Here is a 136,239-nt window from a genome sequence, read left to right as displayed (position 1 = left end):
TGACATTTGTGAGCCCTCAGCACCACCTCAGTAGCCATCTGACGGGAACAGTTTCCTCCTTTGTTCCAGACTCAGCCTATTAGCCCAGTTACCCGGGCAAAGGTTTCAGCAGCTTCTACGCTTGGCTTAAAGCCGTGACAGCAACCCACTGGTCACTGGTTCAAGCGCCCCGTTTACTTGTGGTCCATGCACCACAGCATGGGACAAACGCTGGTGGTAGGGGATGGCCACAAGGCCTGTGGCAATGTGTTTGCCCCGGCTCTAACAGCCAGTGCACCCTGCTCTGCGTTGGCCCCAGTGTGGAGGGGAAGGGACCAGCATTACAGCTGGTCATTAGTCCTAGTTCCCCTGCGGCTGGAATCCCATAATGCACGCCTCAGCATTTATCAAGGGAGTGGGCTGTAGCAGGGCTGACTCCTTCCCCCAGCACTGTCTGTCCTGTGGCAATTCTGGGCCTGTTCTGCCTGTGGTAAGGGGTCACTGGTAACAGTGTCCAATGCCCAGCACTGGCTGTAGGTTGCTGCCCCCTGGCCCTCCTGTGCCATCTCACAGTGGGGGATAATGGCAAACTCTTATGGGAGCTAGCCCTGGCTTCTGGTTATCCTGTTAAATCCTTTGATGAGCTGCCGGTTGGTCCAAGACTGGAGGTAGGGACCTGAGTGGAACTTGGAGCATTAAGACCACCCAGCTGGAGCCTGCTGGTGAAGTGCAGCTACCTCTGGGGTGGAACGTGGCAGTTGTTCGGCAGGTCACAGCAACAGAACGCAGCAGTTTGTGGCAAGGAGCGACAAAGAATGTGGTCTCCGGGTTCAAGGTAAGAAATTCCCCAGCACGGAGCGTAACTGGGATCTGGGGAGTTCCCCGCTGCTGGAGGTGGTGACGAACCTCTCCGGGCAACATGGGATCAGGGCTGCACTTTCACAGCTCACCTGGAAAACAGCAGGTGAGCAGCCTCGCTGTTCTCTGCCCATCCCTGAATCCCACTGCCCCTTTCTGCATCCCCACGGCCCTGCGGAGCTGCCCCAGCTCAGTCCCAGGTGGATGGAGACGTGTTTGCTTCATAACCCCTCGTCTTCAGCCTCCTCTAATGCAGGGGCTCACGTGCTTTTCGTACAGGCTCCCTCTTAGCAGTGACCCCGCCCCCCTGAGCCCCACATCCTGCCCCACTCCTCGCAGACTCATTACTGGCAGTGCCCCGCCCCCACTTCTGCTTTGCCCCTTGGCCTGGCTCCCCCCACCACCTCCGGCAGCACCGTGAAGTCCCTCACTGGTGGCTCCTGAGGGGGGCATTGCACTCACGGGGATTTCCTCAGTGGCAACAGCTCCCCTATGGGGCAGCCCCAGGCCAAGGTGCAGCTGGAGGACCAAGGGGTCATTTCATGGAGCAGCAGCCCCTGGTGGCAGCTCCTGCTCCGTGCAGTGAGATGCAGGGACGGGGAGCCCCTGAGCTCAGGGTGTGAGTGACTCGTGCAGGCCTGGGGCAGCTGGAGCTCTAGCATCAGCCTGTCCAGAGATGGGAAGGGCTGTCTGCCAGGAGGGGGAGCCTGCAGCTGGCAGAGCTGGGCTCCGGAGGGTGGATGGACTGAGCGCCCTGACAGTCAATGTACGAATGGGCAGGGCCCCCTGATGGTGCAAAACTCGAGCTGACATCGCTGCTCACCGGCCGCTGCTTCCCTGTCCACTCTCGACTCCCCCCCTGCGCCACGGCCCTGTGAGCGTGAGGCTGAGGCTGTATTTCTGTGCATTGCGTCAGCCCACAGGGCAGTGCTGGGGGTGGGACAGAGGGGCCCAACGAGTCAACGCCCCTGAAGCTGTCCAGCGTTAAACAGGATTGACTGAGGTTTTGTGTCCAGAGACCTGAGCCTGGTCAGTCCCACGGCAAACACCCCATGCACCGCCTTTTAAGAGCAGCCCATGTTCGCTTTTCTGTCAGCCAGCCAGAGCCTTGTGAACAAGGCCTGGTGTGACAGGCTTTTAGATACAATTAAAGATGGTGATAACGGTCCTTCTCGGGGGGGGGGGAAAGAAAAAGTGAGTTGAGATGGGCTAGAGCTGTTAGGGTCTAATCCCGTTTCGTGGAAGGTACGCACAAGAAAGGAAACACGGCTTCTGTCCTTGGTGGGGATTTATACTTGCAGCCTCACTGCTGGAAAAAGCATAAGCAGACAACGTGGCCTTAACAGCCACTCTGAGACCTGGCAAACTCATACCAGCATCAGGTTGTTTAGTGTATTATTGTCAGCTGCCTCTCTGCTCACAGGTTTATAGCCATCATGCAAAAGAAGTCCTCCTGGGCCACTGAGCCACACTCTTCTTAGACAGACGGAAATGGGGGGAGAAGAGAAGTAGGGAAGGACTTGGACACATTCAGTGAGGTGGGCATGACACAATCTCACATCCCAGGAGGTGATGGGGGTTTAGCCGGAGCCGGTTGAGGTGTAATTGGGTCCCTCTGATCCCGTCTGGGCAGGACACCTCTCAGGATTAAGGCGAAGAAGGCACAAGGGTGTCATGCTGGAAGCTGGTGTCCCAGGATGGCAGCCATGGGGGACGCTCACTCCTTTCCCTTCTTTGAGTCAGCTGGGGTTGCTCTAGACAGCTTTTCTGCCCAAAAACCCTTTCTGAGGACCCCAAAAGTGGAGTGGGGGGCAGAATCGCCCATCCCCACATTATTTTGTCCATCAATTAGGCCTAATTTCAATACATCAATTTTGGTCCATTGATTCGTGCTCCCACATGTCTTGTGTGTACCAGGCATGATGATTTTTTACACAGTCCTTGAATTATATCAAGAGGCCTCTTTCTTTTTTTAGACTAATTCAGTTTCTCTGTCTCCCTTTGGCACCTTTTCCCATTCACACTGGTTACTGCAGGTGATTGTGACACTTTATGCCCTTCCACTCACTTTGCACAGCTGAGCTCACAAGGAGGGCACACTCGGAGGCCCAATTAGCACAACCTTGTGTCTGCAGCAGGTTGGGGTCAGGCCCCGCCCCGGTGCTTAGCAAATGCAGCAGCGTCACAATCACCAGCAGCTGCATAGATCTGGCTCGAGCTGGGAGCGTGTTACCCGAATAGCCCAGAGCAGGCCCAGAGCTCGGAGAGACGGACCTTGTAGCTCTGGATTAGACTTGCAGCCGGGGACGATGGGCCCCGAGCTGCATCTCACAGGAAGAGCTGGAGAGGAAACGACACTGTAAAAAGCCAGATAGGTGCGTTTCCGGGAAGGACTGAGGCCTCTGGAGCCAAGCCACAGCCTGGCTCATCCTGGCGGGTGTGCCTGCATCATAGACTGCAGCAGGGCCAGCTCGGCCATTGCCCAGCCCTAAGCAGGAGCATCAGGCCCAGGGCTGCCTTGCACCCTCGCCTGGCGGCAATTTCAGATTTTGGTGGCTGGAAGGGGAGGGGAAGGGAGTTTAACCGGGATTCCAGGGGCTACTCAGGCACCTGAAAACGCTCATAGTTTTGCAGGTAATAGCTTAGAAATGAGCTGACAGGAGCACTGTATCTACTTCTATATAAAGAAAGAAAAAAATCTATGCAACCATCAATTAAAGCCACATTTTAACTGTATATGTAAATTTAGAACCATCAGGAGATATACAGCAAGGTGTTCCCAATCTCATATCTTGAGGGATCAGTTTTGGAGCCTTAACACAGACATCAGAAACAAGTCTGATACTTCCGTAGAGAGAAATAAACAAAATCTGCCAGCTACTGTGTTATTCCCATTATCTGCTCTACTTAGTCAATTGGTTTTCACTCCGCTAAAAACCTATTTATGTAATTTTAAACAGACGTGACAGGTTTTTTTCCTCTTTTCCCATTCTGACTAATTTATTTTTCTAATTATTTTGGCATTTGTGTTTACTGACAGGGCTAGATTTAGGCAAATGACTGCCTGGGGGGGCCAGGCTTGGGGGGCAGTTTTTGTTGTTAGTGACAAAAGGGAAAATACAAGGTTTGAGGTGAAATGTTTCAGGTATTCTGTCTGTGGATTCATTTGTCACTGACCTCCTAGAATGTTCTGGACCTTTGTAGAATCTCGTGGAATCTTCCAGACTTTCTGCGAACGACATTTTTCTCGAAGCTCCTAGAACGTTCCCAGCCAGGCCCACGCGGGTGTATCAGGGGTGGGGCGTCGCCAGTCAGTCTTATATGACCGGGATAAAATCATGCATGCACATGGTGTGTCCAAGTCCTGAATGGGCTACAGATGAAATAAAAAATAAGGTATTCAAAAGTTTAACAAACAGAGGGTGGGGGTGACAAAGACACTCCCCATCTGAGGTGCCATTTACTCTAGGCGGACCCTGTTCACCTATCACAATCGTGCATGACTCACTGCCATTTGACTCCATCCTTGGCACTAGTGTGAGACATGGAAGCGCATTTATTTCTGTACAAATATGAAGTTATTTTACAGCTATAATTAAAAATACAATTTGAAAATAAGCAACCTTCATCTGCACCGTGTCTAAAGTTCTGTGTTTAGCTCACGTGTTCGTTTGGTTTGTTAAACTGGCAATGCTACGGGGAGCACAAGCTAAATTTACAGTCTAGAAGGAGCCGGTTATTGACTGGACCGCTTGAAATAATGCATGACAAAGCACAATGTGGTCAGCAAAGTAATAATGAGAATTACTCCAGCCAGGCCAGGTGAGGCATTTTAGAACTCGCTACGCGAAGAATTAAATTAAAGCAGAAGAGAAATAAAATGATGAAATGCACAGCCCAGTCACAAAACTAAAATAACTGCTCTGTGCTCCTTAATGAGCTCTGGGAGGGGTGGCTACGGAGGGGCTAAGGCAATATTGGGGTGTCTATAGCCCCCAAAAGGCCCCCCTAGCACCACTCCCTTCATAAAATTATAATGTGGTAGGTAACGGGGAGATGGGGGGCAGGTGCTTCCCCTGCCCGCCCTAAATGGCGCCCTGCCTTAAGCCCCATGGAAGGGCTGGGCCTGGCTCATTTCACCCCCTCCAGTGTCCTGGGCAGGCAGGCGCTACAAGGAGTGGAACTGGCAGTGGAGTGCCCCGTATTCAACCTCAGTCAGCTCTGCCGTGGAGAGCCCTGTCCCTGTGGGGTGAAACTCACCCGTGCACATGGCGACCCCCAGTCACATGTTAAGGTACCAAAAAACCAGCCCATCTGGGATGATCCTGAGCCCACAACACTGGCCAGCCGGCAGGGTGTATTGTCCTTCCACTCCCAGATCCCAAGGCCAGAAGGGATCACCTCGTCTGACCCAGATAGCACAGGCCGGAGAACGGCCCCAAATAACTCCTAGAGCAGCAGAGCTTTTGGAACAATCCTGATTTTAAAATTGCCAGCCACAGATAATCCAACAAGCCCCTCGATAAATTGCTCCACTGGTTAGTTACCCTGTCTGTTAAAAATTTACACTTTGTTTCCACTCTGGATTGTCTAGCTTCAACTTCCCGCCATTGGATCGTGTCAGATCTTTCCCTGCTAGGTCACAGAGCCATTATTAAGTATTTGTTCCCCATGTTATCAAGTCACCCCTAGACCATCTCTTGGCCAAGCTACATAGATCGAGCTCTTTGAGTATCGCTGTACGGCAGTTTTCTAACCCTTTAATCATTCCCGTGGCTCTTCTCTGACTCTGCGCCGATTAATCAACATCCTTCTTGGAATGTGGACATCAGCTTCATTCGAAGTTACAGCAGCGACCAACTGGAGAGCCCATATTCTTGAGCCCTACACCCCGGCCCGCCCCACGGGGGACTGGACTCTTCCAGCCAGTCCCGCCCATACCCGTCCCCTGGCCCTTCCCCAGTCTTTTGTCTCCTTCCCAGGCAAGTTGGCCACTCCTCCTGGTCTCCACTTGCTACAACCTGTTGCAGCTGGTTGAGGACGGGCAGGGGGTCCTGGCCAGGTCTGGGACCTGTGGCTGGGGAGGCCCATCCGCCCTCTAGTGGCCTCTGGAATGACCACACACCCAGGTCCCATCACTGACATACATGAGTAACATGTGGGGGAAACTGAGGCACACCCACAGCACTTAGAGAAAATCCCAAGTATATCTCCACTTCGTCACAGCTCACTGCATTCGTGGCACCATTTTGTTCTTGCAAGGCCCCTTCCCTCCAAGATTTCAATGGGCTTTATGCGGAGGGGCAGGCGTTAGCCCCAGTTCCACAGAGGGAAACCACAGCCTGGGGAGAGGGACGAGACCACAGGTCTCCTGGGCCTGAGGCCTTTCCTTTAACCACTGGTCATGCCATTCATCTGTCGTGGCAGCACGGGGACGGCCTGGGACCCACACGACAGCCTGCGTCGGCAGCTGACCAGACCTCCTGGCTGAAAACACACTCGAGCGATGGCTCCTCTGCTCTTGAGGGCAGTTTGCAGCAGGAAATCCAGCACCTTCCACGAAAACCTACACAAAACAACACAATACAAGCCAGTTTCCTCCTGGCTTGGCAGCTCCGGAGACTGACGTGCCAGATGGACCCATGCAGCAGCAGGGCCTGGCAACCTTTCGGCCCATAGAGACACCAGCCTTTGGCTGGGAGAGGTCACAGGAGGAAGCAGTGGTGAGCAGTCGCTGACTCGGTCTTTCAGCCCCGCGGCATCCGGCTGACCCCAGGAAGGAGCAGAGAGCATCCCATTCCGGTCACATCCGGTAACAAACACACCGCGCTGGAGTGGCGCATGCAGAGGGACATGCTGCCTGCTTTGTGTTTTTGCCCAGCCTGTCAGACAGCTCCCAGCCCTGAGCCAGGCCTCATTCTTTCCATAGTGCGAGTATCCTGTGGTGTCTAACCCAGAGTTTCCAGCCGGGATCCATGGAGCCCCCTCCTGACTAGCCAGGACCTAGACGGGACCCGCCTGCCATTTATAATGGGGGAAGGGGTGGAGGGGAGAGGCTGACACGCTTGTGGCACCCTTGTCTCCACACTTCAAAGCACCCGCAGTGGTGCCCAGCCCTGCCCTGTGCTCTTGTAATAGCAAGTGCCCTGGGCAAGACTCAGGAGGGCTGGATCCTGCATCAGGTCACCCTGCATGTTGCAGGGCTGGTGTAGCCTGTGGAGGGGCCATTGCCCTGGCTCTCCTGCCCAGGCCCACAATGCACCTGACTTGGGCTCTGTGGAATAGGTTCCCACAATGCACCAGGGCTGCAATGACTGGAGGGAGCGCGGTGGCTGTCACAGTTTGTCCAAGCGACTGGAGTGGGGCCGTTTGCCAGCCCAGGGCAGAGGGGTGCGTCTGCATTGGGCCAGACCACACCGCTAGGGGTGCAGACACAGCTGGGGAGAGATGTAACAAAATGCCCGGGAGCTCCCTGCTGCGCCCTCTGTGGCCGTAGCTCCGCCAGGCAGGTTGGGGACGCAGCCTGCTGTTCCACTAGCGCCAGGGCAGCGTGGGAGCGAGTGCGGGCCGAGCATGGCCTGTAACCGCATCGACAGCGGTGCCGTGACGCCGGCAGCCTGTCTACACTAGCGTCCCCAGCTGGAGCTGCACTGGTGCTGGAGCGCATGCAGTGCGGTGGGGTTTTCCAGTGAAGCCGAGCGCAGACACAGCCTTCTCCCTGCTGGCTCAGCAGCCACGTCTCATCCAGCCCCAGGTAGCTGGGTATTTAGACAGCAACAGCTGTGGGGGCAGGACGCGGTACAAAAACCGAACCCAGACGTGGAATACAAGCGCCTGCCTTGCAGCACCACCTGCTGGGCATCACTGGCCTGCAGGTGCCCCCATTCTTGGGGGACACTAGACACAGCCTGTCTCTGAAGGAGGGCCCTCCTTCAGTTACACCCCTTCTCTTCCTGACCTTCCCCCAGGAAGCATCAGCCTGCTCTGGGGAGAGACGGAGCCGGGCGCCCCCACTGCCTTGGGCCTAGTGCAGCCCACACAGGCCCCTGGGCCTGCCGTTCTCATTGCAGTCCGGCTGCCCTCCACCCCTCCCCCCATTGTGTCACTCTAAGGGGGACCCAAGAGGTACACAATCTCTGCAGGGCCATTACACCTTATAGTGCCCACTCCCTCCGCCCATAGTCCTCTGCCCTGGGCAGCCGCTCCCTGCCCGGAGCTGTGTGTTTGGAAAATTTCCCAGTTTGGAGGGGCTTGCTTTTACATTTTCATTTTGTCTCCTGTGCAGCTAATGAATCCCTGACTAGATGGGACCCGTGCGTCATTGCCCCAGCTCCTGGCATTTCCTTTCACGTCTGAAAAGCAGCCCTGGCCGGCTCAGAGCTCGGCTATGTAAACATTCTCCCTCAACAGGATTCTTGCTCCAGCTGCTTCGCAGACGGAGAATCACGTCTGGTCTCAAATAATGGCAATTTCTGGAGCCTTTTCCCGTCCGTGCCCTTGAAAACTGCACCTTGCGCAAGGCAGTGTCAGCACCTCCCTGGGTCTCAGATGCTGTGGAGCTGCTGAGCAGACAAGAACGTGACGAAACGTTGGACACTCAGCAAAAATGTCTAAAAGCAGCCGAGCCTTTTCCTCTGCATCCAGCCCTGCCCATTCAGCCTCCGGTTCCAGATCCCCCTAGTAATCAGCGAGACAGAGCCGGTATGGGCAAGCAGGAGTTTTGTTTACTCCTGGAGTTACAATTCACCAAAGTCAGGGGCTTGGCACAGGACCCACTGGCTGGACGCCTCTGGCCTGTGTGGTGCAGGTGGCCAGACTACGGGGTCTAATGGTTCTGCCTGGCCAAGGAATCGACAAGAGCTGGGTGCCCCGGCCTTGCGGCACTCTGAATCAGGGCCCACTTTCAGCGATGTCGTCCGGCCTAAAACCTCTCCCCATCCCCCACTTCAATCTGGTGCATGAAAAATGGCTTTTCCTCCTGGTTTGTCCCATTCCCACGGTTCTGTTTCAATTCACTGCAGTGTCGCCAAGGTATACGATGGCCACAGGCCCTGTGGGGCGGCGTGCACGCAGCGCACGTGACATGGCATACCACCCCCTGCTCAGCTGCCGCCAGACTTCCCTTGGCATATCCAGAGTCCATCAACCAGAGTCAAGCACTGCGGGGCAGCTGGTGCATCTCGCGTCCCTGGCTGCTGCTCAGAGACTGGGTCACTCGTGCAGAGCTGGCGGCCATGGATGACTTTATCCAATATGAACCTGGGGCGAGGTAGAGTCAGGGAGAAATATTGCACCTTCCAGAGATGATAAACTCGAAGAGCCGAAGGGACTGCTATGGCCATCCAGCCCGTCCAGCTGCCATAGAGTTTCACCCAGTGGGTCCCGCACCGAGCCCATATCTTGTGGTTGAACTACAGCAGATCTTTGGAGAGACGTCCAGACTTGATGTAAAGAGTCCGAGTGATGGAGAACCCGTCTCATCCCCGGGGCTCTCTCCATGGAGAATTGCCCTGATAGAAATGGTCCCGATTGAACTTTTCTGACTTCTCCTGAACTGACCAGCTGAGTCTCGTCCAGTGCCCCAGAGCCCCGGCAGCACGGAGACCTGCCTGAGGCACGGTGCCAACGCCGTGCGCTGAGCGCCAGGGTTCCAGCCCAGCCAGTTCTGCTGAAGGAGTCCTGCAGCCTGGGCAGAGGGGCGGAGGGGGCGGCATTTGGGCAGACAACGTGCTGTGATTTCTGGCAGGGGCCGGCTGGGACATTGCTCAATGAGGGCAGAGCTCGAGTTGTGTCAGGGCTGGCCTGTAACTTCATCGGAACTGAGGGGCTGGAGCTGGGATTGTGGCAGATGAGGAGCAGGGGTTGTGGTGAATCAGCCAAAGACATGGGCAGCAGGCGCTGTCAGCAGACAGCCCTCAGCGAGGACGCCGGATCTGTCAGTCAGGGCCGGCCGGGCTGGGCCAGTGGGGTCACGAGCCATCCGTGTGCAGCTTTCCGAACCTGCATGGAGCAGCAAAGCCCGTTTCCATGACGATCTCGTCACACTTGCTGAATTCGCCCATCTCATCTACACCCTGCGCCTCACCCTTCACAGCAGGACCCTGGCGAGGGCTGGGGCTGCAGCCGCCCCTCAGGGCAAATCCCTTCACTGGGACAGACTCACTGGGGATACAAGAAGACACCTGTGTGTCCCTCACATGCACCTGGGCCCTGTGAGAGGGCATCAGTGAGCCCTGGGCGCCAGCTGCCCAGAGGAGGCAGATGTGTTGGTGGCGAAGGCCAAAAGGCAGGTCCAGGCGACCCGGCAGGATGCTGCGTTTGCACTGACACCACGAGCAAACAAGGCGTGTGAGCCCCTTGTCAGATTAGTGTCTGGGGCGGAGATGGAAGCGACTCCCAGGGACCTGAGTGCGGCTGCTGAGTCACCGGGGACTGGGACCCTCCTGAGCCAGCCGCTGGGGCTGCAAAGGGATGCGCGTTCTCTGGGGGTTGGGCCCAGGGGACACGTCACACATGGACCAGCAGGCTCTGTGGGGATGCTGTAGGCCTGGTGCCCTCCCGTGTGGGGCACGGGCTGGGGAGCATCTGTCAGTCACTGCCCTGGACCCTGGGGCCAGTTCCTCCGATGGCTCCTTGGCGTCTGAGTCTGGTTGTCAGGAGGTCACCATGTGCCCTAGGAAAGTGGGGCAAGGATGGCACAGCTGTCCCCGCAGCGTGGGGCTCGATGTGCAAGGGACAGGGCCCCTCCCCCCAGCGCTGCCCCATGTGCCAGGGCCAATGGCCCTGCCCATGTCCTGGGTGGAGTCTGGCTGTGGAGACTGGCCTGCCCCTCGCCCATGCGTGGGCCTCACTGGCACCACGTCTGAATCCCAGCTGGGGCCCCGCTGCTGCTGTCCTCGCATTCTCGCTCCTGCAGCTGGGCCTCTTCAGGGAAGCCCCTGGGCAAAGCCGGGCCAGGCTCCTTTGCCTTTCGAAACCTTGCCAGGGGCATCCGTGCATTGCCCTATCCCTGCTCAGTTCAGATCCAGCCTCCTGCGACTCCCTGGGATCCTCTTAAGGGCTCACCCCTCCCACCCCCCGCAGCCCGCTCCCTAAGACCCCCTAGCTCTTCCTCAGAGCACAGCCCCAGCTTTCTGTCCCGCTGAGCAGCTTTTCTACCTACCGGCACTGCCGGGGCCGGGAAGGCGCCAGCATCCCCCTGGGGCCTCGTCTTGTTCACTTACCGCCCTCGAGGGGCCACAGAAACCCTCCTGCCCAGCTTTGCAGGAGGTAAACGGAGCAAGCCACCCTTCAGCGGCTGGGGCCAGGACCCATGCCCCGTTCAGTGTCAGCACAGCACCCTGACCCAGCCACGCAGAGGTGGCCTTACCATCCTGTGTCTCTGTGCACTGACCCCTCTTAAACACACACACACGTGTGTTACCTCCCCGCCGCCATGTGTCCATCTCGCTAGACATGGCCTGGATCACCAGCACTAGGCACAAGACTTCCAGGGCTGGGCCAACAGGCAGGTTTTCCCAGACCCTGCTCTGCCCTTGCTCATTACACTGAAAAGCCCCGGCTACATCTCTCCCTCCTGCCACATTTGAGAACCTTTCTATGGGCATCTTTTCCCATCTACACCCCCCTCGGCAGGGCTGGAAAACCTTAGGGGGGCCTTTTCCTTTGGCCAGCCTCTGGCTCGAGGTCGCTCTCCTTTGAACTGGGGGGGTTCTCCTCGCCCCTGCCTGCCCTTGTGCGCTATGTCAGTTGCTCCCCATCCGTCAGGCATGGTCCTGTTCTCAGTGGCAGGCGTTGATGTGGCTGGGCTCTTTTCCATTCGTCCTGCTTAGAAACAGTTTGCTCTGCCGTTTCTCCGACCCAGGCTGAGAACGGCCCAGGCCGGCACGCCTACCAGCAGTGGTGCTGACAGTCCTGGGTAAAGCAGAGTGCGGAGGGGAGCTCTGCCCCTCTGCCTGTGCTCACACGGCGCCCCCAGCCTGTCTGCACATGGCCCCATCCCCATGTGCCACCCATTCACTGGCTTCTTGTTATTGCACGTGGCAGCACACCCACAAAAGCCTCCATCAGCACATGGCAGCAGCAGCACCACACCCAGACGACTCCTGCCCTGGAGTCAAAGGTTCTTGGCAAGGAGCCCCCCAGTGTGCCGGGATTCTAGTTATAATCCCTTGGGGAAGACACGAGAAGGGTGGCAGGACATCAACAGGAAACATGCGCTGGGGAAACGTGCCATTCCCATCAGCAAACTCTCGGTGTCCTGTCAGCCTGAGACATAGCTGCAGGGGAGGTATTTGCTCTGTTCAGAGACTGGTGACTCCTGAGCACAGACGCAGCAGGCCCTGGCACGCAGCAGGGAAGCGGGGCAGGGCTGGCGCCTGACTCCAGCAGATAACAAAGCCAGAGGAAACCCTGTTTCCGTCCTGGCTGAGTCAGGACAGCAGGGAGTTCGGGAGGGGAAGGATGAGCTGAGCAATGAGAGCAGCAAGGGCAGCGGTATTGCCAACCCCGAATGTTCAGAATCATGAGTCAGGCTCAGCAAAGATCACGAGATTGGCTTTAAAATCATGAGATTATGTAAAAACAATAGATCTGGTGTTCTTTTTACTTGCCTTCTGCTTTTTAAGCCTTTAGTTTAGGGTGCCCTGGGATCACATCTGGAAGCTTTCTCCACAGTCACGAGGGCTAGAAACTTTTTCTTTAAGAAAGAAGGCTGAACTCATCCCAAATCCACTTGACTCCAGGAGCTGGAGCTTTAAGGAAAATGATAATTATCATGAGACTCGTGACAAAATCATGAGAGCTGGCAACACTGAGTCACTAGGTATTAATGGGCCTGAATATCCCAGCGTTGCACTGGGGGTTGAGATCCACCAGTCTGAGCCCTCCCTCTGCTCCCACCCCCCTGCTCATCCCTCTCCCCAGGCCAAACTTTGGTGAAGACATCCCTATTAGCCTGGCGCCCACAGGCCCAGTCACTGCGCTAGGTGCTGTATGAACGCATGGGAAGACATGGGGCTAGATTCACAAAGGGATTTAGGCACTGTTAAAATCACGTGCCTCCTCCTGCTACCCCAGGGAATTCACACCCCGGGTTGGGTGCCCAGCCAGGCTCCCTGACAGTGCTCAAGAAAGAGATTCCCAGAAGCCAGCATGCTGAGCGGGGAGCTGCCTGAGCCAGCCACGGGAAATGCCGAGGAAAAGGGTGAGGCTTAGGGCCCAGATCCTCCAAGAGACCTAGGCACCAAACTCCCGGCTGATTACAGCCCTAGGAGCTGGCAGACAGACCCTCTGCTCACGAGCCTCAGCCACAAACCAGCTCCTTAGCCAGGCCAGCCCCTCGCACAAACAACAGAGCGTGCAAGTGCAGGCACCCGACGTGAGGGACCTGCTCCCGGATCATGCAGAGCTGCTTGACCCAGCCTGTTTGCTACTCTGGGGCGGCTCGCCCTCCGTCTCTCCTGCTGGCGCCGTTCCACTCTGTATGAATAATGAAACCTTGTCTGCTGGAGACCAGCTCTGCCCCCCGTGTGCTGGGGGCACTCACCTGGGAGGGGGGTTCAAGTCCCTGCTCCGGTACGGAACTTGTTTGAATCCAGCCCACAGTTCCTGGCCTGACAGCCTGAAGGCCCAACCCTGCACGGCTCATGCACGCTGCTTCGCTCACGTGAGGAGTCCCGGTCTCTGCAGCATCAGGCCCTGATTTAAGCCAGCAGAGGGGTGGGTAAGTAGGTCAGACAATCGGGTTAGGGTGTCCCACAGGCGCGGGATGTGCACAGCTTGATGGGGCTGAATCAGTTAAAAGTTTTATTCCCCCTATTTATATTTCTCATTCCTCTGCCCATCGAGCGTTGGGAGACTCAGAGCAGGAAGCACGTTCCAGAGTCCAGGGCACGTCCTGCCTCGTCCCATCCCAGCTAAACCAGGGCTAGTGCCATTGCTATGACGGCCCCAGGGCTGCGCTGTCACACACCACCCAGCCCAGGGTACTGCTTTGGCCTGTTTTCATTACTCGGTAATTGAATGGGGAGCTGGGCAGTGAGGGGGGGGGGGGGGCACCATTTGCACCAGGACTGACTTTGGCTCAGTGGTTTACTTCCAGGCTGACCCCATAGACCTGCTCTGGGGATGCCTGATCTATCACCAGCCCCACGGGCTCAGAAATCACGAGTCACGGCACCCAAAATCACCAACTTTTAAAGATAAATCATTTGGGGGAGGTCTTTTTATTTGTCTTCAGGTTTTTTGAGCGTTTGGGGCTCTGCGAAGGCCGGAGAGTCTTGGCTAATTGTGTGACTCCAGATGCTGGGGCTTGAGAAAATCACCAAAGATCAGGAGACTGTGATAAAATCAAAACAGGATATAGCACAGCTATTGGAAGGTGGTTTTCCAAGCACTACAGCCAGTTCATACCAACTGCTTCCTCCGCTGTCACAGGTGAAAGAACAATTCTGCGGCCAAAGGCAGCTGGTGGCCTCACCAGCAATTGGCACTGTTGGGACTGAAATGTCCAAGAAAAAGGAACGCTGGGCATTACATGGTGCCTGCTTAGATGCTGTTCTAAACACCGATCTGTTGGTTACACACACGATGTCCCATGTTCTATGTCCTCAGCCTCTGGAAGAACTCTGCACCTCTTCATGCAAAAGCACCTCACAGCAGGCCTGACGCAGGGAGTGAGAGAAGCCAATTCCGCTGGATTCTTTTGACTCGTGTGTTTAAACATCTTTGTTACTAAGGACATTTGTTGCTTGGTTCCAAGTTTATGTATAATTCCTATCCCAAGAACTGACAAGAAAACAACATAATTAAGGTGAGAAAAATACCACTTTCTCTCACTTTTCTATTCCTCCTTCATCTTTTTTCCAGGGGGAGGGGCAAGGGAGCATGGGGTTCATTTTTTCCCTTCATCAAAATGAAATGAATTTGAAAAAAAATCCATTTTGAAATGTGTCAGTAAACTGAAAATGAAAACAAAAGCAATAAATTACATTTTTTCTTTCTTTCACAGAACATCCTCCCACCCTTTAAAAAACTAAATTTATTCATGAGGAGATGAATTATTCCATATTCAGGGCAGGGTTTCGTTAGAGGAGTCACGCAATGAATAACGAGGACAAAAGCAACACGGAATAACTAGTCATTCAGTGAGCTCTGTCCATCTTGTGCACTGAAAGAGATAGCAGTCTGTGGGGAAAATAGTCTGTGGCTGTGTAATTAAAGACTATATTAAAATGCATATGCACAAGGGGACTGAATTAAGGTTACAGAGATAACTTTCAATGTTAGACTTTGCAACCTTAGCATTCGTCTAATGTCGTTTTTGCTTGTCTGTAACACACAGTGAGTTGTGTTGCCATTATACTGAATAACAATGGTTATCTGTTACTTACACCGTTAAAAATGTGTCCATTCTGTAGTACTGTTAATAGTATGTCATTCTTAAAAGAAATGGAATTACTTGGTAATTTAAAAAATAATGTAATCACCAATTAAAAATATACTTAAGTAATTTAGTTTACTTTTTATTTACTCTGAACTACTACAAATATCTCACCGAATTCACTCTTGTTTTGTTTCACCATTCCTAAGAAATTAAATTACTCATTATTTATAAGTCATTTTGGGGGGCCAACTCCCAGCCCAGTCGAGACAACAAGGTTAAGTTACCTGGTACAAGCTTCTACATTCTGAACTGGTACTTTGATAAATGGGCATGAGCAGGCACTGATACTTTTAAATAAATGCTTTATTATACTTTGCAGGAATGCCACAGGACAGTCTAAGTTACAGGTTCCCACTGAAAATGGCTTTGTTTGACAAAATGCAGAGATGCTGCCAGAGGAGTTGGCTTGTGTTATCTAATCATTAAGGTTAAGATTTTGTCACGGTTATTTTTAGGAACAGTCAGGGAGAGGTCACGGGCAATAAAAAAAAAATGCATAGAAGCCATGACCTCTCCCTGACTGTTCCTAAAAATAACTATCTATGACAAAATGGGGCTGACTGGGGATTAAGTGGGGATGGGATGAGAGTAGTGGGGCAGAGTGTTCCTCCCTCCCACCTGCAGAGGCAGGGAGCTGAGGGACAGGGCTGGGAGCTCTGGGTCTGTACAGGGCCCCCACGTGTGTGGGGGAAAGGGTACACTCTACTGGGGCCTGGAGCCATGGGAAGCCCGACCCAGGCTGCAACCCCCATTACCATGAGGAAAAAGTTGAGGCTAAATTGTAGATCATGCCTGAGGATAGAATACAGAATATAGTGAACGTGCTGATGCTGTCCTCCACTCACACAGCATCTTCCAGGTATTCTGCAAGCACTGGCATGTGCTATTGAATTAAACTTGACACATGAAGCTCAATCACAAGTAGAAGCACTGAAAAGGTACTTCAGCTCATTTTTATGCCTTTTGATGGTTAGCTTCTGGTAAAGTTCTTTCAAGTATGGAGGACAGAAACAAGATTTTACAAGCCAGAGGAATCTCTCTTGAATCCGAGGTAGCTCTCATTGCTGATATTATTGAAGAAATAAAACAACGTAGAGATCAGTGGCCCAGAATTCTACAGGAAGCATGTCTTGTAGCAGAAGGCATGGGAATTTTGGCACAATTGCCAAAGAAGAGAGGAATGAAATGGAAAAGATTTCATGATGAGACGTCTGAGCCTGAGGAATCATGTTCTACCATCTCTGAAAATGAACCAGTCTTTATTCAGAAGGAATGTTTTCGATGCAACTTTGGACAATGTCCTCTGCAAAGTAGAGCACAGATTCAGAGCAACCAATAACATTTGTTCAGTCCTAAAATATGTGACACTAGAGCCTGGGGAACTGGAAGAAGCCTCTAAATGTCTACTTCACAAGTATCCTACGGATCTTTCTGAGAATTTTCCTTGTGAAATGTTGCACCTGAAAAAATCTTCAAGTCTACTCTTGGAAAAGAATACGAACTACCCCCACTTATCTTATTGAATGAGATTTACAGAAAACAACTGCAACTCATTTTCAGTGAAGTGTGCATAGCTCTGTGGATTTTTTGCACATTGCCAGTGACTGTGGCAGAAGCTGAAAGAAGTTTCACGAGCTAGCACTCATCACAAACTGCAGGCGTTCTGCAATGGGGCAAGAATGGTTAAACCACCTAGTTATCTTGTCTATTGACTGTGAACTTGCAACAGAAATGGACTTTGGTGGGCTAATTCATGATTTTGCAATGAAAAAGGCCAGAAAAATAAAGCTTTAAAGTGAATTGGCCTAATTATAAAATGTTTGCAGTCACATTGGTCCATTAGAATAAAAAAATCAAGACATTGACAGGATATAATACCTTTATAATACTAAAAAGTTACAAAATAGTCAGCAAACTTGTAGGACTCTCAGGCTGGGTGTTGTGTTAAACAAAAATAACAAGGGGGGGCATTTTCCAGAAATGTAGAATATGTAACAGTCATTTCAGAATTCAAACTTTTTTCATGACTCATGAGATTGTATGTATGGGACGAGGGATTGTGCTTTGTGTGTGGGAGGGGGCCCGTGTTACAAGTTTGTACTGGGTTGGGCCAAGACCGCACTGTGGGGCCCATGGATTGGAGTTGTGGGGGCCCCCTGCCGCCCATGGTAGCACCTAGGAGCTCCATGTCCCCCACACCCTCCACGGTGGCTCAGAGCTCTGGGTCCTCAGGCCCCCCCATGGCGGTTCTGAGCTCAAAGGGCCGCCTGTGGCGACTTGGAGCTCTGGGGGCTCCCCACCACTCACAGCAGTGGATCAGAACTCCAGGGGGCCCCCGCCACCCACGGCAGCTGGGAGCTGCAGGAACTGCCAGCAGCAGCTGGGAGTGGCAGGGAGCTCTGGGTCCCCTTTTCTCCCCACCCCTGGGGGCAGGGAACCACCAGGCTCCCCCCCGCCCCCCCACAGCTCGCCCTCCCCCACCCAGCTGAAGCAGAAAATGTCAGAGGTCGCAGGAAGTTACAGATTCCATCATCTAATCTTATCCAACATCAACTGCTATTGCAGATGGTTCTCTCGGAAAGATAATCAGAGAATGGACAGGTTGATACTGAATGAATGATTAGCTTGAGAGCTCTTGAGAGCAAATGAAGTTTACTCAAAAAATGAAAAACCCACACAACAGGCAGAATTGTGTCTAACTCCTTAATCAGCCCTCAAAAATTCGGTGGTGCCAGAATTAGGGTGCCCGTGTTTTCATTCAACCCCATTGTGGGTAGGCGTTATGGACACAGCCTTTAATTACATGATCACATACTATTTTTTCCACAGGACCATACCTCACTCACTTCCTTAGACATGTTCCCCTGCTTCATTTCCACATGTGGTCTGCTGAAGGTTTTCAATTTTTTGGTAATTTATTTAAAAAAAACAACCTGTCACCAAGTATGTCTGTAACAACACAGCACATACACTAACATTGGAATGATACAGGATGATTGGCATGACCTATGTGCAAGGATGACATGCAAATCTGTGATGCATTCCAGAGAGGAGCCCTGAAGAGCCAGGGAGGAAGGGGAGAGGTTGGGACTTGCAACAGCAAAGTGCTCAGCCCCACCTTCTGGCAGAAAGGGAGCTGAGCAGAAGAGGTGTTGCTGAGGATGGACCTTGGGGCCTGGGAGACAAGCTGCCTCTGAAGCACCAGACGCCAGAGAGGGATGGATGGACTCAGAGGGAGACATGCACTAGCAGTCGGGCACAGGTGGATGATCTGAGACTTCCCGACAAATTAAATAGGCGTAACCACCAGCCTCACTGCACTGAGAGCTGAATGCAAAAGCTGCCTCTTTGTCCATGCCTTCCTGAAACGACACCCTTGAAATACAACTGGCTGCCTGTCTCCGGAAGGGAAATCCGAGATGGAGGGAGAGAGCGGTCCATTGCTGTCTTTTACTTAGAGGAGGGGCTCAGATACCATAGGGGCGTGTACCATGGTAAGACCCTGGATAGATCTGCAGTGAAATAAAACGGGGGCAGGGGAGGAGATGGACGGAGGGAGAGAACATGGGGGAGCTGGGTGGGGAGGAATCATAGATTAGGCTTGGAAGGGAGCTCAGGAAGTATCTAGTCCAGCCCCTGCTCAAAGCAGGACCAACCCCAACTCAGTCATCCCAGCCAGGGCTGTGTCAAGCCGGGCCTTAAAAAAAAAGACGGATGGATCTGAGTAATTGCTAGGTTTGGGGACATGATGTTTTGGGATGGTGGCGCATGTAGCAGGTGCCTGTGTTATATTACATTCAACTTTTATGTAGGCTCCAAGTAGATGTCATGGGTGTTTAGTTTAACCCATGCCAGCAGGTCTGCGTGTGTATTTTGCCTGGCTGCAGGCACGGGGCGGTCCAGGGGCCAGTGGCTTTCACCAGCACCGAGCTACCACACCGTGCAGGCATGACTCTCGGCAAACCTCTAGTGCTGCCTGTCAGCCCTGCACGCACACAGCCTTGTCGCCTCTCACCCCTTTAACACCAGGCAGGCAGCACCGGTGCTTCTCTGAAAGCCCCAGCTCCTGGAGTCACGGGGGGATGTGAGACGGAGACCCACAGCTCTCAGCGGAGACGAGCGCACCTCTGGGGCAGGGGGAGAGGGCTGCACGTGCGCCTCCAGGGCATGGCACCGCCCCCCCCCCCGGCACAGTGTGACCCCCCCACCGCTCCACCACGGAGGGTCTGACCCACCCCAGGCACAGCACCGCAGCAGGGGCCCCTCAGTCACCGGGTAACCCCCCCGCACAGTGCGACCCCCCCACGTGCTACTCCCAGTCCCCCCCCCGCACAGTGCGACCCCCCCACGTGCTACTCCCAGTCCCCCCCCCCCCCACAGTGCAACCCCCCCACGTGCTACTCCCAGTCCCCCCCCCCGCACAGTGCAACCCCCCCACGTGCTACTCCCAGTCCCCCCCCCCGCACAGTGCAACCCCCCCACGTGCTACTCCCAGTCCCCCCCCCCCCCGCACAGTGCAACCCCCCCACGTGCTACTCCCAGTCCCCCCCCCCGCACAGTGCAACCCCCCCACGTGCTACTCCCAGTCCCCCCCCCGCACAGTGCAACCCCCCCACGTGCTACTCCCAGTCCCCCCCCCGCACAGTGCGACCCCCCCCCCCCACGTGCTACTCCCAGTCCCCCCCCCCACAGTGCAACCCCCCCACGTGCTACTCCCAGCCCCCCCCGGTACGGTGGGACCCCGCCCAGTGCCGCCGCCGGCGAGAGCGGGCCCGGGGACGCCGGAGACCAGCGCAGCGCAGCGCCGCCCCCGGCTCGGCCTGGTCTCGACTCTCGGTCTCGCGCCCCGCCCGCGCCCCCCCCCCGTGAGTGACGTCAGCGGCCCCGCTCCGCACTTTTACTCTCAGCGCGGCCACGCGAGGGCGCTGCCATCAGGATCACCACAAGCCCAGCCCCGCCCCTCTCCTCGCGCCCGCCCCCCTGCCCCAACGGCTGCCCCGCCCCTTCCCAGCGTGCTCCGGGGCACGCGCGGGGCGGCCTCTCCTCACACAAAGGGGTTGCGCGGAGGAAATGGCGGCGGTGGGGAGTGAGGGCGGCGGCAAAATGGAGGAGACGGCGGCGGCCGCCGCGGCGGCCAACGGGGCGGGCAGCGCCGGGGACGGGCCCCCCAAGAGGTGAGACGCCGGCCCGTCCCGTCCCGTCGGTGGGATCCGCCGTCCCCACGGGCCCTGGCCTTTCGCGGGCGGCCTCCTGGCCGGGGGAGCAGGAGGCCTAGTCCCCGCATGTGTGGGCCGGGGCCTGGCGCCGGCTCGGCTCGGCTCGACTGCGGGTGGGGGAGTTCCTGGGGCGGAGAGGTTCGGTGGACGGACGGAGCCGGGCGCAGCGGCCTGGCTGAGTGACGACGTCGGGCCGGGCGGGAGGCCGGGAGGCTGGGGCGCTGGGTGGACGGGGAGCTGGGTGGGGGGGCTGGGACGCTGGCTGGACGGGGGGGCTGCGGGTCTGGCTGGACGGGGGGTGGGGTGGGGGGCAGAGGCTGAGGGTCTGCGGGTCTGGCTGAGAGATGGCTGGCGAGAGTCTCTGGCCTGGCTTGTTCTTTCACGTGACAATCTCCATGTGGCACTGGCTCTGTCTCCCTTCTGGGCTCCCGGTCCCTCCTCCCCCGGGGATCAGGGGAGATGCTCTCGCCCAACCCTGCTCACGGCTATAGCTATAAAAGGTGGGTGTGGGCCTCCTGCCTTGAATTCCTTTTGACTGCAAGGGGGTACGATGAAATCAGTGTCCTGGAGGTTTCCGTTGTTGACGTCTGCCTTCTTTCTGCCCTTTTGTGTCCGTGTCTCTCTCCTCCTCTCCCCCTACCCCTCCCCCGAAAGTTAGCATGCTGTGTTTTTATTTAAAAAGAAAAGTGGTGTTGGGCATTGATTGCAGCTCTGTCCTCTTGAGCGTATTCCCTTTTTTCTGATACTGGTCCTGCTAGAGTACTTAGCGCAGAACAGCAGTACAATCAAGTGGCATGGTTAGGGAAGTTAAATTGAGACCTGTTTTTCATGCATTGCAGTAATGTCATTAGATTCCCATGTGTTTGGGCTCTAAAATCAGGTTGGAGCCTAACAAATCCTTGCTTTTCTTTACTGAGCCCACTAAGCAGGTTTGGGACTCCAAAACACCTTCTTGCCTTCTGTACACTTCTCTGGCTGGAAGGTGAAGCAGAAGGGTCACAATGCTGACAGATTCTCTTGCTCCCATCTTGATGTAAAAAAGGGTGCAGGTCTTGGTGTCCACTGCTGGTGTTTTTTCTGTGCTGAGAGATTGGTGCAGGAGATACCACTGGGTCAGCTCTCTCTACACTTGCTATCTTGGTATCAGGGACTGTGGAAGCTTTGCTAAATAACCTGATACTTCCTCCACTAGGAAGACTGAGGAATGCATACTAATGTTCCCTCACTGATATCAGCAAGACTAGTTTTGTGATCTCCAGTCAGGCCTACCTGTTACCAGTTATTTTGCAGGTTTCAGCATCATGAAAGAGAGATGTTGGTTCCCGATGGCTAGCCTTATTGCCATTAGAGATGCGGCTTGTGCAATGGTTTTCCAATGCCTTGAATCAGTGCTTCTTATCCTAGCTCAATGGTCCCCAGACATTTTACCTTGTGCCTCCCTGTATCCCTGTCCAACTCGCAGGTGCGGCCGGGGAGTGGGTGCCATAGCAGGGCCTGAAGCAGAACAGGGTTGGGTGGCACTCCCTCCATGCCCTCCAGAATGTTTCTCCATGCCCCCCTAGGGGTGCCCACCCCATAATTTGAAAACCTCTGTCCTAATTTTGACTTGGACTGGAGAAAGGCTCATTACTCTAAACCAGTATCTGCTTTGCCTCTGTATTTATCTTGGGTTTAATTTGTACAGATTTTTACACCAAACTCATCACCATACTATCAGAGCTCCTTCCATAGTGCATTAAGCAACATGACTAACATCTGTCATGTTATGTTCTCACATCCTCTCGTGTGCAGTGGTGTCTTGAAATTCTTTCAATATGCATATATGCACAATTGCTGTTTTTATTACATAAGGGAAGGTTAAAGAAATGTGGCTTGCACTTAGAGTGGAAGGTAGGAAGGTATGTGATGGTCCTTAGTTCCCGTGGGAGTTCATTCTAGTCTTGGGTCAGCCACTGAGTTCTGTCTCCTGCATAGATCACCGTCCCTTATTGTAGAAGGTTCCATTGCTCCAGAGGAGTAAAGTGGTTGACAGTAGTCTTCATCTTAGAACTTTAGGGCAACTTCTTAAATGTACTGGGCCCAGGTCATTAAATTCCTTGAACAGACCTTGAAGTTGATTTGATGTTCTGTGAGAAGCTAGGGAGCAGAGGACAGGGTAGCCAGTGTTGCTGAGGAGACGTGCCACAGCATTCTGTATCAGCTGGAGTTTTCCAAGCATGGAATACTGCATGCCCAGGCATGTTGCATTGCTGTAGTCCAGCTGAGAAGTCACAGGTATGAATAATGGAGGGCAGGTCATGATTTGCCAGGGTGGGATGCAGTCTCCTACCCAACTGGAGAGAGTTACATCCATGAGTGATGCTTTCTGCTATACCCAGGTGTGCGCCTAAGCTACAGACTGAAGTGACCAGTTGTGGGTATGTACTTTCAACCAAAGCACACTGCCGTGTGACTGCAAACTGGCGCTCTGTATACCAGCATCAGCTGCGCCTTGCTCAGGTCCTTCAGTTAGCTGTTGATCCATGAGCTGTTCTCATCCAAGCAGTGGTGTGTGGTACTATGTAGTGAAGAGCAGGTAGAGCTGTTTCATTTGCATATTGCTTGTGTGAATCCATGTTATCTGAAGATTGAGTTTGATAAGTTTATGGGAAGGGGTGGTATGATGAGACTGCCTACAGTGGCATGTAGCTGATCTATGACAGCTGGTAGCAAATATCCCCAATGGCAAGTGATGGAATGCTAGATGGGGAGGGCTCTGAGTTACTACAAAGAATTTTCCCACGTGTCTGGCTGGTGGGTCTTGCTGAAATGTTCAGGGTCCAACTGACTGCCATTTTTGGAGTTGGGAAGGAATTTTCTCCTAGGGCTGATTGGTAGAGACCCTGGGATAACTTGAAGTTCTTCTATGAGTGCTTGCTCATGTCAATTCCATAGCAGGTGTGTGCATGCCCCCGTGCATGGTTACCGGATTTTTTTCCCCTTAGCAGTTCCCGTAGGACCAGCTTCAGTGCTCTCTGGAGTCCCGCTCACATGATGCACTATATTAGGCCCTGCTGGCCCTACGCCCCCTCAGTTCCTTCTTTCCACCACTGGCGGTTACTGGAACTGTCTGTCTTGCTACTGCAGGTGCCTCTTAGCAATTTAGTGTTGTGTTCCTTTAAGTAGTTTGTTGAGTAGTTAGTTTTCATTAATTGATAGTGTAAATAGTTTAGTACAGAAGGTGGTCCCCTTACGGACCTCCACCTGACAGTGGGGCATGCCCTGATCTCCTGTTTTCAAAGCGTGTAAGTTTTAGGGCAAGCCCTTCCCGCTTAGCGACCCCCATGACAGTTGTCCTTCCTGTGAAACTCCCCCAGGCACTTCAGACAAGTGATGAATCTGTAAGGCATTCAAAGACCACGAACTCAAAAGAGCGGGAAATTCATCTGAAGGCCTTATTGATGGAGGCTGCTCTGAGACCGGCTTCAGAGCTGTCCCTCTCCCTCTCAGGGCTGAGCACTGTGTCAGTCAGAGCGCCCTTCCAGTACAGGAACCACCACGACACCAAGCTTCTTCACCATTGGAATGCCAGCGGATTCGGCGGGGGGCAGATACTGCTCCTGTTCTTCATGGCACCGCCTGGCAGGAAAAGGGTCAAGCACAGGTCGTCGTTCACCAGGGAACGAGTCCTGCTACTCTGGGGAAGACAGCAGCCCACTCTGGTCAGCCCCATTGACCTGGGAGTCGGGAGCAGGGCCCCTGTCCAACCGCCCCAGATTGGCCTCAGGGCCAGTGGCTTGTTCAATGGCCGTACTGGAATCCTTGGGGATTCTCTTTGGCCATGGGGCCCTATTCACTTATGTCGTCAGGGAAACAATCCACAGCCCTTTCACCCCTGCCCACTTTGGAGGCAGAATCGGACCCATTGGAAGGAACAGCTGCAGCAATTCCCCCGGCAACCAGGGGAAGTGCCACCACCCCCAGCACCGAGACAGTCATTTTCCTCCTCCCCAGACGAGGCAATTGCAGCAGGACCATCAGCTCCCTTAGACAACTTCCAAGCCCACCAAGAGCTCCTTAAGAGGGTGTCCTCGAACTTGGCGTTGGAAGCGGAGAAGCTGAAGGAACCTTCAGACAACCTCTTCAACGTGCTGGCAGCGGTGGCGCCGGCTCGGGTCACCTTGCTGGTCCATGAAGGGGTCCTTAGGTTGGTTAAGGCCCTGTGGCAAATGCCATTCTCTCTGCCTCCAACCTCTGAGAGCGGAGAAGAAGTATTATGTCCCTGCAAAGGGGTTCAAATATTTATTTACACACCCTGTTACTAGCTTTCTGGTAGTGGCGGCTACCAAAGAATGGGACAGGCAGGGGCAGCCCAGCACAACTCCCAAAAATAAACACAATAAAAAAACGGATCTGTTTTGGGAGGAAAATTTATTCTACTGCCAGCCTGCAGTTCCATATTGCTAACCAACAAATGCTGATAGGGAGGTATAACTATAAACTCTGGGACTCCCTCAGGCATTTCGGAGAGGCTCTGCCCCAGGAGCAGGCACCGGACTTCTCCATCTTGAAGGAAGGCATGATGGTGGCCAGGGCCGCCTTACAGGCAGCCTCAGATGCGGCTGACTCGGCTGCAAGGTCCATGGCCTCCGTGATCTCCATGTGCCAGTGCTCGTGATTGCAGGCATATGGTCTTTCTGAGAATGTGCAACAATCCATCCAGGACCTGCTGTTTGATGGAAGTGCACTCTTTTCGGAGCAGACCGACACTAAGCTCCACGGGCTGAAAGACTCAAGAGCCACTTTGTGCTCGTTGAGCCATTACGCACCCCAGGCCACGAGAAGGCAGTTCTGCCCACAGCAGCAACAGCCTGGGTTCCAGTCTCAGTGCTTTGGGACCTACAGAAGGAGGGATATAGACAGAAGCTTTAGGTGGTGCCAGCGGCCCCGCCGCCTTCCTTGGCTAACCAGCTGGCCCCCTCCCGACACTCGGTCGGACAGCGCCAATCGTTTTGATGGTGCACCCGAAGGCGGCCTTCCAATTTTGCATCAGGATCCTACGTCCCCGTTATTCCTAAACTGACTTGCCCCCTTCCTCCTGGCATGGATCCGCATAACATTGGATCATTGGGTCCTGGGTACCATTGCAGCGGATTATACCACGCAATTCACTTCCCCGTCCCTCTTCAGGGACCCCTCTCACAACCAACTCCTCATGCAGGAGGTGAAGAACCTCATTACACTGGGAGCTATGGAGGAGATTCCACCAGACACGAGAGGATGAGGTTTCTAGTCCCCTTTTGCCTTGGGAATGAGGAAATAACCGGGATTCAGATCCATCTTGGACCTGTGGGGCCTAAACAAATACATCAAAAGGCTGAAGTTCCCTATGGTTTCCCTAGCCTCCATCATTCCCTTCATTGGATCAGGGAGACTGGTATACCGCCCTCATCTAAAGAATGCATATTTTCATATCTCGATAGTCCCAGGACACAGGTGCTTCCTCCAGTTTGTGATGGGAGGCTCCCATTACCAGTTTACAGCCCTCCCTTTTGGCCTGTCGTCTGCCCCAAGGGTATTTATAAAATGCATGGTGGTGGTGACCGTGTATCTCCGGCACTGAGGGGTGCAGATTTACTAGTATCTTGATGACTGGCTAATCAGACCAAAGTCGTGGGCCCAGTTCAAACCAGTCTGGCCTTAGTTTGGGACACCTGCCACCGTCTGTGCCTGCTGGCGAACGAACAATAATTCACTTTGACGCCAGTGCAGAGAATAGAATTTATCAGGGCTGTTCTCGACTCGACAAGTGCCAGGGCTTTTCTGCCACAGACATGATTCGAGGCCATGTTCAACCATGATCGGGGGCATAAGGGTCTCTCCCCTTATGACAGCACAGACTTGTCTGCATTGCTGGGCCACATGGTAGCGTGCACCTACGTACTGCGTCATGCACGTCTGAAACTCAGGCCGCTCCAGTTATGGATGGCCTCTGTGTACACCCGAGGAGGCACCTCTTGGACAGGGTAGTTAGTGTCCCCGCAAGTCCTAGCCTCCCTGGGTTGGTGGTCGGACCCCTGGTCGGTAATGGAGGGGATGCCCTTTGCAGATCTAGCCTTCTTGATGACTCTGGTTTCAGACGCTTCGGACTTGGGGTGGGGGGTGCATATCAGCTCAGGACTGGGGCTGCACATAAACGTCAGGAAGCTCAGGGCAATCCATTTGGCATGTGGGTGTTCCTTCCCTTCCTGAGAAGCAAGGCGGTTGAGGTCCTCGTGGGCAACACCGCTGCAATGTATTATATCAACAAGTAGAGCAGGGCCCGCTCCCCAGACCTGTCAGGAGGCGGTGAGTCTGTGGAATCTAGCAATAGATCACGATATTCACCTGGTGGCATCGCACCTCCCTGGTATCAAGAATGCCACAGCGGATGGACTCAGCAGCACCTTCTTACTTTGCCACAAGTGGTGTCTCCACCCATTGGTAGCTGACATGATTTTCCAGAGGTGGGGGTTTCCCCAAGTGGATCTCTTTGCCTCTAAGGTCAACAGGAAGTGCAGTCAGTTCTGTCCCCTTCGTGGGCTTGACAAAGGGGCTCTGTTGGGCACCTTCCAACTTTCCTGGTCGGGGAGACTTCTGTATGCCTTTCCTCCTATTCCATTGATTCCCAGGGTCCTGTTGAAAGTCAGAGACAAGGTCAATGTTATTCTTATGGCACCTGCGTGGCCCAGGCAGCCCTGGTTCACGATGCTCTTGGAACTGTCTGTTGCTTCTCCCCTGGACCTGTCACGCTGGCACAGCCTGCTTTTCCAGGATCAGGACCGACTTCTGCACCCAGACCTGGAGTCCCTGCACTTGATGGCATGGAGGCTGAGATTTGAGGACCTCAGCAATTCAGCCAGAGGTTGAGTGGGTTGGTGAGGTTCTGTGCCCTGCAATGTGTAGGTCAGACTGGATGATCATGATGGTTCCTTCTTGTCTTAAAGTCTGAGATCAGTTTGCCTAGTGGCTGCATGTAAATGTTCAATAGTATCCTTGTGTTTGTTGCCGTTGACTCTTGAGTTTCCATCCCTCTTTTCATGTGACCCAGGGTGTCAGAAAAATTAAGGAGATCTGTGTGGGTGAGAGAGAGGAAGGGCTGTTTGGAGGCCAGAATACAATGATGGCTGAGTCTAGCATATGATTTGCCAGATAATTTAATCCTTTTCCTATGAGTGGAGTTCAGCTGTCTTTGGGCATGCTTTGGAATTTGGACTCCATGAGGACTGCCTGGTTGCTTTGGAGCTGGAGGAACCATGACCGTTGACTCCATCCTGAGTGGTGAGGACCTTTTGGCCTACCATATATTTATGGCAACTGAAATTTGGCTTATAAACAGTTCTCTCCGTCTTAGGGCCTCAGTAAAATAAGAGGATGAGTATGTGGTGGCTGAGCCAGAGACACTTCTTCCATCTTTGTCTCCAGCAGAAAAGCAACCAGTGCTTTGCTTTCCCTTCAGGGGGAATGAAGGCCTTGCTGAGGCCTTAAAATTAGATTCCTGATTCAGAGGGGGGGAAACAAACTCATAGATTTCTTATGTTCATCAGAACAAGCAATTGGGGATGTGACCACTTTGTAAACAAGGGTATTCTGTGGCTTACTAGCCCCAGTGTCTTTCCTTCTTTTTTTTAGAACCAAGCACTCCATATTTGGTTCTTGAGAGAGGCTTGAATATTTTCATTTGTGTGACCTTTGGGCTCTTATAGTGACTGGAGCCTCTTGGGGAGTAAGCTTAGTTTTTGACCACTTGCAGATGGGACTCGGCAACTATTGAGCGGTGATGGCAACATGATTGCCTTCAGTAAGACAAGCTGCTTTATAAATTTGGCTCCCAGAGGAACAAAATGAAGACATCCACTCGTTTCTGGTTAGAGAGTCAGAGTTTTTCCTGATTTCATGTGAGACAACTTTTTTCCAGAGGGAGGTCCTCTGTCTCTAGGGGCAGGTCATCTGTTGTATGAAGTTCCATATAGCAAAGCTGAGTCAAGATACAAAAGTCACCATCTGTAATTGAATATACCTCCAACTTTTTCCAGGAGAAGACCTCTACCAATACAGCTTTTTAGACTTTGGTGTCTTCACTATGTTTTTCATGAAATATCTGCCTGTGGCAATTGGCTTTCTTGGATGTCTGGATATTTGTATCTGTACCTAGCACGCTGCCTACAAGATGTACCTCAGGCCAAGTCTAAACTCAAAAGTTAAGTCAGTCCAGCTACATTGCTCAGGGGCGTGGAAAAATCCACATGCCTGAGTGAGTTAGTTAAGCCAGACTAACTCCTGTAGTAGGTCAATGCAAGAATTCTTCCATTGCCTAGCCGTCTCCTCCTGGGGAGGTGGATTAGTTACGTTGATTGGAAAAAATCCCTCTCATGAGTGTAGTAAGTATCTACACTGAAGTACCATAATGGCACAGCTCCAATGCTGCAGCTGTGCCACTGTAGCATTTCAAGTGTAGACAAGCCCTCAGAAAAGTGTTAAAGCATCCCGAGTTTAGTGTTAGCCTAAACAAGTCCACACTCATTCCACCACAAAAGGCTGAATTTACTGGAGGCTTAAGAAGCCCCATAACTGAAAAGCTTGTTTAAGAGGATTTTTCATTTTATTAAGGAGACAATGTCCTTTTAGAGGTCCCATCCTAAACCTATAGCTTTTCTTACAAGTGGTAAGCCTTTTGTCATGTAACACCATTTACCAGGCTACATCTCGGGAGTCTGCATGGTGTACTGCCTTAACCACGTGGATACCTGGGCCACAGTACCTCAGAATATTAAAGATTCCCTTCTATTGGGGATGAAGGAGGAACATTGCTATTGGGAGTTCCATCTTACCTACCTCACTGGCTTTTTTGCAGTATTGGTCCTGTCTCGAGGCGCTTGGAGGTACTCAAACTCCCCTCCTGGAGGGTCACTATGGCTTGTTCTTCCAAGAATTGTGGATTCATGGGGACAGTTCTTAAAGGAAAATAACTCTTAAATACCATAGGTATTGACACTCTGACTGTCAAAATGGATCCCTGCTCATCTTCCCTACTTCAGAGCATTAGATTAAAGATTCCTAAATCAACTGAAAGAAAGAGTAGTTGAGGTCACTTCCCTTATATCCTTGGGGTTGATGATCCGAACAGACACTGGTTTCTAGGAGAGCTGAGCACACACGCAGGATTGCACTCCCCTCCCCTGAAAAGTTGATCCATGTGGTCAGTCATCCTGGAGAATTACAATAAGGGTTTGTCTACACCTTGAGTTTGAGGTATAAATTCCAGTCTGAGGAGACATGCTGATGTTAGTTCTGATGGAGTTGTCACACTAAAAAAGCAGTGTAGCCATGGTGGCTGTGAGGACTAGCTACTCCTGCTGCTGCCATGCTGCTATTTTTAGTGAGCTAGCTCCATCAGCTAACAAGAATGTCTCCTCGAGTTGCTGATTATATCTGACTCAGAGTGTAGCTGTACCCTTAGTGTGAGGGGAAGAGGACTGCAGACACAGGTATGTCAGGGATTTGTCTTGGCAAATAAAGCCTTGCAGCTGTAAAACTGAAGCAGTTGAGATTTTAGATGTATAAACTGGACTTGTGTGCAATGAGGGGAAATGAAAGGTGCCTTGGTAGTATTTGGAGAGTCGCTGGGGAGCTGATGAGATGGCATAGCTACTGTTGCTTCAAATTGAGCACTCATATGCAAAAAACTGCAACTGATGCTCTGGCATGTGGCTAACACTCCAAGCTTTTCATGCAAAGTAGGAATGTGGTGTCCAAAAAAAGCTTTGAGCCCTAACCAAGGTTTAAAGGAGAATGCTACTCTGAGACTAAATTGGGATCCTTCTAGTCCTCACCTCCCCCCTAAAGTTGCTTGTAAAAATATTCTAGAGAAACATGTCTCAAACTACACATTTTTAGTCCAGCACAAATACTAAATAGAAAATAAAAAGGCAATTCTATCATAACTCACTTTAATAAATCTCTTCCAGCCCCTCATTTCTACAGTACTCGTTACTCATTAGGTACAGAGGCTAGATGGTGTGCGGTGAATGAAAGGAGTCTTGTAGCTCTATTCCTTACTTGGAGTTAAAACTGTAAATGGAGAAAATGTATTGAAATTATTTTATGTCTAATATACACCAGTGCAGCTGAGCAGAACCGAGATACTGTCTGAAACTTTGGTCAGGTTACTTTAAGCTCCAAGTTTATGTTGAAACAAAATTGTAGGTATAAAGGGCTCCTTTCTGCCCACCTCTCCAGTAGTATGCATTTTAACAAGTGATTGTGAAATTATCTTGTAGACTTTCAGTATTTCATATTTGAAGCAGAAAAATGGGAAAATTTAAAGCAAGTAGAACCCTTCAGGATAAGAATGCCGTGTTACTGTTTCCACAGGTTTAGTGTCTTAGGCCTTGTCTACACTACAAAGATAGGTTGGTGGAAGTGCTCCTCACTTGACTTAAGAGGGGTAGTGTGGGGGAACTGAGAGCCTGGTCTCTCAGCTCCGCTGGCAGCTCCCAGGCAGGACTGGGGTCCAGCTGCCTGGGACTTCTCGTCGTGCTGCCAGCCAGGAGTGGGGGGCAGCGGGGCTCTGGTTGCCTGACTTTCTTGTCAATCTCATGGCTCTAGCTGAGCTGTAAAATTGACAGGAATGGCAGCCAACAGCTGATGTAAAGAACGCAGTTTCTACACTGACACTGTGTTGCCCTAACTACACCGACATAAGCCCTACACATCTTGAGGTGGTTTTATTATGTTGGCATAGCAGGGCAGTTACATCAGTGGGAGGAGCATTTCAGTGTGTACACCTTCACTGTTTTGTTGACAAAAGCTAAATTTTGTCCATAAAACTCTATAATATAGACCAGCCTGGAGCTAAAAGTGATGTGCAGAGGAAAAGGTTGGTGCTATACCCTCCTCATCTTTTCTTGAAGGCTTTCAGTCTTTATCATAGAAATATTGGCAAAAATATAATTTAAACCAGCAATGTTACATTCTGTTAGTTACTTTCATGGGCTGATTTGTATGCTGATTGAAGATTCTTGATCCAAGGTGAAGGAGTGAATGTGTTGAATCCAATGGAGCTCTTCTCCCAAATGTTTTGGTTAGATACATTTTAAAAATAGCTTTAAAGCTTGAATAAAAATCACTTGCTTCATATCTGACTCCAGATGGCTATGGACTCTTCCAAGGAAGATCAAAATTAAACTTTTAATTTTAAAAAAATATTACTCTTGGGGAAAACTTTCCTTTCCGGGCTACTATAAACTAGAGCTGAACAAGTAATAGACTTTTCAGTTCGGCAGCGGAATCAAAAACTTAAAAATCCAGTTTAATTCAAACCAAAATAGTTTTTTCAATCTTTGATCAAATTGAAGTCAAATTCATTTTGAATCTACAAAAAATACCTTGTTTAGATTTGGCCATTTTCTGGTGTTTTTTTCACCCTTTTGTTTTTAAAAATTAGTCAAATTTGAAAATGAAAAGCTCATTTGAAAGAAAGTCAAAACGTTTCTATGAGACTTTTTTTTGGCTGAAACTATGAGTTCTGCCTGTATTTGCCAAATAGTTTAAAAGTCCTGAAAAATTTTTTTGCAAAAATTTCTGTTCAGTGAGAAATCTGCCTAGGTGTACTAAAAACATTATAAAAGGGGTGCAGTTCTACTTGGTGTATGTGTGGAATTTTTTTGGGGGGATGGGTGGGTCACCTTTAACTATGTTCTTCTTAGGGGCAGGAAAGCCATTAGGTTAGCAGGTTAGGTATATGTGGCAGACAGTTCACAGTCTAGGGCAGGGGTGGCCAACCAGTCAGAGACGAAGAGTCAAAAAATAGATGTAGATATTGCAAAGAGCCACAGGCCGAAAATTCAGGCTGATGCTCAATTTGAGGCAGCTGGTCAATTTCACTTAATCTCAAAGAGCCGCATGCGGCTCATGAGCCGTGGGTTGGCCACCCCAGGTTTAGGTGGCCTAGTGAGCTGAGCTGCAGGTATTTAATAATTAAAGTTAATAAGGAGACTACCTGCACATCAGACTTTTATCATCAAACCAAAACTTTGTGAACTAAAGTTAATGTTAATTACAAATTTCTATGGTCACACTGCTACATTGCTTGAATGTGCAAAAACTATTTCATTATGTATTTAAAGGTGTGATATATTGACAAGTAATGCTGTACTTGCTAATATGATGTCTGAATACTTGTATTTTTGCTTTCAGTGAAGGTGAACGACCAAGCCAGAATGAAAAAAGGAAAGAGAAAAGTGTCAAAAGAGGGGGAAATCGTTTCGAGCCATATGCCAACCCTGCTAAAAGATATCGAGCTTTTATTACAAATATTCCATTTGATGTGAAGTGGCAGTCTCTCAAAGACCTGGTCAAAGAGAAAGGTAATGGATGCTCTGGGTGGCTGAGTGGTGTCTGTCATCTTATCTGTGGCTGACTTTGTCCCGAAATTTTAAATTTATTAGTTGATTTTGTTCTGGATAGAATTAGTGACATGAGTTTTGTAAGGGGTCTAGATTAAAGCCGTTTTGGTGTTGCATGATATCTGTTCTTAGGCAGCTTTCCACACAGGATAGTTCCTGTGTAGGCATGTTGGCATGTGGTTAATAGTGCTTCATCAAAGCTTGAAAGGTGCCTTTGTCTCATGGAAAACGTCAGACTTTCTACATCAGGACTTGAGTTTTGAGGTACTATAATGCGCTCTGAAGTATGTAATGTTTTTGGGTAATGTAGGTTGTCCATCTACTGCTGATTTTGATTCTAGGACACAGCTATATATACTAAATTTAATAGTCTGACTTGTGTTTAGATAATATCCATATTGCTGTACAACATTCAGGAGAACTTAAATGTATTTAAGGGTGACCTGCAAAGGAGAAAAAATGGTTTGTGCCTCAGCATTTGCTGCATTACATGTAAAGGAGACCTTGAAGTGTTCATGTTACTCTGACCTTTTTCCACCCCTTCCCAAAATATTGTCATTGATAGATTCAGTATCCTTATCCCCTCAAAGTTGGACAAAAATCTGAATTACTTTGAACTTTTGCCAATATTCTAAAATGCTCCCACTCAAATAAGTTTTACTTGTTTGCTTTTATTGATATTGGGCCTACTAGTTTTCCTGTCTTTCTGGAAAAGCAGAGTAGTCAAGACCTGAATTTCTGAAGTAGTACATCAGGGGAACTCCACTTATGATTTAGAGGTCTCCAATTTTTTAAAGATACATAAAAGCATACAACTCACTTTTCTTTTGTAGGTCACTTCTTCAATACATAGAAAGAGAATGATCCATAAATTGATGTCTTGCAAATTAGTGACCAATGTTAATTGTGGCATAAACTAGGTAAGGAATGTTAGGTAATGTACTCACAAGCTGTGGCGTAAATGAAAGGAACACAAATTTCCAAAAGGTTCTTAAATATTTTTTCTTTGGAGGCAAACTGGAATTGAATGCATTTAACTAAATCTTAAGGACTGTAGGCCATGGGGAACATTCATAATTAAACGTCTTGACTCAAAACAATAAAGTGGTACCTGAATTTAACAACTGAACTACTATCAGTAATCTTAAAGTTCTCTCCTTTCAGTTGTCTTTGCTTGATTGTAGCATTGTTACATTAATTATGAATGATCCTATGTTTTAGAACTCTACTATAATTTCACTTGGAGATGCAAGAAACATTGGGAACAGGAGTATCTCTATGTGTAGATGTCTTTAAATATTATGTTGAATTCCGTTCCAAGTGTCTTGTGGTTTCTCTCCAGTTCACGTGGATGGAAAAGTCCGATGTGAGATTGTTTCCTGCCTTGCTGTTCAGCTACTCATTCCTGCAAATGCTCCTAGGGGAACAGTGAAACCTCTTCATTCTGTCTGCAGGGCTTGTCATTTTAAATATCCAGATGCATTGTTCTTGGTTTTTGGGACTGCTCATAACATATTTAACAGTTTAGATTTGCTGTGTAGTTGGGATCTATTCTAACTAGTCATTGATTTTACCCAAATTGGTGTTCTTGTGCTGTGCTTGAACTTGCTGAATCGGTATTTCTTGATACAAGGCGTAGTAGTTCCAAGAACCAGGAATGTGGCTTTGAAAAATCTGTTAGAACTCTTGGTTTGTATGTGTAAGAATTACAGGCCCAAAATTCAATGTTTTGGGAGCATGTGAAACAGCTTTGAACGTAAAGGATAAATGTAGGTGAAGTTTTTACTGCTCCATCACTCAGCAATCATGTAGAAGATTTTAAAGCTATTCTCTACAATGGCATAACAGATTGCTGAACGTAGAAGCAATTCACCTCAATCAGCTGTTTTGTGCCAGTAAGTATGGTTTAGGAGACACCAGCTTGGAGGTCTGCTCATCTCTCCAAATTGGTTTTCAGATGTGCACATCTGAAATCTTTAAAAGGTGGCATATTGCTCTGAAGAGTGATGCCTTGGTTCAGTCATTTCAGTGTATTGTTTGTTGGTGAAACTTAGAATTACAGGTGTGCAGTATCACTTTTTATTAAAACTTCCAGTTTCTTGTTTGAAACTCCCTTGTATTGGTTAACAAACCCTGTTGAGCTAAATTGATGTTCGTAGCATTGTACATTGGTTAAAAAGGTTCTGCAGAAATGAGGCTACATATAGCTTTTAGTGAAATGCCATTTTAGTGTGTACGAGGAGTCTAAATGTGAAAAAGGTTGAACGCCAAATAGTTTTTTATCCTGTCCACCGAACAAATGTTTTTTGCAGTCTTGGGGTTGGGAGAAGTGTAGGGGATTGGGGGGAAGGGTTTCCCTTTTCGTCTGATATTTCAGAGCTGTTTGCAGTTCAGATTACCAACTTTATCATCTGGGATGTGATGATATGCAACATGTTAAACTCACTGTTACATGAAGTATTTGATCTGATTCTACTAAAATACTAAATTTTCTAATACAGTTTTCTAACTCTGGGAGGGAGTAGTTGGCTAGAACCCTCAATAGTGAGATGGAACCACAATGTGTTAATAAGAACTTAAGAGAAAATAACTAGCTTTTGAAAAAGCAAACTGCTAAGAGCTGCAATCAGAGCTACCCTCAAGTCATATTTAAGACTGCGGTAGATAATGGTTATGAATCATTTACTACATCTGCAGTAACCATGGCTGCATCCTTTTTCCTAATTGCAAGAAATAACACAAATATGGAAATATCACAATCTGGATTTGTATTCAGGAATCCAAAGGTAGGAAGAGAAGCAATATGTAAAACTGTTTCTTGATAAGATATGCTCAATGTATCTATGTAGGTGAGCAGACCTGCATACATTTTGAAAACTGAACGTACACTGAAACTTCATTGTTGGCTGCCTCTCACCCCTACCAAACAAACCTGTGAATATTCTTGTTGACTTTTCTCTTCCTGACTCAGTTAATGCTGTAGCTTGTGCCCCAGGTTTTTTTTATTACAGCTTGAATTGAGTACTCTGGTCTCAATTTTGTGTGCTCTAGGTTTGTCACTTCCCTACTAAACATTTATATTACAGGAGTGCACAAAAGCCCTAATCACTATTGGAGGCTTCTCCATAGAGTTCTTACCACAAACACAAAGTCTAGTCAGTAGGTACATGTCTTGTTCTCTCTTTTATTTAAAACAATTTATTAGTTTTAAACTCTCGCCTGTTTAACTCCTGCCTATCACTTTTGATTAAATAAATCAGTATTCTAAAATGTTTTTTTATTTGTTAATCTTGGCTTTAACATCATACCTTTATACCCACTCTGTACCCCTATTGACATACTGTGGTCAGTGTAAACTAGGGAACTTTTAATGTGCAGTGTCAGGATCCGGATACAGTAAATGTATGGCATACTGGAGCATTGTAGATTTACAGCCCAGCTTGCCACGCAGTAAGAGTTCATGTAGACACACCCCATAATAACTCATTACACTATTAAATATTTAAAATTCTGGAATATCTAGCTCCAGGAACTTAAAGCAGTTCAAAAGAATGAAATGCCCTCACAACTTAATTTAGAACTGAGATTGCATAAATGTTTCATCAAACCCTGAAAACCAAGGAAGTCACAAGTTAAGAAAACAGTTTCATTCAACACAATACCAGTTTTAGAGGACTGCCACCCTGAATGTATTGTGCCTGCTTTCAGTTTTTGTCTTTATTTGTGGAAAAATGTTTGGGCAATATTGATTCTTCTCAGTCAATGAATCTGTTTATGATAACACATTTCACCTTTCCTCTATCTGATGCTCCAAGTTTTTCATATGAAACTGAGGGAACCTGAAAAGCTTTGATCACCATCTAGCAACAGCTTGAGCACTACTTGGACTTCTCTGTTGGAACTCTGTAAACAATCTTAGATATGGTCAAACTGATTTCTGGATTGTAGCAAAAACTATGGTATAGATTACGTGAACCATTTTATTAAATGGGACTCTGATTTAACTGGTGGTCATAACATTATGATTACAGTTGACAAATTTTCTGGTACGAATACTTGTCATCAAAGGAATTCTCCATGATCTAGGCTTTCACGTCAAGTTTTCTAAACCTTTATAATCTTCATGGCTGAAAAATGAACCAAGTATAACCAAGGTTCCTGTTTTCAGGTTCGCTAAACAACCATTAGGGGTTAGATGGATTAGACATAAACCTTTTATAAAAGCAGTGCCTCTGGAAAATATAATTATAACTTCTCATGTCTGCCTGCTTCAGATCATGAAATTTGGTTATAACCAATTTTAGAAATAACACATTTCAGCTCTTACTATATTGCATATATCTGGGATAGTCTAAAAATTAATTTAATGGGTGAGATCTAGGAAAATTTATTAGGAAGACCCTGCAAAAGTTCAATGTATCTTAAAAGAACACTTTTTAAAGGCTTTCTCTGCAAAAGTGACACTTTTAAACTTCAGAAATCAAAGAAAAAAATTCAGTGCCAAGCTTGTAGACTGCATTCAATTAGGAAGAAAAATATAGGATTTTTAGTCCTGTTTTAATTGGAAATCATAATGCAAACTTAACTATTGAGTTAATCACTGTTTTTAGTGTGAATGCCTATCTGTTTATGGCATCTCTGTTTAAAAAGAAGTTCAGTGAAATATCTCAATGAATCAAGCTATAGGGAGATGAGGGCTGTTCTTATTATGGGACTGAGTCAAATGTAACAGGAAATCTTTAAATTTTCTCAAATTTTGGATTTATATAGAATAGTGAACAGACTTTAAAAAAGGAAAAGGGAGGATGAAGTGTCTTTTAATTTAAAAAAAAAAAAAAAAAAAAAAGAGAACTGCACCCATTTTGCTCAGAGCAGGCTTTGTGTTTAATGGTTACTTCTGAGCCATCATCTTGTGGGAGGGGCCAAATTCTGTGGAAACTTAAATTGGGATGATTGTCTTCTATGGCAAATTTCAAATGAACGAACACGCTTAATAAAATCTTTTTATTGACTTTAAAATAAAAATGCCTATGTATTATCTTTCTTCTCCCCCAGACTTTCTTTCCACACAAAATGCATATGTACAATAGGTAATCTTTTATTGGCAGGGAGATGGAACAGACCTATTGGGTCTCTGGTTATTCTATGTTTAAGATTTTCCCCGTTCCTTTCCAAACTCCTATGTTGAAAACTTAAAACAAACCAACAAAAAATATTTGAGTGCCCCTAACTTGAATCCTTTATATCTTTAAACTTCCTATTTATTACATGTCCTTTCAGATGAATCCAAGATGATTCAGTCCATGCCTCTCCGAGCTTGTCTCTCTGTAGACTAGGGTTGTAATTTCCTACGTGGAAGAATCTTTGCAACTTGGAAATTAACTTTAAAGAAAGTTAAATTCTGCCAAAACTGAAAATAGCAAATACCCTCATACTCACTAAGCTTGTTACGATGCAGGATTCGTGGGGCATGTATTTTCAGTTGCTGTAATAACAAGTGTGGCTTTTCAAACTTTGGTATTTTGTATTTTCATAACACTTTAGTGCCTTCCATTGAGCTGGTCAGCTTCTTTTCAAAATATGGTATTCAAACAGATCCTGTTACTCCAAGTGAAGTCTTACAAGTACCACATAGAGGGGTAGTAGAAATCTATCTAGATTGGGCAACGCTTGTTAGATCACTGAGCTTATTCTTTTTGCAAATGTAGGTTATAATCCCCCTGTATTGGTCAATACATTTTAGTAACTCTTGCATACCCTTACCTGGTACCTGGATGATATTACTTATCTCAGTAGTTGTGCATGCAGAGCTCCTTTTCCATGCAAAAACAACTTTATTTTAATCTTTGTTAGAACCTTTTAAAAAAACCTTCTGCCAGGTCCCATAGCACACTGGTCTGCTGGTCAGGCAGGAAAACGCTGATCAGATAGCTGCTGTACAGAGGCAATGCTGAAAGGATGGGGCTTCCCATCAGGTTCATAAACAATTCTGTGTTGGTGGCCCAGTGCATTCTGACTGACTTTCTGGCTACTGGCAAAGGGGAGCATTGTGATCCTTCCCATATAGTGGTATTTTTGCCTTGCCTTTTTCTCCTTAGCCACTCCCAACAAGGGAAAGGGAAATATATTATTGGAGCAGGGAATGGTGTGCCGATATATGGTAAGAGTGCCTCCAAGACTGACTTCTCCCTCTGTGTATTTTGTAGGCTGTACTTGCCTGCTGCTTGCTAGCCAGTTTTTTATCCCTGATGCCCGTCTTCTTCTAATAAACTGACTTCATGTTAACAAAAATATTGCATAGTTCTGGATCTAGAATGGGTCCGAAGAGGTCCCGTCTTTATCTTTCAGATTCTAGGAACTGGATTTTTTATGCCATCTCATATCAACTATAGTTTCCCCTGTAAAAATGTCACCTGGAACCATACCACATCATATACTAACTTCAGAATGCATCTTTCACATTTCTTCTGTGATCTAGACTTGCTACCTTGGATGTTGGGCTAACATGTCACTTGTCACATGGTGTTCCTATTCTGAAATTTGGCTGCTCCTAGAAGGAGGCTCAAATAGTTTTTTTGGGTTTTTTAAGTGTAACTAATGTTACAGATGACTTTTTAAATGTGAATGTATAAAACTTGAACACTGAGAGCTCAGAGCAAAATTGGTATAAACTTTAAGGTTCTCCATAAGAGATGTGAAATAACTACTAGAGAAGACTTCAGTAAATCTTGTGGTTCAAAGGTCAGAATGTCCTTAAAAGACCATTAGGCTGATTACAGGGACAAACGTTAAATCATCTGACTGTGGCTTTGTTACAATTGAGCCTATGACCAAGGAAAAAAGCTTGTTTTGGAGGGGTTTGTGTAGATTTTTATGTATCAGTTTCAGCTGATTTGATTAGTAGTTTGGAGTGCAGAGCAATATCTTTCCAATGGACCAATAGTGCTACTGGGAGCATAAGGTCACTGCTGCTTTCTAACCTTGTGACTTTCACTTTTGGCCTTTGTGAAATGGATTGTCTGTAGCAGGTCATCTGAGAATTTTTCCTACTTCATAAATTGTCAAATTAAATTTACATTCTTGTTAAAACACAGTGTGGTTGACTCTGGCTGCTGCTGTTTAAACTAATGGCTTTCAGAATTTCCTGGACATGCGGAATATTTATGCCCAAAGCAGTTGGAAACTATTTTATGGTTATAATGGCAGGAGCACTCAAGGACTGTGCTTAGCATGTATGCAAAGCAAGTGGATGCTGCCCTCCCAATACAGAGATGTAGACCATGGGGACTTCAGCTCTAGGTTTACAGTGCTCTTGATCTAAGTGACCTGGCTGTTTGAATCCAGATGTTGGTAACTACAGTCTTGAGATTAGACCAGATACTGAAGATGAGAATGGTAATATAATGTAGCTTAGAACCTTGGCTATAAACAGACACTTGTTTATAAGCTTCTACTAGGTAAATAATATAATTCTGAAGTGCATGAACAGATTTGTAAGACATTAGGTAATTGTTCTGCTCTGCTTGGTACAGGTGAAGCCACAGTACTCCATCTGAGTCCAGTTCTGGGCATCACACTTTAAAGAAGATGTGGACAAACTGTAGAGCCAGAGGGGAGAGAGCAACAAAAGTGATTTAGGTTTAGAAAACCTGACACCTGAGGAAAGGTTAAAAACAAACTGGGAATGGTTTATCTTGAGAAAAGAAGACTAAGAGGGAGGCCTGATACTTTAAAAATTTATCTTAAGGGCAGTTATAAAGAGGGATGGTGATCAGTTGTTCTCCATGTCCACTGAAGTTTGGACACACAATTTCCCTTGCTGCAGATTAGGTTAGATGTTAGGAAATCTTTTCTAATGATAAGGATAGTTAAGAAGTGGAATAGGCTTTCAAGGGAGGTTGTGAAATCCTCCTCATTGGAGGCTTTTAAGAACGATTGGAAAAAACCTGTAAGGGATGGTCTAGGCTGGGACCCTTTGAAAATATTTCAGGCTGTGATGACCTCCCCCCCATCCCAAGCCATTCCTTGGCCATCCTTACTGTCATGTTCAGGGACTGACAGCTCGTGACCCCTCCCTCCCATAATAACTTTGCAACTCTCTGGGGGGTCACAACCCCCCCAGTTTGAGAACCCCTAGTCTTGGTTTACTTGGTTCCCCCTGGGGGAGGAGAAGGAGAGGGGAGAGGACCTCTTGAGATCACTTCCAGCCCTACACTTCTGACACTATATCCTAGAATCAATAATGGATCAATATTCATTTAAAATCTTATTTAGTTCCCTTTCACTTTTGGCTACTGATCCTGTTGGATTCTGATGAATCCAAATGAAGGAGAGTTGTAGATCTTGCTAAGGTCTCCTTTCTGTTTGTTTCTGGAAAGGAATCTCAAAACATTCCGTTTGGATATTTGAGTAAATGCTTCAACATATACCCTATAAAAAAGACAGACATTCAAGTGGGAGATGAAGTTGAACATTCTTTCCCTATTGCATCCCCTGCCAAGAGGGAAAACGTTAGAACTTGAGAATGCAATTCTTTGTTCAGTGTTAAGCAAATCATCTTCCTCTACTAAATAGCAATTTTTAGAACAGCCTACAGGACTTCTAGCTTCCAAAGTAGATTATTCTCCACATAAACAAATACAGTTGAAAATCAACCTGGAAGTCCTCTCATTTTAATGTTAATCTGAGTAGGCTTGCTAGGAATTTAAAGTCTCTTTGGATACATTCATTTTTATATAAATAAGGCAGAAAAGCAAGCCTTAATAGGTTTCTTCAGCTATATGTCTCTATGCCATTTGCTTTAAACTCAGCAGCCATTTTGGTAGTTGTATTTTGGAGGTATACAGTCTGGTTACAGTGATCATAAATTGGCAATCCTAATCTTGTGTGGAAAAATGCAGATTTAGTTTTCCTACAAATGTTACTCTTTGCTACGGGTTCTAAACATTCACTTAATTACTTGTTGCAATTTTCATTCCCAAAACAACTCTCATAATGAAGCCCCTCTTGAAGTTAGTCAGATTTAAACACCTAATAGATCTAAAAATGAAGTCGACCTTCCCCTTCAATTTAATTGGGTCATTGTTAATCTAGCTTGAATAAACACCTGGATGAGTCACTGACACTTAAGCAGTTTGGTCCAATTTTGTTTTTGGAGACCCCTCTAGCTGTCTGTCCTAGAATTCAGAGTGAAGCATGAATTTGTAGCTGGTTAACTTCTGGAATATCTAGACAGAAGGCTACATACTATGTCAGTCTCCAATAGAAATCTGATTCTTTCTGTGGAGAAAGGAAAACTATCCTTGCAGACAGTTTTCCATGGATTTGGATTGTCACAAGTGATTTGAGTATTAAAGGCTGAGGAAACTGATATTGTGGAAATAGCTTGTTTTGAGTGGAGGAAAATCAAGGACTTGTTTAATTACATTTTAAAGACTTTACTGCACACCTGTAATGTCCAGCTTGGTGGTTTAGAGAATATGGAGTGTTTCTGGGCTTTCTTATAAGGCAGAGGCTCCATACAAGGTTGTTGACTGTTCTAAATTCCCATTGTTTTCTTGGCTTTTCTCCCTTGGTATATGTGTCGTCTGGAATCTGATTTGTAGTTGGTGAGGTAACATACGTGGAGCTCTTAATGGACGCTGAAGGAAAGTCAAGGGTAAGTGTTTGAGAGAATTTCTTCTGTGGATTTTACTACATGACAAATGTAACTGTATGGTGGCGTGGAACCGAATGAAATCAGAAGGTAGTGTGTATGTATAGTGGCTATATATGTAGGCAGTGCCCAAAGCCCCTTGTGGGATGGGGAGGAGGCGGGATGGGATTTGTAGACAGGATCAGCATTGTGCTCAGTTGGTGTTGGCTGTGTATGGTTTATGCATGGACCCTAGCAGTATCTACAGTGGTATATTAACGTAAAAGTCTTTGAAAATGTCATTTGTTGTTGGTGAATTTGTAAGTTCAGTGTGCAGAAGCAGGTTCTGTAAACTATGCCAGTTAATATAAGGCAAATGTCTAAACTTAAGACATGCGTAACTTTAGTAGGTGTCAAGCTACTTTACCTTAAGTGAAGGAATGTTTTAGAAAAATCATAGCATGAGCTCACTTACGTGTACTGAAGGGATATGGATTTAGGATGAAGGAATATGGTGAGGATTTTGACAGGCTACAGAGAACAGGAAATGTAAGGTGTGTGGTGGTTTCTTGGAGAACATGGACTTAGTTTTGCTTATTACAACTTCAGAAACTACAGTATAACCCTGATAATGCAATGCATAGGAATTAGTATCTTATGGAATTCGGGTAACGAAGGTTATATTGGGTAGGCTTGTATTTGTTATCTTTTTTAGGGTTAAATTATAAACCAAGTAGCTTTTAATGAATTTTAAATCTTTTTAAAGTTAACTTTTTGGGCATTTTGTTCTTTACTTACCTTCTTCTCTCTCTTTCCCTCCTCCCCTCCTTGCTACTCGTCCATGAAATCACCACGTCAAGGGATGCGCGTAAGTTTATTCATCAGTTGTTATGGGGTGGGAAATTTCAAACGCAAGCAACATTCTTAGTTGTCTGATCTTGTCTCCTCACAGTGTTGTTGAATTTAAGATGGAAGAAAGCATGAAGAAGGCTGCTGAGGTTCTGAACAAGCATAGTCTCAGTGGAAGACCTCTGAAAGTGAAAGAAGTAAGACTTAGTTGTTCTCAGTGTCTTGGTTTTTAAAGTGAAGAGAATGTTTTTAATCTAATAACCTTTATGCTTGCCTAATTTGGATATGAAATCACCAAAAGAGGTATGCACATAAAATAATAAACTAAAACCTCTATTTGAAATCAGTTCACCAGCGAAGATCTGTGTTGTCCCAACTTTTAGTTGTAGGCATATGCTTTACTTAACCTGACACATTCTTCTGAAATTAAGGTAAAATGAACTTGTGCGCAATAGGCCAAATTTAAAGGTGATTGGCCACTTTTGCTTGGTATCTTTTTGTCTGTTTCTGGTACACTTCCAATTTTTGACATGTAAAACATACACATACTTTAAGCCCTCTGAATCTTTCCATAACTCCGCTCCAAAGAATGTTATGGAAGTGTTTGTAAAATGTGGAAACCTGAACATTGAGTAAGCCTGTCCCTGTAGGTCTCTGGAGACTTATTTCCATTTTAAATATTTCAGGGTTTATAAATAATACTACAGATATTCAGAGCTTTGATACAGTAACTAATATTCAGTTGAGGTATTTGCAGGTAGTATAGTTCTAGCATTGCAGAACCTGAATCTGCCTTTGAGACTAATTTCATAAGATCTGGGAATGTAGCCTCAACATTAGTACTAACTCTTGGGATAGAAAATCAAGCTGTCCTTGGGATAGCTATATGTGGAAATGCTATCTCGCCCCCTTAGGCAGATTATAACCACCTCTTTTCCTAACTTTCATTTCAACTCTATTTCAACTTTGCTATTTTGCTATTTTCTTGCTAGTATAGAATTCTGTGGATAAATGGGTGAGACTCAGTTTGAATTTGGTCCCGGAGTTAATAAAATTACTGCCATCTCACTGTTGTCTGGTCTCACTTCAGTTACCAATGATCAGTTATCAGCATAGAAAAATCCACCATCCCAGTTGGTATTAATTAGAGCCCCTTGCTGGCAGTATTGTAGGCTGAATGAATATGGAAATGGAACTAACTTTTAACTAGAGGGGTTTTTGCAGAAGCTGTGAGAATCTGCTTGCTTGCTCTCTGGCTAAAGGGAGGACTTCAGTTTGCATGGGTACTCTGTCACCCCTTTTCTGTCAAACTACTATAAGTGGTCCATAGGATTAAGCAATGGAATAAGAAACTTAAATTCAGGCACTCTACTTCCATGGCAGGCTTAGTATATTCTCCAGTCGATTTGACCATTCCAATTTAAATCAAGCAGGAGGGCCTTAGCCACTTCCCTTAGGAAACCATTCAGAACAGGCTAACTGATACCCTGGCTTGGAAACAGCTTCCTAACACTTGCATAAACTTATTAAAGGAATCATGCCAGATAATCATAGCTTGTTAACATATATTTGTAACATTGAGGTAAAATGTTCTTATTAAAACTGAGTTCTGTATTTGTTGGAACACTCCCGCTTGTCAATTTCACTCTTTCTCATGCACCAGTGTAATGCTGCTGTGTTTAGAGTACCAGTTGCTACAAGGAAATATCTATTGGGAGTTTTTAAAAAAAAATCACTCCATAATTAAAACATTGTAATTAGTGTTAGCTTTTTAAAACCTACACTGTACCCATGTAGACAGGGCCTCTATTCTAGACTGAGTCTTAATTTTCTGCATCTCTGGGTCACTGTTATCTGTCTACGCTGGTGTTCACTCCATCTAAGTTTAGTATCCTTTGCACAGTAGCTTGCTGTTAACCTGTCTTCCAGGGTCTTTATTAAGCATTTATAATTTGGATCCCAAGTTCCTGAGTAAGTAGGTTCCACCCATGCTATCTGGAATGTGCTGTCACTTATTGCCCTTCATGCTCCTTCAGACAGCTTTCAGTGAAACCCATATTCCATTCAGTTGGAACTTTTCAAGTGTGATACTTGATTCGCTATCAGATTGTTTCTCTTACCTATTAACGTCTCTCAAAAACAGGCAGTGAAGCGTTGCTTGAGGCAGGTTTATAATTTTTTTCCTGATGACTCTATTAGTGAATCATGGGAGTTGTGCCATTAAATCTCCATGTGTTACTGGGAATAAAGTGTTGGCTCTGTAGTGTCATACTGGGCTTACCATCTTGTTGTACATGTTACTCTTTCTGATTGAAGGATCCTGATGGGGAGCATGCCAGAAGAGCAATGCAGAAGGCCATGGCAGTAGCTGGTGGGATGGGTATTGGCCCAGGACCAGGTGGCCCTGGAATGATCAATATACCACCCAGCATCCTCAATAATCCCAACATACCCAATGAGATTATCCATGCCTTACAGGCTGGAAGACTTGGAAGCACAGTCTTTGTTGCAAACGTAAGTACAATGTGGTGTCTGACCAGAAGATTTGGGATTTAATTGGATTAGGCACTGCTCTCCAAATTAAGAGAGATTTGCCAGGAATCAGGCTCTACTGTGGCAAATTTACTTGTACTGAGTAATCCGACTAGATGATCATGATGGTCCCTTCTGACCTTGAAGTCTGAATAGTGTCGTAGGTCTTCTGTACACTAGAAAGTCTGTCAATGCAAGTTACAGTGGTAGTCAAAAAGCGTTGTAATTACGCTTGTGCCTGTCCACACAGCACTCACTGTCGCTGAAGCACATCCACAGTTGGTGCTCTAGCATCGACAGTGAGAGCAGGGCACTGTGGGCAGCTATTCCACTGTGCAACTCGCTACCTTATGCCACTAGAAGTTGTGGGAAGGTGGAGAGGATCACAGTCCATCATGCGGGCGGGCTCAACGTCCCCATGATGCAGTGATTTCAGTAACGTCATTTCATGGGTTTGTCTGCATTTCGTGGCATTTTTCAACGCCCCAATTTCCTGAGTGCCAGGCATCTCTATTTGAAAAGATAGATTGTGCACAGCTCTCTTGTTGTCAGTGTTCTGAATACATCACAGATGGTCATGTAGTATGTCATGAGGTTCCAGTCGGAACTCGAATCTGAGGCACTTGACTTGCTGTGTGCAATGCAAACAACACCGGATTACTGTTTGCATTCATGGAGCATCTGCACATGGTACACCGCTGCCTTTCGGCACGTGAAACAAGCACTGAGTGGTGGTATCACATCGTTATGCAGGTCTGGGATGATGAGCAGTGGCTGCAGAACTTTCGAATGTGCAAAGCCACCTTCATGGAACTCTTTGTAGAGCTCACTTCTGCCCTGCAGCACAAGCACACCAGAATGAGAGCTGCCATCTCAGTGGAGGAACATGTGGTGATCACCATGTGGCAACTTCAGACTGCTATTGGTCAGTTGTTAATCAATTTGGAGTCAGGAAGTCCACCACTGGAACTGTTATCGCAAGTGTGCAGGACCATTAATCGCATTCTGCTACGAAGAACTGAGAGTCTTGAAAATGTGCATGAAATAGTGGATGGCTTTGCAGTAATGGGGTTCCCTAAGTGTGGTGGGGTGATAGATGGCATGTATATCCCAATTTTGGCCCTGGACCATCTTGCAGCTGAGTACATCTATAGAAAAGGGTACTTCTCTATGGTACTGCAGATGCTTGTGGCTCACTGTGGGCATTTCACTGACCTTAATGCGGGTTGGTCAGGGAAGGTGCATGATTCATGCATTTTTCAGGACCACTGGCCTGTACAGAAAGCTGCGAGCAGGGACTTTTGTTTCCAGACCAAAAGATTCCAATGGGGGATGTAGAAATGCCCATAGTGATCCTGGGAGACCCAGCCTACCCCTTATTGTCATGGCTCATGATGCCTTATAAGGACAACCTGGATAGCAGCAAGGAGCACTTCATTCGGCACCTGCTCAATCAGTTGTTGACCGTTGAATGTGCATTTGGCAGATCAAAAGCTTGCTGCCGATAAGACCTAAATGAGGAAAATAATCCCATGGTTATAGCTCCCTGCTGTGTGCTTCATAATATTTGTGAAGCTAATGGTGAAAAGTTTCCCCCGGGTGGAGCACAGAGGTGGATCGCTTTGCGGCTGAATATGAACAACCGGATGTCAGGGCTATTAGAGGGGCAAAATGGGGGGCCATTGGAATCAGGGAGGCCTTGAGGAAATATTTTGACAATGAGCATCAATAAGGTGTCTTTTTGTACATAGCACTGTGCCATGCTGTAACTGCTATCCAGCTTGCACAGTGTATCAATGTGAGTTGTGACCACCGTGTGCAAGAGACAAAGATTGCTTATTCTTCACAGAGGATGTCTTTATTAAATAACTCTCCCCCCTTTTGAGACTGAACTGAGTGGGGTCACCTCAGCCAGTGACTTGAGGAAGTTCAGGCCCCTCTCTCCATGACAAAGCATCAGCTATAACATCAGTACCCCCCCGATCTGGTCCTGTCCCCCTTTTGACTCAGTCCATGTCCTAACCGACTGTCCATGAACTCATCAGCCAGTTCGCTTGCACTCCACAGATCCTTAGGCTTCTTATCCACCAACCACAGCTTCAGGTCAGGGGGACAGATATACAGTTGTTCCAAACCCATCAGTTCAAATACATCCTCCCTGCTCACAGCCCCAGCTCCAATGCCCCGTTTGCAGATATAATCTCTCATCAGGGTGGTGGTTTCCAGGTAGATCACCCCCAGGGTCTCTTCCGGTACGCCTTGCGGGTCAGCTCAAACTTGAGCAGTAGAGCCTCCTTGAACCGCTCATAGTCCCCGGTCTCCACCCCATCTGTCTGGTTGAATGCTTCTATGGCTTCTCACCCCAGGAAGGATGTCAAGTACCGCGGCAGATCTGCAGGGTCCACCTGGTGCAAGTTACAAGTCTTCTCGAAATCAGTGAGGTGTAGGCATCTATATTCCCTCCCTCCTTGAATGGGACAAGCAGCTTAGCATCTAGGTGCCCTGTGGAGCAGAGTACCCTGGGGTCCGCCCCCACTCCTTATGGGGGAGGGTCCCTCCGTCAGCCAACTCCAGTTCATGCCTCCTCTGTTTTACTTTCTCCTCTCTTTTTTCCTCTCACATATTGTCTTTGCTTCTCATTCTCTTCTCTGTCAAGCTGTCTTTACTTTTCTTACTGCTCTAGCTCTCTCAGATGCAGTTCCAATCTCCAACCGTCTCACATCCAGGGGGGAGCTTGGCCATGAGGCTCCCCTGCTGGCTGTGGAAGTGCCTCTGGAGGACACCTGGCTGCCACTCCAGCGACTCCGAGCCCCCCCTGGACTTCCCATTTGGGTGAGGGTCCAGTTCTTGGGACCAGTCGCTCTCCTCCAGCCGTGTAATCAGCTGCACCCTTGTGTGCCTTCCAATGCGCAAACCTCTCTGCTCAGTTCTACAATGTCCTTCCTAAGGAGAGGCTGGTACTCCATCTCCCACTGTTCCCTCTAACGCTCCCGTTAGACCCACTGCTCCTGAATCACTTACTGCCAGACGCTCTCGTCCGCGGGGTGCCACCACATGTGATGAAGTCCCCCAGGGATCGTGCTCTGGATGCCTTTCGACACAGCCAGACAGGACTCTGCTGCTTCGGAGTCTGCCACCCTGGGTCTCCACACACCAGTGCAATTGTCTTCTACATCTGGCCTTGGAGGGTTCAGCACCCCAGCTCTATCCAAACTGCCCCAATGAGTCCCCTTTGCCAGGACTCTGGGGAGCCCTGCACCCCCAAGGAGCCATGCACCCGCATCTGCAGTCAGAAGCGATTCACAGCCAGTGTGAAAGTCAGAAGAGTTTATTATTTCTCAGGATTACAGCATAGAACAGGGGTGGCCAACCCACGGCTCGCAAGCCGCATGCGGCTCTTTGCTCATGCAAATGTGGCTCTTTGTTCTATCAAATGCGGCTCCGTGCATTGTATGGGGTGCCAACATTTTTTTACTTTCAAATGTGAAATTGACAAGCTGTTGCCGAAACTGATGGATCAGCGGGAATTTTCGGGGGAGTGTAAGGTAAATGTGGCTCTTTGCTGTATCTATAGGTATTTTAGGGCTCTTCGTCTCTGACTGGTTGGCCACCCCTGGCATAGAAGAACTTCACTAGTAGCTTAATTATAAGTTACAGCAGTGACCACCTGGAGAGCCCCTTTCTCGGGGCTTCCCACTGGCCCCTCACGGGGACTGGCCTCATTCCCCCAGCCATCCCCAGACCTGTCCCCATGTCCCTCTGCAGTTCTGTGTCTCCTTCCTGCGCAAGGTGGACAAAATACCAAAAATACCTCCACTTCATCACGCTAAGTATAAATTAAAACTCAACTACATCTAGCTGTATAAAGAAACATTGCTTTATTATGCATTACTTTTTCCTGTGCAAATACACAGTAGCATAACTCAGTTGAAGGGTCCTGTCACCAATACTGATCAGGTGGGGTTCTTCTGGAGTTCAGGTACTCACTATACGTGAACGGCTTGTATTCACTTTGTTCTGGTTTGAAACTTTCATAGTTGACTATATCTGAATTAACACTTTATGCCATTTTTTGCAAAGATGATTGGATTCTCAAATCTATAGTATCCTAGTTCAAGAAGCTTTCAGTAAGCAATATTTGATGCTACTATTGGGTGAAACTTTCTGTAATGTTGCTAAGCAATATGTTTTCCTCCAGTTGGATTACAAGGTTGGCTGGAAGAAACTGAAGGAAGTGTTCAGCATGGCTGGCGTGGTGGTTCGAGCTGACATACTAGAAGACAAAGATGGCAAAAGTCGTGGGATTGGCACTGTTACTTTTGAGCAATCTATTGAAGCTGTTCAGGCTATATGTATCCTTTCTGAGGAAATTCTGCAATAGCGAAGCAAATACACTTAAAATGAGGCTTTTCTAGGTACCAGACAAAACTTCCAGTCCATGTCCCATCTGATTTCTCATGTGAAAGCAAATGGCAGACTAGTAGAATTGGCATTAGTTAAACTCAGTGCTTTTGTCTCTAATACTGAATTTAAGCATCATCCTTTTGCTTCGTGGTAGTACGTTGGCACCCTTTCATAGATGCTAAGGAAATCTGGAACAACCGGGGTGGAAAGGAAACCTGATTTCTGCCTAGCTTAAGTAAATAGTTGACTGAGGAAACAACAATGTATTGGAAAGGGGCTCCGTTTTGCAATATACTGCATATGTTTGGCTGGAAATATACACAGCTGCCTCTTGGGTGTACTTAATAATTAAATACAATATATATGTCTGAGTTTAAGAATTTCAAGACTAAGCAAAGCTGCTAAAGTTTTCCGGAGGACAGAGTTAATGTTTAGAGAAATTTAAACTGTCTGACTTTCAGCTGTATAGTTTTTAATGATATATAATGTCTTAATGACTTTTGGTTAGGATTAAGTATATTTATAATCTTAATATTCGCCAACCAAAAAACACTAAAATTAAGATACCTTTGAAACTTCAACCAGTGAATTTTACGTTCCAGGGAGGGAGACAAAGGAAGCTGAGCTGGTTGTGCTACAACCTCAATCTCTCCCTGAGAATGTAAGAACATAAGAATGGCCATCCTGGGTCAGACCAGTGGTCCATCTAGCCCAGCATCCTGTCTTCCGTTGGTGACCAGTGCTAGATGCTCCAGAAGGAATCAATGGAATAGGGCAACTATTGAATAATTCATCCCCTGTCACCAAGCCACAATGTCTGGCAATCAGAGCTTTAGGGACACCCAGAGTGTGGTGGTGTACTCCTTAACATCTTGGCTTTTCATTGATGGACCTATCCTCCATGAATTTATCTAATTCTTTTTGTACCCAGTTATACCTATAGCCTTCACAACATCCCCTGGCAATGAGTTTCACAGACTGACTGTCCATTGTGTGAAGGACTTCCTTTATGTTTTAAACCTGCTGCCTATTAATTTCATTGGGTTAGCCCCTGGTTCTTGTGTTATGTGAAAGGGTAAATAATATTTCCTTAACTTTCTCCACAACATTCGTGGTTTTATAGACTTCTATCATCTTCCCTGTTAGTTGGCTCTTTCCTAAGATGAACAGTCCCCATTTTTTAATCTCTCTTCATAGAATAGCTGTTCTATACCCCAATCACTTTTGTTGCTCTTCTCTGTACTTTTTCCAATTCTAATATATTTTTTGAGTTGGGACGATCAGAACTGCACACAGTATTCATTTTGTATGTGTAGCTGGGATTGTTTTCCAAAGTGTATTACTTTGCACTTATGAACATTGAATTAATCTGCCATTTGATGCCCAGTCACACAGTTTAGTGAGATCTCTTTGTAACTCTTCAGTCAGTCTTGGACTTAACTTTCATGAGTAATTTTGTATTTGTCTACAAACTTTGCCACCTCACTGTTTACCCCTTTTTCCAGATCACTTATGAATGTGTTGAACAGCACTGGTCCCAGTACAGATCTCTGGAGGGACCCTGGTATTCGTGTCTCTTCACTGTGAAAACTGTCCATTTATTCCTACTTTTTGTGTCCTAGCTCTTAACCAGTTACTGATCCATTAGAGGACCTTCCTCTTATTTCATGGCTGTCTACTTTGCTTAAGAGCTTCCCTACGGTGGGGTGGGGCTGATACACTGCCAGAAATTTGAAGCTGCACCGCTGTTAATTTTGTTGTCCTTTTTTGCAGTAAGATTTTTGGACTAACATTTTGAAAGATCATCCTTAACTTAAGTATTAGCAATGTTCAATGGGCAGCTGCTTTTTGACAGACCAATGCATGTAAAAATGGTAAGTGTATTCAAAGACCTCTTACTATATATTGAGATCAGTACTTGTGTTGGCAATCTCATGGCTGTGGCATTCAAATTGTGGTCCATTGGACACTCTCAAGTTGAGAACCAAGCAATTCGTTAATGTGGTGTGGCAGGGGAAGGCAAGGGGAGAAATGGAGATGCAAATGTGAGGATTCTTGCAATGCATTTAGTTTATAGGATGAAATGTGAGGTCATGAGACTGGTTAAGCACCCAGAACTCTTCACCACCATGCTGTTGCTTCAAACCCCAGCCCAGGTATATATAGAAGGCAAAAGCAACCACCATATAATGGTGGTGTGGCAGCGTAACAGAGGCAAAGGATCAAATGAATCTGAATTTTGAATTGGTTTCATTGCTCAGAGCTGGAGTAACGTTTTGTTCACGGATACATATCTGCCCTATGGATGGGATCTCTTTAGAGCACTCTTGAGGACAGCTACAGTTGCTTTTACAAAACCTTTTTTTTTGCAGGTTAAAATTTTATTTACACCACCAGCAAGCACTTAAACGATTTAAATACATTTGATCTCGTTAGTGTAACTAAACTCAGATTTCCAAGTTTCCCCTACTGCTGTTTCTCAGGCTGCACTGAGGAGGCCCAAGTAACAGCCTTTGAAACTGCAAAGTTACAGTGCCAGTGTCTCTTCCATGGAGGATTCTCTTCTACAGTAATCCCCCAAAATGTAACTTCAGGAAATGGCCATGTTTATGAACCACCTACTTGTCAGTAAGTCCACAATACAGCTATGGATGTTTGGCAGGAATTGCCATAGCTTTCAGGGTGCTGCATCTTCCATTTAAAAGATGCTCCCAGAAATCTCGTGTGTGGTCTAATATTATTATTTAACTGTTTTCAGGATGAGCGAGCCTTTCCAAAGGGAGACTTCTTCCCTCCAGAACGACCCCAACAGCTTCCTCGTAAGTTTTCTTCAGAATTAACACCTTAAATTTTTAGCTTGCGAGAGTTTGCTGTACTGCAGGAATGGTGCAGGAAAGCGTCCTTGGCAGAGTACCATACAGCTGATGTTACTAGGCAAGGTGGAAAAGGGCTTTTATTCCAGGTATTCCCTGATATCCAAGGCACCGGAGAAGGGTCAGCCTCTGTGTTTCAGGACCATCAGTCAATTATGGGTGAAGAGAGAGTCATGATGGTGTCTGGAAACATCATGCCTCTTGAAGAAAGGAGTCTGGCTTTATGCTTTGGACTCTAAAGCATTTAAGTATTCATAGAGAAGCATCTACAATCCCTAGTAAGTACATCTCTATGTAGGAAGGAAGTTGGCTATTGAATGATCAAGGACAATTCTCTGAAAAGGATGAGGTGTTCTCCACTGATCTCAAATTGAGGGGTGTTCATTTTTATATTCACTTACTGCTTATCCTCTAACTTCCAAAAGTCATTCTTTTTTCCATCTTGCTGTTTAGAAGACTTTCAGCTCTTGCATCAGAGTTGACCTTGGAAAGTAACTAGATGGGGTGGGGGATGCTTGAGGAAGTGGGGGGTGGGGGGTTCACACCACCTTCTCTACTTCAGAGTCAACTTCAGAGCTTTGAGAATTCCCACTTGCTCAAGTGCTAGAAATAGTCTCAAGAGTGGGAATCCACTGAGATCTTCAGAACAAAATAGTAATTTTCTCCCATTAAGAACAAAGTTTGCTATTATCTGTGCTAGAAAATAAAGAATTTACTGTTTTCTTTAGATGGGCTTGGTGGTATTGGCATGGGATTAGGACCAGGAGGTCAGCCTATTGATGCAAATCACTTAAACAAAGGCATGGGAATGCCCAACATGGGACCTGGAGGTAAGAAAATTACACCTCTACTGTGTGCATGTGTCATGAAGTCCTTTTCATATCACCTAGGATTGCTATTTTTCCAGTAAAGAGAACCCAAAACATGTGCTTTAATAATCCAAACTGCTAAAATAAGTCTTTCTCCTCCTTAATTGGTCTGTCTAGTATAGGGACACCCAGATTTTATTGGGAATAGATGGAACATCAAGTTCACATCACCAGTGGTACATATACCACAGCTTGGGAACCCCATGCTAATACATCTCTCATTTTCTAGTTCTTGGGCACTAGGAGCAAATGCTACAAGGGGTTGTTAAACTTTTAAAGCAGTTTTCCATTGAAAATTTGTTAATGAGTTTGGAAAAAGTCTTGATTTCAGAAATCTACATTTAGAGCTCTAACTACTTGATACAGTGTTCCTGCTTATCAGCATCCCTCTGTGGTAATATCCACCTGAGGTGGGATTTTGAGGCAGGCTTTCTTTTTATACCCAATAGGGAAGTAGCAATTAACTTGAGGCTGTAATGACCTATAGTTTGCTTCTTGTCAAAATAGAACAGAGAAGTTCCAAGTCAGATACCTAAAGGTGTTGTGTTTCAAAGTATTGTAATAATTCGTAACTGATTTGTGACTTTCTGCTAGATACCAAACAGTAGTAACTGATAACTTGCACTCCTTTTAGAATCCATAATTCTAAATTGCCTAGAAAATGAATACCGGATTCCTTACGTGCTGCTGTTAAAGAACCAATTGAGAAGTTGCTTTTCTAACAACTTTCAGTTTGTGTAAGCTCATGATTTTTCTGCTGCTTAGCCCTTTTTAGAAAGGGTTTCTTGTCATCTTCTCCCCAAAGAGCTCTTATTAATAGGCGATTCACTCGTTCACTAAGTTCCCATTACTGCAAAGTGACTTCAGAAGCTTAATCAGGCTAATTCAATCTGTAAATAAAGCTTTCTTTTTTATTTTGAGGAATGGGAATGGAAGGCATGGGCTTTGGAATGAATAAAATGGGAGGTAAGCTACTGTATACACAGTTCTGAAGTGCAAATAGCTTTTGGGATATCTGTCTTTGGAATTAAATAAAATTTATGTTGTCTGACATTTTTCTGGAAATATCTTAATTTAGAGAGAATAATTCCAGTAAGCATTTTGTTAATTTGGAAACAGTCACTGAGTCAGTAGTGACTCTTGTTTTTAAAGAAATAATACATTTTGCCAGGTGGTGTGCTAATGGGGGGTGAGCTCCTGGAAGGGTGAGATCTTCAGATGAAATATAAACCAAGGTGTTAACCACTTGTGACTCTTAAAGACTGCTGCTGAATATTTACAAGCCCAGGGCATGGGCTTATGGCCATATTCCATTTTGAGACTAAACTGAACAGTTGGTTATAAGGAATTGCTTATTTAATGCTAGTTTTAATGTTGTGAACATTCCCTTATGCCTCCAAGGTGTACTATTTTAAGATGGCATTTGGCATGTGGCCATTTTCCCTAGAATATTCCTAGTAGTATTACCAAAGAGTAAACGGGTGGAATAACGCATTCTGATCCAGTCTGGTGGTTTATTTGAAATGCAGTTTGTAATGTTTATAGTATCTCTTTAAGATAAAGATATTTATTTCAGCGATGGAGGGTCCTTTTGGTGGCATGGACAACCTGGGTCGCTTTCCGTCTGGAATGAATATGGGCAGAATGAGTGGTGAGACACTAATTGTTACATTATAGATCCTCAATCTTAGTAAATGTCTTGTCATGGAACTCATTTAAAATCTGGACTGTGATTGAATTAGTAATTGTTGGCAGTCCTGTTGGAGCATTGCATGCTTTAAGGCTACCTACAAAAAAAGGAAAAGAACACATTTCCTTTATGATGTATAAAGAGAATCTGAAAGCTTTAACTTTATTTTTTGCTTGTTTTTACCACCACCTATAAAAGCAGTATCAAGTTTAACTTTTGCTGTAGGTCTCCCTGGAGAAAACGCATTTTCTCAGTCTTTTCTTGCAGGAATGGGAGTGATGCATCTTTAACAAAGATCTCATTTTCCACTTGTTGAACACTTGAGTTAATGATGCCAACAAACAGTTCCAAGCAGCTTGACTAAAAACTCCTTTCCCCTCTCAATTGCTCAGGTTTCACTTGGGATAGTCTTCTTTTACTCAATTCCCTAGTCTTCTGGGATGGCTCAGACCTTACCTTCACATGTAAATAAAAGTAGGAAACTTCTTGCATTTTGAAAACTCATTCAGCCTTTCTTTATTCATCATGAAGAAGCAAAAATGAGCACAAACAATCTTTCCCTTGCATATTCACATTTAAAAGCAAACACTTGTTTCCTCTTATGGGATATAAAACAACTTAAAACTTCTCTAGCTTTTCCTGACCACTTTCTTACACTGAAATATTAAATCCTAACTTTGAGGAAATCTTGGTTAGCTCTTGGGAAGACCTGGATAGAGTGATATTACAGTTGTAGCTGACAAGTTTTAGCTCCTTCACTCTCATGAGTAGGTTGAGAGGCGAGTGTTGCTGCTCTGTTAAGGGACAGAGCAGGAGCTTGGGTTAGTCCTATGACCCATAGATACAGGTCTTCTAAACACCTCGCCAAGAACCGCTATGAAAAGGAAATGTGGGGAATTGAAATTTCCACATGTGTGAAAAACAAACAAACAAACAAAAAACTACACACACCCCCCACACACCTGGAGAAGGTCTTTATCTCTAAGAAGCAGTACCTGGCAAAAACACTTGTTTTAGCAAGTGAACTGTGAAACATTACAGAAGACACCTTCTTTTCAGGATGTCTAAGTTGTCCTGGAAATGTACTAAATTAAATTAATACTTTATCCAGAGATGGATCGTGCGATGGGTGGAGGATTTGACAGAGACTTTGGAAGAAATGAGATGGGAATGTCTCGTAGTTTTGGAGACACCCTGGACAGGGGAATAGGTAAGCAAATGAAGGCTGTATTTGTGCTATGCACTATTCATCTGAATTGTGCATACAATAATTACAATTAATGTTTGGAATCTCTTCTGCTGTGGTATGAGAATCTAGTTACAACTTTGACTAAAATTTACTGTATTCCCTAAAATGTATTTGAAACCTGCAATACTGGCTGCTCTACACTCTTCGACTGCACCGGTCTCTGGCACTGCCCGGCGCAGACCGCCTGTTTGGGAAAAGAGGATTCATCCTCGTCTGAATTGGAGACTGGGTCCTGCATTTTCCAGCCTTGAACCAGTCCTGCTACTCTCCACCAAGGCATTGCCTCTGGCCACCTTGGGTTGCCTCTGGATCCCCTGGCTGGAATAGGATCAAGCACATGGCCAGGGAGTCACTGGGGTCTGCCATCGGTCCAGTGGCCCTCTCCTGGTTTCTAGGTCCCAATTGAGGCCTTTCTTCTCTGTCCTCAGAGAGGCATGGGGAATCTACTCACCAGGCACTACCTGTTTCTGGGCCTGGGCCTGGGCCTGGTGCTGAGCAGCAAGAGACAGCTCAGGAGCACCTGCTGGATAGCTAGTGAAGGAGGAGCAGCCTCCGCCTAAGATGGCTTTTTCATCCTCCTGTCCTGATGAGGCAGGCTTCTCAGGGGCCATCTCAAAGCCCCACCCACAAGGATAAAGCTCACCAAGAGCTATTGAAGAGTTTGACCTCAAGTTAGGGGATCCAGGTGGAGGAGCTTTCCACTGCTGCATGTGACCTGACCAACTAATAAAGCAGATATGGACCCCAGTAAGTCTCTGGCAGACCCCTTCATCCCTTCCTCCCACCTCAAAAAGGGTTGAATGTAAATATGCATATACTGTTCTCTTCCAGGGGTTTAAATATCTGTACTCTCATACCCCTGCCCCCCAGTCTCTGGTGATATCAGCGGCCAATGAACTGGAACCACAGGGCCAACAGGCAGCAAGCTCCAAATCAAAGGATGTAAAAAAACTAGCTTTATTTGGAAAAGCGTATTCTACTGGGGATTGCAACTCAGAATTGCCAACCAACGAGCTCTTTTGAGACACTGATTTTAATGTTTGGGACTCATGTTAAAGTTTAGGGACATGTTGCAGGAGGATGCTAGCCAGGGCTTCTTTTCAGTTAATGGAGGGGGAGGAATCTATAGAGAGCGTTGCTGCAGGCTGCACTGGATACAGCATATTTGGCTGCTAGTTCCATGGCTTCTGTGATGTCTGTGCACAGCTCTTTGCTGCAGTCCTTGGAACTGTGCCCATCTCCACTGGTCAGTGCCCTCCGGTCTTCCTTCTGTGTACTAACACCTCCGGTACCGCCATGACCACCGAAGCCCCACTGTGTGCATCAGAAGCACAGATATGGGCACAAGGGTGGCTCCCCAACAAGGAACACCTCCAAATGCAGCGTTGCCTCCCTGAGCTGCGTCAGGTCGGGTGAGAAGTGGCATGTCGAGCCAGCTGCTCTGGATCCCAAGAAGCCCTGGATGGAGCATAAGGCAAAGCATCACTGTGAGCTGCAGGCAGTGCCTGCAGCCACAGTCACCGGCCACCATCTTCACCACTGACACAGTCGATGCCACCAGGCCCCTCTGGACTGCCACAGCCGGTTCCCCGCATGCTGGGTTGCCTGACCCTGCTGATTGTCATAGCTGAGCTGAAACTCTGCTATGCTGAGTCCCCTCAGCACTCTGGTCCCTGAATGCCTTACTGCATCCCTCTCTGGTGGATGAACCTCTCCTCCTCCTGGAGCGGCAGACTGCTTCCACCTGCCTCACACCAATGGTGCTGCCTCTGCCAGACCCATCCTTGGAGTGTGTGGTTTTCCAAACCTGAACCTTTGTGTGCTCCTGCAGTCTGGATCCTTGGCACCAGCTGCCTTACATTCCCACGTACAGCCCCTCCTCTGAACAGTAGTTCCGCTACCACTGGGGCCTGCTGATGCCTGGCAACTTTTATGTTTGGCTTATTGGCCTCCCTGGAACCCCTACTGGGACTGTAGGGTTCCACTGCTGCTCCCTTATCCATCATCACCTGCCAGCACCACACCTCCCTCTGTTTATGACAAACCAGAGGAAGTTGCTGCACTACTGGCACTGCCTGTCTGCACTGGAGCGTCGTCATCCCCGGACGTAGCACTCATTCCACCTTCCATCCCCCAACTGGGCAACCACAGCCAGTATCACAATCCACTTTGGCACTTGGCTGTGGTTCTTAATCTCACAGTTGAAGTCCAGGACCTGCAAAACCAGCTCTTGGCTATTCTGCAACTGCCTAGGCCTTCCCAGACTGTCCCTCCCTATCCACCAGGCCATCCTTCAATTGGCTGTCAGTCTGACAGACGCTGCCCTACTGCGCCTCTACTCCGAAGGGTGTGGAGTTATGATACTTCGTTACATCTAAGGGTACGGGCTTCCTGTTTACCCAACTCACTCCTGGTTTGTGTGGTGACCTGGGGTGCTGTTGGAGGAGGCTCGTAGTTCTTGATGGGAGAGTCAAAATGGTTGTTTGGGCAGACATGGGAGAGCCGAGGGGGCTGTAGAGGTAGAGGAACAGGGTCCTTGTCAGTGTGGATGAACCCCTTTGAGCCCCTCATGACCTTCTTTCTTGCCCACCTCTCCATGGAGGTGGTGATCTTGGTGGCCATCACCTCAGTGAGACTCATTTAGTGAGCTGGTGGCCATGATGGCTGAACTCCCCAAAGACAAACTTAGGGTAGAGGCATAGGGAGACTATCATAAAGGTGGCCTCCCTGTTCCACCTCCACCAAAGCATCCATCTTCCAATCTTCTATCCCAAAACGCACACCTCCACCAGGGCACAAACATTGCGTTCTCTGTCTACTGGGTGCTGGCTTTTTACCTCCACCACATCCATGTCTTCCGTTCTTCACCCGTGTTCTTCCTTGCCATTACAGAACATTGTTGGGGCCAAGTCCTCTCCTTGAAAGGCATCCCTGAATGGATCTCCTGTTGCATTGAGGAATGCTACACTCTCACAAGCCTCTGCCTTCTCTGGAGTCACAGCTCACTTGACGTGGGCACACGCTGCCATATCGGCCTACTTTGTGGATGTACTGTGGCAGGACACTTGTAAGGCAGCCACTTGGTCCTCTGTCTACACCTTGACCACTCACTATGCCCGTGGCAGCAATCAGTCGTGCCGTCTCTCAGACTGACTTCTCGCAAGTCCTCACACCTACCTCTATGCTGAGCACAGCTTGCTACTCTCACATGTCTGGAATCCGTATAGGGATCACCACTCGAGGAACAAGAGGTTATTTACTGTATTTACTTGGAGGTTCTCCAAGATATGTGGTCGCTATTTACATTCTAATACCTGCGCTCCATCCCCTCTGTTCTGACTACTTTGCTTACTGGCAAGAGGGACACTGGAATGGCATTGACCTGCACTGCCTCTTATAGCCTCAGATGCAACATGCACATGATGCACCTGCGGGTCAACTGAGACTACTACAAACAGTTCCAGATCTGGTGCATGGCATGCAGGCACACCCACATCTGGAGTCCAGATAAGGACCACACAAAGAACCTCCAGTTACAATAAGTAATCTCCTCTTACAAGATCTGGCCTTTGAAAGGTCTTCGCTTTTTTCAGAGTGAACAGACTCTAAGCTTCATGGCTTGAAGGACTCTGGGGAGACTTCAGAGGCTTTGGTGCTGTATATGGCTGCCTTGTTTAGGAAATGTTTTTGCCCGCAGCAGACCCACTGTTAGTCTGCCCCTGTGCCTCATCAGGACCTGCAGGATTACAGATGCAGATGACCTCCTCCTTCTGCCTCTATCAATGTCTGTTCTATCCCGACACCCAATGGGGTGCTAAACAGGCATTTTGATGGTTCATTCAAGGACACCATGCTAGTTTTCAGAATTCTGGGCTCCATTACCCCTATATTTTCAAACAGCCACCTCTTCAGTACTTAGTCCTGGATTGCTTTGGGCTGAGGGGTCTTAAGAATTGTGGAAGTGGGATGTACCCTCCAATTTGTTTCTGTCCCTCCCTCTGCATCCTTCGGGGACAACTCTCATGAGGAACTCCTCCAGAGGTTCATTCTTGCCTTAGGGTAGGAGCCATAGAGGAGATTCCACAGTGTCTCAGAAGTAAGGGGTTCTATTCCTATTATTTCTTAATCCTGAAAGCAAAGGGAGGTCTTTGACCAATTTGAGACCTTCACTATCTTAACTGATCTCAAGAGTTTTTTGCATGGTCACCCTGGCATTTTTATTCCCTCCCTGGATTCCGGTATGCCACCTTCAACTTAATACACCTACTTTCATGTGGCAATTTTTGTCAGGGTCACAGAAAGTATCTCAGATTTGTAGTGAAGCACTCGCATTACTTGTTCGCCATGCTACTGTTGGTCTGTCAGCAGTTCATTGGGTTTTCACAAAAGGTATGACAGTGGTAGTTACTTTCCTGAGGAGGCTACGAGTACAGTCTACCCGTATATGGCTGACTGGCTAGTCAAAGCTGTTCCAGGGCTCAGGTATTGTCCAGTCGATCTGTCATTCAGTCAACTTGTGAAACCCTCGGCTACTGATTAACTTGGAAAAATCCACTTTGTCCAGATCAGAGGATAAAGTTGATAGCAGCAGTACTGGAAGCCAGAGCTTTTCTTTCAGACATGAGGTTCCAAATGATTCGGTCCATTGTTGCAGATCTCAATGCTCACCCAGTCACAACAACTCAAAACTGTCTCAGTCTCTGTGGCATATGGCCTTATACACATACATAGTCCAGCATGCCGGACTGCATCTCAAGACTATTTAGAGCCGCCTGACCTCTGTTTATTCACCAAGTCATCACCATCTGAACTCTGTGCTGAATGTGCCCTTTTGAGTATTGACTTCTCTAGACTGGGGACAGACCCAGTCAGTGTTGGTGCAGGTGTTGCCCCTTTGTCCCCTCTCAACCATCACTGATGTTGGTGATGGACATGTCTGCCCTGGAGAGGGGACTCAGATGAGCCCGTCACCATAACTGGTATTTATGGCCCTTAAAGAGACCTCTCCCTATATATCAGCCTCAGGAAACTCCAGATTGTCTGCCTAGCCTGTCAGGCTTTCCTGTCTCAGGTCAGGGGAAACCTCAGCTCTCAGACAACAGTGGCAATGTTTTACCTCAAAAGGCAAGGGGGGAGCTTGCTGTTCCTCACTGGGCCAAGGCAGTTCACCTATGGAACTTTTGGATTGCCAATTCAATCTTTGTCAAAGCCTCTTTCCTTCTGGGGCACAGAATGAGCGAGCAGACTGGCGAAATGAATAGTTTGAGTCACCACGAGTGGGGTGTCTGCCCAGATGTAGCTAGATTAATCTTTCAGCAGTGGGGGAATCCCCATATAGGTTTACTTGCAACCAAAACCAACAGAAAATGCTATCAACGAAGTTGCAGTCCCAGTTCTATCAGACACTTTCCTGATACCCTGGTTGAACAAGCTCTGCTACCTCTGAGTGTTGCCAAACATCAAACAGGATCATGCATGGGCTATATTAGTAGTCCCAGTGCTGCCAGGGCCACTCAGGTTCTCCACACACCTGAATCTGTCACTGGAAGCTGTGATTTTGCTTCCATTGGACTTCGACTTAATCTTGTAAGATCACAGTGAGCTTCTGCACCAAAGCTTATGGGTGCTTCATTTAACAGCCTGGAGACTCTGGCTAAATCCTAGAGGACTCCGTGAACTTGCTCCAAGCAAATGACTTGTTAAACAGTAGAAAGCCCTGCACCAGGTCTACTTGTATGTCAAAGTGGAAGTGTTTTTTTCCATTTGGTCTCTTGTCAATGCATTCCTCAATCCAGCATCTCCTGGATTACTCACTGCACCTAGAACTAATTGCCAAACTTTTATGTTTTATCACTTGACAGCTATATCAGCTTTCCGTCCTCTCATGATATGACAATCAGATCTTTGCGGAGTTTTCATAGGTTGTACCATCAGATAAGGGAACTTGTGTTCTCCCATCCCACCCTGGGACTTGAATTTTGTTTTGTCAGGGTTTAGGGGGCCTCTGAGTCTTTAGCAATATGCTGATTGCTGCATCTATCACTGGAGGCTTTTTTAGTAGCTATCATTTCAGCCAGGAGGATGGCTGGAACTGCCTTATACACTCTTTTTAAAGGATAACGTACCTTCATCCAAGATTTCTCTTTAAAGTGGCATCTGATTTTCATATTAATCAATCTACTTACATATGTTTTACCCAAAACCACAAACTAGTGGAGAAGAGTAATGCCTGCAATACACTAGATGTTAGAAGAACTTGAGATAGTGAAAGGTACATCGTTGTACTTCATGAAAGAATGCAAATGACTACTTGGAAGCTTTAGTGTGTCTTTTTACTGACTGGTTTTCAATTTCACTTCCACTGATCAACACACATTCGCAGTTGCCATCAGACAGGGTAGCCTGCCCTCTTTTTCCTTGGTTTGCTCTCTGAGGTCTGCTATCTTTGTTGAAAACCCAGGATAATTATAAATTCATCATTTAAAGAGCTGAATGAAATGTTTAAGTTGCATAAAACAAAACATGGATCATGCAAGTCATAAGTCCTGCTGCTGAAAAATTCAACTTTATAATGTGAAGAGTTAATCTCACTTGTCATATGCCAGACAGTTTTAAATTAAAAATCTAAAATTGCCAAGTGACAGCAATGTACTTGCCTGTCACATCACTTACAAAACCTCCAAGCACATAAAACAATTCAATGAACAGTGAATGACATTATAAATCTTATTTTTCCCCACATAAAACTTTAGAAAGTAATGTATTTTATCACAACACAACCTTAACTGTGCCCCAAAATTAACTTCCTTTTAACACGAATCTAAAAATATAAAGACCAAACCCTTACAAAGGAAGTTATGTTCAAACTAACATACAGTAACTTTCACTCTTTAAAAATAGTACTGGCTGTTTGGAAGTTGACTAGACAATGTTTTAACTCTTTTTCTCCATCAGCTTCATGACAGAATTGTCTGGTTTTGAAATGGCAGTCTTTTACTGTTCCTGCAAGGAGAATTAGGAACTATATGCATTGTTAGTGGACTACCCCCTTATACCACTTTTATAAGAACAAAGTGGTTATTTGACCACACCCTAAATTTCTTCATAAAGCTGTTTTTCATGTAAATTAAACCATTAATCTACCAGCATTCTTTCCAAAACCTCATTTATTTAAAGGGGAGGCCAGGTTACATTCTTCAGATGCCAAGGGAGTACTATCATACTCCTTAGATAGAAAAAGTGTTGTAGATCTTCAAGTTTTCATATGCTGCTAACTCCAAAGGAAAAGTCATTCATCTCAGTCCCTGTCTAGGTAGGTGACACAGTTCATTGAAGACTGTCGTAGAGGAACTTCTCTCCCAGTCCACTTAGATCTCATTCTACTAGAGCAGTAACAATCTACATCTTTTAATAAACACGTTCTCCTTATTGAGATATGCAAAGCTGGTACATGGAAATGATTTCAGTGTCACAAAGCATTATGCATTGGCTATGGCTTCCAATCCCAGTTTGGTAGAGCGATACTCCAATCCTTGTGCAAGTAGAACTCCACATCCCTCCATCAATTTACTATATTGCTTGCCAAACTATCCCAAGAATGGGAATATGCAGAGGACACTCGAAGAAATGAAGGTAAGTTATCTGTAGCCAGAGTTCTTCCAGGTGGACTCTGCATATTCACACCACCCACCCACCTTCCCTGTTCCTGCAGAGTCCAAATTAAAATACCTTCGTTTATCTGCTCTCAAAGAAGTCTGGTTAAAGTAACCAAACTTCTTTTTGAATGAGTCAGTGTTTAAAATCTACCTGCTAACCACAGCAGTAAAAGGATGTGTATCACGAGCTCTCTCAAATTCACTAAGGTGTAGTGCCTTCACCTTAGTTTGTTAGCTAAACTTTATAGTTAGTTTTTAGAATAAGTTTTAGGTTAGATTTAGATCAGATTGTAAATTTAAGGGAAACTTTTTATTATTCAGTATGCATGATCCTCAGTGTGAAGAAACACTCGTTCAAGCAGCGTGCATCTTGCCCAGCAGTCTTCCTGCCATCTTTCACACGTCAGATGTTTCAAATGATTCGGGGAGAACCATTCCCTGGCATATTGTGCTATCTGGGCCCAGAAAGAAAGACAAAATAAACTTCAGGCTCTTTTATTACTGTTCAAATTTTGTGGTGTACTGTGGTGTCAGTAGGCAAGTAGAGGGATGCAAATGAAGTGTTTGCAAAAATATCAGAATACCTCAGTGTAGTAATCACTCTTCAGAAATACTGGAAAGCTAGGAATGAGACTGAGCCCAAACATGCCTTTTTTCCTTTGAGTCACAGGTGGGATTCAGATTTTGCCTTAAGATACAAATGAGGATGCAATATTTAAATAGCAAGAGCTTATCCCTTCATAATAAACACACCTACTAGCTGAGACTACTGGCTACGCATGAGCTGAAGATGCTAGCTGTCAGCAGTACAAAGACCATATGTTTTGTTAAGCTAAAGTTGCTCAGTAGAAGGTAGCATGCTCTCACATACGCATCTAGTGCCTAACTCTTCTCAGACAGTTGCCAAAAGTCAAACACTTAAGTTGTTTTCTATCCAGTGCACATCTTTTCAAGGAGACGAGGGAAAGTTTTGGAGTATCATAGCTGTCTTGGGGCTAGATGTGCTCAAAGAAACTTGAGACATGGCTGGTAGCTGAAATTACTCCTCTAGTTCACAGAAAACTTGTCACCAGTGTTGCCTTAAGAATAAATCTGACACTTTTCAGGTCAAACAGATTTTCCAAGTATAAATTATAGGTGGCAAAAATAGGACTTGGTTGCAATCCTAATATACCTTAGGCAGATATACAGAACTCTAAAAAGTAATGAAATTACCTATAAACTCCGCTAATGAGACCCTGTATTCCACTGCAGCTGGCAGCTAAATTGTATTGAAAAGCTGTTTGGTTTCCGCAACAGATAAAAATTCCATAGCAGATCTAGGAGTGCTCAGAAATGGAGGAATAATGATACAATCAGTACACTAAAATCAAAGATAGATTCAAAAAATTTTAACTCCACATTAAAAAGCTAAATATACTGTAGACTTTGGCAGATAATACTTGCACTGTTGAAGTTACTGCAGGGAATCTGGTGACTTTGGCAACAGGAGAAAGCTAAAACTCTTAGCTTACATCTCTTTACCACCTCTGGCTGGCAGGAGAGAGTCTGTTTCAGTCTTTGGGAGAAAGGTCTTGAACACATTCCACTTCCCAGCTACTAGCTATCTCACTGGCCAAGCCCAATATCTGCCAGTGCATGAGCAGGCTAATGTTCTGACAGCTGGAATGACACTTAAATTATTGCTGTGAGCTGTGAACACAACTATTTTCTTGAATTTGCAGATGGCTTAAAACACTGCACCCCTTTACACCCGGTTCACATTTGAAGGGTTTCTTTACATACAGGGGCTAGAAACTTGACTTCTAATTAAGAACCTAGGTTCTCAAGCACAGTTCTGCTTCAGATTCTGCAACTACAGAATTCAGAGGTCCCTAAAAATTGTTCAAGTGAACAGATTGTTCCATTTCAAACATCAAGAATATCCAAGTGCGTCAAACGTAATATCCTGTTCACATGATCACAAATAATGAAATCTTGATGTATTGTGTTCTAGGTGGAAGTGCCAGCATTCCTGGAATTGAGAGGATGGCACCCGGCATTGATCGTATGGGTGCAGGAATAGAAAGAATTCCTTCTGGGATGGGGCATGGGATGGAAAGAGTAGGGTCTGAAATAGATAGAATGGGTCTTGTTTTGGATCGCATGAGTTCTAATGTAGATCGAATGGGTTCAGGAATTGATCGAATGGCCCCTCTGAGCATAGACCACATAGCTTCCAGCATTGATAGAATGGGCCCAACCATTGAGCGAATGGGTTCTGGTATAGAAAGAATGGGTTCTGGAATAGGTTTTGGTATTGATAGAATGGGTACTGCTATGGATCGTGTTAGTACGACTATGGACAGAATGGGATCAGGAGTAGATCGCATGGGTTCTGGTATGGATAGGATGGGTCTCAGTATGGATCGTATGGTGCCTGCTGGAATGGGAGCTGGAATGGGTCAAGTTATAGATAGAATGCCAACTGGACTAGATCGTATGGGGGCAACTAGTATGGAGAGAATAGGATTAGATCGCATTGGTGCAACTAGTATGGACAGAATGGGATTGGATCGCATGGGTGCCACTAATATGGAAAGAATGGGGCCTACCATGGGGCAGGGAATGGGGGCAGGTATAGATCGGATGGGACTTGCAATGGGAAGCAGTTTTGAAAGAACAATGGACATGGATCGTGGAAACTTCGCAGGCAGTTTTTCAGGCTCTCTTGGAGGAACCGGAGGACCTGCAGCTGGGGTGGCCAGAAAAGCCTGCCAGATATTTGTGAGAAATGTGAGTAACACTTTTATAATTTAGTTCAACTGCACAGAACTCTTTTGTGTTGGTGCTTACAGAATGAAGAAATACTAGAGCTTAGTTGTTTCTATTGCACATTTTGGTGGCTTCAGTTAGACTAAAGTATTTGTGTAGTGTCCATCAAATGTATTAATGCTGCATAGGTAACAGTTTATATAGGCTCCAAGTAGAAAAATCTTTCATTTTAATTGATAGTAACTAGAAGACAAACCTTCTGCATCTGCAAGCACGGAGAGTGCTATGCTGTATGTTCCATGTGTTTTACGCTTCAATGCTAGCAACTCTTAGGGAACATTATTATTTTGATAAACCATGGAACAGATTCTTAGTGGCTGACTGCTTTTTTTCCCCCCTCCAGCTTCCTTTTGATTTCACATGGAAAATGCTGAAGGACAAATTTAATGAGTGTGGTAAGTTACTTTATACTACTAAAGAACCTCCAAAACAACTTATTTGTAGGAAAAAATCATTATGTAACATCAATAATTCTTTCTGAATTATAAGGTCAACTACTCCCTGTAACTACTTAACCAAAACTTCATTCAAAGCTAGGAAAATACTAGATATTAGCAAAAACTAGTATTTTGAATAATTGCTTTTTACAGTCGTCAACTGTCAGTTTTTATCCTCTGTCAATGCTCTCCATCAAAAATAACATGCAATAATTGTACATATTTCTTGCAATAGTTAGAGACAGCCTGAGTACATCAGGCTCATTTATAATCCCATTCCCCCCTGTAACTTTAGATAATTGTTTCTTATAGGCGTTTAATAGATCAGACCATTTTAAGTACCACTCTGATGGAAAACTTTAGTGTAAATATGCCACAGACCTGCTCAGTACTAAATTAGAGACCCCTGTTTTCTGTAACATTGATCCATGATCCTAGAATTCCACTTTCTGGCTACAGGTTAATACCAACATTCCGTGGCTTTTCTGCATTTTAAAACTCTAGTCCTGTGTTTTACCAAATTCATCCAATAAAAGATGAAAGGAATCTGAATAGATTTAAACTTAATCTTTAAATCTTCTCCAGTAACGTAACACTAAAGTGAAGAGAGGAAATGGTTTCATTTACAAGAGTGCATTACAGACATCATGGGTTCTCAACATGGAGAGAGTGGCAGATTTCCAGTAGGTCCAGAAGGACTTGTCTTCTGGACTAGATGGGAGGTGGATTCAGAAACTCTTATTATGTAGGGTCATGGTATGAGAACTGCTGGCATAGATGTATGCCTTCCATGTAGAAATAATTCAGAGGACACAAATTGTGTTTAGAGCCATTTAGCTAATTGACATGTATTTTCCTTGCTGTGCTGGAAGGATTTCTGGATACTGATAGGTAGATCCAACAGACTAAACTAACAATGATGTGGCTAATGTATTTGCTGGAATGGCTTTGTAGGGATATCGTGGAAGGGGGATGCCACATATGAAGTTGACGAGTTTGAGTTTTACTTATCTACAGTTAGTCCCATATGCTTGATTCCTTGTTCATTCCACCAGTGAATAACAATACTGCACTGTGGCTTTTATTACAAAATAGAGAGAGGAGCATCTATGGCCGCTTCCTGTGAACTCCTTAACAAGGGGAGCAGGTCATGGGTGGCTCTCTGAAAACTGAGAGCCAAGCTGCTGCTGCTTAAAACTGGGAAATGCTTGAATGGGGTAGATCACTAGAAAGAGAAACCAATTCCAATCAAATATCTTCAGTGAGGTAAATGTTTAATTTTGAGAACAATCATTTATCTAAAACAGTGTAGTCAATCACACCTGAAATGTTTCTGCTACATTAGACTCCAAAAAATGTTCTAAATGTACATGTTTTTATCACTTTTTGGAATGCTTCACTGGAGAACATTCAGTGTCTTTTAATCACAAGGTCATTTCATGTAGGAACCTGGTTGGATATTGAGCCTAAAGCAGTGATTTTTATTATACTAAACGCAACCCCTTTTTTTTGCAGGTCATGTGCTGTACGCAGACATCAAGATGGAGAATGGGAAGTCCAAAGGATGTGGAGTTGTTAGATTTGAGTCTCCAGAAGTGGCTGAGAGAGCTTGTCGAATGATGAATGGGATACAGCTTCGTGGCAGGGAAATTGATGTGCGAATTGATAGAAATGCTTAAATTAGTTGCCTTTTTAAACACTGATACCAGATATTTTGAATTTGTATTTTTCTTGTTAACCATTTTAATTTGACTGGATGTAAAGACATTACAACAATTCAGTTGCTTTCTGGAGTAATTTTAATTACTTTTTTTAACAAATGGATTTCCATTTTACTGTTTTGCATTGAAACTGCAATGTGCACAATCTTCTTTGTAGTTGTGGCATCTTGTTGACATTACGGATGTATACGGTATGACTTTGATAATAAATGCCAGTTACTGAAAGCTTTCAAACGTTGATGCATCCATTACCGGCAGCAAATCTTATGCTTAGAAAAGTCTTGGTATAAATAGAGCAAGTAGTTTAGGCACCTAGAGTGCCTGTGCTCCTGTGAAATAGATCTCATGTCTGCAAGCACGTAGGTATGTCTTAAACCAGCTTTTAAAATTTTCAAAGCTGTTTGAATACAATGTGAGAAACTTAAAATAATCCTGTCTCTTGCACACTAGCCACAATGTCTGTGGAGAATGGTTGGCCCCACCTAAGTGGATTTCTCCCTCTTCGTCTCATGCTGAATGCAGGGACCCAACTGGAAATTACCATATTTTCAAGATAGATCTTGTAACAGGGTGATCTGTCCAAGATCTGCTTTGTAGAGAACAGGGTTTCTTACCATTCTCTAGGCTTATTTAAGGGAGTAGACCTTGTTGCAGCATGCTATCATCCCAACCATATCCAGAGTAAAAAGGAAACCATTCTTGATTTTCATCTAAGATACTAAGTAATGAAGTATGACTGTGGCACAGCTAAAGCTAGGATGAGGGTCTTCCAATGAAACAATTTAGCAATCTAAATTTAGCATCTTTTCATGAAGATGAAAATTTGTCTGAGATGGGGTGGGGAGAAATAGTGAGACTGATTCCCACTTGAACAACTATCTGGTACTTTGGCCTAGATCCACAAAGGGATTTAGGTGCCAAGTCCCAGTTTTAGGCACATTGTGATCCACAAAACCCCTGTTCAGCAGTTGCCTAACCCTGCAGGTACCTAAATCTGGGCCTATTGATTGATCACAGGATGACTAAGCCACCAATGTGATGTGGCCATGAAAAAAGCTAATGCGGTCCTAGGATGCATCAGGTGAGGTATTTCCAGTAGAGATAGGGAGGTGTCAGTACAGTTATACAGTAGCACCTCAGAGTTACGAATAACAGTTACGAACTGACTAGTCAACTACACACCTCATTTGGAACCAGAAGTAGACAATCAGGCAGCTGCAGAGGAAAAAAAGCAAATACAATCTGTGCTAAACTACTAAAAAAAGCAGCATTTTTCTTCTGCATAGTAAGGTTTTGAAGCTGTATTAAGTTAATGTTCAGTTGTGAACTTTTGAAAACCATAAAGTTTTGTTCAGAGTTACAAACAACCTCCATTCCCGAGGTGCTCATAACTCTGAGGTTCTACTGTACAAAGGTGCCAGTGAGACCTCCTCTGGAATAGGGTGTGCAATTCTGATCTTCCATGTTTAAGAAAGATGAATTCAAACTGGAACAGGTGCAGAGAAGGGCTACAAGGATGATTGGAGGAATGGAAAAACCTGCCTTATGAGAGGAGACTGAGAGCTTGGCTTATTTAGCCTACCCAAAAGAAGGCTGAGGGGAGATACAATTGCTCTCTCTAAATACATCAGAGGGATAAATACCAGGGAGGGCACTATGGTTAGGGCACTCTCCTGAAAGGTAGGATTTGAATAGGGCTCTCCCTTCTCCTTGTCAGGCAGAGGGGGAAACTGAACCTGGGTCCCTACAGCCTGGATGAATGATTTAGCCACTGGGATAAAAGTTGAGGCAGTACCACCACCACTGGTGTAAACTCCTTAGACGTCTAAGCCACCTGACCCCAAGCAAGGTTTTCAGCTATGGATTACAAGCAGAGAAGTTCCGCCTGTAGTGCAGACTTGGCACCTGTTAGAGGTGTGAGGCCTCTCAAGCATCTCATACTGAACCTTAAGTGGCTCCCCACCTAGCATGCAGGCTTTTTTAGGGATCCCTTTAAGTGCCTCTCACCCCATTCATTGTACAGGGAACCTAGCTGCCTAATTCAGGCTTTGAGGATCCCATTGTTCCAGTGATTCTACCCCCTTCTCCCCCCAGCATCTAATAGTAAGGCATTGCAGTGCTCCAGTCCCTTTCTGGATCCAGGTCTTTCCTGAGCATTGAGCTGAAAAAGTCAAAGCTATATAGAGAACACTGGGTGCTTTTTATACTTGGAAATACAGCTAGGTGTATAAAACAAAACACTTGCAACTGCTTACAAAATTACCAACATTAAAAAAAAATACACAGTGGCCTTGGATCCTAGTTGCTGTCTTCCTAAATAGCCTAAGTTTTCATGGCCACAGGGAAGAGATGGGCTTAACTAGGTAACTTAGTGTGGCAAGTGCAACACGTACCTATTCTCTCTCTTGAGCATGATTAACTGCTGCTTCATCTGGAGTTGGATCAAGTTCCTTAGGCACCTTATTTTGGAAGAGTTGAAGGCAGAAAGCACACTAACTCCACCCCATCTTTTGCAAAGGTGATATAGTACATCTTCCTAAGGCTGCTAGTTGCTATGGTGAGGATTGAGTGGCCACCTACCAGGCACACTAAGGAGCTGTTAGGGCTTTTTAAAAAAAGATTTGCCTTCTGCAATGCTAAAAGCTCCCTTTACAATCAGCTTAAACTACAGAAAAGAACCTGCACCTTTGTGGACTCTCTCCCTCCCCAGGCACAATACTATTTTAAATGCTTGTTTGGCTATCTCCACACTGACTCTTCTGATGCTGGCAACAAGGAAGAATTGTATCAAACTAGCACAGTGCCCCAACACTTCAGAGAGGAGATCAAAAAGAAGGATGCTAGACAAAAGTGAGGAAATAAGCAAGTACTACCATGCTGCTAAAGGATTTTTAAATTGCTATGACTACTCATCGAAAAGTAAAAAGATGAGGAAAAACAGCAAGGTACAAGAGGTTTTTCAAGCTAAACACTTTCCATTAAGGAAAAGGAAGTCCAACTCTAGCAAAGTTAATAGGAAGGATTGTAAACTATGGTAAGCAGAATATAAAAATTTAGAAGCTCCAAGAAGGAATCTGAAGAGCAATTAGACAAAACCCCACAAAAATAATTCCGGGCAAAATATATCAGAATAAGCAGCAGGCAACATACTTTGGGTTTGCTGTACTTGTTACACAGGGTTTTCAGAACCCAGAGCAGTGGTAACTTTCTCTCCAGTGCTGGGAATCAAAAGGCACACAGCTCCTCCATCTAATAAATGATTGATACTTACATGAATGCTTTTCCTTTAAACTACTTTTTTAATTAAGTTTCAAGCACACACGTTATAGGTTGAGAGTACCCCAAACCCAGTTACCCAACGTCTGAGATGGTTTCTAGTGATCACTAGCTGGGCTTCCAGGGACCTTCCTTCTGTCCAGCTGATGGGGAGTTTTAGGTGTCAGCTCATTGCCTGAAGAAAAGTTCCCTGGATTGCTCAGAGGTGCCTACTTTTATTTTTTTGTAGCTAACTCGTACAAAACAACTCATAGTAATCCCGACTGGGTCATCAATTCTAACTTCAAAAAATTTGCTCATCTCTTATCAGCAAAACATTTCTAATATTTCTAGTCATAATAAAACATGTCAGAGACACTTAAAAGTTAACCAAGGTTGCTCTCCACTTCTATTCTCATTGTGTTAACCCTTTTGTCCTATCTTCCCATTCTGATTAGCAAAACTGCAATCATGCAGCTAGTTGATCTGGTTTATGAGAGCACTGACAATTATTCCTAGGTATGTGGTATTTGGTTTTCAGCTAATATTGGCTGGATGCAAAAAATGGCTGCAGTTTAGTTTGATCAAGTTCTGGGGTAGCAGACTGCTGGGGCATAAAGGGAGAAATTAAGATAGAGAAGGACATAGCAAGGAGTCAGTTCTTTGCATCAGTCTTTCCACACAGGATGACAGGAAAAATACCTAGCTTAGATCACCTTTAGGTTGTTAAGACCAGAGAAGTGGGGAGGAACTTCAGAGGAGTAGCATGAATGTCTAGCATGATGGCAATGAAATTCATTGCTGATAAATGCATAGTAATGCACATTGGAAATAACACTGGGAACTACTGAGATATATTACTGGGTTCAAAATTTAAGTCCTGAAGAAAAAGACTTGGCTATCATTGTTCAAAGTGAAACAGCCTCAATCAGTAAACTACAATAGACTGCATGTGGAATGCAATGGAAAAATATGACACTGATAAAGTTACATACATCAAACACGACCCGACAAAGGCAAAGGGTGGGATGGAGAGATGAGGAAGGAAATGATTAGCAGTCTGGAAAGACTTTCGTGAGCGGAGGAAATGAAAAAGGTGGGAGCGTGCAGTGAGGAGACGCATGGCAGAACAGCCGTAACAGAGAGAGGAGACACACGGGCTGAGCTGGGAGGGGGCACACGGCTGACACGGCTGAGTTGGGGCTGGCTAGGTGAGGCGCGGGGACGAGCCAGGCTGGAGACTTCTCAGGGCTGGTCACTAACTGTGTCTGCCGCGTTCTCTGGGCGCTAGGCTCCGGGTGCGTCTTCACGGACGGTGGCCAATGCGCGGCCGTCAGAGGGATGGATCCGGCTGGACTGAGCGGTGGGTGAAGGCGAGGTGTTAAAACCGCCCCTCACGTGGCGCTGCGGGGAAGGCGCCCCCGCGGGGAAGAGGAGTTGCGAAGTCACTCTGCATCGCCTGTGTAACTCCCCACGGCCGCCCCGAATTCGGAGTGAGCGGAGCCCAGGCCTGCGTTGAGCCTGCGGACAGCGGTAACGCGGCTGACGTCCAGGGCAGCTCCGCTCCGGGGCCCCGCCTCCCAAAGTGAACGGCCACAGCCGGCGTGACGGGACCGTCACCGGCCCGCCTCACTTCCCCGCTGTCACTGGCAGAGCCCGCCCCGGCAGGCGGGGGCCGCAAACCCGGCTGCGCAGCCTGAGCTACCCCCGGCCCGGCCCCGGCTGAGGCGCTGCCACCGGCTGCCGCGCGGCCCGGAACTCGCTGCCGCCAGCTTCCCGCCGAACAGCCGCCGCCGCACTGCGGGCGCTGCCGGCCTGGGCCGCCTCGTCCTGCGCTCGCCTCCCGCCGGAGCGGTGCCGCTCCCTGGGCGGGGGGCGGGGCGCCTTGCGGGCTGAGGGAGGGGCGGCCTCGCCGCGCGAACGAGTGACGCCATCACGTGGCACGCGGGCAGGGCGGGCGGCTGAGGTCACGCGCATCACGCTTCGCTCCCAAGATGGCGGCGGCTTGGGGTTGCCGGGTGAGTGAGGGGAGCGGGCCGGGCCGGCGCTGCGGGACTGGGGGTCTCCTTGCAGGGCTGCCCGGCTCTTGCCCGCCTCCCGGCGGTGGGTGGGGGCCGCGGGCTGCTCTCCTGGCTGGGGCCGGGCCCCGCGGGGGCGGCGGGGGCTGGGGGCGGGCTGTAAGGCCGCACTTGTCAGCAGCGGCCCGGGCAGGTTCCGCCCCCACGGTCAGGCTCGGGGACTGTCTGCGGTGGCGGGAGCCGCGCCGGCCCGTGGAGCGCGGAGAGGGGCCGGCGGGCGGCGGCGGCGATGGAGGCGGGACTCGCGCTGGCCCGTTGGTGACAGTCCGGGTCCCAGGGGGTGCCGGGGGTCGAGCTCCGCCAATGCGAAGGTCAGGTCAGGGGGTCCCACCTCTTCGGCTCCAGGGCCACCAATCTCCTTTTTACAGCCCCGAAGGGCCCGTCTATCCGCTCGCAGACACGGTGCTGACCATTGCATGCTCCCCATCGCTAGGTATTGAAAGCGAGCCTTTTGGTGCTGCTGTGCTCCTTTGTACAGCCACTGTTTTACACCGACAGATGACTCAGGATGTCCCAGACAACGCGCTAGTGTAGGTGAGTGACGGTCACTCTGCACGTGGCCCGGCAGCTAAGTCAGGGCAGGTGACACACCGGAAGGCCCTGGTTTTTCAAGTTCTGCTCCTCCTCAAGCATGGTGGACCCTGGCTGCTCCACCAGCAGTCGTGCCCCCTCCCCGCAATGCAGCCGGAGGGAAGGAGCTCAGTGAGGAGGTTGCCTCCTTGTGGATCTCCTGTCCATGCCACTGGCTGCAGTAGGGAAAGGGCAGGTATCCTTTAGTCCTGTGCACTCCATGTGGGTCCCTAGGCAGTGGTTCCCTTCTGCAGCCAGGGGGACGGGAGATTAGTGCTCCCCTCTCTCTGACTCCAGCAGGGACCCCACCACTTGTGGACCGAGGTGCAGCGCTTTGCCGTGCTCCCTGCTATAGCCAGGGGGAGGGGAGCAACAATCTCCTGCCCCCTTGGCTACAGCAAGCAGCCTGCACTGGTCTTGTAGCCCCACGGCAATGTGCTCCGCCTGGGACCTTAGGCAGCAGCTCCCTACTGCAACCAGTAGGAGTGGAGCAACCGGCCACTTTGAAAGACTCCGTGGGCCACAGGTTGGGAACCACTGGATCTGAGCATGTTGCAGGTGGTGGCTCAGCATTGTGGTCTGCATGGCACTGATTCACCTTCGTCCACGTTTTTGGCTATCACCCAAAAATATAATGTGCTGCCTCAGTTTACCTTTAATTTCTCTAAAAGAATTGCTGCATACACAATGTGTCCCCTCGTGGAAGAAATTAATATAACTTTTCGAGGTGTTAGACTGCTTTTTTTCATGACCTTTGTTAAAAATATTACATTTCAAATGTGAGGCTTTTTCTGTGCTTGGGTAGTGAATGAATGGAACAAACATCAAGTTTCTGGTATCAAAGGGCTCTAGACAGTTTGAAATTGCAGCCAAGAGAGTGGTGACCTTTTGGTGACTGCAGACATAAAGATCTGATTGGGCTTTTCACCCTCTGTACTTAATGGCTGCAGAATAAAGAAAATGTGTTTCAGATCAACCCAGTGGGTCACCTAGTGCAGTAGCCAGCTTGTCTACACTTGAAATGCCATAGTGGCACAGCTACATTGTTGCAGCAGTGCCACTTCTGTGTACACACTATCTACACCTACTGGAGGGTGCATAGGTGGATTACCTACCTCGTAGTGAGGTGGTAACTAGGTCAAATGAAGAATTCTTCTGTCAGTCTAGCGCTGTCTACTCTAGGGATTAGGCTGGTTTAATTACTCTGTTAAGAGATGTGGATTTTTCACACCCTCGAGCAATATGGTTAAGCCGATTTTAATTTTGTGTAGACCAAACCTCAGACAGTTTCCAGTACCATCTGCTTCAGAGGAAGGTTCAAGAAACCTTGTTAAGGACAGTTATGGGATAACTTGCCCATAGAGGGAAAGGTTTTTCTCAACTCCAAGCAGTTAGTGGTTCGCTTAGACCCTGAAGAATGAAATTTTATGTCTCCTGTTTAATGTAACTGTGGATGTTTTCATTATCTATATAAATATCTAATGCTCTTTAAACCCTGCTGAGCTCTTCAGTGATCTCTTCTGGCAGTGAGTTTCACAGGCAGAAAGGGCATAAAAATATTTCTTTTTTTCTGGTTTAAATGTATTAGTTCTCAGTTTCTGCAGCTGTCCCTTTGAGCTTGGCTAGAGAAGATAAATAGCAGGGCACTGAGTTTAAAGATGGCATCTCGTTGCAAATATGGAAACTAATTGTCAGTCACCCTGTTACAAGGATCTTCTTTATATCAGATAATTTTGGGGTGTTATGGATCGAACATTCCCTATCCATAAAGTCTAATAGAGTTGTGTTAACTGAAAGACTGGCTTAGCATGGGCATATTGATTTTGGTGGAGCTGTTCTAGAAGCAGTATTGGCTGTGAGAACTGAGTTGGCCGGGGCTCCTCAAGATGCAGCTGGGCTAGGGAGAAGCTGCAGCCTTGTGCTCTGAGGGTGAAGTGACATGCCTTGGTGTGTGGGGAAGAGAACTGGCTCAGGGATGGGAGCCAAGACAGCACCGAGAGAGCTTTGCATCATGCTTATCTTAGCTGTTCCCAGTGTACTGCTTAAGTGGGATGATGGGAATAAAGAGTTAATTATGTGGGATATAGGATTGTGCTGTTTTAGAGTCCATACCAGGTGTGACAAACCTGTAATTTTTAAAAATAGTCACCCTCTATTTATACTTCAAGTGTTTCTCTTCCATTCCCAAATGACTCAGGAAGCAAGAGGTGTTTGTTCCTGGCCTCCACCAGCAAAGACCTCACAGAGGTGGGATGTTGTTTCTAGCCTCCTTACTTATCTTTTGGGGGCCTCATCCTTTCTTTTGGGTCGGAGAGAATGCTTGACCCTGCCTTCTTCCAGGCTGGCTGTATTGAGGCTCTGGTGCTGGGAGTCAGGAGACCTGGGTTCCATTCTTGGCTCTGACAGACTCACTGTGTGACTATTCTGTACTTGAGTGAATAGAGGTAATGTGGCTTGTTTATCTGCTGTGAAATCTCCATATAGAAATCATGTTGTTTCCTCCACCCTGAGTTCATAGCTGCTCAAGAACTTTTGTATACTGCGATCCAACTGCCTTGTCTCCCTGCCACTAGCATCCAAGCTCCTTCTCACATGTTGTCAGCAGAGGGTGAGGCCAGTTTCTGAAATCAGGAATAGGGGGAAGGGGATTACTCCTGAGGCTGGGGAAGTTCTGTGCCAAAAAAATTTAAAATTATGTGCACGATATTTTAAAATTCTGCATATTTTATTTGTTAAAATAACACTCTTTAATTTTGCCAGTGTCAATTATTTTGGTAATTTATTTCAAAATACCTGTAAACAAGTATGTCTGTAACAATATAGACATCAAAAAAGATTCAGGAAATGTTTTTTGACAAATAGATTCCTTACTATGCTAAAGTGTAACTGCAGCATGACCCGCTCATGGCTTTCCTTCATCTCTCTGTTAGAGTCAATTCTGCTTGGGGAGAAAATCTGCGGGGGACATGAATTCTGCGCTTGTGCAGTGGCGCAGAGTTCCCCCACAAGTAGGAGGTGTAGAACTGAAGATGCAAGCCAGTGATAGGCTGTTCCACTGCATTTCAGCAGAAAGTTTTTCTTTAAAAAAAATTGTTTCTAGCCATTTAAATTGCAAATAAATTCTCCAAATATAACTCAATGCAGTAGTGTCTGAGTTTGCAAATAGAAACAGTTATTCTGCGTTGTGAACTTCCCAGTTCATCCCTTTTGGATGTTATCTCTGAAGATTACCAATAGCAAATTGAATTGCACCATGAACTTTTAACTGCTAATAGTAGCAGAAACATCTAGCTAGGCTGGGATGGTGGGTGGCACGTGGCTAGAGCAGTACCATGTCCACCTGATCTGACTTCTAGGGAGCCCATAATTCCCCAAAATAATGAATTGGCAAATAGGCTCATCCATATGAGGGGATAGCATGCAGTCTGACCCTCGTGTGTTGTGCACAAGTGAGTGTTAGGGATTCAGCAGTGCTTTAATTCATAATAAAGTTGCGTTGCACTGGTTAGTTCTGTGTATTCAAATTCTGGTGAACAGGTATTTTCAGGATAGCTCTCAGCTTCTGTTCCCCCAAAGATGAGCTAGAAGTGCCCCTTTCTGCTGTGTTCTTTACTGCCTTTTTTCCACTGGCTCTTTGAGCAGTGAGTGTGGCTCAAGCAGATTTAATTATTTATTTATTCTTTCATAACTAAGTTTTATGTTTCTCTTTGCAGAAATGCCTTGCCAGTGGCACGAGGCTTATATCTGGAAGATACCCAGCTCTGGTACTCCATAGTGGCACTGTTTATAGAATGGGCAGACCTGTTTTAGAGCTACATCAGGTATGTTAATGGGCAGGGTTTTATACTTACTAAAATATTTTCAGTCTAAAGCAATGACAGACAATTGGGTCTACTAGAAATTGATATGCTTCTGACAAGTAGTCACCCTAGGTTATAGACTTCAGTGTGGCTTTCAAAGATTTGACAACGTTTTTTTTTGGATTTGTCAGATACCCACTTTCCCTCCGTATATTTGATTACCAAAAATGAATCCAAGTGATAAAATCCAGTAGTGTGTACAGCCACCAAAAGCAGAAATTCGTTGGTTATCAAAAGCTATCAGCTCAGTCAGAGCAGTGTGAATCCTTTACCTCTTGAGGGGAGTGATGTTTTTCTTGGTTGTACATTTATCTTTATTGTTCTGTGCAATGTGCATGAGATTCAATTGCTATTCTGAAGGCATAGTGCCCCTTTGCTATGGTATTTTGGCCATCCTCAAGATGTCTGATTTCCATATCCTTTTGCATGACAGACAAGAAGTGTAAAACCTCCTGGCTATGATACTTAATGTCTCTTTACAGTGTACAGACTATAATAATTATTTTATTTTTAGTCTAGATATTATTCTTCTGGAGGCAGAAAAGGCTTTATATCAGGGTTTGTGGATAACATCAAACAGGAATTAGCAAAAAATAAAGAAATGAGAGAAAATATTAAAAAATTCCGAGATGAAGCTAAAAAACTAGAAGAATCTGATGCGCTCCAGGAAGCAAGGAGGAAATATGTAAGTCTTCCCCGTGAATTCTTTCATTGTCTAACACCTTCATTGGCCCATCAGTAGTCTATTACAATTCTGAGTATTGTACCAGAGTGATTAAACTTAAGCTTCTGTGCAAATGAGCTGTTGGGTTTAGTGTGTTCAGGAAAGATCTGGGCTGACTGATGGAAACATCAGGAGGTGCAATGAACTAGTGTAAATAGTGTAAAGAGTTTAAGTATTTGTACAGTTTTTGATGGAATTTGTTTCCAAAATAATGTTAATAGAATTCACAAATAATAAGCAGGTAAAAAGTCACTTATCTATAGACATAGGGATAAAACTGAGGCTTCTTCACTACCATTGCATTGATTAGACATCATCACATTCTTAATGGGTTATAAAACAGCTTTACTAGTGAGAACGTGCTTTCATTTCACTAACGAAGGACTGATGTCCGTTACCACAGCACTGCACGTTCTTTCAGAATACCTTTTAATGGCTAGACTCAGTACAGTGAAGGTACTAGGGAAGTATGAAAGTGGGAGTTAGTAATCTTGAATTGCTTCACATTTATATTTATTGCCTCTTTCTTAACATTTGTTTGTTCTTCGAGTGATGGCCCCTATATGTATTCCAAATGTGGGTGCATGTGCGCACCATGCGTCAGAGCCAGTTTTTCTTACCAGTGTCCATTGATCCGCACATGTTGTGTGGTCCCTCGTGCTCTCAGCCGAGGTTACAATAGGTCATGCGGGTCAATGCCTCTCCAGTTCTCTCTCTACCGCCAAATGGCCTGAGTCAGAACCCCTGTTCCTTTGCGCTCTTAGTCTTTGTTTTTTCTTGTAGATAGCTAGTTGTATAGTGTTAGTCTACCCTGATTGGGTACTCTCTCCTGCCCCCTCCCTGGGGACCATGCCCCATATTCTGGGGTTTAAAAACTGTGTTTTTGCCCACACTCATTCTCTGCGAGCAACAAGCACAAGTGGTGTCTTTACTGCTACTCATGTGATTTGTAAGTCTTTCGTGCCCTGGACTCCGGAAGTACGGGAGCTCTGCCTCCGAAAATACCTGATCAAAGAAGCCATGAGGCCACAAGCCCACTCACATCCAGAACCATGGGTGCAGCGTCCATCATCAGCTATGAGCGCTGTTCCTTGCACTTCTCAGGCCCTGGATCCGGCAGTACCGAGTGGTCAAGGACAAGCCCAGACATGAGGATAGGAAGCTCTCTCACGGACATAGTAGCAACTACCCATTGAAGGATGCTTCTAAGTATAAAGTTTCCTCCCCAGGCTGGGCCAGGTCTGGTGAGACGTCGTGCACCAATACTGCAGCACTGGTGCCCAAGCTTCCCTGCATCAAGGGTAAATCAAAGCACAAGAAGGATCCGGCAGTACCACCAGTCGCCCCAGTAACCACCCGACTGGAGCAATCCCTGTCATATGCACCACCCATCCCGTTGCCATCTTCACACCCTTTGGTTCAGCCAGTCCCATGGACACCGCCTCAGTCTTCCAGCATCTCCAAGGGCACTTCCCGGACTCCTGGCCATTTGCAGCCCCTTCTCTTGCTGGAGGGACTGGAGCTATTCTACCCGCCCTCTCCATTTCTCTCCGGTCCCCCACGCACCTGTGAGGTTCCCACTCTGGCGGACATACCGCTACTGCTCCTTCCGGACCGACCCCTGCTGATTCCGTAATGTGGCCCACCGTTTCTGACACTACCGGAGCCATCTTCAGACTCTGAAGACTTATCTGAGCTGTAGCCCTCCTTCTTTCCCATGTCTAGACACAGCTCAGACTCGTGTCCTCGGCTGCCTCATCCTCTGACTTACAACCCAGCAGCAACAGTTTGGTACTGGTATCCTGTGGCCTACTGCACCGCCAGACCCCAACCCCTGGGCTGCACTGGGTGCTCTGGTAGAACTCTTCCTTCCCCCCAGCTCTGGTTGTGGCAGGGGAGCGGGCACACCAACACACACACAAGTCCTCCCCTGCAGACTGGGTGGCCAAGCACTTAGACTTTTTGAGGAGAAAGGTTTATTCCTCAGCGGCGCTGCAGTTTCAGCTCACAAATTACCAGGCTCTGCTAGCCAAATACAATTTTAATAACTTTGTCAGGCTAGCAGAGCTCAAGTACAAGCTGCCACCTGACCAGCAGCAGCAATTTGAGGCACTGGTGACTGAAGAGCACCTGGTCACCATAGTGGACCTTCAAGCAGTGGTTGACACAGCCTTGCGCTCCCTCTCAGTGAGCATTGTCATGCGCCATGACTCATGGTTCCAGTCCTCCGGCTTTCCTCAGGAGGTCTAGACCACTGTAGAGGACCTTCCCTTTGATAAGGACAAGTTGTTTTACTCCAAGACAAATGAGTCCCTTCACTCCTTGAAGGACTCTTGAGCCACACTATGATCCCTGAGGATCTGTACCTCAGCCCCATGTCACAAGCAGCAGCACCAGCAGTTCTGCCCCCAGCTGTGTGCCTACCGGACCTACTACCAGCGGCACCAGAAACCTGCATGCAAGTGCCACCTGTCACAGCAACAGCGTCCCACGGCTTCTGCCACAGCTGCCACTTTTCCCTTGCCCACCAACAACCTACACAGTTTTGACATGTCGCTCGAGAACTGCAAACCCTCCTCATTGCCACCTGTGGTGCCCCATTTCATCTTTGGGGGTCATTTTGATCTGTTCACCCACAATTGGGGCAAGATCACTGTAGACTGTTGCTGCCTGGTAGAGTCACAGCACATTCTACGTGAGTGCAGGCAGCCACGGATGCCTTCTGGCAAGACATCTGTCATGTGGCAGCATGGCACTCCATTCACAGGCTACTATGCCATCTCTCAAGGAGCGGCTGTGGACACTTCAGTGGGCCGCACCGTACTACACACTGCACTTCCTCGTATCCTCACACCCACCTCCACGCTAATCACTACTCACCCATGTTTAGAATACATAAAAAGAATATCGCTCGAAGAAGAAGAAGAAAAAGAAGAGGAGGTTATTTACCTGTAACTGGAAGTTCTTTGAGATGTGTGATCCTTATTTGTATTCCAAAATCCACCCTCCACGCCTCTGCTGCGGAGTCGATTACTCAGTGGTAAGAGGGTCACTGGACAGGTGTTGACCTGCAAGGCCTATTATAACTTAAGCTGGGAGCACGAGGAGGGGACGCACAACACACGTGCGGGTCAATGGATACTGCTAAGAAAACCTTCCGGCTCTGGCGCATCGTGTGCATGTAAACCCAAATTTGGAATACAAACAGGGACCACACATCTTGAAGAACCTGCAGTTACAGGTAAGTAACCGCCTCTTATTCTGCATTTTGTCACATCTGGAAAGGGCTAAATAAGAAGTTGATTTGATTATTTGTTTGAAATTTTGTTGACGCCTAAGCTATTTTTTTCTGTAATAAACTGAAGTGAGTACAGTCATAGACAATAGAGCTCCTGGCCAGCTAGTCCCTCTTGTCCTCTACAGAAGACCTTTGTGAATTGGGTCTGATCTCCTTCTGAATCTAGTTGTGATGGGACTATAGGGGCTCTCAAGTTACTTGTGACTGACTGATTTGCTGCTAGAACTTTTCTCCTATTCAGTTTGAAGCCATTACACCACTTACCCCATTTGCCTGCATTATCTTTCTTACATATTTAAGCCATGATACTCTGTTTTTCCATGTGACTGATCCCCATTTCTGTTTCTATCACTTCATATAGTTAGAAGAATCCATGGATCCTATTGAGGATGTGGTTTAACTGGGGCTGTTCTTTAGTCCTATAATAATATGTCAACCTGGAGAGTGCTATATGCTGGACTGTACTGATACAATGCTGTAAAATCCCCATGTAGTTAAAATTCTGATTGGTGCATTGGTTTCTGTTAACATACAATCTTTGTGCTGCAGAAAACCATTGAATCTGAAACGGCTAAGACCTCTGAAGTGCTTAAAAAGAAGCTTGAAGAAATAACAGGATCTGTCAAAGAGGTACAGTATAACCTTGCAAAAATTCCAAGTCAGTTTACTTGTGATTTGCACTTTGTCTGCATCAAATTAATGTTCGTTATCTTTTTCTTCTAGTTGAAGGAGGGCTACTATTGCCATCCTTACAGGCCAGGGCCACTTGAGACTTGCAGTGATAACTGCTGGAGAATTTTGTGGTGTGACTAGTGCAAAGGCAGATGTGCAGGCAGCATCAGCACCTGGTGTTTCCTTCTAGTTGCAGGATAGATGAATGTGTATGTGGAATTCTGTCTGATAACTGGAGGAGAGAAAATGCCTTCAGGCTTTTCCTTCATTGGGGCATAGGCAGGTCAGACACCAGCACCAAGGAGGAAGAGCTCACTTGGGAACCTGGCTAGGAGCAATGTTTTGCTTAAGCTGTGCACCTGCATGGCTGCACAGTAGTCTGGGGCCAGCTGCATGTCTCGCGTGGTTGGCGCTGAAGCCCTCCACCTACCAGAACCCATGGCAGCTGCTCTTAGTACCAGAGATTGGCAGAAAGCTTTGAGCCAGCAGGGAGAAGGGATACAGAGTGGGGTGGGGGAAGCAGGGGCTCTGGTAGGGTGTGCCTGGCACCTGGGTCCTGTTCTACCTGTTGGGCTTTTCTGCTGGAACCTGTGGCAGTCCTCTTGGTGGGGTGGGAAGCCTGAAGGCAGGGGACAGAGGCTGAGGGTGCCATTTAGGTAGGAATTGGGGAGGTGCTGTTCATGGTCAAGTCCCTAGGTGCATGGAGCTAACTGTGGTGAAGCTGGTCCCTGCTGCCCGCCCTTGTGTCCAAGGGCTGGCAGAGCAGAAATGAGCCTCCGGCAGCCCAGCCCAGAAAGTATGTGGGGAGATGGGCAGGTGCTGGGAAGGGATGTTTGGTCTGTGTACTCCTACCCACTCCGGGCTGTGATGGCAACTCCCTCCTGGCAACGGGGGCAGAGTGGGAGGGGAGGAGTGCTGACTTGAGGGGCAGAGGGGCGGGGCTGGCTGAGGGGCAGAGTGGGAGGAGGGAGGAGTGCTGGCAGAGGGGCGGGGCTGGCTGAGGGGCAGAGTGGGAGGAGGGAGGAGTGTGGGCAGAGGGGCAGGGCTGGCTGAGGGGCAAAGGGAGAAAGACCCGAACAGCCCCCCAAGGAGGCCTTGAGCCAGCAGGGAGGGGTGAGGAGTGGAGTGAGGGAGGCAGGGGTTCCTGGGAACAGGTGATGGTAATCCCTCAAAGGCTGAAGCTGTGGGAGGGAGTGGGTGAAGGGGCTTGGGGGAAAGGCAGGGTCTCCTGCTTTCCTGGATTTCTCATTTGGTGTGGTTTTTAACTCTGAAACTGCTGAAAGTTAATAGTTCTTCAGCTCACTGCTATGTAGGCCTACGTGTCCTCCGTGTATTTACTGAACGGTCATTTTAAAAGTACCTTACACTTTACAATACAATATAATCTAAGATTTAAAAAAAGAAAAAAAAAAAAAAGGTGCGAGCTTGCCGAAGGACCCGAATGCAGAGCTCAGTGCAGTTTGTAGCCCATTCAGAACAAAGAAAATGTAGAGGGAACATTGGGTAGGAGATCTAAAACATTCTTCACTCAGCCCCTTTCCCCAGCAAGAATCTCATATGGTTTGTGTCATACTACATCAGGCTTTGGTCTCATTAAGTCTCATAACTAAACCAAGGTTGGGCAGAGTCACTCGGTTTCCAGGGAAGACCCAGGAACTGTAGATAGACATGCCGATAACCCTGCTAGTGAAGCTTTTTCCTTTGAATCAACATTTAGCTAATAATCCTAGGTGCTGTGCATGCCTGGCCTGTTGCTAAACTCCTTTGAAATAAACTGTCTGCCTCCTAGGCTCGAAGAGTAGGAACCAGGGCTTCTCAGCAGTGTCCAAAGGATATGTTATAAGGTGTCCTGCCTCAGTTAAGTCCTGTGGAAGAAAAGGGGAAAACACCTGGTGATACTGTCCACCTGACAACCCCTTCTCTATGCGTTTGTCTCCCCACCTAACCCAGATCAGCTGCCTACTGTCAGTGAAGTCTCTGACATCCCTACAAAGAGCACTTGCTAAGCCAACTGTGCTGGCTCCGAGTGAAATGGTGATCAATTGTTTGTAGAGAAGTTTTAATCTCTGGCCTGCAAGAGCCTGTGTATGCAGCACCTCACCACCCCGGGCACACTCTGGTGTACTTAAAGCTTTTTTTCTTGGAGTGGAAGAAAGAGTATTTGGACCTTCTTTCCTGGCGGGTCATAAGTTAGCAGTGCAGAGCTTGCTGCATTGGCCTGGATTGCATTTCCCTCAATCTCGTAGAGAATTAAAAAGCAAGTGGGTATTTCAAAGGAAAGGTCTAGAGTATTTTAACTGTCAAGTAGCATGGCAAAACAATACCAAGTCAATATGTTGGCAGCAGCAGGGGGTGGCCCTGTGGCTGGGGACCCACCACTCTCACAGGAGGCAATGTAGAAGTCCTGGCACTGTGGAGTGGGAGGGGAGGCTGTGGGTAGGGCAGCAGTGAGGGATGGGGAGGACCTGCCGCCTAGAGGCTGGGGCTTGGTTCTTGGGCCTTTCAGGGCTGCACAGTACTTGTCCTTGCACTGTCCAGAAGGCGTCCTGTCCTGGCACTGGGGGCCCTGGGCTTGCCATGTCCCAATGCTTCCTTCCCTGGCTGTAGCCCCGCAAACCTGCCTTCCAACTTTTTTGGCAACTTTTGGATAATAGCAACTTTTTGCTGGAACCGAGAGGGTGCTGTTAAGTGGCACCCACTGTATATAAATAATTGCTATTGCAATGTAGGTAGTTCCGTATCTGGCCAAAAACATCTTCATCACCAATAGTCACAGCACGGCTCTGGGATTACTGCTAGCTCTACAGCACAAAAGTCAGGCTCCCTGTGACATGTAACTGCTTAATACAAGACCTTGACTATGCTACTAACTTGCTGATCTTCCCTGGTGGTGACTTGGGATGTCTCTAAAGGCCAAAAAGACTAATCTTTCAAATGCAGATGAATGATCCACGTTTCTCATATCATTTTCCTTCCGTACTGTTGCAGAGTTTGGATGAAGTAAGTAAGAGTGATATTGGCCGGAAGATAAAAGAAGGTGTGGAAGAAGCAGCCAAAACAGCAAAGCAGTCTGCAGAATCTGTGAGCAAAGGAGGGGAGAAACTGGGCAAGACAGCAGCGTTCAAAGCAATCTCCCAGGTACACATGCAGATAATGTCTCCTTGGGTACCCTGCCATGCAGGCACCACGTTCACTAACAAGGAAACTGTTGGTCTGGGGGAGGAACCCCATAAATGTCTGCTGCACGCTTCATCACTATGCTGCTGTTTTCACCTACAACTGAATGTAGTTTCGAGAGCAAAAGTCTTCCAATACACAGGTACTTCTTAGGAGGTGCTGGAATAGACTGATACATTAAAGAGCTGTAAGTGACCAGGATTGGATGATGTATATCTGAGAGCCCAGAACAAACTTAAGCATCAAGTGGTTGAGCTGTTATTAAAAAGGCAATCTCTCAGTATAGTTAGCTGCTTTTATGGGAATTACCTGCTGGGCTCTGGGAAGAACTCCTTCAGTAAGAAGACCCCCAATGGGTCTCACTTTTCCTTCAGGGTAGGCCACTCAGCCTCACCGCATCCGAAACTGAGCCTTTGTGCTCAAGCACTCCTGCTTCCCACTGTGAGCTATGGGGTAGGAATCCTCTGTTTGACTCCTCAGAGGCTTGTGCCCTCTTCAAGGACTAATGCACCTCAGCAAGTATTTGCAGCATTTTAAAAACAGTAGGCTTTATTAGTCAGCTGGGACATAGCGTTGGAAGTCCTTAGGTTAGCATAAAGAAATGAAGGTTAAAACATAGCTACAGCTTGGCTGGGCTCCATGCTGGCTTGGCCAGATAGACTATCTCAGATTCTGTCTCTCTCTGACTTTTTTGTCAGTCCCCGATGAGAGCAGCCAGCTTCTTCCAGAAGCTCACGCTTTATCCCCTGCTGGTCACCTCCCAGTCCTTTGTCTCCAGGCAAAGCCATGCTAAATTCACAGCCCCACCTGCTGGAGCTTCCTACTGTTGAATGTCAATTGTTGAGTCACTGGGGCTTTCCATTGTCCCTCTAAACCTCTTGTAGACCTGGATCATTTTCAACCAGTTCTTTAACGGCCCTATTCATTGCAACCTAGACAACAAGGTGTCCAAGAGCAGACTTAAACCCTTTTTCCCCCACTGGGTAGCCATGAAAAGGATAGGGCAACTGAGGCATGACCGGTTCCATAAAAATATTACAGAGAAGTTCCGCTTTGTGTCACCTACCACTGAACCTTACTTCTGCGCCATATAGGGCCCCCTTTTCCCTAGATGGGATGTAAATACACGTGTGTCAGGGCATAAATGTACAAGGTGGATTCTCTGTAACCTGAAGTCTTTAAATCATGATTTGAGGACTTCAGTAACTCAGCCAGAGGTTAGAGGTCTATTACTAGTGGGTGGGTGAGGTTCTGTGGCCTGCAATGTGCAGGAGGTCAGAAAGGATCATCACAATAGTCCCTTCTGGCCTTAAAGTCTGAGTCTATAAGCTAATCACTAACTTACTGGGTTAGAAAAAACTTTCTCATTGCAGGTGTATTGCAAATGGGGAATCATCCAGTACTAGCCCCTGCTGGACAAGGTGCTAGGTGGTCTGGACCATTGATGCCAATTCCTATGTTTGTGTTCCTAATAAGATGTCCTCTGCTCAAGGTCAGCTTCAGCGCAGTAGCAGATATTATACAGTGACATTTCTATAATGAAGCCCGTTAGCTACATCTGCTGCAGTAAGATAACTCCCCTTTCAGACCTGCCTGCTATTCCTTCTCCAAAGCAGGCTGCTAGTCCATCCCTTCCAGGCAAACAGTCATTTTGCAGGATTTGCCAGTTTTACTGTGTACTGAATTTTCTATAGGTTACAAATCATTTCCCCATAGTCTAACAAATGTTCTTATTCGCTGTTGGGGATCGTCCCCCAGGCTCTGGGGATTGCCTAAGCCAACCAGAGGGTCCCAATTTCCCCTGTGACATCGGCCCATTCTCTCTGGGTGGAGGTCAGAGTGGGGGCAAGGCCAGCAAGGTCCGTGCCGCATTAAACGCCTTTGGTGTCAATGGCATTGGCAGGTGCAGATTTGCCCTCATGCTCCCAGGGGTCGGGGTGGCTCTCTGGTTGGAGACATAGGCTCTAGCGGCGGTGAGCGAGTCTCCACTATCTGCCCTTGGTGTGGCCCCATGCTCGACCCCGCTTTCTTGGATGATGCGGAAGAGTGGCCTCGCTTTGCATGCTGCTTTCGCTGTTTCTTCCTCTCCATCGAGGAAGAAGTCCAGTGCCAAGGCGGGGCCAGTGTCGATGGTGCGCTCTGCACTGATGCCACACTCAGTACTGAGGTAGAACAGGTTGGTTCGGAGGCTGGTCTGACTGCTGCCTCCATTAGTAAGGCTTTCAGGTGGCTCTCTGTCTTTTTGGGTTCAAGGTCTGAAAGCCTTACAAATCTTGCATCTGTCCTTACAATGAGCTTCCCCCAGGCACTTTAGGCAGCTATCATGGGGGTCGCTCAGTGGAAAGGCTTTGCCACAGGCGGCACAAGGTTTGAAGGTCACTTTGGACCGTTGGCTAAATTTGTATTTCTAAATTACACGGGCCACCTGCTTAGGAGTGTTTGTTTCATTGTCTATAATCAATTGTTAACCTTCATGGATGACATTTTCTTTTAGAATTGGCCACAATGGTGCATTGTGTGGAAAATGATGTTCTTTTATAATTCCCCTCTGTATCCGGGAATCCAAACTTTTTTTTGCATGGGTTCTTGAGAAGCTAAGGAAATACAATATTGTCTTACATACACTGTATTTATCCTGGAAGGATTTTGATCCTCACTTTGTGAAGGTTATTTTCTAGAGAGCCTGGACTGTGAAAAAACAAGACTCATATTTTTGCATTAGTTCTCTAATTCTGCTTTTTTTCCCAAGATTAAACTATCAGGAAGTTCTGTCAATTTCTCTACCTATTTTGGAAAATCATTTACAGGTTCTGAGTGAGCAATGTCAATTTTCTCTTCAACTTTACCCAGTATGTCAGATGTTTAATTCTGATAAAATATCAGTTTAACAAGGATTTTATTAGTGATTTTTTTTTTTTGATTTAATGCCAATTCTTGCTGTACAGTTAGCCAGGCATAGGGTGAATTTTGTAACCTAAAATAAATCCCAAGTTGAAAGGGAGGTCAGTACAGTATAATACAGACCCTCTTTATTTAAATTTTTGGGGTTGGTAATTGACAGGATTAAGTCTTATTCTTCCCATGTGGAAGATAACATATTATTAAAATTCCCACACAATTTAATGTAGGTCATTTTAGACAATGGATTACCCTCCTCCAAGAGGTGAACTCTTCCTTAGCTAACATTAGGCCAGTTTTCTGGAAATTTAATGGCTGGAAGTAATCTATAGGGTAATTCTACACTTGTACTTTCTGAATTACCATATTTACAGAGATTCTTTGCAAAGGGTAGAACTTCTATAGAAAATTAATCTATTATATGTGATGCCTCTGGAATTGTTTGACCAGATTTTAACAGGCCTTTGATAGGCTTCAGGGACACATGGTCATCCTCCAAAGAGGTGAAAATCTGGTTGTGTTTAAAACCCAAAACTATAGCCATTTATACCAGTATATCTGTTCCTAAATACATTGGGTATAGTAGGTCTCGGACCACACTTGCGCAGTGGGTGAGCTTTGGATGGGGAGGCAAATTACTCCCAAAACATGAAAATGTTGAGCTTTCCCAAATAGATTATGAAAGGAAACTTTCCTCACCAGGCAGAGTTTTGGATTGCTTCTTTATAACTGTTTATTAATGTGTTTATTTATTAAAGACGTTTTAGAAAGGAGAGGAAGACATGCTTTAAGACATAGATTTCTTATTTTCATTGGTAAAAACCCTTTTGAATTACTTCTCGTCAAAACACAAAAACTGCAGTTTATGCATGTTGTTTTTACTCTGCACAAATTTGTCCTTTTAACAGACTGCAAGCTGCAAGGAGAAGGGTTAGCTGAGTAATGAGGTTGGTCAAGGGAGGGGAGGGGAGGGAAGGGAAAGAGGTGGAACAGGGGAGGAGTGAGGAGGAGTTGTGGGGGCGAGAGAGGCAAGTTTATGTGAGAAAATTCAGTTATTTCTTTTACTTTTTGGATATACTTTCCCCTCTGTGTGGGGGAGGTCAAATTCCTCCTTCCTTGACAGACATTTTTTAAACCTTTATGACCAGCTTACCAAACAGACTTAAAACCAATTTTGTTTCTGTAGGAAGAAGGTTTTACTTTTAATTGTAAAACTCCGTCTTCCCAAACCACTTGTGCTTTAAGTGGGTGAAGAAACTTGCCCCCACAACAGTGCTGACTCTAGAACCTTTAAAGACATAGAAGGGGTGAGAGACTTCAGCCCCCTGAAAATAAATTTAATTGAAAACTTGGTTTTATTAAAATTTTGCATGACAACTGTACATTTCCTTTTTTGGAATATGGTGTACTAGGAGTCAAAGGTTTTGCAATGGCATTGAATACAAAGTAATTTATTGAATATTCTTCAGCTGCATAGTCTAATAATGCTTTTAGGATGTTATTACCTTGAGCTGTTAGATTAAATTGTTTTTTTTTTTTTTTTTTTCCCCTGTTACCAGGTATTTTCTTTGATCTTTTATGTACCACTATTTCCTCACCACTTCTTTTGGTGAAACCTGAGGTTGAGGGTCAGAATTAATTTGATTGGGCAGAATTAATATAGTCCTGGGTTTTATCATGGATGGAAGTAAAGGAGGGGGATAAAGAGAAAAGAAGGGGGGTGGAATAAGAAATAGGCCAGGTCCATGGTTTCTAGGATAGAAATACTTTTTTTTTTTTTTTTTTTTTGCAGTTTGTTTATTTCAGTTAATGTTAGTTTAATTAATTTTATTCTTTTCCCAGCTATTGGGAAACTAATGGTGTATTTTACAGTAGATTTGAACACTCGACTTCTTCCTTCCCTTTAGTCTTTGATTGGTTGTTTTACTTAGGTTGTTTCACACAATTCTCTAGCCGGCTTCAGGATTTCACTTATTTAGTCTGTCATAGGGTTTGCCCATTCAAGCAGAGGACACTGTATTCTAGAATTTAATCCCCTGATAAAAAGCACCTTGAAATCATGTTCCTCACACTGAGGATGTTTGTCTTGCAAAAAAATAAGTTTGCCTTAATTTCCTAGAAATATTTTATCCTTCCTGTTTAATATTATATGCTATTTTCTGAGCAGTTATGGAATTTCCAAAGATACCATGTTCTCTCCTTAAAGCAAGCAACATTAATTTAATGCTGACACACTGTTAAAAATGTCATCCACTCTGTAGCCTCCAGGGCTCTTTTTTCTAACAATTTTAGGAGGATGCAAAGGTGACAAGTTCAAATTTTTGCTGATCTTAAACAATGTTACCTTGTTCTTGCAACACTGTACTTTTAAAACTAACTTCCCTCTTAAATTTCTTAGCTGTCTTCCAAGTACCACTTGAGCATTCAAAGTCTTTTGCAATTTCTTTTTAGTACCAGTTAATTTTTCCCTTGCTTCTACTCTTTTAATTATTGTATTTTTCTTTTGGCTGATTAATTTAACATAAGTACTTTGTTTTCCATTTCCAATTGCAATAACACTGATTGATGTTTGTCTCTTTCCTTTATTAAGTTTAAATAGTCTGATTACTTGACTGCTATGTTTTGTAACAACTTCTCATGTTCCTGAATTGCAGTTTGATATTCCAGTTCTTTTTCCAAATACAGTACTTTCTTCTCCCCCTTTTTAACATGTTCATTTGAGATTCCGAATTAATATATTCCATTTGTTTAGATTTGGCGCTTTTGTGCCTCTTTCAGAATTTTTCTCATGGAATTAATTTCTCTATCTCTTGCTTGTGACATCCTTTCAAGTCTGTTTGCAACATACCCACATTTCCTCAAAACCTGCAATTCTTTTTCTAACAAGCTTATTCAACTCTGGAGATAGACTGTGTCTGATCTCTTGTACTTCAAATTGATAAAACAGTTATTTCCTGCCAATCTTGTTAAAACAGCAATTAGACATTTCTCTTTCTTACATAAACTGTTCTTTTCCAAATATGTATAATTCCCTTCAATTGAATCTCCTGCTGCAAACTTCATTTTATGCTTAAGCCATTCCTCAAAAGAATTTATATTTCTTGGAATGATCTCATGCATCCCAACTAGAATCTCCATCTTTTTTTCCAGCAAATCCTTATTCTTCTTTGAGTGCTTGCTCATATTCATTCTGAATGTAGGTGTGTGTGTGCGCCACATGCACCGGTGCCGGAAGTTTTTCCCTAGCGGTACCCGTAGGTCTGGCTCTTGCGGCCGCTGCAGGGCCCCCACATGTGGGGAGGGGGGAAGGGTACACTTCACCAGGCCCAGAGGCCCGGCCCAGACTGCCACCCCCATTACCATGCGGAAAAAAAATGTTCATGGCTCATAAGATTGTATGTATGGGATGAGGGATTGTGGTGTGTGTGTGGGAGGGGTCTGTGTTACAAGTTTGTACTGGGCTAGAAAAAATTATGCTTGGGCCCTGGCTCTCTGCAGTGGCGTGCGTATGCGTTCGGATATGTGGCGCTGCTGGCCCCATCCCTCTCAGTTCCTTCTTTACTGCCCATGACGGTGCTGGAACGACTGTCTTACTCTCACAAGTCTCCATCTTCCTCGTGGTTTTTCTATATATTTAGTACCAATGTATATAGTTTCAAAGTTCTAGAAAGTTATTAGTTAGCTAGGTTCGCAGCTAAGGAAGCTCCCAGGGTCGGGGCATGCCCCGTTCCCTGGGATTCAAGCCTTATAATCATTCCTTATGATGTTAATTAATAGGGGACTGCTTCAGCGGAACTCAAACACCTGATTTATCTAAAGTTGTGGCATTTGGAGCAATGGGATAAGTTTCATTACCAGCATTGTTCTTTCAAGGGATCTTTTTGGAAAACATTTTAACTCACAAGTATGTATAGACCCTAAAAAACCAAACAGGAGATAACCAGAGCCAGAATCAAAATGCAAAAATAAAAATCACAGCTTATGGAAGAAAAAGGAAAAAGTAGAATACAAATTAAAACACATTTAAAACAAGGCAGTCAGATAACGTGTCTGAAACAAAAATGAAATCCTGTAACACTGAGTGAAACAGGTAGGTTTCTCGTGCTTTGAACTAATTTTTATGAACTTTTTTACTTTTCTAATTCAATTATGAAACCGTTCAGTTGTTTGCCAAGCAATCCAGTTGCCAAGTTTGTATTAACCGTTTGAGATCTGAGATGTTTAATGTATTAATTTCAGAGGTTAAAAAAGTTAAGTGTCACTCTTTCACTGTTCAACAAAAAAATTTTTTTTTACAGAGATCATGGTTAGCTTGCTTTCTTGGCAAGTAGCCAAAAGTACGCACTTTACCGTTGAAAATGTGTTGATTAAATATAAGAAAAATGGAAATTTAAAACAAGCATTCATATTGAAACGAAACAAATTGATTATACAGAACAAACTTAAGTAAAGCCTTTGAAGTCTCTCAGTTGCCTCCAAAGTCAGTCTGATTTTTTTCAGAACAACCTTTTTTGATGAAAAGGAAAGGGCTAACTTAACTTTCATTTCTGATGTATGAAGGGTATTCATTTCTTCTGTTTCTAACAGACAGTGGTGAGGTGGAGAAGAGAGAGGATAGAAAACCTGGGGGAAATATGGCTTTCATCAATATCTTTGGAACACTGAATGGCCAATCACGTATGAATGTGTCTTTTTGCTGGCAGGTCTCCCACGGCACCTGTTGCTTGGATGCTGGTTCACTTTCCGGTCGTTGTCTGGTTGGGCCTTTTCTATTTAGACAGGGCAGGGTTGTGGTCATGTCATTTTGCTATGCCACTGCGGTGCAGTTGATTTCAGGAGTTGATGAAAAGCCAAGAGAGTGAGTTGTAGAACAGGATGAAAGAAGGGGGAACAGAAAGTAACCCCAAAGGAAGGGAGGCAGAACAGGATCTTACATGAATTTGTGGTGCTGGCAATTAGATATTCCTACTGATGGGCTGAGGTTTGGATCTCATAAAGATATAATGATTTTCTCAAGTGAAAAACAAAGTTCTTTGAACAAGAAGCCTTCCTGTCAGGAAGACAAGTTCTTCAGTTTGGTCTTCTGTCTTGGGATCAGGGAAGGTGAGATGAGTTGAGATGAGCTGGGATGTGTTAGGACAGGCGAGCAATGAGATTTTTTTTTTTTTTTTAAGTCTCTCTTAAAACCCCCCAAAAGGAAATTAGTCGGTGGCATAGTTCATCCCCCTCATTATTTTTTTTACAAATTAAGCCTAGCATCCGTCCCAACAATTTTGGTTTATTAATTTTCAGCTCCACATTTTCATTTTGCATGCCCTTTTTGTCTGTTTTTTTACTTGTTTATAACATTTATTATTGAAAACAACTTACCCTATTTTTTATGGTTAATTTTCAAGCAGGCGAAAAGTTGTTTTGTTGTGACATTTTATGAACTTGCACATACTTTTTACATTTGAGCTTACAATTGGGATACATTTTTAGGTCCAAAAATCACAACAGTTCTCTCCGTGGCAGAGGCTACCCAAAGATTACTTGTTTCAGTCCCTAAAGTCCCTTCCCTGAACAGAAACTCAACCAAAAGAGAAAACATATCCACCACTTCTTCCTCAGACTTAGCAGCACTGTTGAGCCTTCTACACACATCCCCATCTGGTCCAGCAGCACAATGTGAGTTCAGACTCAGAAGCTGTTTTCTCACCAATAGCGATGCAGTTTTGCTGTGAATAATTTAGCTGCTTCTGGTTTTTGTGCTTTCAGAGTCACATATCAGATGACCCAAAGCTTTTTCTCTTGTTTGGGTATGGGACTGAGAACTGGATTTGGCTAACCTTGAAAATAAGCTCTCTGATCATTTTGGCTGCCTCTCTCTGTCCTTAATATCAGATACATTCTCTGCAGTCCTGTAGCGCCTTTCTTCCTAACTGGAATCTTAGCATTCAAGACTTAGGAATTTATCCTTCCTTAAAGCTAGGCAAGTTCTCACTATATTTCAGAATGGATTCTCATGTGAATTGCTAGGGTTTCTACTCCTCTTCTCTTCAGAGACTGCTTCACCAAGTGTCAGTTGGTTTGGTTAGCTCCCCAGGTTCCTTTCCACTGTTTTATTCTCAGCCTGATCTAGGCAACTGTTTTATTGTTATAAAATAAACAGCAGGATCTTATTCAGGGGGACAAGACAGTACGCCACATTTATTGTGAATACAAACATTTCAAAAAGCAATTGCCCACACGCACACAGTTCTACAAAGATGTAGTATAGTTACCAGCCTCAGTTGCTCATGTTAGGTGGCTAAGCACGAGGGAGGGAGCAGGGGTCTGTTGGTGCGCATCGGTGCTCCTGGAGGATGATTGTAGAACCAAACCCAAAGTCTTCATCTTTCTGTCCCCTTTTATAGGGGTACACTCTTATGCCATTCTATAGGTTCTGCTTCATCATGCTGCATCTGCATCCTTGTGTGATTATTAATCACCCATGTTTTGCAAGCATGACCATTGTTATTTTTCATGGTTCATCTTGTTTTAGTTCATCTAGGTGGATCCCAGGGTCATCAGAGTGGACAGTCTTTGGCTGTCTGGGTTGTAAACGTTATCTTCACTCCCTTGAACATCCGAGCCTGGCGCCTTTTCCCATCCCTCTCTGGTCTCACATACACACATTACTCATTCATCTATTTACATTCTAATCTCTTAACATTTACTTAAAACTTGTAACTGGAAGACACAAGTGTCCTTCAGAAACAATAACATTTCTTTTTATCTAAAACATTCACTATTATTACAAAACATCTTCATTTAACATTGAATCTTTCTCTTTCAGAACATTTGCTGATGTTACTTTAAGCAGTGATCTTAAAGCATGCGTACATCAAAAATAGCAACAGTTTCACAGAATGATCTTGGGTAACTTTACAAACAGAATAATCAATGACCAGATATTAGTTTCGGATAAACAGATGGTGGTTTCAAACAAACTTATCAATAGTGAACAGATCACCCTACATACCCAAAATGTCAAGCCTCACAGAGACTGCTGTGGTGGTTTGTCACGTACCAAAAGAATAAGGGTATTTCACATAAAATTAATATAACAGAATCAAGCTTTGGGCCTACATTATTGTATGTCTGCTGTTAACTTCCCTAACACAGGGCCACAATTAAGCTTATCATAAGTGTGTGCATCTCCACTGAAGTCGGCAGAGTTGCACTTACTTACAGACAGGGCTGAATGTGGTCCACAGGCTCTTCCTTCTTTTTAACTGAGGTGATAGATTTCTGCAGCAAGTTCACTTGAACAGGAATGTGTTCCTTTCAGGGAGTAGAAACAATGAAGAAAGAACTAGATGAAAAAGTTCGAGAGCAGAGTGGTCCTTACAGACGTCCTGAACGACTTAAGAAAAGAATGGAAATGGCTGGAGAAAGAGTCAGAGAGAGAGTATTTGAAGCTAATGAGTATGTATTGAATAAAGACAAAATGTTGCTGTATATGATCTGCTGAATATTATCTGATGAATGTTTTCAGACTTGGGCCACGGGTTGGGAGGTGGTTTTGAGGGAGTAATCTGATCCGAGAATTGGGCTGAAGAAGCATGAAAGGGTGAGAAGATCAGTGACACTCCATTTCTATGGGAAGAGGGAAGGCACAGTTATTGTAATTAGTAGATTCTCCCTAATTAAATTGCAGCCAGCTTCTGTTGGAAAGCCATTTTTTAGTCCTCTTGTAACTTTGGTTGGCCTGAAGATTGACAAGTTTATTTTGAAGGCAAAATACAATATTTCTGCAGATGTTTGAGTTATTGGGCATTACTTGAAATTTTCATTTGTGTATTCCAGTATTTTTGTCTCCCTCACCTCTGACGTTTCAGCAGGTCTCTGTCATTTCCTGGATGTCTCACTCTCAACATAAGCTTAATGGGACCAAACCTGAACTCCTGATCTTTCCTCCCAACCCTTTTGCTCTTCCCTAGGGAGGCCATGGGTGTGGTGCTGCACAAGGATTCCAAATGGTATCAGCAGTGGAAAGATTTCAAGGACAACAATGTGGTCTTCAATAGTAAGTGTTTCCAAGGCTTAAGGAACAGAGCTTCATTCCCATTTCTCTCTCCTTTCTGACCATCTGGGATCTGATGTCATCTGTGCAACTAGTCTCAACATAAAACAAATCAGGGCCATTTTTGTCATTGCTATTATTTTGAGGTAGTGTTAGATGGAAGGTAGGTGTAGCTGCTGATACTGCAGTTATTCCAGGCTGTTCCATCTGTGTTGGATCACACCCCCACAGTCTTTATCAGAAAGATATTTTTCCACTGCTCCCTGTTCTAATCTGAATTCCCCACTGCATGTTTCCATCTTGTAGATGACTGTGCACGACAGCCATAAGGGTACTGAACATGATCCTTCTAATCAGCTACATCCTGGCAATGAGAAGAGGCCAGGACACCAGATACAACCTGCATGTGGTATTAAGCCTGTGACTCGCGTAATCTGAACATGGGCAGATTGTGGGCTTTTTTTGACCCCAAGCATATGCCACAGAGTCTTGTCTGCAGCAAGCCAAGTTCTTCTTTGAACTGGTGCTGACTGTGGGCATTTCACCTCTTTTTTGGACTCTTTGAAATCCCGTTTCCCATCAGCACCATTAGCTGTCTGTGTTGCATCCTGTGCTTATTGGGTAATACATAAGTAGCCTGGCTTGATGCCTGAAAGGAGTAAAGAGAGCATGCTGAAGCAATAATATTTCAGTGCATCAGAAATAACTGGATCAAAAAGGGCTGCCTGGGTGATCCAGCGTGCCCCTGTGTTCTTCAGGATAAATCACAAAATCCTTTAGCCTCTCCATTGCTCTAAGTGTTAAGAATTTTTTCCTAATATTTAGCCTGAATATTTCCTTACCTTTTGGCTCACTTGCTCCTTGTCCCACCCTCATCTGAGACAGGGTTCCCTTGAAAGTATTCATACGTTGCCCTGACGTCCCTTAGGATAATCTCGGCTAGACAATACATTTAGCTCCTTCCAACTCCCCTCATGCTACATAGATTGTACAGTGACTGGAGAATGAATCACTTCTCTAGAATCATAGGATTAGAAGGGACCGCAAGGCTATATAGTGCAGGGTTAGTAGTTGTTCCCTTTACATACTATGCTGTGTATATGAAGATGTCATCAGATGGTAAAACTGTTTTTTATAAGGGGTAAGATTCAGAGCATAAACCAGCCACTGACTGATATCCTTTGGGAAGAAACTTCCACTGTGGGGTGGTTTTTCCATTGCTGCTTAATGCAATTTATTCTGGAACTGGCTGCTGTCAGAGATAGGATACTGAACTAGATGGGATACAGGTCTGGTATACTATGGCAATTTTAATCTATTTTTGCAATGGGATTACACTGTCAATTTCCTTTTTTTTAAATACCTGCTTCTGTATCTGTCTTGGAGACTCTGCTTTGCAGGGTCTCATTTTTAAATACCTGCTTCTGTATCTGTCTTGGAGACTCTGCTTTGCAGGGTCTCATTTTCTCCTTCCTTCCACTAATGCCCACGCTTCTGATCGGTGGTTTCCTAAGAACAGCTACAAAGCTGTAGCATTGGAGTAAATATTGCCCCTTCATCCCGGGAGATGTATTTCTGCTTTAGGCCTTATCTCGGTCCTCAAGGTTTGGGAGTGCAGAGCTGTTTAGAACCTTGTTGCCCTTGCACTACTTTCCCAGACATAAATCAGCAAGGTTTTCTCTTGGATCAGGAACCTGCTGAAAGGTGATGGCCTAGTGGTAGTATCCTGAACTGCCACTGACCTGATTTTGGATTACATTCCTGGTCACTTACTTTCTGGGTGGAAGTGGTGTGCTGTGGGGAGGGAGGGAAGGGCTTATCTCAGTGCTGTAACCTGCTGGGATGATTCAGGAGTGCTATTTGCTGAGTTGGCAGTGATTTTAGTTCTCCTAGGCCAAAGAATTGCTGGCAAGGATGGCTGCATGATCTTTGCGTTCTAACACTCATGTGGAGTCTGTAAAAGCTATGGACAAAAATTAAGGGTTAAGATAGATAATCCCTAATTGTGGGAAAGTAATGACAAAAAAACCTTTTGTCACTGAAGTATTGAAACGTATTAAATCATAAGATGGGTCTGGAAAGGACTTCATAGGTAAAGTCCAAATCCCTCAGTCAGTCTTGTACTGAACAGGCTAATACCAATGATGCACAACAGAATGAAATGCAAGGCAATGCTGCTGATCTCCCTCTTCTTTCAGGGTTCTTTGAAATGAAGATGAAGTATGATGAAAGCGATAACTCCTTCATTCGGGCATCCAGAGCTGTTACGGACAGAGTCACTGACATAATAGGTATCATTTAATCTCTGATGTGAAGTGCTTCTTGGGAGTTCCATGACACACAGCTGAGACTCGGGATTAACAATGGGTGTGCTGGTGCTGCTGCCCTCTGTGTATTACTAGCCTTGGGAAGGAATTTGGGGCTTCCTGACATTTTGCATGTATGTATCATGTCTTGCGGAATGTTATGTAGCAACCAGCCGCTGGATCGGGAGTGGGCAGCAATGACAAAGGGACATGGGATTAAAATTAAAATCCCAAATGCAATATTTTGCTCTGTTCTAGCAGAACCGACTTGTCTGAAAGTATGTGAAGGCTTTTTGTCTCCCTTACCTTTGAGCAACATGTGTTGTGCCAATAAAGGCTCATTGAATTGAATTGCCTTGGCAGGTGGGCTGTTCTGGAATACAGAATTATCGGCGGTTTTGACAGAGATTCTCAAATTGGACCCAACTTTTGACAAGTATCAGTTTCTAAAGCATTGTGAGGATAATATAATCCCCAATATCCTGGAGGTGAGTTTGAAGGACAGGGACTTGATGCACTTAATTCTGCCCTTAAATTCTCATAGAAGGCTTCCAACTTGGACAGTTTGATTTTTTTTTTCCTAATGATAATCCTCAAAGCTGGGGGGCTTTTTGCCTGTGAAGCTCAGGGTTCCATCCCAGTTTAACTTCCTGGAAGAAATGACTTAGAGTAAGGAGTGATGGGTCTCAGGTCAGGAGAATCACCTCATCCAGTCTAGCAGGTTTTAGGCCTTGACCGGACTGGAAAACGAACTGCCTCTCCCTCCTAGTGGCAAATGTTAGGAATTCCAGAGGAACCTAACATAGCTAGATGAATGGGTAGTGTGATTGTATGCCATGTTGTAGCTGTGTTGGTTCCAGGATATTAGAGAGACAAAGTAGGTGAGGTGATATCTTTTATTGGCGCAACTTCTGTTGGTGAAAGAAACAAGCTTTTGAGCTTATACAGAGCTGTACTTCAAGTCTGGATCTGAACTGGACCAGACCTGAAGAAGAGCTCTGTGTAAGCTCGAAAGCTTATCTTTTACCAACAGAAGTTGGTCCAATAAAAGATATTACCTCTCTGTGGATAGTACGATGAGAGACAAATATACAGTGTTGACAAATGGAGTGGCAAAAATGAATTAGTCTTGAAAAGACTTTGTAAGAAGAAGTTGAAAAGATTGAGACTGTTTAGTTTAGAAAAGGAAAATGATAGTGACATATAAACCCAGGGATGCTAGAGTAAATAAGAATGTTGTTCTTTATTTCTTATGATGCAAGAACAGGGAGATGTCATGATACTGCAAGATGGTGTATAAACTGATAAAAGGAAATACTCCTTTACACCTTTCATAGTTTGTCTGGAACTCACAGCCACAAGATCTCATAGAGCCAGTTGCTTAGGATGATTCAAAAAAGGATTTGACGTTTATGGGCAAGAAGGACATCCACAGTGAGGTGGTGGTATATTTCGAAAGTAGATGCTGTGTGGTCATATCTGTGTGTAGTAACTGATCAGCTGAGTTCCATCAAACTGGTTAAACACATGACTTTATCTGTAGTGTAGACAGAGCCTAAAACTAAGGAGTATAGGAATTGTCACACTGGATCGGACAGTCTGTTACTGTTATCTTGCTTCTAATAGTTACCAGTGCTAATTGCTTCTAAGTAGGTGCAGAAACCCGTAGGTAGATACTTATGGAATAGACTGCCCATGGGAAAGGGTCTTTTTAAACCCCGGAAGTAAGTTCACTTATGACCCGCAGCTCAAGAATTTATTATGTCTATGCATTGAAAGTTACCCTCCTTAATGTAACTCTTGATGTCGTTATCCATACGCATGTCCAGTTCTCTTCTGAATCCAGCTAATTTCTTGGCCTCAATAATATCTTATAGGAGCAGATGCCATAAGTTAACTATGCAATATTTTTAAAAAAAAATCCGTGTTTTAGTTGGATATGTATTATTGCCTTTCAGTTTAACTGAATGTTGTCTTGTTGACCTTTTGCCATATTGAAAATTGACCATTTGTTGCTGCTTGCACCTGCTTCTGTGTTCCTGCTAAAATACATCTCCCAAAACTTTAAAATTGCTGGGAGGTATTAACACAGTTTGGTGCATCTTACCTACTTAAGCCTAAGGTGTGTGTCCTTCTGAAACGGTATGTATTTATAGGCACTTCTGTTTTGTCATCACCTTCAGGTCTGAAATTTCACCTCAGTCCATATTGGGGCCTGTTAGGAGGGAAGGTGTCATGGCATAATGTAGGATTTAAAGAAGGTCATTTTCAAAAGAGCTGATAGTTTGAGAGCTGCTCTAGGACAGATGCTTTTAAAAGTTCCCTTGTTTGTATTGCTTATTTATTACTTCCTTTTTTAGGCCGTGATATCTGGAGACCTGGATATCCTCAAAGATTGGTGCTATGAAGCAGTAAGTATAAACATTAATAATGTGTCTTACAAGGCTGGGACTTTCCTCTGGAGCCTTTTCGGTGTTAATTATGGGCCTGAAATGTCTCAAGCTTAAGTTCAGTGTGGCCCTAATCATGGCCATGATATTGCTGTGAGTCTTGTCCTTCCTTTTCCCAGCCTCTCCCTCACGTTTGTCCTCCTTGTTTTGTCTTCTGAGAAACCTCTTCTGTGCTCTTGTGTGCTATAAAATAGTAAATAGATGTTTTCCCAGGTGTCTACTAAGATAGAATCTCAGCATTGGGTCCACTTCTTGAAACACAAATGTATGTAAACTGCATCTGAACTGTAGCATCAACAATAGCTCCATCACATTTTTTAAGTTTGTGGAAGCAAACTTTGTCTAAAGATAGCATTTAAAGATCAAAAATAAATGTCTGTTTCCGCTGCACATCCTGCTCCAAAATAATTGGGATGTAGACAGCACACAGAAAACTATCCTTTTGTTAAAAAGGAAATGTAATTGCTTAACGTTTTTAATGTTTTAAAGTTCCACCAATTTATACCACAAGAGGGCTGGAAATTCACATAAAGCAGATAAGCCTGTGCAGGGAATCTTCTGCATTTTGAACTGGACAGATCCTTTTAATAGGGCTTTGGTCTCTTTTGATTATTTGTATCTCTATTCAGAATAAAACTAATCCTGTTAATTCGTCAGTGTAACAGAGTGGGATATTTAAAGCATTTTGCAAGCATTTCTGCACTAATTTATACATATTTTTCTTTTACTAGTTTACTTTACAGAACAGACCATTTAAAAAGTTTATAGAGGAGGCAGCAGGCTTACTATCGTGCCGGAATTACTGAGAGGCAAGGATTTCCTACATATTTTATTTTAAACTTAAAAATAAAACTAGCCTAGTTGAGCGTCAACTGCAAAACTTAGCTGAGGAAATTAATAGAATCCCATCGAAGGGAGAATCTAGGATATTGTGGGAAGGTCTCAAATGCAATTGTGCAAATCATTATTTTTAGCAAACCTGCACCATGCTTTAATGTTATAGAGAGTAAGGGAAATAGCCATTCCCAGAGATGGTTTCAAACTATCACAAGATATAACAGGAAGAGAACAAATTGCTCCCTCTAAAACTTTTCTGACTGTCTTTTTTTTTTTTTTTTTTTTGTGCTAATGGATTCACTCTGGGTGAAAATCCAATATAATAATCAACTTAGAGTAGACTTCTGTGTGTGTAATAGCTTAAATAAACAACTGGCCAATGTTCAGATCAGGTCTGAGAATAACTTAATACCATCCACCAGCTCCTGGGGTACGGTTCTTGGTTCAATAAGGCTTCCCTGCCTAATCTCCCTTCAGAACCCTCTGCTTTTGACTCCTATTAGTCTAACCTCCTTACCGGTAAGTTTCTGCAGGATATTTGCTTGTTTAGGATTGTGATGAAGATTAGAAGCTTTTCAAGACACGGACTGTGCCTTCCTTTTGGTTTGACCTACACCTAGTATGTTGCTGGAAGCAAATAGCAAGTCAACATCCAGGACACCAGTTTTTGATGCATAAATAATAATGAAATGTGTGTGTCTAAAAGGAGTCAGGAAAAATTGGGCTAATCTCCAAGTTCTCTGTACTGGGGAAATGGCTAGAAAGTTCACTTGCTTTCCAGACTGTTTCCCTGTTTGCTGTCAGGTCAGAACTGTAAATACTTTGGCTAGCAAGTGCTCTCACTGTGTATGTTCTTTGTCATTAATTATATGCCTACTGTCTTGTGCAACTGCATGTCAGAGGGATCCCCAGTGTGGGCTGGATTGTGAGACTGTCCAGAGCATTTAATGAAGCCACCTGATATTTGCATGAATAGGGTAATCAGCACATTTGCAAAGAACTGAGATTGTTCAGGGTGTTCATTTGGATCTGTTTCTTTTGAAATGTTCATGTAAGGAATCCTCCCTTTTCCTTTCCTTTCCTTTGTCACTGATCTTCTAGGACATTGAAAAGTTCAAACATGTAACCAAAGTTTGTTGCTTTATTTAGTCTTACAGTAGGTATGCTCTTCCAATACAAGAAGCCAAAGCAAGGGGTCATCAGTTCCACTCCAGAATTCTTGACATTTGCAGCGTTGATGTAAGTTTCCCATTTTCTTTTCCTCTTCAGATTGTGGGTCAAATCCTGAGCTCCTAACTCAGACTTCACTTCTCTCACAGGCCAATTCCTATTAATACTGGTGGTATGGCATCATGTAGAGCTCCCAGCTAAAATCAGGGTTCTGCTCTGCTCCGTGCTGTACATACACAGTGACAAACAGTTCCTAGCTGAAGAGCTTTCAGTCTAAGTCGACAAGACAGACAAAAAGGATGGGAAGAGAAACAGAGAGGGAAAGTTTCTTTAGCTCAAGGTCACACTGCAATGCAGTGATAGAGCTGGGTTTATGTCTCCTGAGTCCCAGTCCAGTGCCCTGTTCACCACACCACAGTACCTCTCATGAACTTCATTAGTAGTTTGTCTGTGAAAGGACCTCAGAATGTGGCCCTGTATCATTGCTTTACAGTTTATTAAAGTGTCTAGAAAAGACTCCATTCATGTTGCTCCCTTATCTACAATTCTGTGGTGTTCGGGGTTGTTTTCAGGCTGTTGGGACTGTGCTAGGTTTTATAGCACTGCTATCTTATTGCTCTTTGGGTTTCCATTTCTCTCTGAAAATGCTGTAGACAGTAAAATTGCTGCACCTTTGTTTACACCTAAAATATAGATACATTGATATTTGTAAAAACAACAAGAGTCCTGTGAACCAAACATGGAACTCTTATCAGAAAAGTACTATTCCTCTCCCTTTCCTTCTAAGGCCCACGTTGACATAGTATCTGATGGCCTCCTTGGATACTGGATTGTCCCCTTCCCTTACACCAAGTCTTATGAAATTTAAAGGAAACATTTCCTGCCCTTTCTGTAACATGGGGAATTAAATGTGAGTGACACGCAAGCAGGAATCTGCTCGTTACAGCTGCAATTCCCTTGATTATCTCCAGCAATAAATAACAATGCATTTTAATCAAGTGAACTTTATTGAAGTAATAAACATCACTTTTTTCTAAACATCTCACTTCATTTAGGAACATTCAGTATTAAGTCTGTGTCCAAGAGACTTCATTAGGTGCTGAATAACAACTCCTGAGTGGCAATTTTAGATTCCTCCCTCCCCCCCTTCAGTTGCTAAATAGCACGATGTCACAGTGGTAGTACTGGAGTTCTGGGTGAAGAGGCACTTTGTTTGTTTGACATCAGTCATTTACAGCTTCCTTGAAATATTACCTTGGGGTCGTCTTTGCATGTTCTTAGCCCAGAGGTGGATGGGCAAAGGGATAATGTAATAAACTTCTCATGTGATCTTTGAGCTAAACGGTATTGTCAGACATTCTTCTGATGCTTTTTTACACATTGAAAACAGACTGTTACATTGGAAAAGTTCTATGTTGGCATGTACAGAGTTTTCAGTCAGAAAGGCACCTGCTAAGTTTGGGAAAGAACACTTAGAATGAAAACAACAAACTGTGCAGCATGTCACTTCCAAAACTGAAATGTTGGGTTTGCGGAATGATTCTCCAGCTAGTGTTTTATATGTGCACAGTGAAATAATGTTCCACCTGTATTTGAATATGCAATTCCCACGGACATGTGAGAAGAATGAAACTTAAGACCAACACTTTCAAACCTGGCTGTCTAAATACATATTTAAGACATTCTAATTTTCAAAGGTGCCGAGCACCCCCAGCTTCCTTTGACTTCAGTGGGATTTTTCAAAGCTCAGCACCTCTCCAACGAAGGCCACTTGTTTAGGTGCCTACGGATTTAGATGTATAATTTTAGGAACATGTTTCAGAATGTTGGTTCAGAAGCATAACAAACTGACTGGAGACAGAGTTTTCTTTTTGCTAAAAACACTAAAAATGAAATGCAAAAAGCCACACTAGTAGCAAAATATAACAAAATTCAGTGCGCGGACTGCGGCTTACGTTAAGGCAGAAAAGTTACCCATCATCATCTGCATTAGTAGAAATGGCTGTCAAATTGAATCCCTGAACTGGGACGTGGCCATAAAGTCAGGCTTTAGACACCTGAGTGCTCAGAGGTGAATGTTTGTTATTGAGTAGTCTGGTTCCCTGCTTCAGTCCAGGCTAGGCTGGTGGGGAGGTGGTATTATGATTTATTGTTGTGCTAGAAACTTAGACTCAAGGGCAACTGAGAGAGCTTCACGTACCAGGCAGGTGATGTGCGGGGCTTAGTCTCCGGAGAGTAAAAGACTCTCCTTTTCTAAGGTTGCTAGTTCATAGAGAATGACAGGTGGGGCTGTGGCACAGTTCTCTGTCCTCTTGCCTGGTTGAAGTTTTAAAGGGAAGGATGTGTACAATGAGTAATGGGCCTACCCTCTGTGCCAGACACAAAGGTGAGAAATGGCTTCCAGTAACTTGCCATAACTTGTTTTTTAATAAGTGCTCAAATCCAGAGAACACTGCCATAGTTGATTTGAACTCTCACCTTAGTTCTGCCCTTTGTGTGCATTATAACGTGTCTTTAATTACATGATCATATACTATTGCTTAAATGCAATGTTCAACTTTTTCTACTGTCAGAGAGCGACATTATTTCTGAGGTAATACAAAGGCCATGGGTAAAATTTTCAGTAGCTCCTAAGTCATGTAAGCACATTTGAAAAGTTGACCCTGTATCATACTAGGTTACTTCCAGAGAAAAGCATGATGATTGCTTCTCAACTTTTCATTCTTAACAGAGCAACTTTAATTTTGCATTGTCTTTTGCATTTAATTTCCTAGGAGTTTAGAGGGGTAAGAGATGTGTCAGTGGAATAAAGAGAACAAGAAAAGGAAAAAAAACTAACGGCATTGGCCTTCACGGCTTCCATTCCGCTTAGAAGTTCCTTTACCCAGTGCATTGGGACTTGTCTCGTTAATGGCTATTTACGTGCTAGGTGGGAAGTGTCAAAGTTGCAGTTGGATTGGAGTTATTTCCCTGGAAAAGGTATACTACTTTTTTTTTTAAGAGCAGGAGTTTTTTAATCAACTTCTCGTAATACAGAAATTGCTGAATAGATCTTGTTCACATTTTCCAAAATATCCAGCCCTTAGGCGTTCAAGACTGGAAAATTTCCACCCAAAAGGCACAGTTTTCAGAAAGTGTTGTATAAGCAATATCAAAATATGGTTATAATGAGGAAACATTTTTCAACATTGACTCTAGCAATTATAATAGCATGGCTGGTATAATTCAGTAGAGTAGCCAGAGTCAGCCTTGAAGGGGATTATAGGCTAGTGATTTACTGTGCAAAGTCATAGTGGTCATCTTAAATTCTCCTGACAAGACTTCTCCACTTTCTAATAGGAAATTTTTCTCTTGTTACAGCTTATTACGGGGAAGATGATGGATCAGGGACCCGTATTAATTATCACTTTCCATGCTCAGCTTGTTACATTGATTAAAGATCAGAAAGGAGAGGTGGTAGAAGGCGATCCGGTAAGTGGTTCCCTGTACTGTGTGTGAAAAATGAAATGCTTAGCAGTCAATTCTAGTGAGATAGTATGCATTCACTTTTAATCCAGTCGTCACTGTGTAATATACACATCTACCATGGACCCTGGCTAATGTGCCTTTAGCTAATCCATAGTCTCCATAATTCACCCACACAAATCCGTGCCCTCTCCATTTCTGAGCAGAGATGAAATAGTGCTCGAGCAAGAGGTCTGGCATTACTTGAGCCCTCATTACTTCAGTATGTTTGCTAGAACATCGCTAATTAAAACTAAACTTGTCAAATAAATGAACAAGTACGTTTTGTGATGCAGAACTGGGCTTTCTTTAGGATGATCACTTACTAATGGATGAAGTTCAGTGCTTCACAGTGGGTCTCCACATAACCAGTGTGAAGTAACAAGGTCCTACACTCAAAGCAGACATGAAAACTTTGTCCTGTAAGCACATCCAAACTTCTCGTGTATCCCAGAATTCAGATGCTTTCACTGCTATTAATGGAGTTCTAGAAAATGGAGCAATTGATGTGTTAAAAAACAAAACAAAAAAAAAACCAACCAACAAACCGAAAAAATTGGAGCAGAGTACTTGGAAAAACAAGATATCTGATGGTAGGAGTAGAACATGCTGAGCCCCGAGCAGCCATCTAAAAAGGGCTCAGAATCAGGAAGGTGTAGTGATCTAGTGTAGAGCTAAATGGGGTTTGGGTCTTTATAGTGGGAAATGGTGATTGGGTCCGAATAAGTTACACTTCAGTCCCAGCATGGAATCAAATAGCAAAAGGGCAGATCATCCTGTCTCTGCCCGTGGGTGACTCCTGCTCCCTTCCTGTGCCTGGCCTGGCTCAGTCACTCAGAGTTGCCACTTGTCAGGTGCAGAGGATGGCAGGAACACTGCCTGAGATCATAGTGCTGGTGCACTGGAAATGCCAGAGGAAGCAGTGCCAAAGATTCTGGGCAGCAATGGGGAGTAGCAAAGGGTGGGATTAAGGTTTAGAAGAGGTTGTGAAGCCCAGGAGATGAGTGCCATCAGCAGCATGCTGTCCAGAGGATCACACAGGATCACTCAGCATGCCAGCTTGCTTACATTTCTATGAAGTGTAATGACAGAGCTGCTAGCCAAAGGAAGTTCAGTGGGTGGAAAATCCCAGCAATGGCTCAAGCCAAACTGGAAATGAGAGGCGCTGTTATTATCTATACAGGATTGAGTGCAGAGAGGAACAGGGGCTACTACCTTTAAGACCTCCGTGTTTGGGACTGTGGTCTTGGGTTTTGAACAAACCATATCTCTTCCTTCACATCACTTAATGGTTGAAATGCAGGATCTTTCCAATCAAGAAAAATTTAGCATATTAAAAACCTTTTGGAAGATCAACAGCGATGGACGTAAAAACAGTAACCTCTCCCTACCCCCACCCCCACCCCAAGTTAGCCTTACTCAACATGCCTCAGTTAATCAGCTAATCCCTTCCTAATGTGGCTGGTTTACATAGATACCAGAACTTCATACGGTTGGTCAGTTCTTGCGCTTGGCTTTTGTGTGCACCTGGATTGTCTTGGATCAGATGTAGCTAGACTGCATGGGAGTGTCTGATAGGAGCGACTTCATGAGCGAGAAACCATAAGGAAAAAGGAATTAGGAGGGACAGTGCATCTGGTTGGGGCGATGTCTAACTGGTCCTGTAGGGGCCATTTTATTCCCATCAGCCATCTCAAAGGATAGGTGAAAGCACATTTGTTACATATGAGAATGATGCCAAGCTAGGAGGTGCTGAGAGCACCTGGTAAGAGGGAGAGATGAAAAAGGAGTGGTTGAGAGCCTCGCAGTGTTGTGGCTTTTCTGACTGCGGCTCCACATACACATGCTGTCACTACCTGTGATGGCCGCTCTGTGTTGCTGCTGTAAATAATGCCTAGCTCTCATCAATAGGTCTTGAAGTGCTTTACAAAGGAGGTCAGTATCATTATCCCATTTTAAAGATTGGGGGAAATTGAAGCATGGGGAAGGGGGAGTGACAGATCAGGGCACATTAGGACCTCCATTTCCCACCAGGGCTGATTCCTGTTTTTTTATTTACTTTGTTTATTTGTATGTTTTAAATATATGCTTTCTTGCCTTTCCTTCCTTGATGAGAGGGACCTGTGGGTGTGAGGAGCCCAGAAATATTGGATATTTGGGCAGAAATTAGCAAAATGGAATTGAAGCTGGAGAAATGAATTAATAAATTGCAAGGAGGGTGGGGAATAATTTCAAGCCAAGTGAGTTTGGGTTCTAGGCCCACTGTCATTGTACTAAGGTTTTGGCTCAAACCAGGTAAACTGTTTAACTCACGCCATTGTGCTAGACACTGTACGTGGCACAGCCCTCTATCGGGACCTCTGAAAGCTTGGCCTGACTGACCAGGCTCTGTCCTAAAGTCTGTGTGTAAATCACTTCTTAGCAGTGGTTTCACGTGTCTATGTAAATGGTATCAAGTGTCACTGTTAGTCACTTAAGCACCGTCTGCAGAGAAGTTCTGTCGAGCTCGTCATGGGAGTTAGTGACACAGAAGGGTTTAAGAGTTTGTGAAATTTTCTGGAAATCCCTGTGTGGCTGAGTGGCTGACTACCCAGACAGCTCTCGCTGTGCATGGGCAATGTTTAAGTAGTTTAATGATGTGTAGTAGGTGACACTGTGTGGAGCCTGGAGCTGGCAGTTTCTAGGAGACTTCCATTAAAATTAATACATGCATTTAATAAATATTGGCTTTTCTCAGCCGTTCTCCTTAGCCCAGACTGTAGGTTTACAGAAAAAAGGACTAATTTTAATGATGGGCCCATCTGGACTGATTTATAGCCTGTCATATTAACTGCAAGGGGAAGAGCGATCTATTTAGGGATTTCTCACAGTAAATTAGCCCATTTGTAAAAGATGGGTATTGATGTGATAATTATTAAAGGGGCTATCAAAGCCCGTTTGCTGTCTGGTTCCTTGAGAACAACAATAAATCAGGGAGCTGTGTTAAAATGCTGTAAAGGAAATGAAACTTTCATTTTAGTCCAGTGTCTGCTGCAGCCGGCTGGCAGCCATGATTCAGTATTGTTGTTGCACTGCTCCTGCAGTGTCCTGGAGTCTTGAGCAAATAACCTTTCAGGTATAAATGAGCCTCAAATTGTAAACGCTCTAAATAGAAATCAGGTGCTTGCTGTCCTTGCAGTATTGTTTTGTTTGCACTCGTTTTAGATCCCATTACATACTGTAAACTCACCCTCAATGGGGCACTTAGGAGGTTTGGGAGCATATGAAATGATTATGCCAGATGTCCTAGCAAATATGCCACTTTAAAAAGAGAGCACGGGACAGATTCCTGTGAAGTTTTGCATAGCTGATCTGGGGAAATAGGCTTTTAACCATCCAGCAAAGCAGTTCTGCAAGGTCCAAGGAATCCTCTTTAAAATTAATCCTGAGAGATTGTGGTACAGGATGCTGGGCTTGTCCCAAATTTTAATCTTAAATGCACACCTACATCTTAGAAATCTGCTTCTGGGAGTCCACAGACGTTTGCAGTCCCAGTTCCTTTGAATATGTACAGCGACATGCACTGCACAGCCAAGATTAGGATGTAGCCCTATTAATAAAAATGCAAAATCAATCACCCAGAGGTCCCACAGCACAGGTAACATTGTTTTCTCTGTTCTGTGATGTCTCATTCCTCTGCAAGAAAGCCATCTTCCGTGGTCAGTCTTGTTTTGATGTCACAAGATCCCTGTAGTTGTCTGCCACACTTCTAATAGAACCACCTTAGTTTTCAGGAGCATAAACCTTTCCAGGTAGATCACGGTTTTGGTGCTAGTTTTCTCCCTTCCTGGTTCACCTCTTTCATTACAGAATATAATGAAATGGAGTTTGAAAGTCACAAATAGATAGAAAATGCAAATTAAGGTTCTAGTGGCTATTAACTCAGCCACATTAACCATTTTATATGCTTATAGCTTAACAGCATAGTCCTTCAGGAAAATACTATACACATTGACCCAGGATAACTGGACTAGAGTGAGTACTACATGTGTGCAGTGTTTTAACATGGATGGGAAATGTAATGCTTGCATTTCCTGCAGTTTAGTGACTTTTCATAGTGCAGGTTAAAATTGTATTAAGAGGTTTTTTTTGTATTGAATTTCCTCCGTTACTAAAGAGAGAAGAAGGGTAGTGGGTGGAGGGACATGAATAAAAGATAAAAGGCTAAAAATGACAGAAGAGGAGGAGAAATGTGCTTCCTAATGGGCACCAACCAGCCAAGGGTTGTTGGAGATTGCACGCTTAGGTGTTCGGATGCACACAAGGCCATATTCAAACACATTCTGCTTTATGAAATCAGAGGTACAAACTACAGGGGCTTTCCATGTGCAGTTCAGTTGCTCTCCAGTTATCTGTGTTAAACTGGTTGTCAGAACAGGAAAACGTGTGTGTTATTGCCATGTATCTCAAATGGCTGCATGGCTCAAATTTTCAAGCATCAGAACCCTTTGGGGCAAAAGCTAAATTGGGAACATTCAGCCCAAAAGGTGGTGGTTCTTCGAGTGATTGTTCATGTCCATTCCACTATAGGTGAGTGCACGCCTCCGTGCATGGTTCCTGGAACGTTTTTCCCCTTAGCAGATCCCGTAGGGCCGGCTCCGGCGCCCCCTGGAGCCCCGCGCACATGCCGCAGTATATGAGGCACTGCCAGCCCTACGCCCCCTCAGTTCCTTCTTTCCATCCGTGATGTTTGCTGGAACTAGCCTTGCTCTCTGCATGTACTATTCCGCTTCTTTGAACTGTTGGTATTCTAAGGAGTTTAGTTAGTTAAGCACTTGTTAAGTGTTATTAAGTGGGGGACTTAGAGTGGCCGGGCTATGCCCCTGTCGCCAGGATTCAAGCCTCCTGCGGGAAGGCCTTCCCGCTCAGCGACCCCCATGACCGCTGCCTTAAGTGCTTGGGGGAGACGCACAGAAAAGACAAGTGTAAAATCTGCAGGGCTTTTAAACCGAGGACTCAGAAGGACCGAGAAATCCAGTCAAAGCCCTGCTAATGGAGGCAGCGCTCTGCCCGGCTTCCGAGCCGGCCCACTCCACCTTGGCACCAAGCATGACCTCGGTGCAGAGTGCTCCGCCGGCGCTGGCCTCGACTTGGTACATCTGGCCTCCCCAATAACCCTCCCCCCCACATTCCTCTTCAGGGACCCCTCTCATGAGCAACTCCTCTTGCAGGAGGTGGGCACCCTCCTCAACCTAGGAGCGGTGGTTATGGTCCCTCAAGGTAGAAGGGGGCAGGGGTTCTATTTAAGGTACTTCTTTATCCCCAAGGCGAAGGGGGGCCTGAGACCCATATTAGACCTGCCTCGTCTAAACAAATATGTCAAACGACTTAGGTTTCGCATGGTTTTCCTAGCCTCCATAATCCCCTCCCTGGATCCAGGAGACTGGTATGCCGCCCTCGATCTCAAGGATGCATATTTTCACGTGTCTATCCTCCCCAGCCACATGCACTTTCTTCGCTTCACGGTGGCTGGCTCCCACTACCAGTTTACAGCCCTGCCCTTTGGCCTATCTTCGGCTCCAAGGGTTTTCACCAAATGCATGGCGGTAGTGGCTGCCCACCTGAGACGAAAGGGTGTGCAAATTTTTCTTTACCTGGACAATTGGCTGATCAGGGGCAGGTCCAAGTCCCAGGTGCAGGAGAGTGTGACCCTCACTTGCTCCATGTGCAGCAGGCTGGGACTGCTCGTAAAGGAGCAGAAGTCCACACTAACCCCAGTGCAACTATAGAATTCATTGGGGCCACCCTGGATGCTTCCCAGGCCAGAGCCTTCCTGCCTCAACCACGTTTCGAGCAAGGGTTTATTGTGCCTCGTGTATCCACAACAGAATTCTGTGAGATGCATTCTGACGGCACCATCCTTATCACCAGTCGTGACGAGGCAGAGCCCAGATGAGTTTTCAGTTCCTTGGCGTGTGTTTGCAGTGCTGGCAGTTGAAAAACTTCAGCTGTACGCTGAGCTCGGGAAGTTGGCATGAATAGCTATGGAGCCCCAGGCTGTCCTTTTCAGAATACAGGTGCATTTTAACTGCGTGTGGGGAATTGCTATATCCAGACAGAGCGGGGCCCAGTTAGCCCAGTATCCTGTCTTACCAGCTGCTCCAGAGGAAGGTCTGGGAAACTGGAATAACCTGCTCTTTAGAGACGTCTCGTCCTGACCCAAGACTCTTAGTGATCGGTCGATGCTCTGAAGCATGAGCTGTTGTTCTGTCCCCTGTGAGAGTGGGTCTTCCCATGAGCTGTATAAATGTCTGACTGGAATCTGGTGTCTGCTGCTGTTGAACTGTCTGTGTCGCTTCACTGAGGGCAGAAAAGTTAAAAACCGAATCAGTGTAGGACTTACAGCAGCGGTGCCCTGTTCTCTGTGTGGTGGTGGCGGGGGGTGACTCCGAGCCCAGCAGCGGTGTCCTGTTCTCTGTGTGTGTGGGGGGAGGAGTGACTCCTAGTCGGCGGTGGTGGGGGGTGACTCCGAGCCCAGCAGCGGTGCCCTGTTCTCTGTGTGGTGGTGGGGGAGACTCCTAGCCTGAAAGCAGTGCCGTGTTCTCTGTAGTTTGTAGTTTCCGTTCTAACAAGTGAATTTTTGTTTCAGGACAAAGTTCAGCAGATGCGGTATGCATGGGTGCTCTGCAGGGACCCGGATGAACTCAACCCATATGCTGCCTGGAGGCTATTGGACTTTTCTGAACACTGCACAAATCAGATTCTCTAAGAATTCCATCCAAGAGCTTCCTGTACTCTCACCTGCACCAGTGCCATCTCTGCACTTGTACCAACCTACAGTGCAGTGAGAGCTGTGGGGAACAATCTGTGCTGGTTGGGTGTGCCATCACTTCACCAGTCCCTGATGTGAGGTGCCTGGGACCGACAGGCTGCACGGGCCATGGCGCTAGCTTTACACTGTAAGAATGTGCAGTAGATTTAAGTGTGAATGATTTAAGACACTAGCAGCTGCTGTTGGTTCCTTTTTTATTCTTGGCTGGAGGAGGCTGGCCTCTTTCCTCCCCAGGCTTCCTGATATGGGCCTAGGTGGGTGTTGGACAGGAGCAAAGTGACATGTCTCATTTGCAATGTCAACACCTCCAGTAACCCAAAGGGAGCCTCCCAAGCTCTTTGAAAGGCTCCCAAAGCTCTTTCAGGCCAGCACGTCTCAGCTCCTCACTTCCTAGGTTGCACCAATAAGCCTTCTCTTGATGCAGTGTCTTGCACTTTACCAAACCAAATGTGAGTATGCCTCCACACGGGAACCTTCCACAGAGTCCTGTGGGGCGCAGCGGGGCCAGGCCATATCAACACAGGCCAGGCAGGTTTGCAAACCGGGCTGCAGCAGGGAGGTGTGCTCCCAGCGGTGTTACACACGGTTCTCCTCCGTCGCAGGTGGGACCCACTGCTTTGCAGGAAGAGTCTTTGAGTATGAATATTTGTTCACTACATCTCCACAGATGGTCACATGAGCTGTGCCATGCCAAGCTTGTTTCCCGGGCAGAGTGCTATGCAAGCGGTAGTTGTGCCTGCTGGAAGAGAGAAGGGGCGCAGCTGTAGAATACTGACCAGAAACAAGAGGGATGGATGCAAGCAGTGGGCATTATCTGCTCTAGATGCAACAAAAAGAGCAAATAAGGTGCAAAAACCAACTGGGGACACAGCCACCCTCCCCAGTTATTTATTGCTAAGAGAGTGCAGAGGGTATGATTCAGTTACCCACTTTGTATGAAGTAAAGGGTACAGTCTCCTGCCGTAGGTGGAGGTGCACACCTGGCCTCTCACCAGGACCTGTGAGATGGCTGCAGAGCTTGGAGAGAGGGTTACTGGCACAGAATCCCAGTGGGTGGTGGGCTAATGGAGGTTCAACTGAGAGGTTCTGATGGTGATAGATTCTTCTGCTGCCTCCTTCAATAAAGGTGAAGGTTCTTGCAAGGGTGTGACTGACTTGGGCCGAGGATAACTGACACAGCAGGGGAGTCAAAGGAATGTTGAGTCCTGGGCTTTTAAAATTCTCCATGAACACAAAGCAGAAGAGCTGGCTTTTGCTTTGTAATTAAAGAAAAACATTCTGTCTGCTCCTCCTCTGAATGCCCAGCTCAGTTCTTTTGGTGAATCTCAATGGAATTAAATGTCTAGCCCAGGTGTCATTATAATTCCTGTAGCAGCTGTTGCAGACGGTCTGATGTATGCAGCAAATTCAACAGCACCCACTGTATTAGGCCTTACAAAAGATGCACAACACTGCTATGCCAGGGTCTCTCCCGCTCTCAGGGTAGAGGAACGTGTGCGCTTTACTGGCCTTGGACGTGCTCTCAGTCCAGTCAGTTCCACCCTGGTGCTCTTACCAGTGGAGACATTTTAGGGTTTTTTAAAAATTGAATGTCTTTAATTTATGTATCGATGCCTAATATCTGAACAAAATAAATTCCACAGTGCAGAACCCAGTAATGGAACGGGTGAGTTCCTCTGTCTGACCAGCTGCAGCACTGAGAGGACAGGTGCTAGACTTGGATCTTGTTCAGTGTTAGGGGAAGAAGATGTTGATGGGAAAGATTGCTTTAATCTGCAAACTGATTGTATTAGCTCACATCTCTGCCCCCGGTTGGGTCCTGTGTGCAGGCACTTGCTTTGCTCTACTTAAACACTTGCACCAGGTGGGAGCAAATGTGCTGCTGATATTGCGTGTCTCTTAGCACTGACACAGGCGAGAGAGCTGCTCAGAGAAGTGTGATTGCCTGGTGTATGCACAAATTCTGGGCTCGGGCCCAAGTGCGGCCCCCCCAATCACAATCAACTTCCCCCCACTTCCTTGTTGGTGGGTGATCAGTAATGTGCCAGGAGCCCCCAGCAATCTGCTCTGCTCTGCGCCTGTAGTTTAATAATCTGCCTCATCCTAGCTCTTGTGTGACGCCTGTGAAATAAGAGCCTGCTGCTGGACTGACGCTGCATGGCAGGTGAGGGGCAAAGCAGAGATTCTGCCTCCTTGTTGCCATGTGACAACCGGGCACACCGGCGCACACTGCTGTGGTCCTCTGACGGCACAGCAGCAATGACACATGCTGTACTCAGCCAATCACAGCTTGAATTTCTTAAAAAATTGACGACATGGAGCAGTCCAACCAATCCAGAGAATTGAAACTCCCCGGCCATCGATTAGACAACTGCCTGAGGAACGGCGCTGGGGCGAGCGCTGGGTGTTTGGCTGTTGGAGAACGGCTGAAGTGCCTTGAGAAGCGCTGCATCTTCCTTGCTCAGCTTGACCCATGAGCCCTTTCCCTTGAAGGAACCCCCAGTGCTGGCGAGCGAGCTGTGTCTGCCTGGCAAGGGCTTCACAGAAGGTTGGGCCCCAATGCCTTCTGCAAGGGAAGTGGAGGTGCAGTGACTCCGCCAACATGACCGAGTGGCTGCACAGGGAATCCATCTGTCTTGACAACCGGGATTCTATGTTAATTTAGGGACTTCCCCCCCACCTCCCACTCAGGCCAATATCAGTGCACACTGACTGCTGCCTTTGCGGGCTTCCAGGCTCCGGTTCTGCAGCCTTTCCCTGTGTTGTTTAAACATGCTCAGAAAAGCACCTTCTCTGGGGAGCTGATCTCCCCTGCTCAGCAACTGCCGGTGAGTTCTTGCTTCCCCCGGGTGTTGCAATGTGCTTGTCTCTAGGGCCGTAGTTCCCAAAATAAAATGAGACATGCCACAAAGCAGCACCTAACTTAAAAACACCTTTTCCTGTCTTTGCCCAATCAGCCAAAAGCCTGAGCCTTCTGCTTCCCCCTGGAGGCTAAAAAATGCAGGCCTAGCTGGGCAGCGACTCTGGGTGCTGGGCAAGGCTGTTCTCAGTTCGCATCAGGCTGGGCCCTCGGCACTTTTGGACCAAAACCATCTTGGGCTTTAAAGATCAAGATCAAAGCCTTGAGCTGCCCCAGGAAGTGAAACATGCTGCTCGCCTCCCTTCCTAGAATGAACAGCAGGGCTAAAGCATTCTGTCCTGGGCAACGAGTGTCCACACTGTGACCAGACACCATGGCTGCCCCGGGCCAGCCCCCTCAGGCTCGCAGAGCTCAGGTTGTGGGGCTGTTTGCTGCTGCGTAGATTTGCAGCTAGACCTCTGGGACCTTACCACCCTGCAGGGAGCTAGAGCCTCAGCCTCAGCCTGGCAGCCTGAGTCCTGCGAGCCTGTGTGGGCTGGAATGGGCCAGCTGCCTCTGCTTCCTGGAGTTTACACACTCATTTTTCATTTTCTTTGATTGATTGATTAATAATTAAATCATACGGTGGATAAATATCCTGTGCTGCAAAGAGCCGCAGGAGACGCATTAAAGAGCCAGTCTGAGTATCACTGATCTGTGGCATGGTGTGTGCTGTAAGTTTACTGTGTACTTTGGGTGGGTTCTGTTTGTCCGGCCGACCCTGAGCAAAGCAGAGGGTCACCAGAGAAGGATCTAGGATTGCTGAAAAAAAATGTTCTGAGCTGACATTGCCCCTTTGAGCAATACCCATCATGTAAAGGTCAGATCCTAGGCCCTGAAAGGACGTTGGTGCTGCCAGCACAGCATAAAGTGGGCAGAGCATTCCCTCAGCAAATCCTCCCTTGATGTAAAGCAATATGGGGCCTCCAGCAGTTACCTGACAGGGAGTGGCAAGGGAGAGGTGGCACTGGAGCACAATGCACTCTGGGGAACCTCTCTAGATGGCATATGTTAGACCAGGCATGTGTCTGAGCAGATTCAGCCCAGGACTGGGCCCTTGGAATGGTGGCTGAGGGTTTCAGCTTGTATCAGCTGACACGTGCACAAGGGAACAAAGTTACAGTCCTGTGACTTTTGCCTCCCCTGGGGTAACCCCCGCTAGCACAGTCCTGTGTCTCCTGCTGGTGGCTAGACCCTGGACAGAGTTTCTGAGCCTGTTAGAGGCAGGGAGCTGAAACCCCTGCTCCTGAAGCAATAGCAGCTCAGCCTCTTGGAGTCACAGTTCAGTCGCCAACCCCCAGCCAGGGTGTGACTGCTAGGTTGGTCAGCATTTACACTGCTACAGCTACTGGAAAGGTTTTATTTTAAAAGACCCAGAGTCCCGAGGCTGGGGGCGGTTGCAGTCTCTTTGCTCCTGCAGTCTGCCAGCTCCATTCGAGGAAAAGCTCCCACTTTCTAGGGAGCTTTGAGGCTGATGGGCTGGGCAGACCTTCTAACGGTGCCTGAGCTGGGCTTCTCCGAACCTCAGACTCTCCAGTCAACAGCCACATCCCAGAGAGCCGGTTTCTGTGCACTGACACCGGCTAGGTACCTGCTAAGAGTCAGAGCTCAAAGATGCTGCCATGCACAGAACTGACCTTCACACCCTCAGGGCCAGGCTCACAAAGGTCCGAGATACCCCAGTACCTAGAGGGATTCTCCACCCCCAGGCTCCCGGTACGGTGCGTGGGGAGAGCCAGGGCCCGAGCGAGGGAGTTTCCGAAGCCAGCACGTCGAGTGGGGAGCTGCCTGAGCCAGCCTGTGGGAAATGCTGAGCAAAAGGGTGAGGCTTAGGGCCCAGCTTCACAAAGGGACCTAGGCCCCAGACTGGAGCTATTCAGGTACAGTCTTTGATTTATGCTATGGGGAAGCAGACATGGCATATCTTTAAATCCTTTGATTTTACTGCAGACAGTCACAAAGCTGACTATGCAAGGGTTTTGGCTATGTCCGGTGCATGCTTTGACTATTCAGGGCAAGGCTAGTGACTTTAAAATTGACTCAGGAGCTGATGTCACAGTCCTCTCAGAAGGGATTTACAATCACCTTCAACCACTCCCAGAGCTGAAGTCACCTGGCCCAGTTCTGACTAGCCCTGGAAGTATTTTGAACTGCACGGGCCAGTTCACCACAGAAACAAGTTACAAAGACAACCGCTTTGCATTCAGAGTGTCTGTGAGCAGTGGTTCAGCTGCAGCGTGGTAGGTAGAAAGGTAGAAGAAGTTGACAGAGGATTTGATGATCTTGGACTTTTGCAAGGGGATGCGGGGGGCAGCCTGGGAGGGGAATGCAGGGAGCAAAGGGGGATGGAAGGTGCCGGGAATGTGCCTTGGCCCAGAAAGAGAATGTGATGAGTAAGAGACTGTGAGGGGGAACGGGAGGGAAGTGGGGAGACAAGTGCTGGGTGGGGGCAAGGAGAGGGGAAGAAGGGAGCTCCCCAGTGCAGGGTACGGGTGAGGGGAGTCCCATCGGAGCAGTGAATGGCAGCTGTGTGTGTTTGTGTGTGTCTGAGGCTGGATTCCAGCCTGCATGAACTGGTGAAAGGCCATGTGCTCTGACTCCAGCCTTGTGTTTTTTCGCTGCCACACTGCTGCCTATGCCAGGCAGGTGCTTAGCGGGCAGCGTACGTTCTGCCTCGGCTCTGTGCTGTTCCCCAGGGCAGGCTGTGCCCCTAGCCTGAGATACGCTCCTGTCTCCGGGCATCTGCTGCAGCACCATTGCTGTGTCCCAGGCATGGCCTCGCTCCCTTTTCTCTTGACTTTCTCCTTCCCGCCCCCTGCTAAAAGTCACCACAGTCTTGGTTCTCTACAGCACCTGTTAACCATCTCAGTAAATTAACACTTCGGTTTCATCAGTCCAGTGTTCCCATGCACCCAGGACTCCAGGCCGTCACCACTCAGACACTGTCTCAAGTGCCTCATGCTTGAGGGCCTGGCTGGCTTGTGGGGATTGAAAAATGGGATACTGAGGTTCCACCACTATGGCACAAGTTCAGATCCGCTCGCCGTCAGGGATGCCTGAAAGCAATGATCATCCAAGGGCTGGTTAGTGGAGTGTGTAAAATGAGCTGGTGCCCCGAGTTGGTTCCCAGTGGAGACCAGTCCAACCACACTGCTCCTGCAGCTGATAGCGATGGGGAAGGGCAAAGGGATGGAGACGCAGCTATGCCCGCACCCGAAAGGAAGGCGAAACCCATTGGCAAGGGGAAGGGACGCATGTCTCTGCCCACGGCATATGGATAAGCATTCCAGGATTCTAAGTTCGATGGCTGCCAATCTGACACGTTTCAGAAGATGACAACCCTATGGCATCCCCTCCCCCCGAAAAAGAAATCAGCCAAGAGGATGAAAGCCTTGACTCCAGAGTGACACCTGAACTCCAGACGTGGTCGTAGACTGGGTCAGAAAATATCATGTGCCTTTGAGAGATACAGTCGCAGGCTTTGAGAAGGGACCATCGAGCGTAACCCTAGCCACCTGTCTGACTGTCGCAGGGGGGACGCGCTCCAGGTCCTTTCCTGGCTGAGTGGCTGGGAGATGGGGGCAGGCCGGCTGGCTGTCCCTGGGGATGGCTGAGGAAGGGCTAACTGCCGGCTCCCTTCTGGAATGGTGCAGATGCTCTTTAAAGGCTGGAACCTGAGGGGTTAGATGGAAGCAGATCGAGTCTCTGGATCCATGGTCCCGGAGGGGGGGACCAGAGAGCCGGGCTGTGTCCTGTGGCCGGCGGGGGTGGGTCGGAGAGCCGGGCTGTGTCCTGTGGCCGGCGGGGGTGGGTCGGAGAGCCGGGCTGTGCTTTGTGGCTGGTGGGGAGGATGGAGGGGGGGAAGAGAGAAAGGCTGTGCCCTGTGGCCGGCATAGGTTGCCATATTTCAAGTTCCCAAACGGAGGGCACTGCGGGGGGAAGGGAGAGATGGGGGAGGGGTGGTACAGTTGCTATTGTAGTTTCTTTCTCCTGTGAATATCTAACATTTATAAATAACAAGTGTAATGTAATGTAGATCACATTGAAATGTACCGTTTTACATGCAGTCAGTCCTTTCCTACCGCCCTTCTTCCTGGGGTGCCCATGCCTGCGTCTCTATAGACACATCTTCCTCCCCAGTGGTTGACTGCTCATCAAGTAGCCGTGAAAGTCTTTGCGAGACGTGTGCCTGCAGTTGGACTGTTCAAGCAGGATCCCTTTCAGAGACTCCACAGTCAAGGCGTTCCTTTCCTTTGTCCACTGGCTTTGCATGGGTGAAAATACTCGCTCTGCATTTGCGTTGTGAGAGGGAGCAGCAAAGATGAGCTATGCAGTCGTTAACAGTGCTGAGTGAGGTTCAATGTGTTTGGACTTCTCAAAAGATTTGTTCCCTTTTTGATGCGCTAGCAGATTGTTGAACTTTCCATTTCTGTTGCGCCCTTCCATACATTTCTTGAGATTGCTGAATTGATCAAAGCACTGAATGTCATCAGTTTGCACCCCCTTCTCTATTCAGTGTTTGACCCAAGATTCCATCATTCCGGTGCCGTGTCTCGCTCAGGGCAATCCGCGTGGAACAAGAGAAGTCTTCCAGGAGTGCCATCCACATGCTACACACGTGCTGGACAGACGTCCTACTTTAGCACAGAATACGTTACACGTCTCCTCAAGTCCCTCCTTGCGCTTTTGTGCCACTGGTCCCTTAACTTTCCGTGACATGAAGTTCCGGGTCTTGCACTCAGGAAGGGCAGCGTGCACTGAGTTCAAGCTTTTCACCACTTCCACAATGAAGTTTGTTTCTCTTTCTTGAACGTGTGGATGGAATGCAATGAGTGAATGCGTGAGTGCATGTCCCAGAGGTAAAACTCACTGAATTCACCTTCGAAAAATTTCTTAATCACAGCATGTGGCTTATCCTGTGACAGGAAGAATGACTTCAAGGCTGGAAACATCTGAAGCCGCCTTGTAATACCGGGAAATAGGGACAGCCATTGTGTCCTGCTGGGATAAAGTGGCTTTCTGTAGTCAGTGGCAACAAACTCACAGTATTCCTTCAGAAGCTCAGTTTGGACAGTGTAGCTATGAAAATCGTTGTAAATTAAAAAAATAATGCTCTCAGTGGACACAATTGTTCAAAATGTGTGCTGGACAACCCACGCTGATTAAAATTCCCTTCTGCAGCAACTTCTTTACATTTGCAAAGATGTTCTTACCTTCTTCATCACTCCGGAGTCCTCTGAACACGGTATTGCCATTGTCACCCACAAATGCAACGTACTTCTCAAACGAGCCGTTCTTTTCCAGCGTTTCCTTGCTGTATTGTGCAATTGTCTCTGCAGTTTCATTCTGTGTGTTCTGGACCTCAGTTAGCTTTCACTGCACCCCGCAGTTCTGCCAGTCAAAATACTGAATTATTACTGGAAAAATTCCAGCAGTAGCAACTCCACAGTAAGATATGCGGTTGTCTTCAAGTGCTTTCAGTGTAGTGTCAGCAGAATGCGGTGCAAGCAACAAGTTAACAATCGCATCTGTCTTGGTTCGAGCACTTGAAAATGTTCAGGCTCTCAGAATCATGGAATGCCTTTTTCAGTAAGACAGATGTGCAACCCATTGAAACTATTGCGATGCATGACAGTGTGAAATGCTGGAAAGTCTTCTGCTTTAGTAACAGCATCCTCTAATTTGCTGCCTGGTTTAACAAACCAATCTGTTAACTTTGCTGATGAGCTCTCTCCTCCAACAAATTTCCTGTGTTTCTTAGAGCTTTCTACCTGTTTCTACATGAGCTGTTAATTCAGGAGCACCTTTATTGGCATCAGTGACACATGTACCAGCTCTGCACATCATGCACTCGGCTTCTCATTCTTCTTCACCACTACAAAACCACAGACATTTTGTCTTTAGTTTTTCAGCACATTTACATTTCCGGTTTGACATTCTGCTCAGCCGTAGCTCACTTCATCCAGCTCACAGGTGTTCGCTACAAATCAAATTCAACAAAATAAATCAAACTCGAGAGGAACTTTTAAGTTTGGCCTGCCCCGCACCCCACTAACTGCGTAGCTGTGTTAAACGCTGCAGTCACACCCAGGTGACGGATGGCTCTTTCTGATCTGCAACATCTGCTCCGTCTGTCCAGTCAACTTGCACGCCGCTGTTAGGACATGCCGGGAACTGCAGTTCTACCAGCAGCGATGCTGGACAAATCTCAGACCTTTGTTCATTTTTAATAAATTCACCCGGAAGGAAATTCTCATGGGCAGGAAAACCCGGAGGTATGGTAAATCTGGGCTGGCAGGCTGGGGGCTGGAGACCTGTGCTGTGTCCTGTCGCTGGCAGTGGTGGGGGCGGGGCAGAAGAACTGGGTTGTGTCATGTGGCTGGGGGGCAACTTGGCCCTGCCTGAGGCCTGTCTGCAGGCTTGGTTACAGCCTGGGGTGACCAGATAGCAAGAGTGAAAAATCAGGATGGGGGTAAAAGGGTTATAGGTGTCTATATAAGAAAAAGCCCTGAATACTGGGCCTGTCCCTATAAAATCGGGACATCTGGTCACCCTATTACAGCCAGGCCAGGTGCGGGGTGTGGAATTGCTGTGCTGTGTGGCTGCAGACAGGATCAGGGATCAGGAAATGGTACAGCTGCTGCAATGCGGTCATATTCCAAACTTCATAACGTTTCCTAGAGCCAGTGACCAGAGCGTGGAGCTCCCTCGGGGAGTGTCGCTGCCCATGTTTCACTGGAGATCTTTCACCACGAGGCACTGTGCCACTTTCCACCATTTCCAGGTCAGAGCTCAGACAAGGCCTTTGGAAAGAAAAGGTGACATAGGTGCTGGAACTAGGGGTGCTTTGCTCACATGCTCATGATCAAACTGATCTCCAGACTGGGGCCTAGGAAGGAATTTTCCCACATCAGACTGGCAGGGACCTTGGATGGGTTTCGCCTTCCTCTGCAGCATGGAGAGCGGTTCGCCTGCTGGGATCATCTGGGCGTGTCTCACCTAATCAGCCCCCTGCTGCTGCGGGGGCTCAGGCCTGGGGTCACCTATCTCTTCTGTCCCCTGTGGTGCACAAGAATTTAGACTGAAATGCTTTAATCTAACCAAAGTGCAGGTCTAGCTGGTCTAACGGTCCCTTCTGGTCTTACGCTTTACACAGAAATGCGGTTCCCTGGTTTGGAGCTGCTCTGCTTCCTTCCCCCAAGCCCAGGCCTTATCCATGCAGCCTCCCCTCACTCCCTGTTCACTGCCAGGCAGCAGCAGCCCCAGGCGGCCCTGTAGTTTAGACACAGATTCAAAGAACTGAGCCCAGCTACACACTGGCTTCCCACCCTGCTGCACTTGGCTCTGAGGCTGTGGTGGGAGCCAGGAGTGCGGGAAGGGCGCAGACCCCAGCTTCACATGGGGTGTGGTGTAAAGTTAGGCCTTGTGCGGTGCATTGATCTGGGCGTTCGCAATGGGCCCAGCACCCATTGTTGCTTCTGACTTGGTGCTAGCTTTTTCTCTGCATTCTTGGGTTGAGCAAGCCAGGAAAGACCCCCGCCCAGCATGGCATAGCAGTGCTCCCATCCGAAGGGGCAGCCTGAGGAGGCTCTGCCGGGCTACGACCACCTTCCCAGAGACCCCACTGTGATTTTGTTCTGCTCACAGACTTCGAGGGATGGAGCAGAGAATGGTTGGGTCTGTGGCCAGGGGCATCATAGCCACAGAGAAGAAGGGAAAAGGTCCCAGTGTGCAGGAAGATACAGAGAATGGAAATGGCAGCATGAAACTCCAGGGGAAGGAGTGATCCGTAATTGTTTATATAGCGTTGAAGATGTACACGACTTTTTAAAAACCCATGCACGGAGAAGGCTGCTGCCCCCAGAGCTTTGTCTAAACTAGATGATGGGCACAGCAAAAGGGCACATATTATGAACCCCTTACTAATGGGGCTGCCAAATAAATGTGGGGGTGAGCAGGGAGAGGGACGGAATTTGTTACCTAAAGTTTGGGAGCCCTAGAACTTTCCCGGCCCCATTAACCTGGAGGCCAGAGGGCTGCATGACTTCATCATTTCCCAGTGCTTTGGTTTCTGCCAGCCTCCCTCATCCTTTCCCCCATCCAGACAGTGCAGCTCCCCAGGGCTGTCTCCTGCAGCGAGCGGGCCGGAGATCTCCCGCTCTGCAGCTGGAACATGAACTTGTCAGGCCCCTCCCAGGTCTTGTTCCAAAGAGACCCTAATTCATAGCTAGGGCGTCGCTGTCCAATTTATTGAGCGCTAAAGAATCTGGCCCTGGAAGGTTGAACTCTGCGGCTGTTGACTCTTATTGGCTAATGCCTTGTTCATTAACATTATGGCAATCTGCAATTTAGAGACGGCCACTTGCAAAGAGCTGGGGAGAATGGGACATTCAGGTGGGGCCCTGCAGCCTCTGTGGGCCCACCTGTCTGGGCCAGCCACGGGCAAGAGGGAGCCAGCGGTGGAGCGCTGCCTGGCTGTGGGTCACTCCCCGCACGGCAGATCTCTCTTTGCACAACACAGGCACAGCTCATTTTCTGTGCACTCCTGCTCGCCTCACCTCTAGCCTCCCCCATTTGGCGAGCTGGGAGGGACAGAGTGCCAGGCTGTCTGGACAAAGGGATAAATGAACTCCCTCAGACGCCGCTGGGCGGGGAGAGAGTCTGCGTTCAGCTTCCCAAAGATTAATGGAAATGTTTTTGCTTGTGTCCCTGGTGTCAACAAGATAAATAGGGGCCTTACTTGCCTGTGACAAAACTGACCCCATTGACATGTGTCTGAGGAGGATCTGTGAGGGTGCAGAGAGCGATGGAGGAGAACATGGTTTATGGCACCTCAAGACTTTCTCAGGCTGTCTCGGGGTGTGGGTGTGTGTGTGAGAGAGATGCCTTTGCTGATAAATGGCCCAGTGTGAGCTCTGTGCCCATGAATTACCTGGAGCTTGCAGAAAGATAAAAGTCACATACCATGGTGGCCTCCTGCTGCCAGCCCAGCGCCCAGGCTTGGAGTCAGCCTCATGAAAAGGAGAAGACTGTGAAATCAGACTAACTGTGTGGGCAAAGAAATGCCGGCGTCTCTGGGTGTGGGCTATTTCCTGTCCTAGCAAAGTGCTACTGGGGGAGCAGCTGGGGCCAACATTCTGAGACTGGGGCTTTAGAGTGCAGCACCAAAATCCAGATTTAGGCCTTTTAATGAAAGTGGCCTGATCCTCAGAGGAGTTGGGGGGTGACAGGACTCCCGCGCTGGAGAATCTTGGCATATGTTCCCATGGACCAAATAATGTGCCTTGTGGCAGACAGGGGCAGGGAACATATTCAGGAAATGGGTTAAAATTGTACTGTATTCAGGAAAAAAGCAAAACCCAATTGGTTACTTACAAACCATTCCCAATAGAGTTGTGCTCTGTGAGCTATGAAACAATTCATTTCACTTACATCCCCTTCTACCTACTATCATAACACTGTGTAATTATTGTTGATATAAATAAATCCCTCATCTGCTGAAAGCTGGAGTTTTTACTTTATGGAGGTCTATGAAGTTTACGATGGGGTGTTTTTTAGTATTCAATTCTCACTTCTATGACTGTTCTTAGGGTAAAAATCTGGCTGAGACACAATCTTCTGCACTGAAATCCAGCCTGCCCTTCCTTCCTTTTTCTTCAATTGCTTTCTTTATTCTGCTTAAGATGATACTGCAGAAGACCTTGCATATCTCTAAGAGGAGGGTAACAACTCACCAGTTATTGCAGTCACTTTGGTAAATTTTATTTGGCATTTTGACTATAATACCATTTTCCATTGTTCTGGAGGCTTGTCCTGGTCCCATACTATGTTGCATGCATTTATTACACCATGTGCCTCTGGCTGGACATGAATCATGTCTTGGGATGTGACTTTTTCATACCTTGTGCATGTAGGTTGGGATTTATCTCTCCTACCCTGGGAATTCTCTCACCTTGTCTCAGGGGTCTTATGGTAATGACATTTAGCACTCATGCTGCATCTGCTAACAGTTTCTAAGCTAGTGCCTTGTTTTTCAAGTTTGCCAAGTTTCTCTAGGTTTTGCTGTTTCACCAGTTCAGATTGCTTTGCTATTTGAATAGCTGAAGCTCAGGTTAAATCTCTCTTTAGTTATAGCTTCTATAAAAAGTTTTTATCTGTTAGTCCCATAACTAGCCTGTCTCTGGTATTTTCATGTTTTGCATTCCTAAAATCACAGTTTTCAGCTAATGCATGCAGTGCTCTTATCAATCATTCAGTATTTCCCTTGGTTCTTGAGTTCTCTGGTGGAAACCTGCTCTTTCATAAACCTCATTTCTCTAAGGTATACAGTATGCATCAAACATAGCCAGAACCCTTTCATAGTCATCTTTGTGACTGTCTGCAGTAAAGTCAAAGGATTTAAAGATATTCTCTGCCTGCTTCCCCATAGCATAAATTACAGAAGATTCCTGCACATCTCCAATTTCTTTGTGACAATTGTTTGCAATTTGAAATCTTGCAAAATACTGCCTCCAGTCTGTCCATTGTAAGGTTTGTCAAAGCTGAAGTTCTCTGGGGCATTGAGGAGCGGCATGTTGATAAGATCCTCCAACCTTTGTTGCTTTGTTCTTTCTGTCTGTGTTCTTAGTTTACTCCTGACACCATCTCAAGTCCCTATACCAGATCTGGAGTGGTTACATTCCTACTTACCGGCTGCATCTGGTGTGTCTTGCAGATGTGTTAATTTAAGATCCTTTAATGTTCTGGTATTGCGGAGGTTAGTTTAAGTAAGGTATTTTACACACAGCGTCAGCTAGTGGCTGAACGTATAATGCAGTTTAGCATTGCATTACAGAGCCAGTGATGGATCAGTTCTTTCCTCTTCCTAGCAGCTTTATCTGCAGGTGTCAAACTTCCCTGAGATAGTTAAAGGCAGAGTGGCAGTGGCAGAGTTGGCTGCTTCCCTGAGAGACGCCAAAGTGCATTGGCAGCAGAGCCACACAGAAAACACATATTCTAAGGGACTGCAGGAGCAGCCAGAAGTCGGGGAGATTTACTGTTCCTGGAGTAACCTGCACACTCCAAGCCAGCCTAGCGGGACGTGTTTTAGCCTTTTCTATTACTCAGAAGATTGAATTAAAAAATAAATGTGTCTAGATTTGCTGATGGCAGAAAATTAGATGAAAGAGCAAATAAGTCAGCTCTGATTGGTCAGCATCAGCAGGGTTGTGACATATTTACAGACTGGCCAGCTAAGTGGGAGATGGTATTTAATGAACCTAAATGTGAGAGGTTCTTTGTCAGGGGAAATGATACTGTTTAAATCCAGGAGCTGCTGTGTCCCGAGGCCAAGAGATCTGCCTCCCCAAAAAGCAGAGAGCATTTATGTCAGAGCAGATCCAAGGAACCGCAGGGAGTAGACCCAGCTTACAGTTAGGGTCTTTAGGCACCAACAAGTCTAGTCATGTGGTGAGCTGGGGATCTGCCTGCCTCCCTCGCCCTGATGTCCTGATCCATGTGCTCAAACTGCAGCATGTGCAGCCCTGTATGTTCAAAGCTGCCCATGGGTAAGGGACCCTTTGCTAGGTGGTACTCTGGGTCCCAGGAGCCCATCTCCGGGACATTGGTTAGCTAGACCTGCCTTTCTGACACCGTCCCTTATCAGGTCAGGGAAGTGCTACGGAATAAATGAGAGTGAAAGTAAAGAGACGTTTCTAGGAGCTATGGTCACGTGTCTGAAGCATCAGTTCTCCTGCACCAGCATGTCATGTTAACTAAAGAAGTAGGAGGTTGCAAAGAAGGCCATCGAGAAGGCCATTATGGCCGCCTAACCCCATTCGTTTTTGTGACGATGCATCTTTTATGGTGCTCCCAGGGCCAAGACAGCAGCAGAGAGAAGCGAGCCCCAGGGCCAAGTCTGCAGCTGCAGGGAAGGGAATGGGTAAAATCAAACAATTACATCATGCCCTGGACTTTCAGAGTGCAAGCCCATACCACCATAGTCCAGGTGGGATGGATGGCTCGTGGCAGCTACTCTGGGTAAATACTAGCAAGTTACGGCTCTTCCCTATAGCCTCAGAGTACACGTGCAATGGCCTTCAGCGGCAACCTAACCCAAGATTTTTAGCACCATCAGCCACGTCTAGCAGCTGCACGAGCCCCGTGAAGCCAGGCCCTGTGCGGGAAGGCCGGGCTTTTCCTCCACTGAGAGATTGTCACCGAGTGGCATCCCAGGCAGGGATGTGGGCTCCTTTGGATGTTGGACCCTGGGGTGAGCATCCTCTGCCTGGAGAAGAGTGACACACTGGCTAAAGAGCTGTGTGTCCCTGCATAGGGGCTAGCTACTGAGAGGAGAAGAGCTCTCCTCGCTCAGACGTTGAGGCCTGTGTTTTGATGCAGAGGGACCCAGGGTTTGGTCAGCACTGACAAGCCGTGGTGGTGGAAGGAGGGTGTAACGCGCTGACATGGGGCTTTGCTGCAGGCTGCCAGCTCGCACTCGAGGGCGGCTGAGCCCTAGGTGAGCAGCGCTGCTGGAAACGTGGCTACTAGCCCTAGAGAACTAGTCCATAGAGGCCTCATGGAAGCCGTAGACTCCACAGGGGAGGCCAAAAAGGGGTGATTGAGGATGGCACAACTGGGACTTTGAAGCGTCCAGTCAAAATGAGCATAGGCAGGGGCCAGGCCGCAAACTGCTACTGAAAGTGCCCGCAGCTTCCTGGGGGCAGGCAGGGCCCAACAGCTCAGGGAACCTACAGCCAAAGAAGACAGAGACCATCTAACCCTACCTGAGTGCCTCAGAGCAGAGAGCGGCTCTGATTACCTCACCTCTGCTAGCCGCTCCTGTTCCAGGGGAAGGCTGGCCCACTGGCCGCTCGCTTGGATCTGTTCCTGGCTCTGCCGCTGACCTTGGGTAAGTTGCTTCCCCTCAGTTTTTTCTCTCCCCGTTTGCTCTGAGGCAGAAGATCTCTCTCAGACCTTGTCCACACAGGACCATGTCACCAGTTAGGCCAGCGTAGTGAAACCAGAATAGCTATTGTGCTGTAGCCGTGTGTGGACATTTTGGTTCTGGTGTAAGAGGTGCTCAGGCCCGTTTAGCTGAAATCCCTTCCCGAGAGACAGGAACTCACCAAAGGAAAGGCCGTGCTCACGCTGGATGAAGTGGAGGCAGGGAGAGGAGAGGTTAGCTGTCCTTGCCTTTTCCCGCTTGAACGGTCAGGCTGCGTCTACACAGCCAGTGGCAGCGAGACTCCCAGCCCGGGGCGTCAGATGCCTGCCCGCGGCACCGTGCTAACACAGCCTTGCCAAGGGCGCTTTTCAGTTGTGGCTCGGGCTGGAGCCCACCTGCTCCCTAGGCCTCAGATGCTATTTTAGTGTGAACCTAGCTGTCAACGTAGTCTGGGCGGCGTGCTGCCGTGGGCTGTGCAGACGCACCCACAGAGGGAAACTCACCACGCGGAGCCACCAGAGCCCCATAGGGCCCCAGTCTCACCTTTCCATGCTGCGGTCAGGGCGTGTGGGCTGCACGGAGCTCACAGAGCCTCTTACCAGCCCTATCGCCATCATGCAAATGTCAGAACAAACATCTTGAGCCTGTAAATTGTGAGCCCACCCTCCGAACGTGGCCCAGGGCAGCAGCATTTTCCGGAGCCTGCAACCACCAGTGAATGCGGCTGACTAACCGGGGTCAGAGATGGACCCGGTCACGCTGGCTGGTCCGGTCCGGCCCTCTCTGCAGTCACCGAGAGAGCAGAGGCCTTTGGTTCTAGCCGCCACGGGACCTGTGGCGGTTGGGCAGTGCGCAGTGTGAGTGGACTAGGGCCGGGTGGAGTGGATTCCAGAGGTGAGATGCCTGCCTTTGTGGGAAACGAGGGGTTTGCATGGGTGATGGAGAGGCAAGTCAACGTGGGCGATGGAGGGGGTGCCAGGACAGGCATTAAGGAAGGCCCCCTCTCCATGAGCATTAGACTGAAAAAAGGGTTGGGCTGGAAGAGCCCTTGGAGGGAGGGGCGAGAACAGAGCTGCTGAGCCAGGGCATTCGGCATGAGACAGCAGGTGTGTTTGTGCACCAGCGATGGGGGTTGTCACCAGGCTGGCAGCACAGAGCGGAAGGGACCAGGGCATTTGGAGAAGGAAAAGCATTCCCAGGGCTCAAAACCAGGGCTGGGTCCTTTGCCAACAGCTCCTGTGCCCAGCGTGACGAGATGCTACCGTACCATACACAGCTAGTCCCACGAGACGCAAGGGAGATCGTGGCCGCTGCCCCCGCTGTTACCACAGAGGTCAGTATTGAAATCCCTTCACTGACAGCAAAGGCATCAGGGCCTTTCCCTGGCGGGGATTTTATTAAATAGCTCCTGGGTGCTTCAAGGCAGAAATAGTGCCTGGAATCCCCTTGGAAGTTTGAAAACGTGAGTGTGAGCAAATGGTTATCCAGCAACGAGTAACAGATTTATCTGACGGCACCGCCTTGCCGCTCAAGGCTACTGCACAGAAATGTCGGTTCTTCTTCCCAGTGACACAGGAATCAATTGACGGCACATCCACCTCTTCGATGCTGAGTTGTCTTCATGGACTAACAATGTACGGGGCGTTTGAGAGCCGGAGGTCAATTCAAAGCCAAGCAGAGGGCCAACACCGCCCCTGGTGGCTGCTGGAAGATGTGCAGTTGCTGGATTTGGATTGTCCGAGCTTCTCATCATCATGACAGCGAGGCCCCTCTAATGGGCACGGCTAAGAATGGCTGATGTCACTCCTCCTCTCGCAGATGGCGGGCAGCTCGAGTGGAACGATAGTGTCCGTGTGGCCCAGCTGGAGTCTGCTCGGTGGGAGCATTCCCAGTATCCAACCCACAGGCCCCCGGGGGGACAGAACAAGTTTCCAGCGAGGCAACTCTCCCTCTATGGAACCCCGGAGATCTGTAGTTCACTGGATTCCCCAAACGATCGCTGCCCTTCCCTGGAGGAACGTCTAGGCTGGCTGTCGGGCATTGGCTGATGTGCCACCACTCAATACGGAGACAAGATGGCAGGCCACTCAATACGGAGACAATACGGAGACAAGATTCAGAGTGGCTATTCGGGGTACGAGGTTCTCTTCCCGCGCTGTCCCTTCCTCATCGCTCCGCCTCGTCGGGAACCCCTTGCATGAGATTGTGGAATGGGGGTGGGTTTCAGGCTCGCCCGCAAAGCCACAGTCGCCACAACATCATCCCACCTTGTTGGGTTTCCCGAAGGATCTGGTGCAACCTAGTGGAATCAATGCACCCGGCAGAGATTTCTGCCTTGCACACTACCTGCCGCAGCCGGGCCTCGTCTCTCGATGAAACCCGACCACTGTGGGGCACCGGAGTGGCGTGGCGGACAAGATAACACAGGTCTTTGCTGCTCTTGGTGGTGCCACAGATGCTCTCCAGCGCAGGTAAATAGTCTTGTACCACTGCAGCGGATTGGGAATCTTGCAGGGCCTGGATGATTCGCACAGTGGGTCCCCACCGATTCTTGAGCACCCGCGTCCACTTCTCGGCATCCCAGCGTTCCCACTCTTGGACAAGGGGCTCCACGAAATCCCTCCAGGTTCTGCGGGGACGGGTGATACCCCTGAGAAACAGCTTAACCGCTCTTATGGCACACTTTCATACTCCGGCCTCAATTCATCTTTGAGGGGGGGGTCCCCAGCTCTTTGGCCCACTCCACCAGGCTGGTGCTGCAGGTGGGGCAGCCCCTCTCAATGGTGAGTTAATTCCTTTCGCGTCTGCTTCTTGTCCACCACCAGAGCCTGCAGTTTCTGCTCTGATGGCCCCACCTTGAGTGACATGGGTGCAGCAGCACTGAATATATTCCCACTGCACCTAGGCTATCCTCAGTGTCGCTGGGTTCATCTCCCCTGGGACCCTCACCACCAGCACAACCCCGGCTACTGAGATCCGCGCCCCTCGGCACAGGTCTTCTAGTATTGCCCTCTCCATGCTTTTAGAGTGGGAGGAAGAATCACTCGAATGTCTCTGCTCCGGGAAGGCACGCCCAAGGTGTGTGACACGGTTCGTGTGTGTATACTGCACATCCCTGTATGGCCGCCAAGTGTAACTCTAGTGCCCTCATGGCCAAGATGGAGTCCGCACTGCAGGCAGTTCCAACCAGGAAACGGCGCGTCCAGGAACGCAGCAGGGAAACTCCCATCGCAGGGGCACCTGCGTGAACACACACTGGAACAGTACAACGAATAGAGGAAAGGAAGATATTTATTTACAGAGGGATGAAGGGGGGAAAGCTGGGCGGAGCAGTAAAATAGGGCTACAGCCAACGCATGGTACCCCGCCATGAGGGCAAAGACGCTGAGCACTGCGTCTAGACGCAGAGGTCAGGAATCCTGGGCAGAGTTTCAGACCAGCAGCGAGTCTTGAGTGTGTCTGGTCGTCTTCAGCACAAGTAAACTTTCCCCAACAAACCCCATCCGGTGCCCTCTTCTGCCGCTCTCCACCCACCCACAGAGAGCACCAACCTCCCCCCTTATTCCCAGTGCAACGTCACACGGCCCAGCACTCACGGCCCCACACAGTTTGGGGTGACGGTGATACTGGTTTGTCCCTCCCAGGCATGGTGCCCCTCCTGCCTCCCATCCCCAGCTGGCTGCTCTGTCCCTCCCAGGCTTTGGGCTGCTTCTTGGCTGCTTCGCTACAGGAGGACCTGCTCGCTGTAGGCCCTTTTGTCTGGACACCCACACACTCTGTCGCTCTCCCTCTCTCCACGCCCCTCTCCCTGGAAAAAGCAGCACTTCCTCTGCCTCAGGGTGAGGTTTTAAAGAGCCGGGGTCTCTAAACCCCAAGGGGTTACACGAGGGTTTAACGCTGCCCATCCAGCCGACCGACTGACGTTGTCTCACTGTTTCCTTCTGCTCCCCCATCTGCCTGCCTGTTGCTTCCTCTCATCTCTTATCTTACTTCAAGTGGAAGCTGTTTGTGGCTGGGACTGACTTTTTGTTGTGTTTGTACAGCTCCTAGCACAATGGCGTGCTGCTCCGTGACTTGCGCCCCTAGATGCTCCTGCAATGCAAATAATAGGTGATGTAACAACGATACACAGGACAGGTTAGACTTTGGTGAGAGCATGACTGTTGCTTGCCATCATTAGTAACAAAAGCCATTAGCTGATAGGGCCTCCAGCGCTGCCAATAAAAAGCTCTCCCTGAGCTAGTCCCAGTCCCCACGATGAACTGCTCTCTGCTCTGCGGTGGGGGCGGGGAGACCGACTTTCACTGCCAAAGCTGATTGGCAAGATGGGCTGGGAGTTAGCTGATTTTGCTGGGTCCTGTTACACAAATTAAATTCCACCCCAGGCTTTTCTGGCCTCACTGCAGGACACTCATTGTTCTCTCGGGGTAGATTCCCCCATGGTCAGAGGGTAGCTCTGGCAAACAAAAAAGCCACCAGATGGGAGGATTTTTGTATGGCTGGTCCCCTCGTTGCTCCAGTGTCTCAGAGACCATAGCGGGGGGCTGAGTGCATTGCTGGCTGTCACCCCAGCATGGCATTCCTTCCAGGAGCGAGGGCATCTCCGCCGGCAGGCTTGGGAGCTGGACGCAGAACTGAGCTAATTCTCCCCTTGCCTCTGACGGGTTTGTGGTGAGCCAGCTTCCGAAGGTTGCGCTGGCCGTTATTGTCACAAGCTGCAGTGGATGAATTTTACCGCTCAGCTAACCCCCTCCCCACCCTGTCCCTCAGGAAAAGCCCTCTCTTCCACGCATTGCTGGCATGGCTGGGCTTTGTGCTGGTTTGCTCTGCTCTGGATCTCAGCCCCCAGCTGCTCTCAGCTGCTTTCAGGGCAGCCTGTTCTCCCACCAGCATCGAGTCCCTTTCCTTCTTCGAGGCCTGCTGTGAACGACTCTTCCCGTAATACAGCAGAGTGGAATCCCCAGCTCACTGGCCTCATTCCGCAGGCAGCCACATGTGTTTTCCTGGGAAATGAGCAGACCTGACTGGGGCTTTGCCACTGATGCCTCCAGAATGGCTGCGCCGAGACAAGCCAAGGAACATGTCCCACAGAGCTGGATAGATTGCT

At 46.6% G+C, this 136,239-nt stretch overlaps 3 protein-coding genes and 1 non-coding gene across 5 annotated transcripts; all 4 read left to right on the top strand.

Annotated features, from left to right (window-relative positions):
- Positions 1–18,230: 18,230 nt before the first annotated feature.
- Positions 18,231–18,336, top strand: LOC137162495 (U6 spliceosomal RNA). Its single transcript, XR_010922382.1, has one exon. It is a non-coding gene; the product is annotated as a U6 spliceosomal RNA (small nuclear RNA).
- Positions 18,337–20,306: 1,970 nt separating this feature from the next.
- LOC137158978 (heterogeneous nuclear ribonucleoprotein M-like) lies at positions 20,307–42,713 on the top strand. Its single transcript, XM_067557043.1, has 3 exons — positions 20,307–20,457; positions 32,716–32,885; positions 42,530–42,713. The coding sequence occupies exons 1-3, from the start codon at positions 20,354–20,356 to the stop codon at positions 42,592–42,594; spliced, it is 339 nt and encodes a 112-aa protein (XP_067413144.1). The 5' UTR covers positions 20,307–20,353; the 3' UTR covers positions 42,595–42,713.
- A 573-nt stretch (positions 42,714–43,286) lies between these two features.
- On the top strand, positions 43,287–69,885 carry HNRNPM (heterogeneous nuclear ribonucleoprotein M). Of its 2 annotated transcripts, XM_067557023.1 has the most exons (13): positions 43,287–43,426; positions 43,511–43,604; positions 45,724–45,921; positions 50,138–50,291; positions 52,168–52,217; positions 53,102–53,162; positions 53,945–54,046; positions 55,007–55,051; positions 55,662–55,736; positions 56,887–56,985; positions 66,676–67,454; positions 67,837–67,888; positions 69,446–69,885. In XM_067557023.1, the coding sequence occupies exons 2-13, from the start codon at positions 43,527–43,529 to the stop codon at positions 69,607–69,609; spliced, it is 1,857 nt and encodes a 618-aa protein (XP_067413124.1). In that variant the 5' UTR covers positions 43,287–43,426; positions 43,511–43,526; the 3' UTR covers positions 69,610–69,885. The 2 variants fall into 2 exon arrangements, with proteins under 2 accessions (XP_067413124.1, XP_067413132.1); XM_067557031.1 differs by lacking the exon at positions 56,887–56,985.
- A 4,974-nt stretch (positions 69,886–74,859) lies between these two features.
- On the top strand, positions 74,860–116,966 carry TIMM44 (translocase of inner mitochondrial membrane 44). Its single transcript, XM_067557010.1, has 13 exons — positions 74,860–74,924; positions 79,268–79,375; positions 79,929–80,099; positions 83,986–84,066; positions 87,097–87,246; positions 97,496–97,632; positions 98,148–98,233; positions 100,429–100,521; positions 100,900–101,024; positions 102,897–102,947; positions 104,973–105,062; positions 108,354–108,464; positions 115,126–116,966. Exons 1-13 carry the CDS (start codon positions 74,901–74,903, stop codon positions 115,243–115,245), a joined length of 1,347 nt encoding a protein of 448 aa, XP_067413111.1. The 5' UTR covers positions 74,860–74,900; the 3' UTR covers positions 115,246–116,966.
- The last annotated feature ends 19,273 nt before the right edge of the window (positions 116,967–136,239 follow it).

Source organism: Emydura macquarii, unplaced genomic scaffold (genome assembly GCF_026122565.2).
Source record: "Emydura macquarii macquarii isolate MOO-44397 ecotype Brisbane River unplaced genomic scaffold, CSIRO-AGI_Emac_v2 contig_306, whole genome shotgun sequence".
Taxonomy (NCBI): Eukaryota; Metazoa; Chordata; order Testudines; family Chelidae; genus Emydura; species Emydura macquarii.
Note: the sequence above shows the minus strand (reverse complement) of the source record. Positions and strands in the feature narration are given on the sequence as shown.

Bases quoted from the DNA above. Each gene is read 5' to 3' on its own strand.
- TIMM44 (XM_067557010.1), top strand. From the start codon at position 74,901: ATGGCGGCGGCTTGGGGTTGCCGG. The intron at 101,025-102,896 runs GTGAGTTTGAAG...TTCCTTTTTTAG, and splicing joins TAATCCCCAATATCCTGGAG to GCCGTGATATCTGGAGACCT. The intron at 102,948-104,972 runs GTAAGTATAAAC...TGCTTTATTTAG, and splicing joins AAGATTGGTGCTATGAAGCA to TCTTACAGTAGGTATGCTCT.
- HNRNPM (XM_067557023.1), top strand. From the start codon at position 43,527: ATGGAAGAAAGCATGAAGAAGGCTGCTGAGGTTCTGAACAAGCATAGT. The intron at 50,292-52,167 runs GTATCCTTTCTG...CTTAAGTATTAG, and splicing joins TGAAGCTGTTCAGGCTATAT to CAATGTTCAATGGGCAGCTG. The intron at 54,047-55,006 runs GTAAGAAAATTA...TTTTATTTTGAG, and splicing joins GCCCAACATGGGACCTGGAG to GAATGGGAATGGAAGGCATG.
- LOC137158978 (XM_067557043.1), top strand. From the start codon at position 20,354: ATGGCGGCGGTGGGGAGTGAGGGCGGCGGCAAAATGGAGGAGACGGCG. The intron at 20,458-32,715 runs GTGAGACGCCGG...TTTTGCTTTCAG, and splicing joins GGGGACGGGCCCCCCAAGAG to TGAAGGTGAACGACCAAGCC. The intron at 32,886-42,529 runs GTAATGGATGCT...TCTGATTTGTAG, and splicing joins AGACCTGGTCAAAGAGAAAG to TTGGTGAGGTAACATACGTG.